The sequence below is a fragment of the Vigna umbellata genome, chromosome 4 (assembly GCF_029865625.1).
Source record: "Vigna umbellata cultivar VRB3 chromosome 4, Vumbellata_1.0, whole genome shotgun sequence".
In the NCBI taxonomy this organism is placed as follows: domain Eukaryota; kingdom Viridiplantae; phylum Streptophyta; class Magnoliopsida; order Fabales; family Fabaceae; genus Vigna; species Vigna umbellata.
In genome coordinates, this window is record NC_142168.1 from 73,428,499 (window position 1) to 73,559,114 (window position 130,616).

General features: G+C 33.0%; 7 protein-coding genes and 4 pseudogenes across 12 annotated transcripts in view; 3 read left to right on the top strand and 8 right to left on the bottom strand.

Annotated features, from left to right (window-relative positions):
• LOC124844638 (uncharacterized) overlaps positions 1-21,044 on the bottom strand; it is a 24,855-nt gene extending 3,811 nt beyond the window's left edge. The window contains 24 exon segments of the mRNA XM_088114408.1: positions 1-1,063; positions 1,066-1,413; positions 1,416-1,610; positions 1,613-1,870; positions 1,873-2,223; positions 2,226-2,483; positions 2,486-2,970; positions 3,480-3,751; positions 4,912-5,132; positions 5,980-6,120; positions 6,123-6,242; positions 6,890-6,931; positions 6,934-7,227; positions 7,230-8,327; positions 8,330-8,388; positions 10,728-10,842; positions 10,845-15,674; positions 15,677-15,852; positions 15,854-15,986; positions 15,989-16,296; positions 16,298-16,455; positions 16,457-16,705; positions 18,674-19,397; positions 20,515-21,044. The exon segment at positions 1-1,063 is cut by the window's left edge and continues 49 nt beyond it. Of these exon segments, the coding sequence (XP_087970534.1) occupies positions 1-1,063; positions 1,066-1,413; positions 1,416-1,610; positions 1,613-1,870; positions 1,873-2,223; positions 2,226-2,483; positions 2,486-2,970; positions 3,480-3,751; positions 4,912-5,132; positions 5,980-6,120; positions 6,123-6,242; positions 6,890-6,931; positions 6,934-7,227; positions 7,230-8,327; positions 8,330-8,388; positions 10,728-10,842; positions 10,845-15,674; positions 15,677-15,852; positions 15,854-15,986; positions 15,989-16,296; positions 16,298-16,455; positions 16,457-16,705; positions 18,674-19,397; positions 20,515-20,849 (12,233 nt within the window). The 5' untranslated portion in view covers positions 20,850-21,044.
• Positions 21,045-27,519: 6,475 nt separating this feature from the next.
• Positions 27,520-30,353, bottom strand: LOC148201218 (endoglucanase 13-like). The gene is made up of 6 exons (XM_088113959.1): positions 30,129-30,353; positions 28,907-29,320; positions 28,651-28,737; positions 28,385-28,537; positions 27,979-28,260; positions 27,520-27,834 (listed from the first exon to the last, which is right to left on the bottom strand). The coding sequence occupies exons 1-6, from the start codon at positions 30,351-30,353 to the stop codon at positions 27,520-27,522; spliced, it is 1,476 nt and encodes a 491-aa protein (XP_087970085.1).
• A 2,948-nt stretch (positions 30,354-33,301) lies between these two features.
• Positions 33,302-35,898, bottom strand: LOC124848581 (geraniol 8-hydroxylase-like; annotated as a pseudogene). Its single transcript, XR_015785536.1, has 3 exons — positions 35,294-35,898; positions 34,744-35,103; positions 33,302-33,978 (listed from the first exon to the last, which is right to left on the bottom strand). The product of XR_015785536.1 is annotated as a geraniol 8-hydroxylase-like (transcript).
• Positions 35,899-46,694: 10,796 nt separating this feature from the next.
• LOC148201219 (uncharacterized) lies at positions 46,695-50,657 on the top strand (annotated as a pseudogene). The gene is made up of 3 exons (XR_015785603.1): positions 46,695-47,150; positions 48,187-48,317; positions 49,707-50,657. The product of XR_015785603.1 is annotated as an uncharacterized LOC148201219 (transcript).
• Positions 50,658-55,353: 4,696 nt separating this feature from the next.
• Positions 55,354-67,512, bottom strand: LOC124836029 (ENHANCER OF AG-4 protein 2-like). Its single transcript, XM_088112458.1, is given in 13 exon segments — positions 55,354-55,687; positions 55,949-56,061; positions 56,172-56,264; positions 56,456-56,951; positions 57,041-57,480; positions 57,483-57,607; positions 58,634-58,800; positions 60,968-61,080; positions 61,229-61,337; positions 62,355-62,808; positions 62,936-64,891; positions 66,640-66,716; positions 67,109-67,512. Coding segments are annotated over 12 exon segments (4,212 nt in total). The 5' UTR covers positions 67,220-67,512; the 3' UTR covers positions 55,354-55,687; positions 55,949-55,990.
• A 2,353-nt stretch (positions 67,513-69,865) lies between these two features.
• LOC148201220 (myosin-8-like) lies at positions 69,866-80,121 on the bottom strand. 2 transcript variants are annotated; one of them, XM_088113316.1, is made up of 29 exons: positions 79,995-80,121; positions 79,738-79,908; positions 79,524-79,655; positions 79,325-79,434; positions 79,167-79,227; positions 78,784-78,961; positions 78,470-78,675; positions 78,016-78,135; positions 77,276-77,374; positions 76,786-77,121; positions 76,540-76,731; positions 76,346-76,450; positions 76,158-76,238; positions 75,776-75,880; positions 75,331-75,470; positions 75,124-75,241; positions 74,782-74,799; positions 74,570-74,650; positions 74,293-74,463; positions 73,503-73,640; positions 72,743-72,922; positions 71,892-71,990; positions 71,718-71,788; positions 71,517-71,616; positions 71,312-71,368; positions 71,008-71,064; positions 70,356-70,439; positions 70,185-70,264; positions 69,866-70,092 (listed from the first exon to the last, which is right to left on the bottom strand). In XM_088113316.1, the coding sequence occupies exons 1-29, from the start codon at positions 80,118-80,120 to the stop codon at positions 69,975-69,977; spliced, it is 3,534 nt and encodes a 1,177-aa protein (XP_087969442.1). In that variant the 5' UTR covers position 80,121; the 3' UTR covers positions 69,866-69,974. The 2 variants fall into 2 exon arrangements, with proteins under 2 accessions (XP_087969442.1, XP_087969441.1); XM_088113315.1 differs by lacking the exon at positions 75,776-75,880 and having other exon boundaries at positions 74,293-74,460; positions 74,600-74,650; positions 76,158-76,262; positions 76,540-77,121.
• A 154-nt stretch (positions 80,122-80,275) lies between these two features.
• On the bottom strand, positions 80,276-88,447 carry LOC148201221 (myosin-6-like; annotated as a pseudogene).
• Positions 88,448-89,764: 1,317 nt separating this feature from the next.
• Positions 89,765-100,690, top strand: LOC148201222 (myosin-8-like). Its single transcript, XM_088113148.1, has 26 exons — positions 89,765-89,875; positions 90,770-90,898; positions 91,292-91,435; positions 91,530-91,682; positions 92,800-92,952; positions 93,144-93,202; positions 93,319-93,478; positions 93,721-93,870; positions 93,970-94,112; positions 94,206-94,352; positions 94,456-94,557; positions 95,442-95,499; positions 95,586-95,687; positions 96,233-96,270; positions 96,444-96,570; positions 96,678-96,848; positions 96,935-97,066; positions 97,156-97,265; positions 97,374-97,434; positions 97,653-97,830; positions 97,939-98,144; positions 98,726-98,845; positions 99,371-99,469; positions 99,692-99,844; positions 100,267-100,332; positions 100,586-100,690. The coding sequence occupies exons 1-26, from the start codon at positions 89,765-89,767 to the stop codon at positions 100,688-100,690; spliced, it is 3,177 nt and encodes a 1,058-aa protein (XP_087969274.1).
• A 3,672-nt stretch (positions 100,691-104,362) lies between these two features.
• On the bottom strand, positions 104,363-105,836 carry LOC148201223 (uncharacterized; annotated as a pseudogene).
• A 5,647-nt stretch (positions 105,837-111,483) lies between these two features.
• Positions 111,484-115,439, top strand: LOC148201224 (uncharacterized). 3 transcript variants are annotated; one of them, XM_088111683.1, is made up of 5 exons: positions 111,484-111,545; positions 112,375-112,487; positions 113,152-113,246; positions 113,380-113,642; positions 114,243-115,439. In XM_088111683.1, exons 2-5 carry the CDS (start codon positions 112,458-112,460, stop codon positions 115,049-115,051), a joined length of 1,197 nt encoding a protein of 398 aa, XP_087967809.1. In that variant the 5' UTR covers positions 111,484-111,545; positions 112,375-112,457; the 3' UTR covers positions 115,052-115,439. The 3 variants fall into 3 exon arrangements, with proteins under 3 accessions (XP_087967809.1, XP_087967810.1, XP_087967811.1); XM_088111684.1 differs by lacking the exons at positions 111,484-111,545; positions 112,375-112,487 and having other exon boundaries at positions 113,366-113,642; XM_088111685.1 differs by lacking the exons at positions 111,484-111,545; positions 112,375-112,487 and having other exon boundaries at positions 113,394-113,642.
• Positions 115,440-118,875: 3,436 nt separating this feature from the next.
• Positions 118,876-127,457, bottom strand: LOC148201225 (abscisic acid 8'-hydroxylase 2-like). Its single transcript, XM_088111777.1, has 8 exons — positions 127,039-127,457; positions 126,550-126,868; positions 125,706-125,855; positions 125,027-125,335; positions 123,997-124,086; positions 123,215-123,400; positions 121,909-122,027; positions 118,876-119,172 (listed from the first exon to the last, which is right to left on the bottom strand). The coding sequence occupies exons 1-8, from the start codon at positions 127,440-127,442 to the stop codon at positions 119,067-119,069; spliced, it is 1,683 nt and encodes a 560-aa protein (XP_087967903.1). The 5' UTR covers positions 127,443-127,457; the 3' UTR covers positions 118,876-119,066.
• Between the last annotated feature and the right edge of the window lie 3,159 nt (positions 127,458-130,616).

The following is a 130,616-nucleotide window of genomic DNA, read 5'->3' on the forward strand; positions in this document are numbered from 1 at the left end:
AGAGGCCCCCACGAGTACTCTGGAGGAACAGTGTGTTGTTTGGAAAGAATAGGAGCACAACTCCAAGCCAGAGGCCAATCTTTAGACAAAATAGCTTCATTATACGAAGCAAGCACCCTCTTGCAACCGACATTAGGAAACCCCAGTTCAGCAGGTACACATGCAATCTTGCTAAGAAGATCACAGAAGTTGTTGCTAAAGAAAAGAGCAAAGTTGGAGAAAACAAATTCAACTACAGAACCTCCTAATGCCCACACCTCTGGTGAAACTTCAGAATGACTGTTTATTATGTCTGTCTCAAAATCATCCAAATCACCTGATTTCATGCACTCAATTCCAAGAAACTCAACTCTTTTGGCACATTCAATTATTACCTCTACCTCCGTAGCAGTCCGAAGCCCAAGTTTCCTTAGTATTCGAAGCCACCCATCTGTGTTGAACCTTTCTCCTGGAAATTTTCTTCTCTCACCAAAGAATATAGAGATTAAGATAGCATCACCAGGATCAAATAAATCTAATGGTTTCAACAGATCTGTCGAAAACTCATCAGAATTTCTAACAAATTTAGTTTCTTTCAAAGCTTCAACCACCAGCTGATCTGATTGAAGATCATGCCAATTTTTAAAAATATGTATTAATATTTCCTCCTGCTCATTCTGAGATTTTCTTTCAAAGCCGGGTAAGCCAAAGCGTACTAAGATCTGTTGATCATGCAACTCCAGCACTCCAAGGGCTCGAAGAAATGAACTTTCATTTGAATCAGTGGCACATGAAAGACAACGCTCGTCATATGGTTTTAAAAATGAATTTGAAGGGATCATGCATTGATCTTGACCTTGCAACTTAGTATAAGAACCAACAACTGTTTTATATATTGGGACAGAACGCAAAGCTTCAATTTGTTCGTGGGTATAATGAAAGTCATTGGAGAAGAATTCATCAGAAAAGAGTGAAAAAAGTGCATCGCAATTTGAAGTTGAGAGATTAGTTGGTTCAGTGAAATACCCAGCTTGCTTAGCTGCCACAAGTTTGGATGCAATGACATGGCCCAAAGATTGACCGACATAGAAAAACAATTGCTTGAAGCAGCACAATCGATAAATGCCTCATCAAATATGGGTATGTTACACTGGTTTAACATTGGCAGTAACCAGGGATAATTGGTTTTGAATCTTTCAAAAGCTGAAATATAGGACTCTGCTAAGTCAGTTTCAGAAGTATTATCCCTTGGCACCCTAACACCACTCACATAACTTTCAGCAGATTCATTTTCTGAAATCCCACTTGTCGAATTTGAGTGCTCCAAAAGAGGAGGAATGAATACCAGATGCCGCTCTCTAACACGGCACAAGACTGGTCTACCAAGAAATGCCGGAATTAGGGGCCAATCAGAGAAAAGGGATAATTCTTCCTTGAGCCCCTAAACCTTTTCCAAAATGTTCTAATCCATTCAGGTGAAGGACCCCCTTGACTTCCAGAACTAGGAAGTTTCTCCCAAGAAAGCCATGGAGCCATATTCGATCCCATTACATGGTTCACCCAATCTTCATGGAAAATTTGTTTCATATGATTGGCCAGTAAATTAAGGGAGAAGTTTTGCAGCTTTATAGAGACTGGAGGGTAAAATTAGAAAATATGCCACCTAAGAGAGGCCTGTCTATTAGTTTAGAATGAATAAATTTGTCTCCCAAGGGAAGCATCAATGACTGCTGCTCTTTATTCCCAATCCAAAGTTCATTTAAGCCCAACTTTTTTAAATTGCTAGTTCCAGTTGGAAATGGTAAGCCTTTGAGTTCTGAAGCAATTAATATGAACTTTTCGTCCCTACTTTGACCAATGGAAGTCATAGCATTACTGTAAGACCCAGGGCTCCTGATCTACCAATGTCCTCAACAACACCCCGACCAAAATCAAATAAAGCCTTCCCTAAACTTGTCATCATTTCCAATGCATCTCCAGAACTGGCTTCTCCCCGAGTAGTGGAGCCTGGAATATTACGCTGAAAAGAAGTGATTCTGTGGATATCAATTTCTCGGGAAAAAGCATTGGAAGTATCAGGATCATTATCTTTGGCTGAGGTGGATGACTCTGCTTTCTGAAAATCAGACAAGCAATATTCAAGAACATCTATATACGTGTCAACTGATTGCAGAGTAAATGGCTTTGAAGAAACCTTTAGGAGATCCCTAACCATTTTTGGTCTAATTTCTCGCACTGAAAAACGACAGCTTGGATTTCAGTCACCAATTCCCACGGTACTGAAAATACAGGATAATGCTCCTTTACAAAGCTGCAAACTGTAGCTGGAAGCAAATTACCAATCAATCCATTCCCCGGCTGTGAAAGAAACATGCCTTCGTCAGCCTTGACCAAATTTCCTGAGTACAGCTGCCATACTGGAAGGTCAACAATACGAGAATAAAATGGATGTATTACCCGGTCTTTAAGGCATTCCCAGTCTGCTTTAAGACAACTCTTGGTGGACTTGGAGGGTTGTCATCATGATTAGCTTGTTGATCAATCAGAACTTTCCTCTCACAAGATCGAGGCCAGAAGGAGTAGATTTGATCTCCATAAGCCTTCAAAGAGCGACTGATTGCAGAATAGGCACTCGAATCAAATAATGAGCTTGGAATATCTCTTCTTAGCTTCTGAATCTCCAAAACCATTTCAACATAGGAATCACATACACAAGACATCACCTCTCTGTTCCAAGATTCAATTAATTGATTTCCGGCATCAAAGTGTCCCTGAGTAGAAGCCCCTCTGTCTTGGTATTTAAAGAGATAACGACCCGTATTGTGACACACAAGAAAACAACCTATGATAGTGACAGGTAAGTTTATACAACCAGACAAAGGAAGAGGGGCCATAATTGAGCTCCTTGAGAAATCATTGGCATGATAGCCATTGCTGGATATAAGTGCTGCTATTCCAGCAACGGGAGTCAAGTTGTATGCAAGATACCTCCTGAACAGAAAAAAAAAATTGAATTTTGATAGATATTACCAAACAAAACAAAACTTTCATGAGATAAACATAACATATGGAACATAAAACTTCAATCATTACGCTTGAATGAGTTTCAATATAAACTAAGACTTCTTTACTGTCCTTCCAACTCTAACTGAAAAAGAGGAATAAAGAATGAAAAAGCTTCAGTATGAACCCTCCCTTAAGATCAAGACAAAGAAGCAATGTGCAAAGCCAAGGAGTTTTTTGCAAGAAATAAAGAAACCATGGAAAATAGCTTCCACATTCATAAACTTCTGTGTTTTCTATGGCTCTTTTGTATTTTAGAGAGAAAAAGTGCTGGATGCATCCTCAAACTGCGCCATCGATAAGTAAAAAGGTTTTTAAGTTAATAAAAGGAAAATGGCAACCAAGTTATTGTAAAGCATTGACACAGATCATACAAAAGTTATTGTAAGACATCAACATGAGTTTTTGACATCCATGCAATTCAAATATAACCATACCGATCAAGAGCCATATTTCTGGTTTGCCCAGAACCCAAGCTGAGTGCAACAAGCCATCTATCAATGACTGTAGTTCCTTCTGAATATAAATTCACATCAATTACATGCATCTTTATCATCGCATTGGAGCTGCTAAATATTCTTGATAATTGAAACTTTCTCCATTTCTTTTCAGAAAATGGATTCCTCAAAATAGAAGATGATGGGTCAATGCTTATAGAAAAATTCCGCCTTGGATTAGAATGTCCTTCTTCCCACGTTGATATGGATACCTAGAAGAAATGCAATTTCACTCTGGCTCAATAGAATCATGAAAATGTTCCAGACAAGAGTCCTCTCATATGGTAGAAATTACAAGTAAGACATATTAAGTATACAGGTGTTTTGTATGAACAATTTTCTAACAATAGTAGATGATAATGAGTTCAATAATAGAGATAAGCCATCCACATATATAAATAGACACATGCACATGCACCAAGAATCATAATTACTTCTTGACTATTTCTTCCCTAAAAAAGTAGTCCTTGATCAGATCTGTAGTTAAACAGTTAATTAGCCATGTAATTAGTACTTGTTAGAATATGTATTATATATATGTAGTTGGTATTTAATGTAGGTGTTAGTAGCTGTACATATGAGTTGCTGACGAAGAAGCTAACAAATTAACAGATAGCTAACTAAATCCAACAGAAAATCTAAAGGAGTTAACAGTGAAATGCAAATATAATGTAAAAGCACTTATACATAAAGTTCCCATCTCTAATATATGGTATGGATAAGATAGACTATGGAGCATAATAAACGTGTGAGACTTCCAACTCACTTAAAACCAACAACTTTCACCTTTAACTATTAGTCCCTTTCACACATTGTAACCTCACCCCACTGGAAGACTTTTCTCCTACATTTTCCCCATAGACATTGCCAATTTTTGGGATCTTCGAGGGAACCATCAGCGAGATCTTGACTAAAGAGCTAGGAACCAACCTCACAAGGCACCAAGACACCACTCTATACCCAAAACCTTAATAGATGGGTATGTGGGTCTTTCTCCATGTATATTTGCTCATCTTCCTCCTTTTCACCTCCCAAATCACATTTGAACACTCAAGTGAGTTCCTTCCTCACATTGTAAGTTTCATAAAAAACCAAATCCATTTCCCCCCAAAGAGCATTAGATTTTCACCACATCAAATCACCAGAATTTCTTGCTTGAATTTGTCACAACCTAATCTAGCATGCATGGCTCATTCACATCCCATAAACCTCAACTCAACCAAATACCTCCAAACAAATATTTCCCCACATTCCATGTGAACATTTAATTCCCCAAGTTCTATCCCGAATCCCAAAGAAAATCTAATTTCAACCTGTTAAATCCCATTTGTTCTGCCTTGCTGCATGAAGAATAGAACAGTACTAAATTTACCTGTAAAACTGACTTCAGAAACAGGAGTGCTCTAGATCCATGCTTCATAAATATGTCAATAATATGCCTTATTCTGTTTGATCCAAGGTCAGGTCCATCCTTCAAGCAATCAAATGATAAAGGCATCCGAATAATGGTAGAATCAGCTAATGACCACAAGTCAGTCTGCTCAATGAGCATTGGACTAAATTGATCACAAAATCGTTGAGTCAGATCATTACCTGCAACCTCAAGAGTAAACAACTTTATGTTCTACAATTGTATAGGAATTTGGCTATTAGATTTCAAAATTAAATAAGAGAATACTTATGAACTTTTATTTTATAAAAAAATACTCCACATAAGGGAGAAGTACAAAAGTAACACTACGAAAATGCATATTAAAATAAACTTAAATCAAGGATACTGATACCAAAAGGCTTTCCAATCTTGAAGCATAGCCAATAGGGTACCTCTCATAAGTAACCATTAACTAACACCATGAAAAGGATCAAAGAATATTACTCAAAAAACAAAAGTTTTGGAATTGCTTTACAATTTAGGAACAATTAACCTTTGCACGACTAACCATGACAATAACCAGCTACTCACTAACCACTGTTTGAACATTATTAACCAAGTCAGGGATTATTCATTCCAAAAGAAAAAAATAATTTAACAAAGATTTTTGCAAGACAAATAAAGTATAAACTTTGAGGGCTTCAATGAACTTGACGGACGGGTAAAGAGAACAGAAAATATTTCAATGAACTATTGCCATTAGTCTTGCATTTTCTCTTCTCTGACTTGGCTCTGTTATTGGGAAAATGATACTTATACGACTTTTTAACATTTTGGTATAAAAGCACATGATACAAGTTGTGTGCTCTACAATTCTCCAGTCAAACAGTCCCTACCATCTGACATAGTAAACTATGTCTGCAAGAGATCAACCTAGAGTACTCACAGTACACTTCCAAAAGTTATCAGTAGTAGAAAAGTGAAAGATAGTAAATGGGTCTGAAATGGAAAACGTTAGAAACTATTTAATTATTTTGCATTAACTCAGATGATTAGCGCACAGTATACCTATCAAAGAAAACATCTTTGCTGACGGGGCATTTGCCAAAGGTGTACCAAGTACCAAGCCACGAGGATCAAACATATAAAAGAAGCCACCAGACATGACTGAGAGAAGATCACAGATGGAATAGCAGCTAACCAATCCAAACCATAGTTAATTGTGTTGCCACGCAATCTCCATGGAGGACGGAGCTGGAGATTACTAAATTCCTCTCGACTCAAGCAAGCACCTTCGAAGATTACTACAAGGGCAGGCCCTTGGAATTCACCTGTATAAAGAAATCATACCATGTTAACTGCAATTTAGAAAAGTAATCCAAAACAGCTAAACACAGTATGGTCATCTCACACTCAACAGAGACTATCTATGGGTATTCCATAAGTTAAGCTAGCCAACATTGGCATCCAATGATATTTGGAAACATTGTAAGAAAATAAGTCCCTGTGCACACATCTAATTCTGGAGTCTGAGGATAGTCAGGATAAGCAGCCCTAACAATCTAACCCACTGAGCAGGGAAGTTGTTTCTAGGACTCGAACTTGATGCCACAATGCACAATGCAGTAACCTAACTGCTTGATGAGAAGGGAAAATTCACCTAGAGCTCTAGAAGAACATCCAAACATGATACATCAATCGAGAAATATCCTCCTATTCAATGAACCAAGTCTTTGGTAGTCCTTTATAAAAATTTATGGTTCAAGTAGGTTGACTCACTAGGCATGGTGGGCTGGAAGGGCAGCAGCCCATTATCTCTCCACTATAGAAAACCAAAATTATTGACTACTCTTGTTAGCCAGTGTATCATTCCTCCTCACATGACCTCCTCGACAAAAATAACAGTCATTTTGTTGAAACAAATGACTATACATTACCTAAACAAAAATATCCAAATTTTCTAAAACATAAAAATTACCTAAATTGTGCTGCAGCAGGGATTGGCGAGGATGTTCCCTTTATCATAAACCAGGTGTAATCTCTTGGCTTGGCAGCAATCTGCCAACTCAAGAAGGTCAAACAACAAAAACTCATTGTTTCCATACAGCGCCAAAAGTTCATTTACTTTATTGTAGTCCATGCAGGGCAGATCTTTAGTCAAATCATCACTGACTAAAGAAAGGCATCGAACTGACTGTACACCAAGCTTGTCAGCCAAATCATTGCCTATAACTGGATGCACAAAATGTCTACCAATAAGGGAGCTGTTTTCCAGCCAAGGTGCATCATTATATACAAGATCTCCTGCTTGCATAAAACTCCAAAATCATTAGGAATCAACAAGGGACTATCAAAAGTCTCAAAAAGTGGCTTCTCCAAGCAACACTCTACTATGGCTTCAAGGACACAATGGACAAAATTTAACTGATCTGTAGACAGAGGAACCCCGTGCACATCATTCTGCAACCTTTGTAATACTTGAAGATAGTCTGAAATACCAAAACTCAATCTAACTCCCAGCTTTATCAACAAATCTTTATACTCTGATAGTTCAGATGGAACAACATACAAATAAGGTGTAAATTTTACAGGTGAATCAAATGCCAGTGCATTTTGTGATACAAAATCATCACCAATCCAAACCCATGAAGCACCATCCAACCCTGCTTTCAGGTTATTGATATCCTCAGTATTAATAAATTCCTGCAATTTTGAGTAAAGGTAAGGTATTTCCTTTTGCAACTGAGCTTCAAAACTGGGATCCAGCAGTGAATTTATCTTAAGCTGCTGATAGGATTTAGATAGCTCAACTAACTGCCTTGTTAAAACCCCAACATTTGGGCAATCCATCCACCCAAGTTTAGTTTGTAGATATGTAGTGTCACATTCACCATCTAAAATAAACATTGAGGAAGATACCATCCACATCTGTGATTTAGGCCTCACACTAGTAGGGGGTGCAACAACTTGGTTATTGGATTTTAACCACGGAAGTCCCATAACAGCTGGATTAGAAATTACTGGACACCAAGAGATTAGCTTCAATTCAGACCAAAATTCTTCTTCTACCATATCAAATGCTGAGCTGCTACAAAATAAATCAATATCAGTCAGGTAGGTCTCTTCTTTAGGGAAACCATCATATACAAAAGCATCATCCGTTATGCTGCTACTTTCCAGAGCCACACCACCTTGTTGATCATCATTCTTACTTCCAACTTTATTTGAGAGCTTATAGGCTAATGTATCTAAAAGATGCAGTAACTCTCCACCATGTTTGGAGGCATCAATGTTCCCAGAATCATGCAAGAGGCTAACTGACCTAGCACAATCAAGCAAGCCAGTAAATCCTAGAGTTGTCCTAAGTCCAAGGCAAACTAAAGCATCCAAAATTTCGGGATCAAAGAATTTGTCGAAGGAAAGAAAGCATTTCCATGAAGCATCTTTTTAAGGTGAGGAACCCGAGGATCATAAAGCCTGCAATAACATTCTAGTCAGCAATCCAAATGTCAGTTTTTATATAAGTAAAACACTTAATCAAGAAGCTTAACTATTCAAGGATAAAACATCAGTACAAGAAAGCTGCAGCTGAAAATTCAGTGTTTATTTACATAAATTACTTGAAACAATTTACAGATGCTTTGATGTCTAATTACAATTATATCAAGTAACTATCCATAACTTGTTTTGATCTTTTTCCTTCTACACCAATCTCTATCAAAGGTCTTAGCCAGTATTTTAGTTTAAACTCAAATCTATCACCACCTCAACCATCTGTAAATCCAGTGTCCAGTACTTCCCTCACATCAAATTTTGGTGCAACACCCTCTATGTCTACTAGTGTTAGTTCATCTTCTTCTGAATTAGTATCTCCTATTGCACCTTTACTTAATACTCATCCTATGCAAACTCAACCTAAATCTGGTATTTTTCAAAACAGAGTTCATCCATCCTTGTTATCTCATTCTAATCCTACCAGTGTCAAACAAGCTCTTAAAGATGAAATTGGCTGGTTGCATTACTACAAGAATATGATGCTCTAATGAAACAAAAGACTTGGGATCTGATACCCTTAGCCTCTAATAGAAGGGTTGTTGGTTGTAACTGGGTTTTCCAAGCAAGGAAAATGCAGATGGCTCAATAAATAAGTATAAAGCTCATCTTGCAGCAAAAGGTTTTCATCAAGTCCATGGTTTTTAATTTTCATGAAACCTTTTCTCCAAAACTAAAACCTGTTACAATCAGAATTATTCTTATTATTGCTCTCTCTCATGGGTGGCAATTGCTTCAACTTGATGTCAATAATGCCTTTTTGAATGGTTATTTTGTTAAAACAATTTATGTGCAACAACCACATGGTTTTAAAGCAAGTGATAAATCTCTTGTTTGTATGTTGAATAAAGCACTCTATAAATTAAAACAAGCCTCGAAAATTTGGTTCAATCATTTACAAACTACTCTTCATCAGTTTGGTTTTGTTAATAGCACTAGAGATACCTCTCTTCATCTACAAATGGAATCAGATGTTGTCTACTTTTTGGTTTATGTTGATAATACAATCATAACTGGAAGCTCTGTTATTCTCATTCAGAATATTACAGCCAGACTTCTACAATTTTTTCCTTGAAACTTGGTCAACTGAACTATTTTCTTGGCCTTCAGAACAAATATTTATCTGATTATTCTATTCTCATGACACAGACAAAGTATATAAGATACTAGTTTCATAAAACACATATGCTTGAATCTCATTCAATTTCAGACCCTATGATCTTCAGTTGCAAGTTGTCTAAACATGGTGCTGATCTTTTTTCAAATCTTACTTCATATCATTCAGTGGTTGGTACTTTGCAATATGTCAATCTTACTTGGCAAGAAATTAGTTTTGTTGTAAACAATGTTTGCTAGTTATGGCTAACCTACTTGATTCTCATTCGGCTATAGTTAAACGCATTCTAAGGTACCTTAAAGGAACATTGTTTCATAAATTACACCTTCAATCTTTATCACTGGGACATTCTATATCTTTGAAAGCCTTTTGTGATGCCAATTGGGCATTAGGTATTGATGATAGAAGATATGTCAGGAGCAACAACTTTTCTTGGTTCTAATTTGATATCCTGGCAGTCTCACAAGCCGCAAGTTATTGTTCATTCCAATAAGCAAAATATAGAAGTTTAGCACAAACTTCTGATGAGCTATCATGGATTACTACGTTGCTTATTGAACTGCAATTTCCTTTTACTACAACTCCTTTTTGTGACAGTCAAGGTGTTGTCTGTTCTCATAATCCAGTTTTTCATAATCAAACTAAGCACATGGAGATGATGTTTTCTTTGTCAGAGAGAAGGTTATGGCCAAGCAACTATTATTTATCATATTCCAGCTCTTGATCAATAGGTGAATGTTCAAACCAAGACTCTGTCTTCAACTCGTTTTGTGTTTCTTAGGAGCAAAGCAAGTCAGTTTGTATAGTTTGTGGATGTATTAATAGTAAGTTTTCTTTGAACAGCTATAGGTTTATTTGTAAGCTACTTTGTACGGCTTTTAGTTCTTATATAGCTGTTAGTAAGCAGTGCCTATAAATACATCTTGTACTCATACCTTCAGATGTGAAAATACATAATAAAAATTCATTTCGTGTTCAGTTCTCTTTCTCTCTTTTCACTCACAGTTCAGTTAACCGAAGAAAAATTTATTCTGGTACTGACCATTTAGAAGAAAAATCACAGAAAATGCATGCACCTTAAAATACAATAAAGGAAGATAACTTATTGATAGATATTGTAATTTTATTTTAAAAAATAGGATATTACCTTGATGGTTGTTGCCAAGATCCATCGGCTGCCTGAACAAATTGGGCACACGAGAATGAAGACTTGAGAGAGAGATCCTCTTCAACCAAATGCTGCACGTCATGCAGAATGGCCAAACAAATTCTTGCCTTGAAACGAACTCTGACATGTGATTGAAAATGTAATCCTTGTAGAATTCCACTTTAGTTGGTTCTTTCATTCCTAAATACCTTTTCATAATGACTCGCTCTGTTTCTGATTCAGTTCTTAAGAAATTATCATTTAAGAGATCTTCACAAACACCAGTAGGACCAAGCCATTTAATAGGACTACTCAAACTAACTAGTTTTCTGCTTTTGTAAGACTCAAATATTGGAAGGTGTTTGATGATTTCAATATGCATGTCATCAATTTGCTCTTCGGAGAACCATTTTGTTTGGAGAATAAAACTTCTTAGTTCATGAAGCTCCCCTTCAGATACATCTGTAAAGATCCCCTCAATCTTATGTGGTTCCAAAGCAATAGCCAGAAACACATTTAGTACACCTCTTGCTGTTGCTGACTGCACAAAGCAGTCCAATTTAGGGTGATCCAATAACAGATCATGTCTCAAGAATAAACATCCAACCTTCACTAACAAAGAAGACATCTTCTCACTCCATCCATCATTTCTTATCACATTCAACTTTTGTGCTAACTGCATCAGGCAGTCATCCCCAACTGGCAATATAGGCCACTTAGAAAACATGATAAGATCATCACAATATGATTTCAGATAGTTCCACAGTAGTTGCAACCACTCTACACTTGGTTGGCCATGAATACCAGGAGTCCAACTTACTTGCCGAGCATGTTGCCACTCTACAGGAAGTAACTTCACAAGAAGTTTCTCAAGCAACTGGCATGACAGGAAAGAAATGTTTGTTCCATCCGTTTCGGCAATGTAACAAAGTTTTCTATGAACTTCTTCAGGAATAGCACAATCTACAAGTTGATGAGGAATATAATCTTTCAGAAGGCCGTATTCATCACCACGTGCAATGTAAACTCTTTCTCCAGCTCCCTTCATATCAATTGATGTAAAGGAACCATCTGCAACTGGTAACAAAGGCAAGCCGCATAGGGCATCAAACTGCAAGGATTTTTGCAAGTCATGTAAGCAATATTCAAGAGTCAATATCATTGCATCCCTGTCTTTGAATTCGCGCTTCCTTCTGATTAAAAGGGTCCTTAACAGCTTAGGAGTCATAAAATGCAATGATGGACAGATTTCCATAAACCTTTCAGAAAGTGACTGTGGAAGAGTAATGACAGGTAGAGAAGCCCCAGACAACGCTTTTACAAGCTCAGCTGCCTTGGGGAAAGTAAAATCAGGAAATATAGCATGTTTGGTTGAAGTCCACTGTCCTCCTCTAGCTTCTGTATATAATACACGGAGATTAAACTGAGCAACAAATTGATAGAGTTTCCGCACTGCTGATGCCCAAGGTTCTAACCCTAATGTTGTTGGCCATAACGAGAAGAACAAATTGCAAGGGCCGATCTCTGATGCTATTTTCTCAAGCAAACGACCATATGCAGGGGCAACAACATTTTCAAGGAGGAAAATATTCCACTCTGAGCGTTTTCTTCCACCTCCAGCCATATCAGAACCAAACCAGATATCCCTGCGATTTGATGACAATTCAAAGTATGCATTCACATGAGCAGGAAGACCAGTACTGATTGGTAAAGGTAAAAAGCAGAATGCACGACCTTCAAAATTCTCCAACTGATGATTAGGCAAACTAACACTTTGAAACAGATCAGGAGAAACCGTGCAATCATTCTCCCCCTTTGAACTTTCAACCATGTCAATTTCAACCTTGACAGAATTCAAATATGCAGCAACACATGCCCATGGAACAAAATTGTAATAGCTACTATTGGCTGTTTCAGATCTTTTCTTTTGAGCATTCCCATCACCTAAACATTCTGTGGTTATCCAATAGTGTGAAGTACGAGATGATGTGCTTTGTTCAGTAATTATGATCTTCTGGCATTTATAAGGCAAATCTCTGCCAATGGATAGACTTAGTTTCTTCAGAAACTGAACTCTATTCATTCCAACACGTCTACTTTCCTTGAAGAAATTGAACACATCCTGGGCTTCAGCAGATCCAGTTTCAGGCTCACCTATACAGGTTCTGCATACACGGTGCAGCAGGTGCATTTCATTCATTGTTCCTTCCTTCACAAAAATAGAGATAGATTTCACATTGCGCAGGAAAAGTAATGTTTCAGAAACAACCTCAGAAAAAGAAGTAAAAAGAGATCTGACATCTTCAGGTGTATAAATTTCCTTTTTGATTTGGCTCCGAGAGGCAACACCTGCACTTCTAAGAGGGAATCGAAATAATGTACCAGGAAAAGGATGTTGCAAATCACAGCCAAAATGTAGCATTGGGGAAAATTGGTCAGGAAATTGCTCCAAAATCTTTCGTCCCACAAATTTAATTCGTAAACCAGGGTGTGAAGGAGAAATCCCAGGCAAATTACTGGCATGGGGATCAAACATTACAATATTTTCTCCCGAAACAAACATAGGGATGTCAGTAAAGTGATAGACACAATTAAATCCTAGTCCAAATCTCCCAATTGCAAAAGCCTTCTCAAGTTTACTTTCTTGACCAATACGCGATATTGCATAAAGATCTTGGGGGCTAAAAACTGAGTCATTGAAACAGTATAGAGCAGGACCTTGCCAATCAGCCATTTCAGGAGAAAGAATAGAAGAAGTCCCATAGTGAGAATTATCCAAAAGAAATATTACTTCAGAAGCTCCAGCATCTTCTGCATTTTGTACCAGCTCAAATAGGGTCCCAGGTCCATCAGCATACATTTCAAGTATGTGCTTGAGCCTTGTAGTCAAAGCCTCATGCTGTCCAAAAGCCTCAGCAGCTCCAGACAGGCCAAAATTCATTGAATCTGAGCTCTCTGCCAGCAACATCCGACGAAGAGAGCAAACTCCAAGCTTTTCTGCTACATCATTAGAAATGTTTCCATGCACAAATTTTTGTACTGTTTTCTTTGCATTCCAAGCCACATTTGGAGGACTGCCAAATGAGCCATTGGAATCATCTGAGCCAAGCAACCAGGGGGCATCATTATAAACCAAGTCACTAGCAAGAAATAGTCTACCTGACACATCTGGCAGATAGAGCTGGACTTTTTGTTCATAATGGTAAACTTCAGCTAAATGATGCACTATTAGTGTGACGGCCCTTATCTCCTGTGTGTCAAGAGGAGATGATCCCTTTCTAACTGCCATCCTATGAAGAATATTAGCATAATCAGCAGGTTGCAAGAATTCACGAATACCAAGTTCAAGAAATAATTTTTTGAAAACTGCCAAATCAATTGGGATAACACGAATATATGGAGCCAAATGAAGAGGACCATCTAGGACAACTTCCTCAGAAGTTGCAAATCCATCCCCCACCCAAATCCATCGACATCCTTCAAGAACAGCTTTTACAATCTCAATCTCATCTGAAGACATCATTCCAGTCAGTATTGAATATATTCTCGGCATTGACAGAGCTAATTCCTGCCTAAGAACTTGATCAGACACAATCTCATTATTTTTCCCAAGCTCCAGTAACTGTGCAGCAATTACACCTCCTCCAGGTGGGGACATCCATCCTAGACCATACAATAAAGCTGTGGAAGAGCATTCGACGTCCAATATCCGCATGCTAGCTGAGACAAGCCACAAATCACTTAGTGGCCTTACAAGTTTTGGAGGAGCAACCATTGATGAGACAACTGGCCATGGTAATGACTGAAAAGGGTTAGTGACTAGAACTGGGCACCAAGAAATCAGCCTTAGGTCAATCCAGAATTTTTCAAGATCAGATTTTGTGTTGCTAGACCTAAAAGCAGTTGTTGCTCGTGATAATATTCTGTTAACTGCTCCTTTATTATCAACAACTTGATCAGGAAGCCACTTTAGTGCATTAACTTCAAGGTAAGAGAAAAGCACTTTCCCTCTTAAGTATGCCTTTTGTTGATCCTCATGCATCAAACGCTCGATGCATCGAGCACATTCTAAAACAGTATCTGGAGACACAGAAGTTCTAAGTCCCAAGCCTCGTAGAATATTAAGTATTTCAGATTCTCGAAAAGCACCAGCAGGGAAATTATCTGAGTCTTCTAGTAATGCATATAGTTCTTCATTACAAGGATCATACAAAACTAAAGGACACTTAAGACCACCAGTGAGTGTCGGTATGAATTTCAAATTTTTCAATGAGTCCCTAATATATGCATCTTCAAGGGACAAAAGAGCCAAATTTTGTAAAACCGATAACATTATGCTATCCCGAACATCAGCTTGCAACTCGCTAACTCTATTAAAAACATGTTGCATGTAAAACTGTGCTTTACCCATTCTCTCGACTCCATAACATCTCGACAAAATATCCTCTTCAACTTTCGAGGATTTGACCATGAACTCAATGCCAACCAGAATAATGTCCGGCACATCTAATGGTGGTAAGTACTTTCGAGGATTTTCTAAAGCAGAAAATTGGAAATCTTCAGCAGACTCTCTTCCGTAGACTCTAAATATAGGTAATCTCTTGCAAAACCTTATGCTAAATTCATCCATAGAGGGTCCAACATACCATTTAGGATCAAGAAGAAATCTCCGGAGTTCATTTCTCTCTTCAGTTGCTAGACTATCAAGTGAAGCATACATAACTTCAGGACTTGAAACTGCATTAAATATTGATTCCAAAACACCTGTTGCATTGTCATCACATACATAACTAGATATATCTGGATGCTCAATTACATAATTTGGATTCAATATATGACATCCAACTTTCACAAGGATACCCTGTAACATATCAGAGATTTTGCTTCCATTGATCATTTTCAATTGTCTAGAAGGTCTTAACAGATGCCCTGATGTGGAAGGCAAAATGGCCAATCACTAAATAGTGGTAATATTTCAGTGTGCTTTCCAAGGTATTGCCAGAATAGCAGAAACCATGATGATGTTGGCTTTTGACAAGAGTCAGGGTTCCAGAACACTTTACTTTTATATTTCCAGTCACCTGGCATAAATGCAGGGAATAGCTGGGCAAAATGGTGAATACTAAAAAATGACATTGGTTTTTGAGGACATCGCAATAGCAGATAGTCTGCTTAATATATTGGGAGGAATGTTCTGATCAATTACTCTATCAGAAACCAGTTGCATAAGCTTGTATTCTAATTCATCACAAATGAATAAGAAACTTCTTTTGATGCTTCTGAAAATGATGCAAAATTGCCATTAGCCAAAGGAAGTAAAGGAAGATCATAAGCCTCTTTTCCAACATCATCATCAACCAAGTCCTCTAGGCAATATTCGAGCAATAGAAACCTGTACTGTCTGCTCAAATAATTAAGTCTACCATTTTCCCTAAGAAATTGGCGTACTGTACCAGGTGTAACCACCTTGCTTGAGCTATACTGTAAAAGCAAGTCAAACAATGAACTAGGTATATGCACAACTGGCATTCCCAGCTTCATCAAAGCCAAACCAAGGTCCTCACTTCTGGAAATTTTCATCATGAAGAAAGGCTTCACTTGGTGATACCCAACTTCCTCCATTGACATCTGAATACATAACTGTAGCATGACCAATACTTTTGTATATTTGTTCAACCAATATATTCCATGGCTCTTCAAAAGTGCCAGTAGGCCACAAAGAATAGTAAAAGGTCTGTTGGGCCCAACAATTCTTTAATACCAAGTAGCATATGCATAAAAGTAGGAGCAACAAGATCTTCCAGAAGAAGCCTATTCCAGGTAGAACGAACTTTTCCACTTCTATCCATGTCATCCCCAAACCAGATGCCACGTCGATTTGATGAGACCTCAAAGAATCCATTGACTTGTACACTAAGGCCAGTTCTAACAGGTAGTGGAAGAAAACAGAAAGCCTGACCAGTCCTAAGAATATTGTTCTGTAAAAAAACACATACAGCAATAAGAGGAATGGACAATGTATATAAACAAAGAGTTCCAAAAAAGCAAGTGAAAACTATAGTGTACACTGCATTTGTTCTTCTATGAAAAGGGTCAAAAGTTGTGTCAACTTTCGTATAATAAGTTAGATGCAAGAGAAGAAGGGTAACTAGGGAGAGCACTTCCCGGTGTTATCTTGAAAACCTGGACGACCAATCACCTTTTCACTTCTCTGATTTGAATGTATGAAAGCATTAGTATATTATTCAATTAAAAATGGCTCAATCAATTTAATGAATTTACTTTTGTTCCATTTTATTTTCCTTTTTATCTTTCTATTAATTTTTTTATGTATGATTAAGACATAAAAGGGTCTTTAACCAAAATGTTATTTTATTGTGTCTTCTATCCTATATTAAAGGGTTTCAAATCTATCCCAAAAGGATTGAGATACAAATTAAAAGGAAGAAACATTTTTCTCTTCCCCTGGTAGTTCAAACCACAAAAACCAATCTCTCCTTTCAGAGAATGTTTAGTTGTCTCTCATTCTCAGTTGCACTTTCAAAATACCTCTTGGTAAATATTAATATGTATATGATTTAAAATAGTTGACCAAGCCATGTTGATATCAGAAAATAATCTATTCACTTCATTTCTGTTAGAATCTGTTTTATTAGCTGTATTATTTCTGTTAGGATTTGTGTTTTATTGTTTCCTTATTTAGGAGATTATAATTACAGTATATGATGGGGATATCCCTGAATCATAGGGATATGGTTGTCTAGGAGCTATTATTATACTTCCTAAAATAGCTTTCTAGCCTTGTATGTATAGATTGTATTCTCAGCATAAAAAATGAATTATTCTACCCTAAATTATAACAATTTCGGTCCATAAGAAGGTTAGTAGAGAAAAGTTGTGTAGAGAGATCCAAAGCTTGTTAAGAGGCACAGGAATGAAGTATCTCATGTAACTGGAAACAACTAACAAAAAATCTTGAAAAAGATCTCCATTTTGTACCAAAAGCAAATCATAACACTATCAGTAGAACAGTAGGTAGCATTGTATATGAAGTCAAATAAGATAGTTTCAAAGATTGGGATGCACCATCACTCCGACGTATATACCTAGAAGGCATTGTTATAGTCTACATTGCCTGTAAAAGATTCAAGTTCTATGATCAATAAACTCCTACTTTCTAAATGAAATTTTGCATGTGATATCTTTTCATAGGTAACTTTATCACTTTGATCATATTCTTATTTACACTGGGACACCTATAAAATAAAAGCAAGTTCCAATGGACGTATCATACATCATGGAAAACATAACATATCATAATAAATTCACCATGATGGCTATTTGTTGTAAGCAATAAACTAAAAATAAATCTAGAACCACAAAAGCAATCAAGAATTTAAACAATAAACATACCACGAAGATGCAGTATCCTACAAGAACAAAGGGAAAGAAAGGAAAGCAAAGGACCAAAAAACATACAAAGTTGTAACACATCAAGTATAGAGCTCTAATCCACTTGATATCCTATTAAAGATACATCACTGATCTAAATGCCAAATCTAGAACACAAACAAGAAACAGCCTCATTGCATTTTTCTCTGAAACAACCACCCCATTGATCTCCCAAAACATCTGACCAGAGGAGTAAACTCTTTTCAAACTCATTGGACGAGCCCAATAACCTTTTATACTTCAAACAGAGTTACATGCTTTACTTTCAATCATCAATTGGAGTCAAAATTAATTGGAGGGCTGGATGAACCAAAATGTTCGTAAATGGTCCATGCCTTTCAACTGTGTTCACATCCACACTAAGATGACAGTTAATAATGGGGCAGAACCAAAAGCAAATCTAAATTTATAGTAACAAGAATTCAATGTGTATGCACGGGAGAGAGAGAGAAGAGGTTGGGGCAACAGCAAAAGGATAAGATATTGAAAATTACATTCGATAAATTTTCAGAAATGCATGCCGCAATTGATGCCCATGGCAGCAAGTGAATGTCATAATCTTTTGATGCAGTAGTAGCAAAAGAGCCAATCCTACTAGATGCTGCGGCCATGGTTTGCACCACATAAAATCTCTCGGTTTGCCTCTTAGCTTCATCACCACTTATTCTCTCACTTACAAAGTCCAACTGAAATGCATCCATTTCAGCTGTAGTATTTAAATGCTTAGACAATCTGACCAGTGCCTGTCGATGCCAAACTGTATCATCAGATACTGAACTGACAGAACATGAATGAATTTTCTTAGGTTCAGATTCTCCAACATCCCACAAATACATTTCAATGCACAGCACACTCTTAAGAAACAGAAGTGCCAAAACTCCTTCTTCGAAGAGTTGAACAAACATGGAGGAAATGTCTTCTGGTGAATATGCTTGCCTTGAGAGCTTACTTCTGACTGCCTGGTCTGCATTTCTCAAAGGAAAACGGAACAGTGTTCCAGAAAAAGGACTTTGCATGTCACAACCAAAAGCACAATATGGGGAAAACTGGTCCCTGTAAAAGGAGAGGGCAGATGAGCCAGTGAAATCAATCCGCTTCCCGGGATTTGCTGCAGAAACTCTTGGAAGATAAGCACCCTGAGGATCAAACAATACAACATATTTGCCGCTCACAAAAGAGGGAAGATCTGTCAAATGGTACACTGAGTTGAAGCCAACCCTAAAATGTATATGCAGAACAAAATGACAACAAGAATTAGAGAAATGCAAAGAACCCAAACATCAGGTTAATATGACTTTTTTTCCAAAAAACAAATGATAGACGGAGAAAGGGAAATTGGCAACTGGCAGCGTTGGTTACTGAACAAAATGACAATTTTGAAAGAGTAATGGTATAAAAACACTCCTATAAATCAAGCACCTCATTACCACCTATCCCGTCTCTCTATCTCTATCTTCCTATCATTCCTACACTTCTCTCTTTTACTCTCTTTCTCTCTAGATGTGAATACCATTTAAGTGTCCTAGGACAACTCTCCTTTTCTTTTTAAAAATGAGTGCAACCATATATATAGGTACACTAAATGACAAACACTAAAATGAAGAACATCCCCCATTCAGTTTATGAATAAAAATCATTATGGCATTCTCACACGTCAATCTCATTATCAGAGCCTTTACATTGCAGTACAGAAAGTCCAGCTTCAGTTCCGACAGTTCACTCGCACATGAAAGGGAAAAGATCAACAAAAACAAACCTTCGCACTACATTTTTACATTCTCACAAAACACATAAAATACTAAAAGCATTCATACTCTCCATAACTCTATTCATCAATCGTCAACGACCACACATCACTTATCTCACCATAATGTCCGGTTACAACTACAACAAAAAATTTAACAAACGTACTATATTTTTGAAGCTGTCACAGAGCACGCATAAGCTAGAAAAAACAATCAAAATTCACAATTATACAACTCCTTCGTCAATCATCTAGAACAAAACACATATCACTTCTCTCACCATATTTTCCAGTTAAAACTGCAACAACAAAAACTTTACACCAAAACCAGTGCACTACATTTTTTAACTTCTCACAAACACGCATAAAATACCAAAACCACTTATAAAAAAATAGAACATAACAACACAATTCCGTTGTCAACGACCACACATCACTTCTCGCTATATTCCAGCAACAACTACAATTACTTCACACCTAAATCCTTGGATTGAACCAAACATCAACACAAAACAAATAAACAACATCAATCAACATAATCACAGTTCAATTGAACAAGTTGGATAAGACCGCGGCGAAAAAAGAAAGTACCCGAAGCGACCGGTCTTGGAGGCCTGTCCATGCTTGGCGCTTCCGCCGATCTTGGAGATGCTGACGAAATCGTCCTCGGTGAAAACGGCGTTGTTGTAGGCCAGCAGAGCGGGTCCCTGCCACTGAGCAAGAGAGTTCGTGAGCAGCGAGTCGCCGCGGTGGGTGCGGCGATCGAGGCAGAGCGAGACGGTGGTGGCGCCGGCGTCGTCTGCATTCTGTACGAGCTCCTTGAGGACCGTGGTTCCCTCCGGATAGTTCAGCAGAACCTCGCGGATGCGGCGAGTGAGATCAACCGTCTGCCCGAAATCTTCTAGAAAGATCGATTCCGGAGCCATTGTTCTACGGCGCTCGATTGCGCATACGAAGACTATGGTATTCCGATGATGCGATAGGTTTTAATTTTGATTCAGTTTCATCGTCCAAGTAAAAAGAATAACAGAAAGAGAAAGAGAAAAGAGAAAAAGAGAAAAGGAGAGAAGAACTTTCTTTTATTCTGGTGATTTTGTTGTCAGAAGAATTTCGCGGTTGTTTTCGAGTTGTTGGTTTTCTCTCTTTCAAGAGACTTGAGGGGGTAGCTTTTATTTTATTGACGGTGATGTTTGCTTGCGTGTCATTACGTTTTCAACTTTTGGAACTGGTCTTCATTTCTAGACAATGACGATAGAGCTACTGGAAAATTCATGTGGTAGCACTCAGACCTAAACCTCCTTGTGTCACAACGCTTGTGACAGATATTTTTTTTTAATTTTAATTATGTTTTATTCACTCCTTATTTTGAATTGGAATGTACATTTTTGGTGTGAGAGAAAGTCTTTTTTTTTTCCTTTTTCTTCATTTAGGATTGATATAAACTTAATTGAAAATATCATATTTTTCTTATTTCCTTCTCTATGTTAAATATAATAATGAATACTTTCTTTAGGTTAAATAGTAAGGTATTTAAAAAGATGGAGTGATATTTATTTTTTTGGTTTCATAAATCTAATCCCATATATCTAGTTAAAAGGGTATTCACATTAAGATATGCATGATTTTTGTTCTATAATATGGAATTAATAAAGTCCTTGATTTTTGTTGATCATACTGAAGTTTTAGAGTTTTGGATTATTGGAGTTGTTATTACTTATTAGTGGGAACATATCCTCTCCCAATCAAATTTGTGGAAGGGCATGGTTATATTGGCTTCTTTTTACCATCATTAGCTCTTGTGACTAGAGGTTCTTATAAAAAAAATATATTCTACCATTGCTATTAGTTAAATTTGAAAAAGATAATAACTTTATTATTTTCATTCCTATCAATTATATTTTCTTTACTTTTATGTGTAACAATTTAATCTTTAAAAAAAGAAAATAAGGAAACAATGTATTAAATAGTAATTTCTTCAAATAATACAATTACACTAGTGCAAAAAGGACTTTAGACGTTTGTTATATTGGGCTTTTAACGTCTGATCTCTGTCCGACGTCTATATGGGTGACGTTAATGAGACGTCGGACCCTTTAGGTCTGACGTCTCTATAGACGTCGGACCTATATAGGTCCGACGTCTATATAGACGTCCGATCCATACAGGTTAGACGTCTTTGAGGTTGCTCCTTGTTGAGACTTTGGCAAGTGTACCAAATCGTTCAAGTAATAAAACCGGTAAGACCGGATATCGTTTCCCAAGAGACTCGTGTCCTAGACAATCGTATAATATCTAACTAATTTAGACTAAAGAATGATTCCATGTTTTTGAGATTTTCATGCAATAAAATTAAAGATAAAACATAAAGGGTAAAAGTGAGCTTTGATAACGCAAACACTTAGGAATGGAAAGATTAGAAATGCTATGGAATGATATTGTTGGGGGATGATTTCACCTACTTCACTCTTATGTATAGAAAATCACTTCCTCTTCATTAATTAGCCAATGTCAATCTTCTAATTTACTCAAACCCAATCCCTTGGTAGAGAGAGCCTAGACTTACTTCTTAAACTCCAATCCCTTGGAAAACCTAACAAGTTCATCCGCTTTAAGAATTGAGATTCAAGACAACCAAAGGTCCTAGTTCTATCCCTAGATACTATTTCCTTTAGGTGTTTAATCCAGTTCTAGATTCACCCAATATTTCCCAATATCAAGCAAACCCTAAAATCATGATATGGTTGAATTACTCATACAAGCTTTAAGTAGAGGAATTAAACACTAACAATCAATGAAAGAGGCATATAATCATTCAAAACAACTGTAATTACATAAGAGATCCGTGGTTACATCAATCCCCAACAAGAATGAAACTAGTTCTCCATGAATGGAGAGCTTGAGCTTACAACAATGGTGGAAATGGAAGAAGGAGGAGGACCCAAGGATGAAGAAGGGTTGTTCCCACAGCTCCTAGCTCGCCTCTGGACGCTCCAATTGAGAGAATTTGTGTCTGGGATGCCAAAGATGTCAAAGTCCTTCTAATTTGGGGTTAAATAAACCCAATCTGCCAAATCAGCAGCAAGCGCGCTTGAGACCGCGCTCCAGCGCGCGAAAACAGGAAAAAGGGCGCTCCAGCGCCCTTTTGTAGGGGGCGCTCCAGCTAGCTCCAGTCCTGGTGCAGAGCCCGCTCCAGCGCCCATGGAAATAGGGCGCTCCAGCTAACTTTTTTCCAGATTCTGGTTCTTCATATTTTTGCTGTTTTTGCTGTTTTCTTGTTTTCTCTGGTTCCAGCACTCTTCATTTGATGCAGAGACTTCTTCCAACTAATTAACTTGTATAAATAAAGGGGTTAATGATCAATTTATCTAATTAAAGCTTAAGATGAAACCACTTCTTAAACTAAATGAAAACTAGGATTTACAAGGTAAAAAGGATGAGAAAGAGTTGATATTTTCTCTAATTCAATACTGAATTCATAGAAAAATATGCCACTATCACTCCTGACTCATGGTGATTCGAGTTTAAAACTTTATATTTTAGTTGAAGAGAATGTATTGTAGATTTTTTTTATTAGATGGTTTTAAAAACGTAGTGAAGGGAATTGGAGGAGTACAAAACACAAGAAATCGCCGCCATAGAACGTCGCCTAAAGACACGAGAATAACTGCACCAAAACCCAACGAAAACGCATTTTAATCGGTTCAAATGAAAGATAATGCATCAAAGAGTGATGTAATCGGAGTAAATTTAACTTAAGACGGTGCAAAAGTGAGAAAACGAACCTTAAAAGCGTAACCTGTAGACAGAAAACGCGACGAAGATGATGAACAATGAGTGCGCGTTCACGGTGTTTTAATGCCAAAATTTAGACGTCGGTTCCCCCAATTAATAGACGTCTAAAGTGCTTTAGACGTCGGAGTGGCGGGATCAGACGTCTAAACGGAGTCAAAAAGTGACTTTTTAAATTTCTAGATTTAGGGTTTAGACGTCGGTTCCCCCAATTAACAGACGTCTAAAGTGCTTTAGACGTCGGAGTGGTGGGATCAGACGTCTAAACGGAGTCAAAAAGTGACTTTTTAAATTTCTAGATTTAGGGTTTAGACGTCGGTTCCCCCCAATTAACAGATGTCTAAAGTGCTTCAGAAGTCGGAGTGGCGGGATCAGGCGTCTAAATGGAGTCAAAATGTGACTTTTTAAATTTCTGGATTTAGGGTTTAGACGTCGGTCCCCAATTAACAGACGTCTAAAGTGCTTCAGAAGTCAGAGTGGCGGGATCAGACATCTAAATGGAGTCAAAAAGTGACTTTTTAAATTTCTAGGTTTAGGGTTTAGACGTCGGTTCCTTCCATAACCAACGTCTAAATAGTTTTTTTATTTACGAAAAATGTCACTGGTCATTTTTTACGTTGGATATTCGAGGGTCAGACATCTAAAGGGTGACGTTAAAGGTCTTTTTTGCACTAGTGTTATTTTTTCTAATTAAGAAGATTTTCTAGATATTTTCTCTAATTAGAACATTTTTCCTTAAGGTAAATGAATATCAATCATTTTCAACTTGTCTACAAGATCTTGAAATCTACACGGAGGAAATCCTTTTGTAAAAAATATTTGTTATCTCAAGTTCTATAAGAAGACATATGTATTTATTAAACCTTAGACCATTCAACCTTTTAGAAACAAAGTTTACCACAGGCAAATATATTTGCAAACACGGATATTTTAGTTAAAAGATGTACATTGGGTCATACATTGATGGGTATGTGTTACTGAATGTAAATTTTTATGAAGGTTTAATTAATCAACTAACTATTTGTGATTTATGATAGAGCTCATTGTCAATTGATGGTCATCATACCAAGATAGTGTACAGTTGTATCCTGCACAGAGGAAGAAACATGACTTGAAATATATGTTACAAATGTAAGTGTTACATTTTTTCATCTACTTAGTCATATTAATATTAATGTATGTTTCAAATTTAATTAGAGTTGTGAGTAACCTTAGAGCACAACAAATTCAAATATTGTATCCAAAGTTTGGAACTAATTGATCTTTTAGTTATTAATTTTCATATGTCAATTTATGACCTGGATATGTGATTATTTTCTTTATTATGTTTAGTGTAAGAAGAACTCATATTTAGGGATGTGGCTACTATGTCATGTCTTGAATCAAAACCATCATTTGAGCAAGAATTAAAGATTATTAGAATGAGGTAATAATATATACCTTTTACATATTACAAATCACATTAATCTTTAAACATTAGTATGCAAAAATAATGAAGTTAGACTAGTGCAGCAAAGAGTTATGACAACGGTTATTTTCGACATTTGATAGCGATTTTGGAACTGACGTATATTCAGACATGATAAAAAAGTGGGAGCTTTGGTCTCAATTAACAACCGAAGCAAAAAACGAGTCATGATTTTGCCTCGGTTCAAAAGAACCGAACAGTAAATAAAAAAATGGTTTTTGGTAGCAATTCCTAAAAAAATAAAAAATAAAAATAGTTGCAAATCTTTAAACGACTATAACATTTGCTCTGATTTGTTGATTTGACAGTATTATGTATTGATTTGGGATAGAAAAAAATTTTCAATCACGTGGGAGCTTGCATAGTCGGTTCTTCCTTCTAGATTTTCAAAACAGGGTGTTTGCTATTTTTCATCAATTTATTTTGTTTTTTTCAAACTTTGAAAAAATATTTCACATATTTACATTTTGAATTTTGATCCAAAAATTTTTGTGAGGGTTTTTCATGATATTTTGGTGCTTTGAAAAAATTTCAAAGTCATTTAGAGTCTTTTGAATATATTCTCACTTTTAATCTATTTTTGGATATATATGGTGTATGAACAACAAACGAAAATGAAAGTTCATCAAAGCCCAAAACAAAACTAACCATGAAGGTGGGTTCAGTGCCAAAATAAATCGTTGCTTATGAGGAAATGTTTATGCTCCAAAGAGTACATGTACACGAAACCAATTAGTCAAAATAAAAGAAAATCATACCCATAGTAGTTAATCAATGTACATTTGTGTAAAGAAAAATTACTCATAATGGTCGTTGAAAGCTTCGTCTTATAAAGGTTTGAGTAGAGAAGAAGAAAAAACGCAAAGAGAAAGTGAAGAAGAAATGTGCAAGAGGAGGCTATGTTATTTTGCAAAATTTAACCTTGAAAATGCATATTACCTTAGTTATTCTATTAACCGAACCAATAATGGCAATATGCCTTTGGTTCTACTAAGAACTACTACTTAAAGTCTTCCGAATATATATATATATAATATATATATATATATATATATATATTTTGTAAGTTATAATTTTGAAATTTGTTTCAAACTTTATGTCTCGGTTCGCGGTATAACTGAAACATAAAGAGTCTATGGCACCAATTTTCAAAACAACCAAGGTCATAGAGTTATCCATAGGGCTACAAAATTGAAAAGACAACATACAACGTCAGGATCCTATGGCAGCGGTTCTGTAAATAATCAATGTCATAGGCCCTACTGACATTAACATTAAAAGGTTTGCTTATCTGACACACCCTTTTAGGCTTCGGTTTTAATTTAACCGAGGCCAAAAACACCATGTCTTCGAGTTTTGATGAACTGAGGTCTTTATGTTTGTCAAAATTGTAAAATTGTCACTATACTTTTTTATGCTTCGGCTTTGTTGAAACTGAAGCGTAATAGACACATTAGAAATTCTAATTTGTGCTAATGTTATGTTATTTTTGCAACACTTCAAGAATTCATCACTAATAACGAAGGACACAATGGAAAAGATATGATAAGAGTGACCAACGTATCTTCTGGAGCGATGGAATTAGGACCTAAGACCCATTATAGTAGCAATTTTATTTTTCTTCAGGACATTCATTAGTTAGTTTTAATTCTTTTAGTTTTGATAACTTTAGTTTTTAGTCTTAGTTTTCATTAGTTTATACTTTTAATCTTGAAATTGTATGCTGGAAACATTCAATACAAAAGGTTGTGCTGGTTTTTTGTTTTTTAGGTTTTGGTAAAATTATAAAACCGAATAAATTATTAGAAAAAAAAAGCTAACATGGACGTCAAACCTTACATTAACATACGTCAATTAATGTCGACTTTTACCATAGTCGACGTCAACCCCCTATTTCCATTGAAAAAATGTGCACTTAGCAGTGTCCCCTCCTTTTGAGTGCCAAAGCATTCATAAAAAAGCGAGCTCAGCCAAATTGTTCACAAAAAAGTACACCCCACATTCCTAGATGTCGATTCCTTGGTGTCCATCGTTAATAAACATCAATTTGGCTTAGGACTGACATTATTCGATGATATTTTCTACTCCAATGTTAAATTGACGTTTCCAACTAAGACGTCAAAAATAAAAAATAACAAGCGTAAAGAACTATAAAAAACTTTTATAGTAGTGTTTACATATGTTTCCAAACTGAAACAAAAGCAACTAAATTGCATATATCAAAATTCTGGTGTAAACGAAGAGGTACGAAAGAGAGGCAATATTATTCAAAATGCTTCCTTCGTTATCACAATTACATATACTATTTTAGGATTATAATTAAGGTGAAACTCTACAACTTAAGCTAGATGAGCAAGAACACCCACCAAAGGTGCCATAGTAACAGTTGCTGGCTCAGCTAGTTGATAATCATCCCTACTATCTTGATAGTTATCGTTTCCATCTGGACTCACAACTGCACCAACCAACACATTAGGGTTTGGTGCATCCTTATGGAACCATTCCTGAAATCCATCTTTGCATCCTACTGGAGTAGGATCTTTTCTGATTGATACAATTGACGCTCCTCTGTGATGAATTCTTTTTGGAAAATTTGACCCGTATCCAATCATGTAACTCATGCTTCTAGGGTTAGAACCCAAAATATAGTCAACCTATAAGGAAAACAAAAAAACACTGTTTACTACTAGAAATACATGATTGAGGATGGATAGACATATTTAAATTTATCGACGGATAAACTCGTGTTAATTTAACGGTAAAAAGTTAAAGATTTAATTTAAGAAGAGATGAAGTACCTGGGATCGAACAATAGAAGTGAGATAATCAGGACTAACAACACCACCACTGCAGTGGAGGGATGAACCCTTTGAAGATAAATACTTGGAATAAACAGACATCACAAATGTTGCAGTAGCAACGTATTGATTATTGTTCCATGGTAAGAACCAAAAGAGACCCCCTGCTGTTTTATGCACATTTTGGTGTGATTTCTGAGCACAGGAACATATATATTCCTCTGCCTGTGATCGGTATTGTGCCCATATCCCTGATTTCTCCACTTTACCATCTAAAACAAGCTGCATCACATTCAAAACAAATTACATCTATCAACCAAATAGATTTCATGAAAAATAAAAGCAAAAAGTCAAAACTCACATACTAAACAAATATTGAATATTATTTATGATAATCGAATGATACCTTTGCTACAAGAATATGTGCACCCACGTACTTATCATCCCAACTAAACACTGATCTCACACCACCAGTATCTCTCACTCCTCCCAGATAATCAAGGTATTTCTTCATGTTGGTCGCACGATAAAGCCATGCAGCTCCCCACACCAATTCATCCTGTAATTAAAACAATCAAATAAATTTCCACGTTTTACATAATACAATATAATATTTTATTACTTAAGTATCAAAATAAAGTAATAAATATACATAATTTCATTTATACAGACCTCGAAGCCGCTACTGGAATATATTTCCCTTGCTGGTGTGATACTGTCTGAATACTTACCTCGATGAGTGTCTGCAAAGTCAAACAACTGCAAACAAAAACCATAAATTAAAAAATCAGTTATACTATGTAATATATAAATATATATTTTGTAATAGTATATTTAACTTTTTTTTGAAAATATAAAATATCTTCAACATAATAAATTATAGCTTACGTTTTGTAAAAGTTTTTTTAGGGTTAATGTGTATACGAACCTGCGTTGCATGAAGTAACATGGTGGAGGAATACTTTTTATCGACGGATTGAAACGCTATGGAGGCAGCTGCTAAGGCGGCAGCTGTTTCTGCGACGAGATCGGAACCAGGATGCTGATGGTCGAGTTTGTAAGAAGTCCGAGGAGTTGTCATATCTTCCGGCCGCATCCAACAGGGATGATCGGAATTTGGATCTCCGATCTCGCCGTATAACACATCAGGACTTGTGTGTGCTTTAATCAAATAATCTGTGCCCCATTTGATGGCGCTGAGCGCGTTTTGGAGTTCCTTCTGCTGGGAAAGTTTGTCTTTGAACTCTATCGTGCTCCATGAAAGCATGGTTATGGTGAATGCCAGTGGAAACCCTAGCTTCAGGTTATCTCCGGCATCATAATATCCGCCCACAAGATCAATCTGCCGGAAAAATTATTAGTTAATAATTTGCGAAGAAAATATTTCTTGTCCAACAATTTTTTCAACTTAAAAGAAAAAAATTGAGATTATAATAATAAAAAGAATAAATTAATTCAGTTCTTATTATGGACGCTATGTATAGTTTTCTTCTTTTCCAAAAATCAGATATACACATTGAATTAATCTGTTATACATACAGTTTTCTATCAACTGTGTTCAATCTTATCACTCATGGGATAAAAAATTGTATGAGTTGATGAACCATAAAATAAAAATTATCATGAGATATTCAAGTTATGAAAATGTTTGGACTATTTCGTATGCGTTTTATGTTCTCGTTTTGAGTCAATGGATTAAATTTAGGAACAGACTGAATAATGAGTGAAGCTTTAAAAGAAAAAAGAAAACTGACATAAGGAAATAATGATAGTAAAAATCATAATGTTTGCATCAGATAAAAATATTTTTAAGTTAATTGTAACTTACGTCATGTTGAATGCGGTTTTACGCAGTGATTTTGTTCTTATTTTTATAATTAAGGAAACGTTAATAGTAATATTTACAAAATCATTTTAAAACATTCAAAACAATTAGTATATCAATTGACAAATAAGAAATAACAAATATTTCTATGTAAGTATCACAAAAATAATTTAACGAACAATATTAATAAAACCATTTTTTTTCAACAGCATATCGTACTTCATCTAATAATTTATATATATATATATATATATATATATATATGGAAACTTTCAAATTAAATGAAATAAAATGAAAAGGTAAAATAGATAAAAAAAGATATTACTCCAGCATCATGGCCATCTTTAAGTGCTGAATTTGCTCTCCAGGTGACTCTCTGATTGGGTGGCAATTTCCCTGAACGTTGGCCCTCAAAATACAGCAAACTATTTCTGAGTGCTTGTTTGTAATCATGATCATGAGCAGAGGCTACATGATCAATTTCGAAACAACAGAAAATGAGAACACTGAAAATGAAGACTCTGCTTTGAGTCATCACCATTGATTTCATATGACAACAAGGAAACAGATATTTGGTGTTTCTTCACACTTCAACATGCTCTACCCTATTTATAGCTAGCACAACCACCACCCTGCAAAATAATCTTAATTATCTCATTACTAAATATGTCAAACTTAATTAATATTTCTGACTACCAAATATAATATTTTTCCTGGTAACTCTTAAAAATATGAATTACAAATTACCCAGAGTAGTAACTTCCATTTTATTTTTATAATAATTTGACCTTGGATGAGATTATAAAACCATTTTTTTCTATGAATATTATAAAATGTTATAAGAATATTCAATTTTTTTTTCTAGTTTTATTATTAAGAATATATTAATTTGGACGAGTTTTATAGATATTTTTACAGGATAAAAAATAAAAAATTTTTCATAAATTTAAATTAGTTTGTGTAAAGATAAAGGTAAAACTTTTGAATAATGCATAACTTAAGTAAGCTGAATATAAACTAATTTTAATTTTCCTTTCAAAAAGAAGTTTAAGAAAACTTGTCCAAAAAACCATAGTTTTTCACCTTATTATAAAAATGTTCAAAATTTATAGTTTCATCAACATTATTCTTACTAATTTTGCACTAATCAACATCATTTTTATTACTAATTTTGCACTTATTAATATAACATCCTATTTAATAGTATAAAACTATTAAACAAATTTATAAATATGATAATGTATTTAATAGTATTATAATTACTAAACAAATTATTATAAATATCATAACTAACAGAGAAAAGACCATATAACTATTTTATTAGAGTCATCCATAAAGCATGCACGGGATATATAAAAAGTTATATATACACACTTAAAAATCATCTTCGTTACATGTATATCTGTAGAAACTGAAAAGTGCTTTGATGAAATAATTAATTTCACTATGACTTATTATGTATATTATATATAAATCATAAAACTAATTATTTGATATTTTACATTTGACTTTCCGATGTTTCAACTCAAATTAACTATAATAATTAATTATAAATAATATTTTTATCATTATTTTATTCTTTTTCTTCCAGTGTATGTTACACTTCGATAATTGTTAAAAAAACACTGTTTTTTAATATCAGTTCCTCGTATATTTATAATGTGAGAGGGTTATATATAATAAGAGTATTTTTTTTAAGATTGTCTATAACATAGGATTTATAAATTTTTTATATTTTAAAATTTAACCAACAACCATAAACGAAACTATTATTTGAAAATATTATCTTAGAAAAATAATATCATTAAATTATTTTATGAAACAAGTCTTACGACATTTAAATAAATAAAGAAAAACTTCAATAAATTGCTAAGACCAAGTGATATCCTAGTAGATGTAATATTATTAAAAGATTATTTATTATAAAAAGGTCATTGCATTATATTTTAGTTTACGTGTTATTAAATGATATTTAAGTAAATGCATTAGTGTAATAATTGACACATCATTAAATGATATTTTGGCAAACGCATCAATATGATATATTTACTAAAGGTATTCTTTATGTAACTTTCTAAACAATGCAATGATGTGCTAAAGCTATAAATAGTGCTCCAAAAACAATATGTTGAGTAACACTTTTCTAAATGCACTCTCATACTAAACAAATATTACTAAACGTCTTTAAAAGGTTAAACGATACCTTGACACAAAACGATATTTTTATCCAACAATGAAACATTTATGTATCAGTAGTACCTAATATTTTTTCAAAAAGTGTTTAAACTACATGTATAGAAAAATTGACAAAAGTTGTTTTGAAAACGCAATACAAAACATTAAATGCACAACATTTCAATCAACAAATAATAAGAAAAAGAACATATATGTCAATATACATTTCTACTTTACTTTGTGTAGATATGTCTATTACAAGTATCAACATGCTCCATATCAGAAGTAGAGGTTAGAAACAAAAAAACATTCATGGAGTATTCTCTCCATGAAAAATCGTGTTGAAGATTTCACACAACCTATGTTTGGTCTGACATGTTGACTTCAACATATGGTTACTATCTACAAAAAGGCTACGAAGATATGAAGATTGAAGACAAAAATTATCTAATAGATTTTTTCCCATGAAGCTTATAATTAGAAGATCCCTTGGAAAGAAGAAAAAAAGAAAGGATAAGCATACAAATAACAAAAAGATTAAAGCGAAACTCACACTCGTGCAAGAACAAAAATTCTAAAAATAAACTCTCAAGCTTCATAGAGTCATAAGCTTACATCGAGAAGAAGAGAGAAAATCCTACAAGGTTTATTAGATTGAGTTGTATTGTATGTTAGTATTGTGAAACTTAATTTAGTCCAACATCACTTAATACTATGAGATGTTGTTCTCTTTTTAACTATATAAAAACTTTCTGTAAAGCTTGAAAGATACACCGAACATAAAAATACGTCCTATTGTAGTCATGGATGTTGGCATTTATACAATGAACCACGTTAAATTCTTGTGTCGTTTATTTCTCTCTTTCATCTTTTATTGTCTTTGTTCATAACATTGTAAACACATAATCTCATTGAGAGTTATTATCTAAGACTTGTAAACAATCTGATTTATTATATATTCTGAAAAGAATTCAAACACTTAATAGTTAGCTTAGTTAAGTTAACCATTTATAAACAGTGCAATTGCTTATGAAATTAACCATTGATAAATGATCTTGTCATCAGACGCTATTTCCTTAAGAATTGTCTTTTTAATTGCTACAGTCTTACTAAACACTTAAAAAACATTCTATCTCTAAACATTATGGTTTAAACAATACCTTATCGTGTAACAATCTATATAATCGTCTAACCGTCAATACTTATAATTTATATATATATATATATATATATATATATATATAATAATTTAAGATTAGTTTAATTAATATGAAATTCTTAATACATCTTTTACTTTAAAAAGTAAAAAATAAACATCTCAAATGTTGTGGAAATAGATAGTTTAATAAGAGTTGAATAATAAATTATACAATGACCATGAAGATGAATATCTAATGTTTTGGAATGATTGGAATAGCTAAAACAGGTTGAGCCTTCTCCAAGGTGAGTCCAAAGTTTTCATCCATGTTCATATCCTCTGGTTGAATATCCTGAAGCTCCCAATCAAAGGAATTGATGAACAATCCCAACATCAAGAACACCAACCTTATGGCCAATGGCAAACCAGGGCATATTCTCCTCCCACCACCAAATGGGGTAAGCTCAAAACTCCTTCCTTTGAAGTCTATTTCTGATTCCAAAAACCTCTCAGGCCAAAACAATCTAGGTTTCTCCCACAAATTAGGGTCCCTTCCTATGGCCCACACATTAATCAACACTTGTGCACCCTTTGGAATTGTGTATCCATGCATCTCAAATTCCACTTCAGCTTTTCTGGGTAGCAAAAGTGGAACTGCAGGGTGCAACCTGAAAGTCTCTTTCACTATTGCCTGCAAATAAGGGAGTTTCGCTATGTCTGACTCTTCCACAAGGTTATCTTTTCCTATAATCCTCTCTAACTCTTCTTTTGCCTTTGACATAACATGTGGGTTGTGAAGTAACTCAGCCATTGCCCATTCTACCGTAGATGTCACTGTATCAGTTCCTGCCACAAACAAATCCTGACAAAATACACATTTTTGCAAGGTTAGTCCGGACAAAACCATAAACCAGAAGATTTTATTTAAGCCTACAAAAATTTTCTGTCATTTTCACAAACAGGTTGGGTCCACCTTGTTTTTCACCCTTTTTCTCTTAATGGGTCATCAATTCCCTGTCCATAGTTTTCAACCCAATGTCCTCTTTAAGGCAGGGCCAACCATTACTGATAAAGATCAGAAGAATCACTGGCGCATGTTTTTTTATAATGATTTGATAGGACAAATTTCTTTAAATATTTTATCAAAGAAAATATAGAAAAAATAAACTAGATGTAATGAATTTATAAAGATTTTGTCACATAATGTTTTGTGTACAAGTTAATTTTAATTTATGAAAAAGATATTTTATTATTTTTGTTGCATGTGGCTAGAAACTTGTACTAACGTATACTCTGTTCTTTTCTCTCAATAAGCAAAGTTCAAGAATATAGATGCACATGGTATGATTTTTCAATCAAATTTAAAGTTTTATTTTACTAATGAGTTTTATTAAATGCATCACTTATTACAAAAATAGAACATTAGATATGATTATAGAATATTAGCAAAAGTATCCTCTTTCTGTATGTAAAAGTTTTTTTCATATATTTCTTAGGTTAAAACATGTACAAAAACCTTCAATATTTTCTTCTGCAGGTAAGAAAGTAAAAAGGGAGAACAGTACAAGGAAAATAAGAAAATAAGTAATATTGATATAAGAAAGTTAAGTGCAGGAAAAGGAAATACCAATGACAAACGTTGAATCTTAACTATGTCCATCTTATGTTGAGCATCGTTGAGCATGGCATCCAACATGTCCTTTTTGGTGCAGTAACCAGCAGTATCTTTTCTCAGTTCCAGCCTTTTGTGAATCAAGCTCTTGAATATGTTCAAAAGCTTCGAAAAGTAGCTTCCTGTGCGTCTTCTGATTCCATGAGGGTCATCATCTTCAGCACTGGGAAACAATCAGCCAAATTTGGCCTTCCAACCTCTTTCATGATGTTGGTCACCAACTCCTTCATCTCCCCAGCTTTTTCAGTCGACTGAAGGAAATCCTCTGAGTAGATTGTGTTTGACAGCTGATTTATTGTCGTCTTGAAAGCCAACCTGAAAAATACGGTTCAAAGACAGAGAAACAGATTGAAAATAAAGAAGACACATGAAAAATCAAGAGAAAATTATGTAGTTGATGTTAATATGATCAAAACCTCACAAAAAGTAAAATTACACATTTGAAAAGGAAACAATTTTCCTAACTAATTTTATGTGTGTGTGTGTGTTTGATACATATACAAACCTTCCAATGTTCACAGGTTCACCCTTCAAGCTGCTATGGTGAATGTCACTGTAAAGCTCTCGAACCTTCTTGCTTCTGAGTCCCTGAGTGGCGTCCAAGTTCTTGTTGGAGAACAAGAGTTCATTGCACAGCTTCCTCAGCTCCCTCCACTGTTGTGAAACTGGCATGAAGGGCAAGCTGAAGTGGTCATGGCTGGCACCTCTCATTGCATCAGGGATCTTTCTGTTTGAGAGAAAGATCATGGATTTGGAGCACCCCTTTGGCTGCTTCTGCTGAGGACATCACGATGGTGGTCTCTTGGCCCAGTTTGAGGCTCATTATTGAGCCATGAATGTTGGCCAGGGTGGCCAGGGTTTGGTGGGGCTTGGCACCCAGTTGGAGGAGATTTCCCACAAGAGGAAGACCTTTAGGGCCTGGTGGAAGGTTTGATTTGCTTTTGTTTGGAGTGAAAAGTGATTTGAGGGCTTTCAGAAAGGTGATGATGGTGATCAAAAGGAGTGTGAAAGTGAAGAACAATGTTGAGTTTGTCTCCATCTCATATGTTGTGTAAGAGAAAGTGCAGCAGATCCAGCAGAGTAACTTGTATAATTCAGATCTCATTCATTGTTTTTCGGTATATAATATATATGATTGAGAGTTGAGGTAAGTTCATGATATTTTAGGGTGTGTTTGGACCACCGTAGATTCGATGGACTGAAAGGAAAAAAGAATAGAAATAAAAAGTGAATGGAAGTAAAAAGAAAAATCATAACTGATTTAATTGATGTGATGAATTAAATAAATTTTCTAATTCATGAATATGTAAAATTATTATGTTACTCTTGTCTTCAAAATGAATCTACTTTTTATGTTGCTACTACTTCAGTTTGGTTAAATTGATTTTCTTGTTATGATCCGGGTATATGTAATTTTGAATTATCTGATACTACTGTAAAGATAATATAATTGAATTGATGCAAGTGTCGACTACATAATTAAAATTAGACAATGGTAGAAGAAGATAATATACAACTCCAAAGTTAAATTATAATAATTGAAGTAAAAGAAAAGAAAAGACAACTAAAATAACGTGTGTAGTTACTTTAAGTAGAGTTTTGAATACTAATAAAATATTTAATTAATTTTTTTTATGTACCGTATCAAAACCTTTCATAACACGTTTAATTTGTCCGTTTGGTTCTGTTCTGATATCTACAAGATTATGATCTTGGTGTGTCTTGATCGTTAAAATATCGTTTATCATGTTGTTTGACCCCACCATGTTGTCAAACATCATTATCATTAATTATATTAGATCTTTTCAATGTTCTTTCACTAAAAATGACCACTAAGTAATTGGTAAATAAATAAATAAGTCTATAAACATGTGTAATAAAAATGGACATTTATTATTGTCTGATTCAATAGCTATGTTAAAAATATAAGATTTAGTAAAATTCTTTAAATCTTTTTATTTTATTATAAAGTAATCAAAATTTATGTCCGAGTTATATTCATGTATTATAATTAAATTTTAGCAGTTTGATGATAGTATATTTATCAGATAAGTATTATTCTAATAAAGATATAGACTTATGGTTCATGTTGATTTTAGAAATACAATTAATATCTTTTAAGGAATATTCACTCTTATAAACACTAATATACTTAATATTTATAAAGATCTTAACTTTTTTACTCACTTGAACATTGAAGAGTTTTTTACAAATCAATTTTTCCCCTCTCAACAGTAAGGAGACCCTTTCTAGACAACTAGATCTCTCAATATCACACTTAGGATCCTGACATTTGTATGCAAGTCCACGATTAAGATATTTATAAGATCATTTAGCCCATATGGGGCCTCGGTAAAACGTTTCCCCGACCTATCCTCCTATATATGATCACTAGTCGAAGGTTCTCACAACTCTCCCACGTGATGGAAGTCAACCGTGTGACAATCCTTTAGCAAGTACAAATGTTCATACAACAACATGATGAACAACACAGGCAACATGACGTCGAGCTTGAGGCCCTACGCACCTAGCAACAAACGAACCAAAAAAAGCTCCAACAAAGGTTGACCAACCTTAAGAACGAGAGGTCATCCCTCTAACCTCGCCTTTATCCCAAGAAAAGGATGACTGGAATTCTCAGACGAGAGACAACCTGCCAACTTGACGGGATTCAAGTGGGAGCTAGGATCGCTCTCCTCAACGCATAGCTCAAGAAGATTAGACAAGTAAGTCGAGCATAGAGCGAAAGGAACCTGAGGACGTTCTCGCCACTCCGATCGTGAGAACGCTGATCTCGAAAGACACCAAAATAGGTAAACCCAACGTAAAATAAAGAAAAATCGCAGACACTCTCATCAATCCAAATAAGAGTATGCACAAACATCACAACCGAAATGCAAAATCAATGGAGTATCGGAATTTCACAATGATCTCAACAGACAAATAGACCAACATAAATAACAAGTTGTCTAGATATACGAAAAATCCTCAAAATAGATGATAAAAACATAAACTCAATATTATATATCTTTGATATACAAAGAAATATAATTTTCACCAGTTATATTTCAAATTAGTCAGAACCAATTGATCTACAAGTTTCATTTTTATTTTTGTCTTGTTAATTTTACTATAAAGGTAATCAACGTCTGTCACTTTGAAATTTAAACAAATCACTCTAATGAGATCTCGCGGACTTTAAATCCAAATTTCAAGTTGTTGTGTAAGTAAAGACACGTAAATTATTATCAATTATTATATTATAGTCAAAATATATAACTAAGTATCTTTAATTCACAAATCCTATAATTTTAAAAGGACATCAACTTTAGATGAATAACGCGAAACTTATGCAAGTGGGAAGGTATTTCTTCAAAACCAAAGCATTTTTTTTCTTTCTCCTCTATGTATTACTTTCTAACCTTTATCAAAAGTCAACTTGTCTTAATAACTAAGCACGTTTTTTCTTCAAATTAACAGAATCAATCACCCACTTTCACGTCAAATCCTTCTCATTTTTCTCAAATTTCCTCTCATTCCTTTTACCTTATAGTCCCCAAAAGATCTCAAAATAATATAAACTATCCTGAAAGCTTCTGCACAAGAAAATAAAATAAAAAAACTAATCCCTATAGTACTTTTAACCAAATGAGTTATATAAATATAATTCATCATTTTACTCATTTTTTTAAATAAAAATTTTAAACTTAATATATATATATATATATATTATTTGAAATTCACTTCGACTATAATAATGTCAAATTTAAAGTAGAGTTATCAAACGGGCCACCTGGCCCGATCCGGTCCGGTACACCACAGGTTAGTTACTTAGTGAGTCAACTCAATCCGAATCATTTATTAGCGAGTCAGAAAAATTCAAACACGGCCCGACCCACCACGGATTGATGGGTAAACGGGTTGACTCACTAATTCACTTAATTACAATTTTTTTAAAATAAAAAAAATTACAAACTTTCTATAATTCAAATCTAAACAAATTTCACTCCCAAATTTCACTCCCAAATTTCACTCCCAAATTTCACTCACAACATGAGTGTTTAATTAATTATGAAAATAAGAAATTTAAATAATTTTTTCAAGAAAAAAAAATAAATATTTTTTTATAAAATTAAAATTTAATAAAATAAAATTAGGTAGGTGGTGGCCCACCACGGGTTCAACCTGCATGAGCCGGGTTTAAATGAGCCGGATTGAAATCTGACGCGCATAAAAAAAATATAATTTTTTCAAACCCAATCCGACTTGAATCCGTGGTGGGCTGGATTGGCCCACAGGTTGTGACCCATTTTGACAACTATAATTTAAAGTATATAAATATATACAAATTTTACTTTACAACTCAATTTTATAAGTTTGAGTTAAATTTATAATTTACTTTTTAACATGAGTTTAAAATCATTGTTAAAATGTATTTTAACCAGATTTGTTGTTTTTTTTAAATATATTATTTTATTTATTATTAAAAATTCCACGTCAACTAAAAATAAAATAAATTAAAAATATATAAATGGATGAAACCTTATCTTATAAATAAATTATAAAATTAAGTTAAAATTCATTTCTTAAGATATATTATTCGTAGTAAATTAAAAATATCTAAAGTAGCCATTGATAAACACATAAGACTGGGAAACTCAAAACCATAGCCATTCAGGAAGCGCAGACATGAAGAATGTCACATGGATGAGCTCTTGAGAACTGTAAAAAAAAAGATGAATACAATCAAGAGGTTATCTGCTATGGATGTAGAAAATCAGGGTACATGAAAACATATTGTCCAAAGTTGAAGAAGTCAAAAGTGAAAAATAAAAAATAAGAAAAATATGACAACTACGTGAGGAGACTCAAACTCAAGCTTAAGCATCATACAATATTTTAAAATTATTTTGTGGCCATAAAAATACAACAATAAATATTAGAAAGAAAAAAAATCTCATTAAATGGTTTTAGTCTTGTATGTCTTGATCATGTTTCGATATTAAAATAATTCTTCTTACATTACAAACCACCTTTCATATTGAACTTCTCAGAGAGGACTTGATCAACATAATTGAAGGAAAGGTAAGAGCATATTATTAATATTCTAATACTTTCTAATTCATATTCCTAGCTCAAACTTGTACTTTGTAATAGAATATTAATTGTTTAATTATGATGAAACTTCTACTTGTAATCAAATATTAATTCTTTAAAGCCTCCTTCTAGTGGTATTAGATTTATTTAACTGTTTCATTTCTCCCCTTAATTTATTCATTAATTCACTTGTTTTTGGATGACAACTACATAAATATTATAAGTTTTTCATCAAAGTGCACATTCTTTTCATAAATTATTGAAATAAGTAGTTTTTGAGAATACAAATTTTTATCGTTGGAGAAATATAAGACCCAAGAAATATTTTATAAAAATATTTATAATATTGAATATTTTATTATAATGTAAAATTATAGGAAATTTTAATTTAGTTAAAAGTTTTAAAAAATGAGCTAAGTTTAAGATAATATTAAAATTTGTGCATGAGAATTAAATTAATTATATTTACACATGGTGTTAAAAAATTATTAAGTTTTTACATAAATATTAAAATAGTTTTACATATTAAAAATATTAATATTTGAACATGGGAATTAAATTAATATTAAAAGTTTACATACGGGTATTAAAATATTATTAAAAAATTTCACATGGATATTAAAGTAATAGTTTAAATTTGACTATAAAAGGAGAATGCTACATAAATGAAAAAAAAGTGTGAAACTAATATGCAAAATTCTTTTAAGAAAACTTAGTGATATTAATAACCATCTGTTAATATTATGAATTTAATTTCCAGGCACAAATTTTAATATCACTTTTTTAACTAAATTAAAATTTCCTATGGTTTTATATTAATTATAATAAAGTATTTCAATATTATAAATAATTTTTATGAAATGTTTTCCTACTCTTGAATTATAGCACTGTCGAGATTCTCTCACCTCCTATATCTTCTACTCTTGTATTTGCACACGATCATCCAAAAACAAATACATTTAAAAAATGAAAGGATAAGCTAAAATTTGATTTAAAAATTTAAGGTTTTAAATAAAAAGATAATAAAATTAACAAGTAAATAACTGCACAAATTACAAATAATAGAAAATAACCAATTTCATATCTATAAATTTAGAATATAACTACACCACTTTTATAATTCATACAACCAAAATTTAAAGCTCGGTTTCTAATAAACTCGTTCATATCTTAATTAACCATAAACAGAATCTTCGAAAAATCGATGTATAAATTAGTATAAAAAGATAGTGCACCTATCATTTATAAATTTATAAATTCTTTTGTATAAAAAATTGAACCACATTATATGCTAGTGTAAATTTAAATCTACTTGAGAATGGTTATTACCAACCTTTTAGATATAAATCTTCCTCAACTCACCCAACTAGTTATTTCATCTATATGATTGTAATAAGTAGCAAAGGTAGGATGATGTGCAACACACATCTAGTGTTATTTATACACCATAACATGATTATACACAAAGTACATTTTCCCCTCTCAAGAAAGACTACACATTCACACATTAATCCTTTTAACTCATATTTCATGAAGCCACACACATACATCATTTAAGTCAATGGAAATATCAGTCACTCAACACCTAAATTATCAAATTTAAGAGTTTACGTAAACTTGTGAGAGCTTAATAAACTCATAAGAGTTTACTTTACATGAAAACAAAAATTATATGAATAACATATTAATTCAAATAAACTCATAAAATTATATAGCTTCAAAATCCTCCATTGTTCCAACAAGATGATGTTTGAATCTAAATATGCATTCACTCACAATCTTGGAGCAATGGTTATATTTAACTTTTCTTCCATTACCACTAATATCAAATTCATGTTTCTATCCAATGTCTGACTGGTTTTTCGGAGCATTTTTACTTGGTTTAATACCAATTTTGGTTCCTAGTTTCATTAGGTGTGTTCAAAGTGGTTAGGGTTCCTTTGTGTTTTAATTTGTAGGTTTATTTGTGGTTGTATGTAGCTCGATGATGGTGGCAGCACAATTTGAGAGTTTTGTTGCCGTGCGATTTCATGGTGGAAGAGGTGGTTGCATGAGAATAGTGTTGCTCGAAGGTTGAAGGAGAATAGTGGTTTGCGGTGGTGCTCGCGAGGTTCTTATGAGTGCGATTTGGTTTCTAACGGAGGCAAAAGTCGCAAGAGATTGATTCGCAAATTTGGGGGTTCTCATGGTTGACGATTTAGGGTTTCTGAAATTTGGAGAATTAGGATTTCTAGAAATTAGGGATTTAGGGTTTGTTGCAGGTAATGGAGGATTTGTGGTTGATGGAAGAACGAAGGAGCTCTCACACGAAATTGAAATAAATTTCACCAAATTGGAGTTATTCATTAAAATTGAAACCAATTTCACCAAATTGAGGTTATTCGCCACAACGACTTTGCTTAATTCAGAGAAGAACTTCCGAATCCTAACCCTTTCCTTTTACTCGATAACTTCAACTTTTAACATTTTCACATCAATAAACCTGACGTTGCCAAGTCAATTGACTTGAGTCTACCACACAATCAATAACTATGGACAATTCATTCACTTTTTGCTAGGGTGGGCATTACACCATTAGAATTTTTAACGGGTAAGCAAAAAGGACTAATTTGAAACTTTTTTACAATATATGGGACCGTTATGAACTTCTAATAAATAGGAGGACCACTTTGAACACACCTAATAAAATTAGGGACCAAAATTGATATTAAGCCTTTTTACTTGTACTTTTAATATATAAAGATGCACTTGGATTAATATCCACTGATTTTGATGCAATTTTAGCATAATGGTCTAACTTTTTCACTACAAATAAAAAATTAAACAATGCAGCAATTAAAAACAATTTGAAATTAAAAGCAGAGAAGGCCAGACCAATGCAAACAAATGAGGGCTGAGAATTAAAAAGTGAAAGAAAGGAGGGGCGGAGAAATAAAAAAGTGAAACAAAGGATGACTTAAGAAATTAGAAAGAAACCATTTGCAACAATTATTTTCACTTACACAAACAAAGGAAATGAGTGTCGAACAATTCCAACGACCACAACAAACACTAGATCAATTCCAACAACCACGACAAACACAACAAGGGAAGTGTGACACCCGGGCACGGAGACGAGGGCGGGGAGTGACGCCGGTGCAAGAAGCATGGTGCAGGGGGCACAGACAAGGAGCGGCTCCTGGCAGCTTCGGGTGGAAGGGGTACATGGATGAATCGAACATACACCGGAATGAGAGGGATTTGGAGACTGTATAGGTATGGGACTATACAGTTGAAGGATAGCTTAAAGGAATTGATTTGACTACTCATATCACCAAAATGCATTTACTTTTCGGTAGCCTAACTCATAAGAACTCCATGGTTAAGCGTGCTTAGCCTGGAGTAATTCTGGGATGGGTGACCTTCCGGGAAGTTTTCCTGGAAAGTGTGCGAGTGAGGACAAAGCACACTGGAAAGTCTGGTGGTGATCTGTGGGGGCAGTCAACGGTCCCTGTAAGTTGCCGGGGCGTTACAGGAAGACTTGATCCACTGCGAGTGCGAAACAGTGCGACAAAAGAGGAAGGTGCAAGAGTGTGAAACAATGTGACCCATTACAAGTGCGAAACAATGCAACAAAAGAGGTGAGGCATGACCACGTTGACGGTGAGATGGTGGTCGACAACAATCATGAATGTGACAATAATTGACATAAGTCGCAAACGACTTAAAGAAGAGCATCAGGAAACGAAGGAAGAAGACGAGTTTTGTAAGTGAACTAAATCATAAATTCCTAATTTAGTAAGCCCTAAAAACAAAGTCATTTTCAATTGAAAAATAAATCACGAACTCACCCAATTGAAAGCAAGCTCGCAATTTAGATCATGCCCACCAATTATACACCAAATCTAAGTTTGCTTACAAGTTAACTCATAAGCATTGAATGAGCACATAAACTCACGAGTTCAATAATCATGCTCAACACATAATTTAATTCAATGAAAACATTAGTCCCACCTCATTTGCTTTCCATTAATTACCTCATTTGCTTTCCATTAATTACATCTAAACGAAAAAAAATATTTATTTACCTCAAAACACCAAAAATATATTTTTACATTAAATTAAAATAATTAAATAAAAATAAAATACGAAAAGAATCAAATTAATTTTGTTATTATAGAAAATGTTACGCACTAAATAAGAACATAAATCAAAATTGTCAGTAATCTAAACTACAATAATCTTAGGTAAAAAACTGTTTTAACTACAACTCTACAATAAACAATTGAATAGTCAAACATAAAGAACCATGTTTTTAGAATTAATTGTTAAAATTTTAGCTTTAATTCAACTAGTAACGAAAAAAATCCTAATTTTTTTAATTTGATTGCATTAGGTCAGCTAATCTTCTAATGTTTAGCTTTTTCTTTAATGAAAATTCATTGTTGAGTTCAAAATATACATTAGATAATTTTAACACAGGTAACCTAATCCCATAATTAAAATCCCTAAGTCAAACAAACCAATAGTTCGAACACCACAACAGATCTCCATTTCATCAATTTAAACATTAAATCATTTATCAAATTTACGACATAACAAAATTAAGCTTAAAACGTTAAATCAATTTTAAAAAAATTATAGCCTTTTCCTTACCAATGAAATGATAGGAAATGCAAGTAAGTTGTATCTTCAACACCTTTTCTTTCAATTACTTAAAAGTTAAATTCTCCTTTTTATAGCCAAATTTTACTTTTATTTTAGGTTTAATACGTATTTTGGTCCCTCTTTTCGTAGGGTCTGTTCAAATTGGTCCTACTTTTTTTCAAAAGTTCACTAAGATCCCACTTTTCGCAAAAACGATGCACGTTAGTCCTTTTTTAGGTTTAATACGTGTTTTGGTCCCTCTTTTCGTAGGGTCTGTTCAAATTGGTCTTACTTTTTTTCAAAAGTTCCCTATTTTGATCCCTATTTTGATCCCTCTTAGTGAACTTTTCGTATTTTGGTGAGCTGTACATTTTTCGTTGAGGTGAACTTTTGAGGGATCAAAATCTACAGCTCACCAAAATACGAAAAGTTCACTAAGAGGGATCAAAATAGGGATCAAAATAGGGAACTTTTGAAAAAAAGTAGGACCAATTTGAACAGACCCTACGAAAAGAGGGACCAAAACACGTATTAAACCTAAAAAAGGACTAACGTGCATCGTTTTTGCGAAAAGTGGGATCTTAGTGAACTTTTGAAAAAAAGTAGGACCAATTTGAACAGACCCTACGAAAAGAGGGACCAAAATACGTATTAAACCTTTATTTTAATATCTATGTGAAAATATTATTTTAATGTCTATGTGAAAATATTTTAATATCCATGTGTACATATTGTTAATTTAATTTTCATATACAAATTTTAATATTTATTTTTTAACTAAATTAAAATTTTCCTATGATTTTAATTATAGTAAAATATTCAACATTATAAATATTTTTATAAAAAAATTTCTGGTCTTACATTATATTTTTTCGGAAGTTATCATTTAAGTTATAATTTCTATATTTTATGGAGTGGTCACACTTTTTTAATTACTATATTTTTTTAATTTATATATACATATATATTGTGTTAAATATAAAACTGTACTTGATATTTTAGAATATAAACTAGTGTCCAAATTAGTTACTAATATAATTAAATGAAAAATATTGATTTAGTTAATTGACAGTTATTGATTTATATTTATAAATTACAATCTAAAAGATTTTGTTAGCTATCTAATTTAGAAAAAAATGTAATCAGTTGTTTTTAAGATGGTAAATTTGTAATTATTTTTTAAAATTAGACATTAGCTATACCTATATATAAAAAATTCATTTTTTTGTGTGTGTCTATATTTATTTTCTAATTTTACCATTTAAATTAATGTTTTATTTTTAAATTAATATAATTATTTTATGAATTTTACTTCTTAAGTTATATTTTCTTTAAAATTAGCCGTTTCTTAAACTTAATCATTTTTTAATTATAAAACTACTTACAAAATAAAAAATATTTTTTACAATAAAATTAAAAATAAATATTATTTTAGATTAAAATTATTATTTTAAGTGATTGTTTCATTTAAGTGTTTTTTTTATTTGACGATATTTTTAAATTTAATTATTTTTTAATCATAAAATTATCTACAAAATAAAAAAATAATTATTTATAATAATTAGAAAAATTATTTTAATCTTTTAAGTAATAACAATAACTTTATTATTTTTTATTATAAAAATGTAAACACACATGCTCATATATTTTCACTAGTTTGATTAAAGTGAATTCTTATTTTGTGTAATTTAAAGAATAAAATAAAATAAAAATAAATGATAGTAAATATTTAAAATTTTATGTTTGTTAACTAATAGTAAAATATACATATTATTTTAAACAGGCTTTAATTGAAATAAATTAAAAACTATTGATGTATAAAACAAGAAATAATTAATTACATAAATAATTTTAATTTCTATTCTCTTTTCCGTAAACACAATTTTGGCTTCCGTGTTATTTTTTGCTATCATTACAATCTTCTATTTTGTTTTTAATACATTTTGTGTATTATTTAAATTGTTATTCGTTAATCTAAATGTTGAGAATTTAAAATTATCAATGATTATATCGTTAAAGCTGTGTAAAAAAACTAAGGTCAAATTAGCACGTAATATCTAGTGAAGATTTTAATGACCGAAAATCAATATTCTAATTTTGTATTTTTCTTCCTCAAAAACTTGTTTCTCTAAATTTAATATTAATTGGAATATTTATTATTTAAAACAAAACAAAAAAATCTTTCTAACTTAAACTGAGAAAAAGAAAGAGAAGAGAGAGAAAAGAAATTTCCTTCGTTTTCCGAGAAAAAGGAAGAAAACGCTGACAAACAGAGATCCGTGAATTCGAACGAAGCGGCATTCGTCCATTCGTTCGTTCGTTGATTGATCAATCGATTGATCGATTCCAATTCATATGAAAATGGGTTTGCGATGTTGAAGCGTGGGTTGAAAATACGCGATGGAAAGGGAAAAGTGGAAAGAAATTGCAATAGCAATAGCAATAACTATAGTAACACCAATGGATACTGTTACGATAGGTTTGTGTTTGATGATTACGACGGAGAGGTACCCAGCGCAGAACGTAGTCCTGCTAAGCCTTCTTCGCTGAATTCTTCGCCTCCCAGACTTGGATACATTGAACACCATGTTTCCAAATACGATACATTGGCTGGTGTAGCTATCAAGTACGGTGTTGAGGTACTTTTATTGTTTAATTTTTTCTTTTATTTACTTGTTGTTTTATAATTTTTGCTCTCTATCAGCTTGATTCTGATTGCTTGAGAAACTATTGGAAATTGTGTTGCTGATGGTTTAAGTGCACGCGCTTGTGTCTTGCCCCATCCGGGAAGCTGAGCATAAGATTTTAGGGTATGAGTCAAACTCGTACAAGGAGGAATTTGATGATCAAAGGGTGTCATATATCAGCCAAATTCACGGAAGTTGCGGTTTGATGAATAAAAAGTACCGTGTGCGTAAGATTCATGCAAGGACGAATTTAATGATGAGAGAGGGTCGTTAATGAGTGAAATTCATGCCAGCGGGAATTTTATGATGGAATGGTACCATATGAGTCAAATTCACGCAAGAGGGGATCCGGTGATGAAAGGGTGCTATAAAAGTCAAATTCACGTAATTTTTGTGGCGTGAGATGGGGGTGCAAACTATGTTTTGAAAAAACTTAGATATAGTTTTTTAGGTGCTTTTGATGTTGTTTTCTAATTAGAATTGCAGTTTGATTGATAATGTACCATGACCTTTGATGCAAAGGTTTGTTATTTGGATTATCTAGTTGAAATTTCAATTCTGATCAGAAACTGTACCTGGGGATATTGAATTAGGATTTAGCAGATGGACGTGATATGATATGATCTCCTCTTGAGACGTTTCGGGCAGAGTCATCATTTGTGTATGAGAAAAAGTTAAATGACCGGAAATTTGAGGCAAAAGTAAGACGAAGAGATACTATTAATAATGGTGAAAACTCACGTTGTTTTCTGTTTTTAAATGGTTATGTATTTTTCTTTGCATTGGTATTATTTCCTTGTCGATTTCCTTGGTTTAGTCGGTTCCGAATGTTTGCTGAACTGTTTATCGTTTTGCTTGCCTTTCTCTGGCACCACTTTTGGTGGGAGCACTGTGTTGAATTCTTTTTTCTGAAGTTTTTTCTTTTATCAATTTGAGTTGTACAATGAAATGTAATTTCTTCTGCTCTATTTTATTTGGAAAATTGTAGGTTGCAGATGTCAAAAGGTTGAATAACCTTGTTACGGACCATCAAATGTTTGCTCTTAAAACTCTCCACATTCCGCTACCTGGAAGACACCCCCCGTCACCTTGTTTATCAAATGGTTCCAGTACTCCTGGGTATGTTTATCTTTGTTGGATTGAGGAAAAGCATTAAATACAAGAAACTAAGTCTTAGGGAGCATTTGATGAACAGTTTAGGCCGGGACAGAGCATCACATGTAGGTCATGTTCTATATTTGGTATATCTTAAAAAGAGTATAGAATAGGGGACATAAGTTTAACTCATTTAGTATATTTTGGTTCCTCTTAAAGGGTGGAGCTAAGGAGAATGTAATAAAAAATGTTCCAGTATGTTTTAGTTGTGTGTCAAATGCTACCTCATACGTTTTGGTGCTACTGAAATATTTGAGAAAAGTATCTTGTATACAACAAAAGGGAGGTGGTGGGTGAGGAATTTCTGATTTCTTACCTTATATGAGCTTTCATAGGGAGTTTGATATTTTGGTTTAGTGTATTTCTTGGGCATGCTTGTACAGCCTGAGCAGAAAATGAAGATTAAGGTGAGAAACTGATAACACATTTAGAATGAAATTCAATACTGTAGTTTTAAGACTGTATTCGCTGTCATTGTAAAACCATTTTGTATGCTGTAATCGAGAAAAATTAAATCCTTAGCTTTGTTCCATCATTAGGTCAGTTTATTTTTAGTTTCTTGTTTCTATAATATCATTGAGATTTCTGTTATTCTGCTTTGTTATCTTTTGAACACGTTCTTCTATTTATCATGTTTTTTTCTTCCTTTATGTATGGCTCCTTTGTTTTCTTCTATAATATGTCTGTGTACTTGCTTTCTAGATAATTACTATGGATGAATCCTGTATACTTGTTTTAAAGATTTTCATTTTGATGACTGTGAATTCACCAGTATGAGTATAATTTGTTGTTATACATTTGAGGTGCCAGGTCTTTATTTGTTCAACAGGCTTAATATTGGACTTGGGTACAGAATCTGTTTTCTGATGGATGCTTAAGAATAAATTATGGCCATGGTTGTGGCAATAAAGATTGTTTATAATGCAGTGTAAAATGGGTTGGTAATGTTAATCAGTCATAGGAAATTTACATGGTGGATAATATTGCTCATCATAGTGTTGAAATTTGTTCTGCTGGTTGAAGATATATTCCTCTGTTTCTTAAATGCTTCTTTTGTTTAAACTTGCTGCCTAAGACTTTCATTTTATCTTAATTACACTGTAATTGGGTATCCTTCGGGCCTTGTTATGACTGTAACCTGTCATTTGTATTAATTTCCTACCATATGAAATTCTGTGAACAGGAATTGGGGGCTTATGTAGAAATTTCAGAAGAATTTGTAATTAAAGATAATAGATCTATAATATGCACTATTTATGCTGTTTTCAATATTCTTTTTATATCATCACTACCTTGTGATTTCTTTCCAATTAGCATTTAAATCACTTATGGCCATAAATGTTGTCTCTTCAGATACGGTAATTCAGATCACAATTCTCCTACTAGGCACACCATGATCTGCTTGATTCATTCCCATCACTTAAAATGAAGTCATCTGAGCGGAAGGTCTCACCAGCCATGAGCTCATTACAGGGTTTCTATGGACTTAAAGGGTCCTCAATTCCCTCAGAAGATGGTTTCCCCAGAAACTTACTACGTCTGGCAGACCTCTCAGTCATCACCGGAAATCTAAAAGCTTGGTCAATGTAATTTTGGAAGAGATTATGGAAAAATCAAATGAGGCATCAGCTGCAATAACCAAGGAAGTTGACTCCAGCAAATGGAATTACAATCTTGTCCAGAGACGTCAGAAATCTGTGGCGGACTTTAGCAGGATACCTGAGCTGCTTCTGAGGGAGGATAATAGCAGCACTGGTGTTCTTCCACCAAGAACTGGAAAGGGCTTAGCTCTGAGACAGAAAGTAGCTAGCCGAACTACATTGGCAACTGATTCCGAGCAAAATGGTTTGAGTCCTGCGGCAATGGGTATGGGGGATGCTACATTAAATGAAGGTTCATCCAGGGTGAGGAAATCATCAAGTACTTCCTGTTTACATGATCAAGATAACAGTGGCTCCTCATCCATTTGGCCAACCTCAATGTGGAATTTGAAACCAGATTTGCAGGCCCTCTCAACTGCAGCCATTGGAAAACCAATCTTTGATGGCTTGCCCAAGCCAATAACTGGTCGAAAAAATAAAGCTGCACTTGATTAATGTATAGTGTCCATATCAAACACAATTTTGACCCCGTTTGAGAGGTTATGGAATCATTAGCTGCTACACCAGTGGATAGATTGGAGGAAGTAAAACAATGTAGAAGGACATAAAAAAAATCAAATATCACATTTATTTCTTCGAATAGGGGCATTACTTTTATGCCAGAAAATACTTCAATTTATTTATTTATTTTTAAATGGCTTCATATTGTCCATCTTAAAAGAAAATACAGGGCTGAAAGGATCTGAGTTCCCAACCTTAGGTTTCATATAATCATTTTTTTAGTTGTAGTGATTCTTTTGTGGGTTTTGGAAAAACAAAGATTGGTGAATGTACAAGTTTGGAACGGCTATTTCTTCCTACACAGTAAGAATCTCGGCTGCACCTCTAAAAAAAATGAAATGAATTTAGACTTCTGTTTCTTACAAAAATTTTACGGGAATAGCTTCCAGCACATCGTCGTTTTTCTTTCTGCATCCTTACACTTCTGGAACTTATTTTTCGGATAGCAATCGTCTTTGTTACGGAAAAAAATTCGGTAACTTTTTTGATGGATGGATAAGAAATTTGACAGGGTGCAACACCCAAGTTTTTCATGTTCCCTGACAATCAACTCCGAAAAGAACTCAACAACCCTTTCAGGAAAACCTATTCGAGAGAGAATTCAACACCTTTGCAGAAGACTTATCCCTTTGGGAAAAATCATTGAGATGCAGGAGCAATTCCGGAAGCCAGTAAAGCCATTTCAAAACGTAGAATTTGAAATGTATTTGAATATTCTGTAAGGGATTATCCTTTAGAATGGATATTTTTACTATTTGGGAGTACGCGTTTTGAAGTTACATAGTGAATTCATTTGAAATTCTTAGCCTGGAAGATTGTTGAATTGTGGCATGGAGTTCTTTTGATGATCGCTTATAGGATGTTTATGAAGATGGAAATGGAAGCTAAATAATGAAGGTTGCTGTTGTCCTTTGTTGGATTTTTCTTGCTAGTTATTCTTCTTTGCTTCTTCTGCCATTGGGGTTAAGCTCAATGTAAAAACTCTTGTTGCTGACAAAATAATTGTACAACAGTATATAAAGGAAAAGTGCGATTGGACTAATTCGTATTATGTTACCATTAGACTTCTGTTAACACTCCAAAATTTTCCAAGAATTCAAGTTCATTCTAAGTTGAACAATTGATTTTCATACCCTCGTAATTTCTTCCTTTATTCTTTCTGCACCCATATAATATTTATATTTCCATTTTACCTCTCATTTAAATTATATTAAAAGTCCTAAATGATTAATCTCTCTCTATCCTGCACCTTTTTACCTACACCTATTCCGAAAGTTTTATTAAATGCATCTTGAGATACATATTTCAAAATGTATTTTAGAATGTAATTTTTTTTAAATATTTTAGATTGTAAAATTCATAACATATTTTCAAATCCAGATATGATTCGAAATACATATATTTTCTAAATGTTTTGAAATATGCTTTTATATTCGAAAGTAATTTTTGAAATATACAATTCATAATTTATTAAAAAATAATGAGATTTGAATTTCATGGATAGCAAGAAAAAAAAGTGTGTAAAAAGAAACAACCTTAAAGAAGTGGGCAAAATTTTTCGGCTCGTTTTTCCTGTTATTTCTTCTCTTTCTGTCTTTTTCAGGCACCTTTATGAGAAAACTTAATTGAACGAATAAAACTTGAAAGATCGTTAATCTCGATCTCATAAATCCATACATTATTGAATGAAATTCCATATGAAGATAAAAGAAGATAAGAAAAAAGATAAAAGCAAACTGATCATTTTACCATCCCATAAACCATAAAGATGTAAATAAATTATGAGAATGCGGTAAGATATGTCCGAAAGAATCTATTATTATATATAAAGAGATTTATGAGAATTTTCCTTGACCATAATTGTTTTTCAATTGTACTGTCTCAGGAATACAAACGTAAAAAGTTGTCATTTAAATTATGGACACTTTCATATAAATTTCAATTATTTAATTTAATTGAATAGTTTCATCATAAAAATACCAATCCTTTTCATTCATCCAATTAAAAATATTCATATAAATAAATATACTTGAATGAAGTTGGTCCCTAAAAAGACTGTTAAATGTAAAGTATCTAGGTCCCAGAAGAGACCAATTCTCAGGCTTTCTTTTGTGATGCTTAAAAATCGGATTCTTCAAATAAGGAAAACCCTCTTGCAATTTTGATATGATAGTCGAGAATATGATTCTAACAATCTCTGTTATCTTCCCTATAATGAACTCTGATAATAAAGCATGAGATAAGGTACTTGAAAATAAATGATCCGTTGAAGAGACTGTAAATAAATCATCATCGACCTGGCATATCACATTGATGGGGAAGGCAGAATGCCAGGCATCAGAAATTATTTCTACAGTGAAGTACAAAAAGCTCTCTGTTCAAGATTCTTCCTTGTGTATACAAAATAACTAGAACTGTGAAGATGTGCATGCATCAGTTCTACACAGTATCACTATCTAAACATTGTAATGTGCAAATCAGAAATATTTTGCTAAATTTTTTAAGCCCTTCATGAGAGCTATCCTTATAAATGTCGTCGCATCGAAATTTCATGTATAATACATAACAAAAAATTATGTTCCTCCATGTCAACTATCTAGTTCGAAGATCTACAGTTTCGGATGCAATGTGAATCTGAGTGTCTGACCTTATTCGTTGTTCAGAAACCACATTGTAACATGAGAAAGGTAAACCAATCTCCATCTCCGCTTACGGAAAAACCTGAAATGTTCAAGTTACTCAAAATTCCTCTTCAGCAATATAGAAAGGTTAACAGACAACTCAAGCATTATAACGTGCTTGAACCCAAAAATAGGACTATATATTTTACTGAAGAGTATGACATGACATCAAGGTAAAAAGTGTCCATGATTGTATCGCAATCCAAAGCCACGGCATGACTGTCCTATCACAATCATTCACACATTTCAAGGAACAATCCATGCAAAGCAATCAATACGGCTATGCCTGAATTTAAAAGGTTATGATAGGAAAACACAACAGAAAAAGTTCAACCTGTTTTTCACCAATGGCAATGAGCTCTTGTACTAAAGCAAAACTTCAAGTACCTGCTCTTCTCAATAACTCTGTAAAATCCATGAATAAATAAGGTGCAATAAATTAACATGTCTAAAGAATTTGTTCACTTTGTAAAATTTCTCACCATAATAATGTTTATAAACAAACATTTATATTGCATTGAAGTTTCTAATATATGCGTTTCAAAGTCACTTGAGCTTCAATTACTAAAAACACGTGAGCATGCACTCATGGTCATAATTTTAAAGCTTACTCGGAGAAATTCTTCCATAAACATCTCCAAGAAAAGAAAATTGAAAAAGAAATCCTATAAACTAAGATTAACTTATCCAGGAATTAAAAGCTAGACTTCAAAAAAAGGCTAACATAGGACCATTTTTTGCAAATTAGTTAATGTATAAACTAATTTTATCTTATAAAGAAGTTATTTTATTTTCCCTTATTATTTTCTTATCCGGTAAGTGTTCTAACAAACCCTTAATGTAAATGATCATTAACATTACAGTGTTCATACCTTCAATCCACAAGTTTAAGAAGAGAGAATATGAAACGCGCATTAAATACCATTTCTGAGATCAGCTAATCAATAGAAAATCGGCGTGTTGGAATTTAACAGCAAGGCTCTTTGATGACAACTTCCCACAATTTTTTTTATATGATTCTCCCCTTTCAACACCACGTAGATCTGAAGGATATGTGATGTATCAGATTTGTGTTGTTTTAATTGTGAAATGATGCTTTATTCATAAAGTACAAAAAATATTTTTTAAAAAGATGGCAAATAATATAATCTTGTTTTCTCTATTTCTTCACAAAATCCTTAAAACATGAAACAAAAGAAAAGTATCAACATAGAAACTAAATATGAACATATAAAACAAACCAAACACCATCCTAACCCAGGAAATTAATATTTTAAACACATTACCAAGTAACCCTAGCTCAAGCAACACGAAATCCATAAACATCACAGGGCCATGTTTGATATATGTTAGCAATCATCAAATGTGACTTTTTAAACCAAATCATACATCCAGCAAAGACATCAACTCCACAACCTACCAGCTTTCCTCTACTCCAAAACCTTTAAAAAGGAAGGGAAAAAATTATTACAGAAAAGGAAATTTCAAAAGGATAAGATTATGGTTCAAAGCAGAGAAACAAAAAGTAAGCAGTTAGCTCAAGAAGCTCAAACTTGAAAAAATGCAAGCTGTGCAATCTCTATATAAGAAGAAACTCAGCCCAACAATTATAGGCCAACAAAACCCTGTCTCATCCATTAGTAAAGGGAGAGATCGGTCATCACCGATGGTAGCTGCCTAACAAAAAATAGAAATTCGAAAACTGTTTCCAAACTAGTCTTATACAACACATAATGGGAAATATATGTTGATTCAGAATATTCAGCAATAATATTATTTATTGTTTCCCAGTATAGGCATCGTGGGCAATATTCTGAATCAAATATTGAATATCATTTAAGTTTAGATGTGAATTGGTCCTCTAAGATGGCAATTGCAGGGAGCACAGCAGGAGAAAAAGGTAGTATGCATGAATGAATATGAATTGACTCAATTTTTAAATGGAGCAAATATTCAGCAATAATATTTCAGTAAAACAAAGTAATAACACTTGTCATCAGTTAGTGCACTTTTTCTTTTCAATCCATTAAAAGATTGGTATCATTGGAATGGTTCATAACTCAATTGATACATACCGACAGGTCAGACACTGAAGCAGATGAAACACACTAAACATTTCAAAATTGCAAAACACTTAAAAGAATCAAGAGAATAAAATTTGAGAAGAGAAAACAATGGCTAGAATTAACATTCCACTATTGTAGTTTAAATTGAGCGCATGAAACTCATCAATATAAAGAGAGCAATCTTATGTAATAATTACAAAGGATGAGAACAGACAAACTAACCAAGTCAGAAACAAGGACCTAAACTTGGAAGCATATGTTCTTGGGATACATTGTCAGGAAAAATTATAATATACACAGTCCTGCCAAAAGCCTCCACAAGTTTTCAAAACTTTCCTCGGGTAGTGGTCCATATGTTCTACACAAGTGAATCTAACTTCAAACCACAATGTGTGACCTCGATAGTTGATCCACAAGCATCAACACTGAAAGGTAGCATGACAATCATCATTAAGTATTGCAACTAAGAACTAAGAAATAATATTTTTCTTCAGAATAAACATTGACCAAAAACCTAGAAAAAGAATAGTACATATGTAATGACCTAATTTCTTATTATGAAAGATACTGAGTCCATGAATAGACAGGTATAATGATCATTAATTCAAAATAATTTTCCTCTTAACGTAAAGTTATGTAAACATTTCAAGCAAGCTACAAATATGAATCCAATGACCAATCCTTACCCACCAATTGTACAGATGAATTTTACAATATTTCTATCAGCATCAGGTAGGCCTCCAAAAATTAAGTGCAGGTATATCTGGTCTACAGGACAACATCTGAGGAACACCATGTCCTGAAGAAAGAATTAATGATCTTGATTCATAAATGTAGTTTATTAACAATAGGAAGCTCAAAAGGGGAAACCAATAAAACAGTGAGGAAATGCAAAATAACAAAAACTACCTGTCATAGGATGAGTAGGTATGTTGCTAGGATTTGCATGCTGAAAACCTACGTTGTTTATTGGTGGTCTTTCTAGTGGTGGCCGAAAAAAACCTATCATTATCATCATTAAAATAGCATTTATAACATTCAGTTGTATCTCACAGCACAGAAATACTAAAAATAGATGGATGCAAGCCTTTATGAAAAACTAAAGCTAATAACAAACATTCATACAAACTAACTAAACAGCAAAAAACATCAATAACTTTGATAATCAGTTGGATTCAGTAAGCTGAATATACCTTCCTGCCCAAAGGGAGGAGCAGGACATGAAGGATTTCTCCCTATCCATAGACCCTGCTGATTGTTTGTTATAAATTCACTTGATGGTCTCCTCCATTGCTCATTAGCACCAAATTGCCTCTGGCCATCTGGAACTGATGGCAATGAGAAGGGGGGAAGGAAAGAATGTGGAAGGTGCTGGGGAATTGTAGGCTTTGGATATGAGTATTGATTGGATGAATTTTCGGGTAGGGCAGGATGCACATGTCTTGGAGCAAATGGTGGGTTAGCTGGCTGAAATTGAATATTAGGTTGAGGGCCTTGAGAATTTAGATACATATCATTTTGTCCATATTCTAACTGCCTCGGAGGGTTAAAACCAGAAGGTTCTTGAGAGTTGCAGCCTGCCATTGCAGGAAAGCAAGCAGATGGCTGTTGTAATATTTCATTCTTGACAACTGAGCTATTGTGACTTCCAGGGAAAGAATTTCCAGCCACTTGACCTATTTGGTTGCCCTGTAGGGAGGACGACTCCATTTGTCAAAACCATCAAAGCAAAGAAATCCAAAACAAACCAGTGATATTTGAAAGCCAAAACATCTTACATTGGTTGAGCCACTAAAATCATGAGGTACACTCTGCTGAAACCCTGACAATGGTGATGACTGATGCGATAATTGAGGTGGCACTATTGTCTGGGAGAAAAGTGGAGGCTGAACAGGCTCATATGATTGAGGAACCAGTGAAGGTGGAGGGCTTGGGGGTGGCAAAGGAGGGGGTGGAGGCGAGGAAGGCAAAGGTGGAGGAGAAGGGGGTGAATCTAATGGCAAAGGAGGAGAGCCCTCAAGAATATCATCAGGTATCTCAGCAGAAATGTTTGATGCTGGAACTAAAATCCTTTCCGAGCTCTGAAGTTGAGAATCCTTTTCAGAAGGACTGTTCAGTGATAAAGGTCTTTCCTCCTTAAGGTGACCTGAAACATCTTCCATTTCCAGCTCACCATCCACATCCTCCAAGACACAATGGCGCTTGTCACTTGGGGTAACGTAGAAGTTTCAGAATCCCCAACAATGCGCATCGCATCTGCTGGAGATGCATTACTTGGAAAATCATTGTCTTCATCTTCTTCAAACACACAAGAAGATAAAAAGCCAGGCAGCTTAAATGTATTACTGGTACACATCCAGATATAAAAGAAGAATTAGAATTAGAAAGCTTTACCAATAGAATAAAAAAACAACTAATGACAGTTCTATTTCATAAAACGAAGAAAGAGATTCCTGATATTATTAATTGCAAGTCCAGTGATATAAAATAGGAAACTACAAATAGAAACAAAAATGAAATATGTTCCATGTACAATTTCCTGTTTTCTATAATGGTAATTAGAGTGGTATGGTGCATAAAGATAAATAAGAATGTTGACTGGTTAGTTGGGCAGCTATTATTAGTCAGGATTTTATAATGGTAAGCTGTGAGATAGCTGCACTATAATGGTAATTAGAGTGGCATGGTGCATAAATATAAATAAGAATGTTGACTGGTTAGTTGGGCAGCTATTATTAGTCAGGATTTTATAATGGTAAGCTGTGAGATAGCTGCACTAATTAGAGCAGGGTGGCTGTACATTTTAGACAGTAAAATGATAATGAAGTGCAGTTCACAGTTTCTAGGATTTGTTATTCTTCTCTCTCTTCCTTGTGTTCTACTTCCAACCGAAATCATTCCTCTATCAGTGGGGTCTAGATGTGCAGTCCACTGCCACTAGACCAGAATCTTTCAGCTCCATTTTGACAATCAACATGTAATTCAAGAATCTACAGTTAGATTTCAGTCAAAGTAGGTCAGAAGAGAAAATCCTGCAAGATTGTTTATTCAAAACAATTTTGACAAAAATGCAATTTAAAAGTTAAATTCATACAGACTAATCACACTAGTTTCAACCCACTTCTTTCTTTTTATGACAATGTAAAGCTCATTGATATACAATAAGTCCAAATGGATATATTCCATTTTGTGCTGCATCTGTTTTCTTGCTTTAAGGATCTAACATTCACAATAGCTTGTTGATTTAAGCTAGATCAATAGTCTATAAATAACAAGTGACTCTTACGAACAAAACACTTCATAATAATGAGATTAGATACAAAACATGAACTTCCAAGCTAATAAGATCAATTAATTAAAAACATCCACACCTTCCATACTCATCAACAAACATGCCCTCCAATTCTCTAATTGGGTCATCGAGAGAACGTTCAGCACGAGAAGGACGCCTAAAGGAACAAGTAACTGTCATATCATCCATGTAACGACGAAGAACTGATTCAGGGAAAATTTTCCTCTCAAGCCACAGCTTTAAAACCTGCATTCCACACACATAAATGTAAAAACAAACAAGTTAATATCCCTCATGCACACAGTGTACCCACTTACCAAAAACTGGCACAAAAACATTCCTATAGAAAACCACCCTTGTCTATATCCTATAAAAAAAAGTTGTAATCAAGTAATAGATAATCCTACAAAATATCCTCTCCTCATTCTACAGACAATAAGAAATCAGATTGGGAGAGGCAATTTACACTGTAGCTTACTTTGGTGATAATTTGAAACAGATGTTCCTAATAACTGTTGACAGAGGATTGTCAAGGGGATCAGAGTTGGTTCACAGCAAATTATGGTGTCTAACCCTAGTATGTGAATGACACATTTCTCTTTTGAGAACAATTGAGGTAGGTATGAGAACATTCTTTTATTCTCTCTGATACTAAAATTAGTCCAGAGTATCAATTGCTAAAAGTTTTGTGGGCACAAGTGAGTACAATAATAATGTCCTTTCCCTCCTTCATTGCTTTCCCTGAGTGCCAAAAACTGTGGTACCTTCCCACTTACTAGGAAATTTTGGTGATGATCCAGAGTCACTTCTTCTTGTTGGAGATCCCACATTGATTAGTAATAAAGCAATTTATATTATATAAATGGATAAAAAGTTCACCTTACAAACAAGTTTTGTAAATTGAGTTAAGCTTAAAGTTCACTTCTCATGATAATATCATAGCCATTTAAAATTCTATCCTAGCTAGATTTATTGTTTGTTGAGCCTATCGTGTCACTGCTATTGAACTGCTGTTAGACTTCCCATAAATATGTAGTCTCATGCTCGAGATGAATATGCTTCGACGTAAGGAGTGTGGGTTGGAGATCCCATGTCGACTAGTAATAAGACAAATTTACAATATATAAGTAGATGCAAACCTCAACTTAGAAGTTATTTTTGTAAAATTCAATTAGACTAAAAGTCTACTTCTTAAGACTTCTAAAGATACGGTGACTTAAAAGAGCAATATGCATCTAGATAATGGCCTTCCTAAAGCCAAGGTCAAGGATCCTATTTTTGTAGGGGTTCATTGATTCTCTAACCATGCAAATTTCTTCATCTTTATGTGCCCTTTATCAGCTAAGGATGTCTCACATTTGTAGTAAAGGAGTTGTCAAATTAAATGGGTTTCTCAGAGAAATTGGGCTTAAAACTTAACCTAAGTCTAAAACTAGCTTATAAGGTGAGAATTGTCAAAGCTTCATAAGCTTTACCTAAGCTATATCTTTCTAATTGATGAGTGCATGGATACAGAAGAAAAGGAGTGAGGACATTTTGGAAGAATCACAGGCATGACTAGAAATCTTGTTGCTCACAAAAACTCGTCTTTATATTCTTACTTTTGTATTTCTTAGTCCTTAGTTTTGTAATTTAGGACACACATTTGATCATTTTTACACTTTTTTATAATTATTTGACCTTTATCCAATTGATATTTGATACTCTGACTTGAGATTCATGCAATTATAATTCCTTTTTTGATAATTGACATTGGAGAAAAGAAAATGTGTATATCCTTTTGAAATTGAATCCTTTATAATATAATGTTTTTCTTAGGAAAATCTTACCCTCTTATTCTCTAATAAATTCAATGTTCTCACTGTTTTGACATCAGTTCTGTCACTTTTTTTCAATTTATTTAGCATATCAAACACTGGGTAGTAGGTAGTGTTTGGCCCACTCATTTTAGGCTTCTCTTTTCCTTAGAAGGAGAAGCTAGGCAAATAAAAAGGATGTCCAAAACAGTGTTTTTTTAATGAAAATAATAAAGATAAATAAGCTTTTGCCCTCTCACTCCCTCTTTATTCCAAATTTTCAGGTCTACAGTCACGCTACACGAATTTTTTTACCAAAGAGTAACTTCCAAGCTTAAAAATTATAAAAATACCAAACAACTTCAACATTAAATGTAAAACTCTTATTTATAGATTTAACTTTTAAGTAGTTTATAAGTGATAAAAAATAGTCTGGCAAGACAGATCTAAATAGTAATTATGGCTTACCTTGAGGATTTGTAGCTGTTTCAAGGCAATTCACATTATTGATTCACATTATTGATTTTATTGTTCTGTTTTGAAGTATAATTATATTCCTTTTCATACTGGCTTTTTTTTCCTCTCAAATAAAACATGTTTGCAGGCAAAATGCTTACCTTGAGACATTGACGACGATTTTCAGAAGCACTGGCCCCAGGGGGAGCAGCAGCACTAAGAAGGCGTGGCAACCCTCCTTGAACTGTGGGGATGTATGAGGCTCCTGCAATGCCTGAAAAGTATATCTATGATTACAGTTCAAAGTTATCATTAAAGACACTACCTAAGACTTGCAAATTTGTAGGTAACAGAAAAGAGAGATGCAGACATAGCCATAATAAATGCAACTAAACAGTCTACTATGAAGTACATACTCCCACCTTTTTGATTATGAGAGCACTGGGTGATGGAATCAACAAGAAAAAACAAATCCACTTTACGATGAAAACTAGTTTCACTTTCCAGCTTTCGAATAAGAAGTTCAACAACCTGAACATAACTTCAAGGTAAGTCCACTACAATTAAAATAACAATCAAATTGATGCCAAAATTGGCACTTCAATTTGCTTCACATGTCTATTTTGATATGTATTTGACATTGATACTTTTGGATACTTCACCAAAACATACAACAAAGTATGAACATGTATAATATAGAAACATGAAAGCATTGTCCATTGTATGATAAACAAATAATGAAAATTGTTCTCATTATGGATGGTTTCCCGAAAGAATGAGATTGACAGTGTTATTATATTTTAAAATAATAGGAAATAACTTAAGATGAGAATGATTTACTTTTTTGTGATATTATTGTTCTTAAGATTTGTAGAATTTCAATCATATATCTATTATGTTTTATGAATTTTCATACATACTAAGATATGTATCTTACATGTTATGTATCTTGTATATATTTAGAATATTGTATCATATCATCATTTAAGATACATATTGTATCCAATATGCATATCGTAATCATAGGAAAAAAGTAGTTGTACAAGCCTAATAACATTGTTAAAAGAAATATATTCACATCATAATTCTTAAAATGTACAAAAATCTGCATTGCCATATTCTACAAGTACAAATTGAACACAGAAGCACACAAGAAACCTAATAGTTTAATTTTAACCTAATAGTTTAATTTTAAATCACACGCATCATCATCATCATCATCATCATCATCATCATAATAATAATAATAATAATAATAATAATAATAATACAATGCTCAAAAAACACTTCGTTTTTAAAAAACATGAGGGTTAGCTTTCTACATTAGTTGAGCTTACCCTTCACCCATGTGACAATACTGACTTATGGTATACCACCAACTGGTAGAAAAGCACTCCAACAGAGCTAGCAATAACTAATGTTGAGACAGTATCTTTGCACACTAAAAGCAATCTTATACTCATACTTGATGTGGATGATAAGGAATAAAGTTTTTAGTTGTTATCTGATTCATTGGTTTAGAAATAGAAAGGATATGAAATAGCATACCTCATTGGCAATGCCATACTTAGCACAATCAATAGCTAAACGTGTTGCACGCCCAATACTTTCCTTGGTCCTAGACAAAGTCTCTATCATTCCTTCAAAGGCATCACGAGCAATAGCGGCATCAGTACCGCCACTTAGAGAACCCCTTACATCCTTTTGCACTGGACTAACTATTTTCTCCTCATTTTCTACAGCATCAAGTTCATTTTGAGAAATGGATTGATACCCATTAGTTGATGGAGAAGCCAATGTTGGGTGTTCAAGAACTTCCTGCCAATCAGCCTGATCAAAATTACTTGAGGCAGACAAAAATGGTTGAATTGTAGAGGGGCTTGGTGTTCCCCCTTGAGTATAGTAAGTGGAAAGAGGCTGAAATTGAGCTTGAGCTACTTGTCTCCGTTTTGCCTGTGCAGCTGCAATAAGATTCTTCATAGTCTTAGGAGTTTCTGGAGTCCTAGAAACAAAACATACATTACTTCTTCCATGCCCACCACAATTCTATAATAATATAAATAAAGAAGTGGAAACAAAAAAAACAAAAAATAAAATATAGAAACAAAAGAAAAAAAAAAAAAATGTACCTATCAACATGAAAAGCATCAAATTCCTTTAAATTTTCTGTTGTAACTGGAACTTCAACTGCTTGTGATAATGTCTTTGGTGTAGTTTTAGAAGTTTCAGCTGAAGGTGCAGGCTTCTTTTTATGAGTAGTGACCTGACTTGGTGAAGAGCTGAAGCTATTTAAATTCTTTGAAGACACGTTATCAACCTTCTTTTGAGTAGAATTACTGGAAACTTGAAGCATACGTTTGGAAGATTTATTTTGCTCAGCATTTGACTTTGTTGTATGAAGAGAACGAGGTGAATTTACAGGAGAGATGGACCTCAATTTATCCACCACCTTGGGAGGCAGTTGCTTTGAACCTAATCTCCCAGGACTATGAGGTAATTGAACAGGAATAACTTCATCAGTCTCTTTTTGAGGATGCCCAGTTGACAAATTGTCATTTTGTAATTCAGAAGTGGATTCTTTAAAATGGACATCCTCAAGTGCAATAGGGTTTTTGGTAGCCAGCTGAGCAACATCAGTGTTCTCTAGCAGTGTATCACTGCTCTTCATAACCTCTGAAACAAAAGAAGTTGATTTAATATCTTTAGCAGCTCCTCTATGAACAGGAGTCTTCGGTTCATCATCATCATCAGAAACGCAAACAGCTCTTCGTCTCCTCTTTGCTTGCTTAATTGCAACATTATTTGTGTCACCTTGCGATCCAAGAGAACTTATCTCTGTATGTCCACCAGTTGCAACACTAGCAGAATCAGGCATAGCTTGCAGGACTTGGACACGATGTTTTGTCTCGGGCAGCAGTTCACCAACAGAATCATCAGAACCTACAATGCTGATCTGACCCCTCGATGACAAACCTTTTTCTGATTTCAAACGTGATGTAGACCTTTTCAACTCTATTTGTTTGAATTCTTTGTCAGGAGAGCTAGGAAAAACACTATTCCCATCTTCCGAGAGAGATTTTGAAGTCTTGTTGTCTTTGTTATCCATAAACTTCAACTTCTTGGTAGCATGTGAGGTTTCATATGTTCCCAAATTACGTTTTCCATGAACATGGGTTTTGTTATGTTTAAGAGGTTTTCTTCTCTCAGCCTCAGAACATTCAAAGCTCTCTTGTAACTCTTTTTTAACCTTAAGACTTGTTTTAACTTTCAGCAGGTTCTTATTTTTACTTCCACTGTTAATATCAGAGTCTGATTTTGGAGCATCTAAAGAATCTGACCTAACAGAAAATGAATCTTTCCCCTTTTTTTTATCTTTCAATTTCTCCCCAGACCTGGAAAAACTAGCATAACCTGCACAGCTTTCATCCTTCAAAACTGCTCTACTAATTTCACCACTTCTTTTTCTATCATCTGCAATCTTTCTTCTCCTTGAGCCACTAACAATCTTTCTTGAGTTGTTCCCATTTGTAGAAACACTCTGTACATAATCAGCTTGCTTTAAGTCATTAACATTGCACAAATCCTCAATATCAGAGTCTTCAACTTTACGATGTGATTGTTCATCCAGGCCAGATTTGCTACTGTAGTTATTTAGTTCTTCACCAATTGATGGTTTGCTTTCAATCACAGGAGACAACACTGGAGACGCACTGTCAATTGGATGACCAGATAGAGAAGGTTTTGCATCTTGGCTACCACTTTCTTCACATTTCTGTGTATATTGCTCCAAATTTGAGCCAACATCTCCCACATATGTGTCAGTTTTTTCTACATTTAGTACCACAGCATCTGTGGCATCCTTTGGGTGAGCCACTACCCCTACAACAGGAGTTCCCGAACCAATATGTGAATCATCAGTGTCCTCTTTCACACCACTAACTTTCTGTTTCTCTAACTCCTCAAATGCTGCACAGATTTCCTTCACGGCTTTGGTGAAGTACTTTGTCTTTCCTTGACACCGAGCAGACAACTTAGTTTTAGTCTCATTGGTGAATGCCTGAATATCCGCGGGGGCAACAAAAGCTCTACGAAAAAAAAGACACAATGTAAGAAGATAAAAGCAAGATGATCAATCTAATTAACAATAAACGGTGATGTAAAATAAGTAGCATAATAGATATCATAAAAACAAATTACTCAGGTATTTGGAAAAAGGTAAACAAATTACATGACCTTGGAAATGCCCGACTAATGTACTATTTGTGTGCTTAAGACTTAAGCAAGGGAGGGTTGCCATATTTTTCAAATGAGTCACATTTTCTGTACACAGAAAATAACTCAAAAAGGAAATAGAAGGGGGAAAACTAAGTGCTCTTAAATAAAAACAGCAATTTAATTTAAAATATAAAATAAACACTAGTGCTGCCCACACATGCACATAGTAGCACATTAAAAAAATTCTAAAGCATCAAAATTTAAAGGTAAAGTTGAGTTGTGTTGAAGAGCAGATTTTTGACCAAACTAGTGCATGTAAGTGAGGAGCAACCCTCGTCTCATGAGCTAAATTTTGCGGTTGAATTAGGAACAAACCCGAACTCTGAAAATTATTGAGATTGAAGCTCTTGATTCTATTATTTATATGTTGTATTCCTTGTTTCTTCTACCGTCTCACCTGGCCCAACTACCCTAATTAGCACACACTTAACTACTAATAGTATCCATCGGTTTCTTTCCTCCAAGCTCTTGATTCTATTATATATATGTTGTATGCCTTGTTTCTTCTACTGTCTCACCCGGCTCAACTAACCTAATTAGCACACACGTAACTACTAATAGTATCCATCGGTTTCTTTCCTCCTCTCTTACAAGATGCTACCGCTTGGGAACAACTCTTTGGAGACATGTTTATTGAACAAATAATATTTTTTGATATGGGTAGGGGTATGGGCTAAAGTTTGTTTTACTGATCCCAACCATCCTTTTGTAGATTGTTGATTATCATCTACTGATATGGTTATGCATTGATAAGAAATGATCAATGTCTTTTCACAAGTATTGTGCATATATGGAAAATGTATAGTTTTCTAATGAACTTGTGCTAACATATCTAGGCCGTAGAAAATCTAGGGCTTTCTATTTTTCTTGTGTGGCATAATTGTGTATTTGGGCTTCATCTAGCAATAATCATAACCAAAAGAGATTAGAGTAGACAGCCACTTGAGAAACTGTGAGCCAACAAGTGTCAGGATGTTAATTCCAAACTCCAGTAGTCATTTGTATTACTTTTCCAGCTCTAAACAACATTAGTGTCCACTAACATTTATTATTACTCCTGTTCTCATATATAATAACCATTTTTCTCATTTTCATCATAGCCTGGGTGCAACATTTGGAATTAGATCTATGTGACTCAGAGGCTGCAAGTTCAGATCATGGAATCAGGTAAGGTTGCCTGCTAATATAGACCAACTTAGTGGACCTGCCCCCATGTGAGTGGGGAGCTTCATGGCATCAGCCTGGCCTTTCTATTGATTACTACAGAATATGTCAACGTTCATTCAATTATTTGACAACGTAGCCATTATCAGCTACTGAAGAGTTTAAAAACATCCACTAAATAACTTCACAACCTATCTGTTCACATGTTGTTAATGTAATGTTTAAAATTGCTAAAATTGTGGACTACATTGCATGATTTGGCTGTAATGTCTCAGCTACAGTGGTAGCCACATTAGGGATTATTGCGAACCACATTGACCACAATGGGCCGCAACTACAATTTAAAAAACCATGTGGTAAACTAGAAATGCTTGAACTAAAATAAGAGACTCACATTTCTTTGGTCCCAAAAAATTGAACAAAATACTTCTTTGGATCAGGGGGTTTCTCCCAATCTTCAGGCCTGCTTATCTGAAGATACAGAATAAACAAAATCAGGAACCTCAGCATTAACTAATAATCGAAAATTCAACCTCAACGGCAAGTTAGTTAACAATTTAACAATACAGAAAAACACCAAAAACAGAGAGATGAAGCATACTTATAACGCTACTACAAATTATATAACGAGAAAACAAAAATCAGGGATAAATCGAAGTACCAAGAAAATGAAAAAAATGAAAAGTACGCGCACTCACTCAACGAAAAGAAAATCCCTACCAAGAATGAAAAAACCCTCACACGCAAAATTTCTCGAAACTACACCCATCCGTGCGGAATCGAATAAAGAAGATTTAAAAAATATAGACAAAATTCGAAAAAGACAATCCGGAGAAAAAAAAGTTCGATAAACGAAAGCGCACCATGGCAGGCCAATACGGGAATCCCTTAACCTTAGCGAGCACGAGATCGCCCAATCTCAAGTGACCATTGGCCTTCGCCTTGTTCGCTCCGCGTCGGCGCGGCGGAGGCATTAGGGCGTTGATGCCACGGAGCGCGAACCGAACGATCAGAAAACCCTAGAAAAATCCGATGGAACCACCGCGAGAATCTCCGGCGCAGAATCTCCGGCTATAGCAGCGGCGCACACGGAGAGGCCGCCAGCATTGACAATGGCGAAGAGATAAATAGGTAGAGAATCTGAGACTTGTTGAAGAGATGCAAAGAGAGAGAAAGAGAGAGAGAACGGCGAATTGGTTCCAAAGAGTGTTGTTGCTTTGGAAGGAAGGAGTATAGTATTTGGAAGCAAATGGGAAGGTTTTTATGATCCTTCTTCCTTTTGTTTTTGTGCCGCTTTCTCTTTCTCTCTCTATTTTTTCAATCCGAACGTTGCTTTTCAATTTTTACCCTTTGTGTTGCACTTGCATAGCATTGCATGGTATGTATGAATCTCGACTCAACTCATGAATGCAACTATTCATTATTTAATTTGCTTCTCTTCATCACACCAATTACAAAAATAAAGAATTTCCATGCAATACAAGAGTTTAGTTTTAATGTATAGCATTGTTAATTTGTGTGGCCTTACGTACTATTGTCCATCCCTATATTAGGGTTTCAACAAATATTTAAAAAATAAAAACTAATTTTTAGGAATGATTAATATCACAAAAGATGTATTCTCCTTTTTAATATAAAAAGAAAAGTACGGTGTATTGATTTAGCTAAAAGTAGTCACACCATTAATTAATAAGGATGATAAAACTTCTCTTACCAATGCCAAATGCAATTACTAAAGATAACATTTTGAGATGAGTGGACAAGTCTTCATGTCAACTAGTCAACTCTAATCGGCCTTCAAGTTAATTAGTTGGTTTCCAACTGGTCGTTCCAAATCCAACTGTTGCTTAGTCTGAGGAGTCTCTCATGTTTCCAAATTATTCGGATGATACCTGCAAAAGGTACTTTAATACTAAAATCAATAGGTGACTAAGCGAAAAAACATTAGCTACGATGATAGACTCGCCTAACAGCTTCATTCTCATTCAGTGAGGTCTAAAATTAATGCTTTCCAATTTGTGACTCGTGAGCCATATTTTCATCCAATGACTTGAATATTGTAGGTTTAGGCTGTCATTTTTGCCCAACATGACACTCGATGGTGGTGTTTTGGTGTTTCGAGGACAGTCTATGGCAGTATCATCCTACATGTGAGTCTTTTTTTCACTTTTTCAGCCTTGGTTGTGATTCTAGTGCCTTTAAAATGGGTATTTGTCTAAAAATCATTTTTTTTGTCCAATCATGCTTCCTTGAGTTCCAGCTTACACTAGTGAAGGGAAGGGATACAACATTAGTTGTTTTTGACAAGGTAGCAGTTTAGTGATGGGTGAATTTGATAGCTCTTTTGAATGCATTCCTTTCATTTGATAGTGATGGGTGAATTTAATGCACTCCATGTAATAATAAATTCTCTTTCTTCCTTTAAGCAACATTCCAATAGTTGAATGTACTTATCTCCGTCTTGGATAATGTGCCTTACCTTGATTTATCTTAAACTCCAACACCCTACGAAGTAAACGGTTCTTCCAGAGTTAACAATGCTTTGTTCAGGGATTTGGTGAGAAAAATCAGTTTTAGCTCTTTGTTTTCCTTCTAATGTGGTAGACATCCCTTGCAACATATGATAATCTTTTGTGTTTTTATTTTAGTACAAGGTTTGTTCACTTTTATGTGCTTTATCAATAGAGAGCATTTGTGTTTTGTCATATGCAAAATAAGACTATATAGTGTTGTATTGTTTTCCAAACAAAACACTTTGCATCTTCATGTTCCGTTGTTTGTTAAGCAATCGTCCTTCAGAAGAAGCATAGTCATGCTTATATACCTTTTTTTAGCACTTAATAAAAGTCATATGATGTTGGAATTTTCTATAACAATGATTAAGACAATTAACTGTGTAATCATAGTGTAATGATCACCGTTATGTTCATACTAATGTAATTATTAGTTTTGTGTTCACACTAATGATTATTTAATCTTGTGTTCACATTACTTTTACCTATTTTTTATGACTACTGGACGAATTCTAAAGCCTAGAAATAAAAGTTTCCTCTCTTGTAAAAACTATATTTGAATATTGAAGTCAAAGAGATTTGTAAGAACAAACATCCTTCATTAGAATTTAGTATAAAAATAAGTCATAAACATCGGAATTTCAATCAATTGAACATACTTAATTAGAATAACAATAATTAAAACTTATTTGTGTATGAATACAAAACCATATTTCTTTTTGTGATTGAGTCCACAAGTAGTTGTGAGAACAACCCTGGAGCGATGACAGTAAATGTATGAAGTTTAACAATAGATCTAAAATTAACAAAAAGAAAGAGACAAAGTTTAACAAACGTACAAAGAATGATGCTCTTTCAAAAATGGTAATATAATGATTTCTACAACGTGAAATTTGAGGACAGAAGAACAAAATCTAAGTGATCAACTCCTAGCATTTTTTACAAATGGTAACTTTTCTCTCTTCACACTAATACAAAGAATTGCGCCCCTTGTGAACATCCAAAATCTAATAACAAAAGAGGTGAAAAGAAAATGTGAACAGATGTTATGAAACCTACCCTGCTTTTTTGCTAACACAACCAATACAGGATGAATGCTCACAAAATACAAGAAAAAAAGAGGAGGGGCCAGGGTGAGAATGGGTGGATTTACAACATGATGTTGAATTGGAGAACACATTTTGAGCCTTAAAAGCTAAGCTGCATCACAGGGGAACTAGCAATAGTCATGCAGAAATTGGAAGTTTGCATTCTCAAGAAGTTCTGCAGGCGGTTTTACTTTTGGAGTGCTCTTATCTTGAGAAGAAGGAATCTCTTCAACTATGATAGGATGGCTGCAGTTTGGAAACAGTGAAAGGTGAAGAGTGCAGTTTCAATTAAAGTAGATTTTCTTGTAACTGATCCTAGTGTATATGTGCGAGTTTACCTTGTGTTGTCCTCCAACAAGTAGGTTTTACTATCTTCATCTGCATCATCTGTCATCAGAAGCTTCAATCTAGTAGTGACCTACACAGGTACATAGCAGTGATCACAATAGCTACATAGCAATGGCTGAGAAGAAAAAATGTGGATAGATAGATAGGTCGATGCAGCTTACATCTGTTGATACACTTTGTTTTTTGTCATCATCATCATCAGAGTAAAGTGTACATATTCTATAAAGTTGTTGAGCACTCAGGACCTAAATTCAGCACATATATGTACATGTTAGAGTGACAGAAACATTGCACCTAGTTGTTATGTATATTACAGGTTTGTAAAAGTTTAGTTGTTTCAAATACAGTAAGTACTCTTTGCTTTGCAGCATGTAAGTGTCTAAAGTTGTTTCAAATACAGTAAATTTTCCATATTTGAAGGAATCAAGAAATATTAAATCTATATTATATTTGGTGAGTACAATGTGTCTTATTCATGTTGCTGATCTCAGTGAGATAAGGCAAGAAGGTTGTTGGTCTTATAACTATTAAGGGTACTATATTAAGCTGAAGTGCACCTCTTAATCAGTAATACAAAGTGTTGAGAGAAAACAAGCTTTCTTTGTAAACACAGGAGACATAGAAAGAAAAATCTTTTCCAGTTTTTTGCTCATATAGAAAAGATTTAGTCAAAGTTAAAGTTGCATATCACGGTTGGATTTGTAATAAGATAATGTTGGATATTGAGTGTTTGCTGTTCATATTTATATCACAAGCACGATCGTGTATTCATATTGATGTTATCAATCACTCATATAAGACGAAAACACTTACAGGGCATAGGTCGTTTGTAAGGTCATCATAAGATAGGTCTTCCTTCTTTTCAGCAACCTGGAAAAGTGATTTCATCAAAAAAGTTAAAAGGAGGGAGAGGAATGAGTGTTTGTAGATTTAGGAAATTCTCATGTATATGTTTGCAGTAATAATATAGAAACAAGGCAATGTCATCTCACTATTTTCTCAATAGGGGAGAAAGTCTAGAGTAACATGTTAATGAATTGGGTTAAATTTATCCAACGTATGAAGTCTGTTTAAAAAGCAAAAGTATTCCAATCACAGAAGAGGTCATTAGGCATACCAAGAATTTAACTGCTTGTGTTGCATGTTTGAGTTCATCCAAAGATGAGCCAATGTACTGCAACAGAGATAGTTATTAGCTACATAAGAATTAGAGTTCTAGAACACACTCTGACACTTTTGGAGACACTCTTAAATCACTGTTCGCATAATGTAAGTGACTTCAGTGTGCAATGGAAAGTTATAAAAGGGTGGACACAGTGTACCTCTTCCGTTGCTTCAGTACACCATCCTTCTAGTTCTGCCAAACCTGATTTTATATATTCTCCATGTTTGAATGTGCAGCATTCTCCATGCAAAAGAATGCTGGAGAACATAGCATTTCCAATTAACAAGTCAACCCAGATGCAATGCCTATAATTAGTCCATTACTGTAAAAAGGGTTGAATGAAACAAGACATGTTTACCTATTAAAGAGTTCCACATTGATGTATTGAAAAATTTGATTAAATAGCTTTTGAACTAGAACAGTAGGGACCTGGGGCAAACTTAAAATCAGTTTGCTCTATAACATTAAAAAGGACTTGGAAGTCTAGGGCTGTACAGATACCAATTCACTGTACTGTCAAACCTTCACATACATAGTTTTCTTTCATAATCTTGAGATATTTATTAAGGCATTCCATAATGCTGAGCCAAGAACCAGCTTGTTGACTGTTGTCATTTGATTCTCTATCTGCCTGAAGTCATATTATCATACGTAAGCGGAATAAGCATAGTGAAAGTGGAATTCATATAAATGCTTAAGGTGAAATTCATCTAAATAGATCTATAGTCAACTAAATTAAGTGGAATAAGCATAGTGAAATTGACAGTCTGGATTCTTGCTACCTCCACTTAATTCCACCTACTGATCCTACTGGCCTATAATTTGCTGCACACAGGCACCACATGCATAGGACTTATTAGAAAGTGAGTTTTAATAACTCAACTCCACAAAACCAGCTTGTAAGGTGAGGTTTGCACCTCACTTATATATTATAATTTGGCCTTTTCTCTAGTTGATGTGGGACTTCCACATCGACTAGAGTTAAGGCCAATTCATACTTTATAAGTGGGTGCAAACCTCACCCTACAAGCCGATTTTGTGAGGTTGAGTTAGGCTTAAAATCCACTTCTTAATATGGTATCAGAGCCATGGTTAGAGCCTATCCTAGCGAGTTCTAAGTGGACATTTCTATTTCCACCCGTTGTCAGGCCACTGTCGAACCACCCATTAATTTCTACTGTCACACGAGATGTCTATACCTCGGCGTGAAGGGGGTGTGTTGGAAGTCCCACATCGACTAGAGATAAGGCCAATTTATAATATATAAGTAAGGTGCAAACCTCATCTTACAAACCGGTTTTGTGAGGTTGAGTTAGGCTTAAAGCTCACTTTTTAATAGGAATACCAAGAAATATTCCATAATAAATTACACAGCCTCCATACCTTAATGCAAGAAGAAAGCAGAGGTGTCAAATCTGCCTTGAAATTTTCTCGAACGATTCCATATATTTTTTCCACGTAAGCTGCAAGCTGTTGCTTGAAAAGCAAAGCTGGATACTTGGCATCAACCTGATGCACTACATCAAAAGCACTGCTGGAAAGACTATTAGATGAGCGAAAACCCTGAGAAACAACATCAAATTCCATATAGTGAGTTTAATGGCATTATCTCTATAATCAATAGTCACAATATTTGTTAAGTAAAATACCATTATTTATTGGTGTCTATTTAAAATGAAAAGAACAATGTATATGGATGACTATAGCACAAGAATAGTCCTTTTTGCCTCTTATTTGAGACAAAAATCAGACCAAGAAATTAATTTATTACTTTTTGTATAAAAGAAAGTTGTTAGCCTAGAACAAGGTGTATAATAGAAATATAATTGAAATTTTACTGATTTTGGGTAGCAATTCTTGCATAGTTTCCTTTTCATTTTCTTTGGCCTTTATTAGTATTGAACTTTAGACACTTACATGCTTCAGAGAAAAGTGTATTCATGTAGCATGCTACAGGCAATAAGGAGAAAACCACATCCTATTGACAACCTTCATTCACAGTTTAATTAGTTTCATACTAGCATATAATATATAGCACCTAAACAATCATATCTACAAATGAAATATTGATCTGCAGAATTACCCAATGTGGAGCTTATGCTCAAGACATGTTAACTTGGGTAGCAATAAAGAAACTTGATACCTGCGTCATCCTCCCAAAAAATGATGTTGGAGTGGGAGGTTTCCGCGCTGTTGGTACTCTTAAACATCGATGAAGATGGAAAAACAAAGAAGATGTGTTGGATAGCCAATAAGCCATACAATCATTTTTGTCTGGATCCTGCAAAATTGTTAAGTTGAATATCATGTGAGACCACATTGAAATAAACTACACATCACTTTTTTTCTATAAAGTGGCAGCTCTAAATGTTAGAAAGTTCCACATTATCAGCCTCAATTCTTGGATGTCCGCCTTATATAACTATGAGCAACTTCACTTGGTGCTAATCAAATTTAAAATGAAATCTGACATGGTATCAAGCTTATTCTGAATTATTGTCCATATTTTTAATCTCTTCAAATTCCTTAATTAAATGTAATGTATTCTATATACAAGAGTGTAATCATCCTTTTTAATAAACTTAATACGACTTAAAAACCCAGCCACTTAGAAATCTTTTAAATTTTCAAGACTGTCAACAAATTTACTAAACGATGCCTCTGGCAGCAGAGGTCCTCTATCTTTGAAGCTTTGGAGTAACAGAAAAGTTGTAATCATAGTTCTCTGAATTGGATAGCCAACAGTAATACAAGTCAGTCATCAGTATTTTGAATATTATTCGCTTTGAGTAGGTGTTAAGAAGTAACTACAAATCCTTTCTACTATTAAAGGTTCTCATTGTCATGGCTGAATTAATTTTCAAAGACTAAATGTGCTAAACTTTACCTCTGAAAGACAAATGCAAAAATAGATTGAGTAAATAAAAAATTACCTCTATTTCAGAACCAATAATCTGAATAAGACGATCAAATATGCTGGTTTTTTCTGCTTCAAAAGATTTCCAATGTAGCAGACAATTGTAAAGGGTAAATGCTGCAACAGGTTTTCCTTCACAGAATCCGAGATCTTTTGTCACACATTTGAAAAGAACATCTATGCTCTCCTATACAAAGAAATCAAACAAAAAGATAATATGAATAAATGCTACAAAAGTACATAAAAGTATAATTAATACATTATTAAGAAACAATTGTTCTACAATAGCATACTTGATGTCTCTCCATAAGAGATCTTCTTACTTTACTATCCTCTGAACCAAATGTTTTTGCAGGAGCAGAAGTCTGTTGCGCCTATAGAAAATAAACTTTTCTTCAAAATCTTTATAAAAGGACAGGTGGAAAACTTTTCTCTTTTTGAAACAAAGAAAACGCATAAATTACAAGAAAAGTAAAAGGGATTTCAAATATAAGGCCCTCATTACCTGGCCATTTTCCGCAGGCTACAGTAGCAAGAGCAGAAAAAGACATTAATATAATCTCCAGTGAGGGTAAACAAGGATGATAGTCAGTGACTGTGGCGACAAAGAATTATTAATTCACATTACTCATTAACTTGGTTTAATTGAAAATTTTCAAATTGTCCTCAAGGTGTGAATAGACAACAAAGAATACAATTACATAGGAGTTAGGACCAGCATTAAACAAAAATGATTTCATTGAGGATAATTTGAAAATTTTGAATTAAAAGTAAATTGATGGGGAATGTATATAGACAACTAAGAGTACCAACAACATCACTTAATAAGCAATGATCTTGTATTTACCGGAACTGTAGCAGGGGAAAACTTTCCTGACATTCTTCTGGATGATGATGAACTCAACAAGGTTTGCTGCCGCAAAACTTGATTCTCAGTTTCCATATCGGACACTTTTTCTTCAAGCCTAGCACATAAGTAAGCTACAAATCAACCAAAGAGCATCTAATATTCCTTATAATGCATATCTGCAAAAACAAACACCAACATACGAACCTCTGCATATTTGTCTTTATCTCAATCATCTTTGATTCTGTCTCTATGATTTGATTCATGCGCTCCTCACTAATCTTGTTACATTCTTCATATTTCCTCTCTGTTTCATCAATTTTTACCTTAAGCTGTTCGTTTTCTGTCTTAAGTTTACTAATGAACTCATTGTCGGTAGCGTTAACAGGAGACTCCTGTAGAGTTTTCTTTTCCAATGAATTAGTATGTTCCTCTAGACCATAAAAAGAACCGTAGCACAAATTTCAGACATTTATTATTTATTTTATACCTTAACATTTTCCTTTTCTGAGTCAAGTTTATTGATCAACTCTTTTTCAGTAACATCAGGAGACTCCTGTACAGTTTTCTTTTCCAATGAATTTGTCAGTTCCTCTCAAAGCAAAAAAATAACCATAACACAAATTTCAAACATTTATTATTTAATTCATACCTTAACATTTTCCTTTTCGGAGTCAAATTTATTGATCAACTCATTTTCAGTGACATTAGCAGGAAACTCCTGTACCCTTTTCTTTTCCAATGAATTAATCCGTTCCTGTAAACATAAAAAATAACAATGATGATGCAACGTAAATTTCAAACACTTTTTTCAAAATAAATGAGAGTGCTAAGGCATAACTATGTTGTTTGCCATCCTGACTATAGTGGCACCACAATTTATACCTTAAGATGTTCATTTTCTGAAGTAAGTTTATTGATCAACTCATTGTCAGTAAGATTAATCCGTTCCTGTAAAGCAGAAAAAATAATGATAATGATAAAAATAATAATGGAAATGCATAACTTTCAAACACTTAATATATAATTTATACCTTAAGGTTTTCATTTTCTGAAGTAAGTTTATTGATCAACTCATTGTCAGTAAGGTTAACTGGAAACTCCTGTACAGTTTTCTTTTCCAATGAATTAATCCGTTCCTGTAAAACAGAGAAAATAATGATAATAATGATAACAATAAGGATAGTACATAGATTTCAAACACTTAACATTTAATTTATACCTTAAGATTTTCATTTTCTGAAGTAAGTTTACTGATCAACTCATTGTCAGTAACATTAGCAGGTATCTCCTGCAAAGTTTTCTTTTCCAAAGAATTAACCAGTTCCTGTAAAGAATGCAGAATAATGATAACTTTGAATACTATGACGCACTTGGCAGCATAAATTTATCAAACACCTTTTATACAATGGTTACCTTGAGTTGACCATTTTCTGCTGTAAGCTTACTGATCAATTCATTGTCAACATCATTAACAGATTTCTCCTGTATACTTGGGTTTTGATCAGCTAATTTCTTGGCAGCTTCTTGTTCCTGAATGAGCGCTGCCTTAGTTTCCTGGAACTGAAGCTCCATCTCTTTCAAAGCATGTTGTAGTTTTTCAGTTTCCTGTGTCTTGGCTTCCTGAATTTCTTGGAACTGAAGTTCCATCTCTTTCAAAGCATTTTGTAGTTTTTCAGTTTCCTGTGTCTTGGATTCATTAATTTCTTGGAACTGAAGCTCCATCTCTTTCAAAGCATTTTGTAGTTTTTCAGTTTCCTGGCCCTTGCCTTCCTTGATTTCTTGGAACTGAAGCTCCATCTCTTTCAAAGCATGTTGTAGTTTTTCAGTTTCCTGTGTCTTGGCTTCCTTAATTTCTTGGAACTGAAGCTCCATCTCTTTCAAAGCCTCTTGTAGTTTTTCAGTTTCCCTTGTATTGGCTTCCTTAATTTCTTGGAATTGAAGCTCCTTCTCTTGCAAAGCTTGCTGTAGTTTTTCATTTTCCCGTGTCTTGGCTTCCTCAATATCACAATGAACCGAAACATTTAGAATGTTGTTGAAATAATACCACTAAAGCTATGCTTTATAGGTAAAAAAATAACCAAATTAGCAATAGTAGGCATGAAGAAACTGTATCATGCTTCTGCATTTTCATTTACTATAAATAATTTACCCTCATCGCCTTTTCTTCTTCTAGACTTGAAGTTAACTCTTTGACTTGCTTTTCCAGATTATTTTTTGCCTCTTCAAGTGCTTTAGCTTCCCTGGCAGCCTGCAGTAAGTTAAAATTAAGATCTTTTTCATATACAAAACCATTGTTGCAATCTTATACACATGTATAATCGATATAGCACGGCATTTTCACATTTAAAGGGATAAAATAACACTTTCCAAACATTAAAATCATTTCAAACAGATTCATAGTTAAATTAGTTGGTGCTAACTGGTTTACAGCATTGAGAGGACTCTGAAAGAGAGAGAATGAGGAATCTAAAAGTTGCAGTGTTGTCAGTGCCTTTATATGTACCCAACAGTATATATGTTGTTAGGTTACATCTGTCAGAGTTACTGTATAATAGAGAACTGGAGTTTAACTAACTCTAGTAACTGACAATCGTCAGCTTACAAAGCCCAATTGAACTTGGTTTCAACCCTTATCTCTAAAAGCATGAGATAATACAAAGAATAGCCACATAACTGACTTCTTTACAAAATTATATAATCTAAGAGCAAAGCAACATATAGTAGTATACAATAGTGATATTATGAAATTTATGGCAATAAAACTGATGAATTTATGAGAGACAATAAAATCAAATTGTTTAAGAATGCCAGTTACTTTTAAAATGAAAAACACTTGAAGTTCGCTAATGTTTGAAGAATCAAGTAAAGTAATCAAGAGGGAGGGAGCACCATTTTAAGCTTTCGAAGTTCTCTCCGTGCTATTGTTCTCCTCCAGGAACACTGTGCAAAAATTGCTGCTTTCTTTAGCTTCAGGTGATAAGTACGAGCCGAATGACATCTTTGCCGAGCCTATGATAAGGAAAAAACAAATTAAATTAATCATATTTTATGTATAACACACCAAATATCGTATAGTAGGAATATATGATCACTGTTGAGACAACCAATTGCTGTAACACTTTCCAGTGCTTAAAGTAAAAGACACATTTGGGTTGAACATCTGCTTAACAGAGAAATTGAATATCAATATATGATGGGGAGTCCAGTAAACAAAGTTCCTTCCATTATGGTGTCAATGGAGGGTAAAAAGTTTGCATCCTAATACCCATGATTGAAAGAAAACAAAGGTAATATTTCAGACAGTAGTCCTCTTAACTAAGAAGAAAACTCTCCTCTGTCCTACCTGAATAATAATTGCAGCTTTTGTCCGTCTCCTAAAGCTAAGATCATTTCTAGCAGCCATCCCTCGCATACCAGTTTGAATACAAATCGCTGAGGCATATTTAGTTTTGTAAGACTTTCTGGAAATATACATGCGGAAATCTTTCTGAAGTTTTATAGAAGCGGCTTCCCTCCTCATGCATTCATACTGACGTCGTGCAAGTTGTCCTGCATTAAATGCAGAGCACAGAAATGTGTAATCAACACATAATTGTCTTTCATTGATTACATGGTAAAACACTTGAAAAAGGCCTAAAGGATTCACATAAATGACACCTTTCGCAACCCTTTGAAGTTCTATGGCCGACAACTGCAATAAGACGTATTGTTTCCGACAGAGAAACGTGCGGACTTTTCTCTGAATAACACTTGCAGACAATCCTAGGACCTCAGCACGACATGCATCTAGTTCTGCCATTTGACCTGCTCTTAGAAACACTTTTGTCTTTCCAATCTGCAATGGGAATAGTTCAGTCAGCAAGAGTAACTTTGTTTGTACTAGCTGGAACAACTCCTGTTTTCTCCATGGTGTTAATTAAACCATTGGAAAAGGAAAAAAGAAAGTCTTCAAAAACATTTAATTCCCATCCATGTAACCAGCAAGAAATTTAAATGTTACAACTGAGATCAACAGAAACTCCGGTTGGATAAATTGGCACCTGATAGTCTTTAAGGTTCGCTCTATCTAGAAGCCTCTTGCAAGCCGTCACCTCATCAGGGCTGTGAATACATGGTTAAGGTTTTGAATGAACCACAATCAGATTCATATAAGATGAATGGAAAAGGAAAAACAGAAAATGGAAAGGGATGAAAATACCATGCTTTCAGAACTGAAGGTTCCAGGATGGTAAACCGCTGAACAAATTCATCAAAGGACTTTCTAGTGGGATATCCAGCACAACTTATCCGAATTGCCTCCATTACTCCCTGTGAATGGCATCCACAAAGTCTCAATTCACTTGGCCAGAATAATCATGTCAGACAAGAGAACACAGCCAAAATGGCATTGAACTTACTCCACACCGAAGCTGCTGCAACACATTATTGTTCTCGAATATCCCAGGCTTGAGAAGATTATTTGGCTTTACACAACGAATATAGTGAGGCTCGGTAGCGTTTAGTGTTTCAAGCAAAGATTGCAGTTGTAGCTTCGTAAAACATGCATCAAGAATAATACAGATAAGTACAACGCAGATAATTTGCATTATAGGCTTGGCAAACAAAACAGACCTTAAACTGAGTGGCTATAGAAGAGAACTTTGTCGATTTTGTAGTTTCCTCGGGTAAAGGAGGGAACAACCCTGAAACAAAGGGGCACTTCGAAGCACTGAGTAGAGCAGCATGCTCTGGAACAACGTAGTCTTTATTTTTATCGAGGAAAAAATCAGTTTGATAAGTGACCTGAAATTGAAAATCATCATATATAAATCCTTTTTCCCATGTTGTTAATGGTAATAACTATGCAAACAGAAATGTATTTCACTTACATCACCAGCATAGTGGTTAATGGTAAAGTCTGTGCGAGACAACTTTGGCTTGCTGAAGCGTTTGTTGTCTTTAAAGGTTTGGTATAGCTTTTCAGCAAATGTTTCATGCGTTGATCTTGGAAACATACTACAAAGAATAAGCAGGACAACCTCACAATCTCAGAGGATATGCATATGCAGATATCATTACTCAATACATATAGATGAATATTAATGAAAAATGTATCAGATTAGTCATTCCATATCTAAAAGAATAACCATAAGACAGGTATTTGAACTATTCAGTCATTAAATACATACCAGGCCTCATCCAGGAGAGCAATAACACCACCAGGTTTCTGAAATTATAGGAATACATCAATTAGAAATGTAGAATCCAAACAAACAAGTACATCTCGGTAAAGTTCAAATACATGTGAAGTTAGATGTACAAGCAATCAATGCACTCTGTTTGTAAATAGCTAGTAAGATGAAAGAAATTTACTTCATTTTATAAGAAAGTCTATGTAATTATAACATTAATACAATAACGACTATTCACTATTCTCAACAAATGTACGTTACTGATAAGTTTTTATTTGGATGGGAAGTTTAGAAAACAGACATCATGAAAATGTTGTGCAATACATGTATTATCATCACTAATATTGTCTTATGTAAATGGTGAAGCCATCGAAATGTGAATAAAAATGCATGTTATAAAATCATGAGATGCCAAATTGATAAAACTCTCCTACAATTGAAAAATGGATGAAAGTGTAAATTACACCTTCTCTATGAGATCAAGAACATCTTGATTATCAACGAACTCAATATAACTCCAATTAATCTCTTCCTTTTGTATACTCCTCTTGCTCCATCTTGAAGACGTGCTGCATAATGAAATGTTAATTGAGCCTTCAGAAATTGTTTACCACAAAAATGAATTCCAACAAGATGGAGAAAACAAAGGAAACTAACCTGGTTGAAATGCTGCTGTAATTTCTCATTTGTTAAATTGATACAAAATTGCTCAAAGCTGGGCGTGACCATTAGATAGAAGTGTTCCAAAAGTTAGTAACAAGGCACATAAAAAGGTCGATCCAAAAAATTAAATGATAATCACTAATTATAGAGTGTAATATCAGAAACACAATAATTCCGGAATGGTGACAGAGACACTGACAATAGAGCAATACTTAACATGACTATCAACACATACACTATTTTTGTCATCTTTACAACAACTTTAGTTAATGCCATGCTACATTAAATCTTGTCCCATTATCACTTCAGTGTTCTTTGAACATTTATCTTGTGTCCATCTAGCAAAACAAAATCTATGGCAAATGGAAGAGCACCTGTTGGTTTTGAAACTCTCAAATCCATATATATCAAGAACTCCAATCAATTTAGTTGAATCAGGATCTTGCCCAATAGTGTTGTTTATCTTGCACACAATCCTACATCAACAAATGTTTGCACAAATCGAATTACAAAAACTTAAACATATTGAAATTAGATTTTATAAGGACAGGTAAACTTATTGAACATCATAGATATACCAGTCAAAAAGCCTTGAATAAACTATTTTAGCCAATGCATCTCTGCTGAGGGCTGCAGCAGTTGGATCAAGTGATTTTGTTATGGTGTCACCACGAGTCACCATAACACGTTTGCAGAAAGAGTCTTCAAGGGACTTCTCGTCACACCTTCCACAATCAAACAAATAACCATAGATGCAATAGCTTGAAGATTAATCTTCGTAAGAAACAAGTAAATTGGCGACTTCACTTACATCAAAAGCTCGGCTGCTGTTTTTAGGTGGTAAATGGATTTTTCATCCTTGGGCTGAGAGGAATCCAACTCATCTTCCGAACCCTTAATAAACTCAATGTTTCCTAAATGAAGTACTGCAGCTACTATTCGAAATATAGCATCCTGAGAAGAGGGATGAGGAATTTTTCTAATGACAACAATAAAAAGAAAAAAGAAGAAACATACACACACTCTCCAATGGGAATGTTACTGAGGGGTACCTGCTCATCTCCGCTGATCCCAACAACCTCCATAGCTCTCCTAGTTGCAAGGTACTCCTTAGAATCATCCAACCCATCCAACTCAATGCAATTTGATTGATTAAGGTAATGGAATTTTCTTGGATCTCCCAATTTGTACTTACCAGATTCCTAGACATGGGAAAACTCAAATAAAAACAATGAATCTTATAAGCTAACTTAATAAACTTCAAAACACAACTTTTGAAGCTCATATGCATGTAGAGAATGCTCATGAACTTTTTTCTAATGAAACCATGAATCCTGTAAGCTACTTGGATCAAGGTAGTGACGAGGGAATTGGATAATTTGAGCTTATAAAATTTAAACCTCTTTGTCATTGTTGTACCAAAACAAGGAAGAATAATAATGTACCTCTTTTGGTGCAGCACACAGCATATAAAAGCAATGATAGTTTCTCTCAGGATCAGAAACTTGACAAACACGGGATCGTTCCAGCAAATATGTTCTGATAGCAGCTCCTGAAATTCTCCCCTTTTGATCAAACTGAATCTCCACAAACTTACCAAAACGACTGAAATTATACTATGTAAGCTTAGGACAGACTTTAAATCAATTTAGGCAAAAGAGCGTGCAGAGGAAATTGAAAAGAAGAGGAAAAAGATCTTACTGGACAACAAACTCAGTACCTAGAATTATTATTCCTAACTGTCTTTGCATTGCCAAATGCTTCTAAAACTGGATTGGACTGCACAAGTGTAGATAACAAGAAAAATAAGTAATACTCCAAAATTAAATTTCTCAAGAATGTATACTAAACTTATCGGACCGTTGACAATCATAATAATACCGTGAGTGGGATTAATATCTGGTCCAGTGAGCTTGGAAAAACCCGTGGTTGGACAAGAAAACCAAAAAGCAGAAACATAATCAAAATGCAGGTCATGATTTAGTTTTTTACCTCGAGAACTTGTTGCTCCACAGACCGTCCTTCAGTTGCTGCTCTCCCTCCCAAAAAAGCAAGATAATGCATAAGCATCTTTGTACTCTCTGTCTTGCCAGCTCCACTTTCTCCACTAACCAAAATAGATTGGCTTTTTTCTTCGTTTATCATCTTTCTGTAGACAGTTATCTTAGTCAGTGAAAGCAGACATGTCTTATTCTTTATTTTATATCGTTGGCAATTGCCATGAACCTTAATACTGGCAAAAGTTGCATGCAAAAGCTAAAAATAAAAACTCTCAAATGGTATGCGCTCCATGATACACCAAACTTATTTGTTTCTTAATTATCTAGACCTGTTATCGTCTTCAAAGCATAGAAACAGGTTAAAGCCGCCAACCAAAGCATAGAAAACTGAGAGCAGCAACAAGGTACCTATATGCAGAACTTGCAATTGCAAAAGGATGCGGGCTCTGCTCACCAAAAGCCGCAGCTTTATACTTTGCCATGGTACTAGTTTCAGTCAAATGAGGTAACCTTTGAAAAGGGTTCACAGCTATCAATATATTTCCTGTGTAAGTCTGCAAACACCACCACAAAAAGTTAAAAGTTCATTGCAGTGAGTGTCGCAGCAAAAGAAAGCACATCCGAAATATAAATTTGACATCTTACATAGATATCATTTAGGGAATATCGAATATGCAAATTCTGAAGAACTCCTGGTTCATGCAGATATGCCAGTCTTGTCATATCTTCCACACCAGCAGGTGGGAATTCTGGATCTTTGGGATACATGTTAGCGGATTTGCTCACAACCTGCAATGGAGATGCACATGGTGTTGAGTGCTTTCAATAGTTTAATAATCTCTTTGCGTAAGTGAATTGGTTTAACTCTGAAGTATAATGGAAAAATCTTGCAAACAAACTTCTTGACAAGATTTTAGATAAACTACAGAATTCCTTGCTAAAGAAGTATCCATGATGTGAACATCAGATGCATAGGGAAGGTTCAAACTCTATCACATACTGTGATATTCCTTTTCACCCATATAATAATGCATCACACACCCACAATAGCCTCAAAAAGTACAAAGCAATGGAGAAAGGAACTACATATACCGGAAGGAGAAAATTTTGTTTGCACCATTTGTGTGTGTGCTACAGATTTACCATAGATTCAGGAGACTCACCCTCGTGCCCGATTCAAAGAGAATCGTGACCTCGTCCTTTTTAGATTCCTGGATTTCTCCATCTATCCAAGCTAACTCAGGGTCCTCTACCCAAACATGGGACCCCACTACAAGATTCAGTTGACCAGCCTGTGCATTCAAAAGAATAATCAGTGCCTTTATCATCACAGTAAAATCTCATTTCAATTTATACTGGCATCATTTGTTGACGTGAAAACCAGCTGGTGAGACTTTGCTCCCACATTACTTGTAAAGGTCAATCACATAAATGAAGCCAACACTTTTTTACATGACAACATAGTAAATGCCACCTAGTTAAGCTCCTATAAACTTCAAAAACATTGTCATCCATAATTAAAGTAAAAAAAAAAAACACTTCTGCATGATATTTGTTAAGGCGCATTTGTTTTTAACCACAAACATTTCTGGTTATTTTTCTGAGAATAAAACCGTGCATCCACATCTACTTAAACCATCCCGATATATGATATCATACATCAACTTCAGAGAAACTAGAATCAGACATAATCTAGCCATATTAAGATTTGTCTGGCCCAAAATGTGCTAAAACACTTTAAAGCACTTGTCACCAAAGAATTTCAACCATCTCCATGTTCTTGGACTAAAACAAATGAGGAAAAGCTTCCAATGGTTGCTGACACTAAAACAACGCCAGGTGAATGAAAACTGCTTATTTGAAGTAAAGCAAATGACTGTAAAAACAACGGACTGTCTAACTAAAGGGCACGAAAGGAAAAGTAACACAATGTGAAATTGAAAGTGCAGAAAAATTATTACCATTGCCAACAAAATGTTATGCGAAATGAATCGGAGGATCAGCTACTCAAACCTTGGATTGCATCACCAGAGTCTACCAAGCAATGTGGAGAAATGACTTGAGAATATTGAATATCTAAGGAGCAAGGACTAAATTATCTTGCTGAGCTATCTGTCTGTCTATCTAACTCTAACTTAAAGAAACTTGCTAGTGATATATATAAATATATATAAGTTGGCCTTTTCTTGGTATGAAGATTGGAAGATTCAAATGGGAGTCACCCCGGGAAAGTGGCGTTGCAGAAGAGGCTTCACAATCACGTGGCTTTTCACAAGAAGATGATCCAACCTATGCTAACCCCTCCTCTGCAACTATCTCCCTCTATTCTCTTCTCTTGTTTCTGTCTCACTTTTTTCCTTCTATGTCTCAAGCCAATTGTCTGGTGCGTGTCTTCCCCAACAACGCAAACAAGTTATAGCATGACACATGAAATGTGATCACAAACAACAACTATGTGTGTAGGTATATCTCCAACAACTATGTATCCTAATCTTATGTAACTGGCACACCATGAAATCCAACTTCACATGCTGTCCTTATTCCTCTCACAAAATGCCATATACACTTCCAACTAAAATAGAAAATCTCTGAATCCCTCGTTGTTTCTTCACACCTTGGATTCATTGTTCGCACATGAATCTCCCACATGCACGTATGTACTATGCCATCATGCGATCCCCTTTCTTGAATCCAGATACACCATGTCTTGCAAATTCTTGGTGCATGTGATGAGAGTTTTGACGTGATCAATCTCAGAAAGTGTCCTCAATCTTTCTCCTCGCTTGACCCTTCTTCTACACCATGCGTCATCATCCACAATTGATGATCCTATGAAAAATCCAAAGAAATTAAGAAATAACACAAAAATCTACACGCCTTTTCTTGAATAAAAGCCTCTGGCATCCTTCCTCATCGTCGTTGAAGAACTCATCGGTGCAACATCACCAGTGTGGTAGTTTTTCAACCATTGAATCGAATCTGAATATCTGATAGAAAATTTGTTTTTGGCAGAATTCAATGGCTTAGAAAATGTCACTTACTTGTTGCATTGGTGCAACGGTGGCATGTTAACTTTTTTCCTTAACAGATGAATCATACCAATGTTTGTTTACCCTTATTCGAGGAAAACCGGAGATCTAACTAGCTTCTCTACGTGGTTAAATCTACTCCATTTTCTATTTTTAATCTAATTTTTTCTATTATAGTATTAATATTAATATTACATTTCAGTCTTATTCTAGACTCATGCTAGTTATCGTTACTATTATAATTGTTTGTGTTCTCAACTATGTATACATTTATTTCTATTATAAATGATGTGTATAATAATTTTAGCTTAATATGTTTGCACATGTTTATTTATAAACATTATCTTAGTTTTTTTATGTTTTTATTATTTACAAAACATGATAAATTATTATGTTTTAGCCTTTTCATTGCACAAAGTTTTATATCTTCGTAGATATGCCAATTTACAATTTCCAATTAAACAGAAAAATATATAATTTGTCTGTTTCAGAATAAAAAAAAAATATAGTGGCAATTGTATATGCGTGTAAATGGTTGGAGATATATGGGGAAACATTTTCTATGAGAAATTAGAAGATGAATTATTCCAAGATTTTGAAATTATTTTTTTTACTGTTGAGATTAAGTATTTTCCTCTTTCCAAAGCCAAATTGAATTAAGTATCTACCCATCTTGATGAAAATGCCTCAAGCCTGTATTATAAATAGGAGTGAGAGTAAGAAACACAAATAAGAGTAGTTTATCTTTAACTCTCTCTCTCTCTCTCTATATATATATGGGTCTTCTCAAATTGGTCTACATATTTTATATTCTATAATTATATTTCAAAATTAAAAAATTGAAAGTAAATTGTTATAACAAAGATCAAGATGTCTCTCTAAGTCCTAGATGTCTACTCTTCTAATGCTCAAGTTGATGTCTTCCTCTTGCACCAAGATCTTTTAGTTTTAAAAATGAATAGATAGTCTATCAAGGATGAGGTTCACCTGAGAGATACAAACACCAATGAAATTGGAGCCCAATCATATAAGGGATTGACACAACCTTCTACTCAAAACCTTAAGGCATGTAAAAAATAAAACACGTTTGACATGTAAAAAAAAGTTAATGTAATATAAAAAGATTATATCCATTCATTTTTAAAGTTTGAGGACCAAAATCTATCAAAATTTTGGATAAGATTGAATTCCAATTTTACATTAAAGTTCAAAGACTAAAAACATATATAACTCTTATTTTTATGGGTCTTACCAAACTAGGCCTAAGTTACTTAGGCCTTACCTAATCTATATGAGTTTAGGGAATCCTAGTCTTTGATTAAGCTTCACTTTAGGCTACCTTAATATAATTTAATTCTAACATATGTTCATATGGTGTCCTTATGTGGGAATGATATCATCTCGGTCCATTTACGATACACTAACCTCTCTAAGCTCAAGGAGTATATGAGACTTTGAAAGAATTTTTTTCCTTTCTTTATCATCTTGGTTTTCCATGATATATTTTTTTTCCTTTCTTTGAAGGAATGATATCATCTCAGTCCTCCCACGGTACACTAACCTCTAAGCTTAAGGAGGATTTGAGGCTTTGAAGAAATCTTTTCCTTTCTTTATCATCTTGGGTTTTCTATGGTATACCATAGTGGCCGCCCAATCTCAAAGAAACTTGTAGAGGAAGAGACTTGACAAGATACGTGTCAGAACATGTCAGAGAGGACATGATTGATTGATATGACAATTGTGCTATAGAGAAATGCAATGGTCTTGCATTTTAGATCGTAGGATTTGGAGAGATATGATGGTCATGACGTTTCAACTGGGGAATTTTCATATCTCTCCTACAAGATCAAATATTCCAAAGTTTTATGCGTTAGAGTCAATCCATAAACTTTTTTTTAACATAAAAAATATATAATAATAGAATTATTAATTCAGCATTTAATATAACTGTATATTTAAAGTTTAAACTTGAAACATTTAATATAACTGTATACTTGAAGTTTAAACCTGAAATAATGTAATGAGCTATTTCACATACTTGGTAATACTAAAAACATATTCTCTCATATTAACTATATTAATTTCTTATACTAACAGATGATTATATCATTGCATCGTATGATAGACACACAAAGTTTAATTTGTACAAGAAATTTAAGTGTGTGCTAACAAAAACAAGTAAAACGAAAATATGTTTGTACATAACTTTTTCTGAGTAAAATCCACATAAAGTTAATGATGAGTCAAACTGAAATGGATCTTCCAAACAAGTCTCCAGCAAACAAAAAGTCAGGATGCTTGACAATAAACAACATCTTCTCTGAAACCATTATACCATCCTCATGATCCACCATTTGGTATTCCATCTCATTCCTTTCACAATTCTTTTCACTTTCACTAGCACATCAGCTTGATCTTGGAATATCACTGCTCCTTCGGGCCGTAATATACTGTTCATCTCCAATCCAATAGAATGTCTTCTGCATTACATCTGCATTGATCATTTAAGTTAGCAGAACCCAAATGTAGTTTGTTTCCTTTGCACGCCTAACTCCAAGATTGTTCCTCTACAGGGTCTAACATAAACATTTAGCACGCACTCCAAGAATCTTATACAAGTTGAAAACATCATTTGCATGGAAAAGGCCTATCCATTATGAGTTTGTGCTCTCATTCGGTTTTGTTTGTCTGTGCAATCTCCAAAATGTGAACTATTGTGTACTAAATTATGCAACGGAAGGTTCAATTTACTAGATCTTAGAGTGTCATCAACATAAAAAAAATAAGTTCAGGCAATAGACCAAAATGAAAAAGGAAAAGGAAACCATGTCACAGAAGTTACCAGTCATGATAAATGCCAATCAATCCACAGTGAAGTCTGCCTAAGTCGACAATATTTATACAACAAAGAAAAGGCGAAAATAGAGTTAGCCCAATCCACTTGTATGGCCAAAGACGACCACCGTAACTCAATTAAAAATGACCTAAGTTAACTTTAAGTTCAGCACGGTCAAAAGGAATAATCCCTTTATATAATAATATAGAAATTATGGATAAAAAAAAATATCGCAGTTCGATCGAGACAAATACAATAGAGTATATAGTTGAGAACATAAAAATAACAATAATTGTGACCATAACTAGCACGAATTTAGAATAAGATTTGAATGTAATATTAATACTAATACTATAATAGAAAAAATTAGATCAAAAATAGAAAATGAGGTAGATTTAACCACGTAGAGAAGCTAGTTAGATCTCCGGCTTTCCTCGAATAAGGGTAAACAAACATTGGTATGATTCATATCTGTTAAGGAAAAAAGTTAACATGCCACCGTTGCACCAATGCAACAAGTAAGTGACATTTTCTAAGCCATTGAATTCTGCCAAAAACAAATTTTCTATCAGATATTCAGATTCAATTCAATGGTTGAAAAACTACCACACTGGTGATGTTGCACCGATGAGTACTTCAACGACGATGAGGGTGGATGCTAGAGGCTATGATTCAAGAAAAGGCGTGTAGATTTTTGTGTTATTTCTTAATTTTTCTTTGGATTTTTCATAGGATCATCATTTGCGGATGATGATGCATGGTGTGGAAAAAAAAGGATCAAGGGAGAAGAAAGATTGAGGACACTTTCTGAGATTGATCACGTCAAAACTGTCTCCACATGCACCAAGAATTTGGAAGACATGGTGTATCTGGATTCAAGAAAGGGGATCGCATGATGACATAGTGCATACGTGTATGTGTGAGATTCATGTGCGAACAATGAATCAAGGTGTGAAGAAACAACGAGGGATTCAGAGATTTTCTATTTTAGTTGGAAGTGTATATGGCATTTTTGTGAGAAGAATAAGGACAGCGAAGTTGGATTTCATGGTGTGCCAGTTACATAAGATTAGGATACATAGTTGTTGGAGATATACCTACACACATAGTTGTTGTTTGTGATCACATTTCATGTGTCATGCTATAACTTGTTTGCGTTGTTGGGGAAGACACGCACCAGACAATTGGCTTGAGACATAGAAGGAAAAAAGTGAGACAGAAGCAAGAGAAGAGAATAGAGGGAGATAGTTGCAGAGGAGGGGTTAGCATAGGTTGGATCATCTTCTTGTGAAAAGCCACGTGATTGTGAAGCCTCTTCTGCAACGCCACTTTCCCGGGGTGACTCCCATTTGAATCTTCCAATCTTCATACCAAGAAAAGGCCAACTTATATATATATGTATATTACTAGCAAGTTTCTTTAAGTTAGAGTTAGATAGACAGACGGATAGCTCAGCAAGATAATTTAGTCCTTGCTCCTTAGAGATTCAATATTCTCAAGTCATTTCTCCACATTGCTTGGTAGATTCTGGTGATGCAATCCAAGGTTTGAGCAGCTGATCCTCGGATTCATTTGGGCACATAACATTTTGTTGGCAATGGTAATAATTCTTTTACACTTTCCATATCACATTGTGTTACTTTTCCTTTCCAGGCCTTTAGTTAGACAGTCTGTTGTTTTACAGTCATTTGTTTTACTTTGCGTCTTAACAAATATCATGCAGAAGTGCCGTTTTGTTTTTTTACTTATGTTAAGGATGCAATGTCTTTTTGAAGTTTAAAGGGTGCTTAACTAGGTGGCATTTACTATGTTGTCATGTAACAATGGCAACGTTGGCTTCATTTATATGATTGACCTTTACTTGTTATGTGGGAGCAAATTCTCACCAATTGGTTTGCATGTTCACAAATGATAAAGGCACTGATGATTCTTTTGAATGCACAGGCTGATCAAGTCAATTTTGTAGTGGGGTCCCATGTTTGGGTAGAGGACACTGAGTTAGCTTGGATAGATGGAGAAATCCAGGAATCTAACAAAGACGAGGTCACGATCCTCTTTGAATCGGACACGAGGGTGAGTCTCCTGAATGTATGGTAAATCCGTATATATGCGTCTGTAGCACACATGCACACACACAAACCTGCAAACAAAATTTTCTGTCTGGTATATGTAGTTCGTTTCTCCAATGCTTTGTACTTTTTGAGGCTATTGTGGGTGTGTGATGCATTATTATATTGGTGAAAAGGAATATCACAGTATGTGATAGGGTTTGAACCTTCTCTGTGCATCTGATATTCATATCATAGATACTTCTTTAGCAAGGAATTGTGTAGTTTATCTAAAATCTTGTCAAGAAGTTTGTTTGCAAGAGTTTTCCATTGTACTTCAGAGTTAAACCAATTCACCTACACAATGAGATTATTAAACTGTCGAAAGCACTCAACACCATCTGCATTTCCATTGCAGGTTGTGAGAAAATCCGCTAACATGTATCCCAAAGATCCAGAATTCCCACCTGCTGGTGTGGAAGATATGACAAGACTGGCATATCTGCATGAACCAGGACTTCTTCAGAATTTGCAAATTCGATATTCCATAAATGAGATTTATGTAAGATGTTGAATCGATATTCCGGATGTGCTTTCTATTGCTCTGACACTCACTGCAATGAAGCTTTAACTACTTTTTATGGTGTCGTTTGCAGACATACACGGGAAGTATATTGATAGCTGTAAACCCTTTTCAAAAGTTACCTCATTTCACTGGAACTAGTACCATGGAAAAGTATAAATGTGCGGCCTTTGGTGAGCAGAGCCCGCACCCTTTTGCTATTGCAAGTTCTGCATATAGGTACCTCGTTGCTGCTCTCAGTTTTCTGTGCTTTGGTTGGTGGCTTTAACCTGTTTCTGTGCTTTAAAGAAGATAACAGGTCTAGATAATTAAGAAACAAATAAGTCCGTGTTATGGAGCGTATACCATTTGATAGTTTTTGTTTTTGGTTTTTGCATCCATCGCAACAACTTCTTTTTTGTTAAGTTGAAATCAGTGATAATCGTTGTTTTTTGAGGAGTCTAGGTCCTTATTTTTGTGGAAATTTATATCTCTCTTTTGAGTATTAACCAAAATGAAAACTTTTGTGATCTATCTTTTTTTAATACATTGCCTACTGGACTCAATAATGAAATGATAACTGTTTTTCTGGTTTTATAACTTATTTTTACTGTTTCTAGTTTCATAACGTGATAGCGGAACTCCTTCATTTTTAAGGGTATGTGAGAGAGAAGAAAACAGTTATCATTTGGTTTTTAAAAGGCACAACTGATTGTAGCTTATGGTTTTTAAAGGATGAAATTTGAGATCTTCAAGAATATATAGATAGTGCCTACATAAGAAGTTTAGACAATGCCAAGAGTACCTCAAGTTATGTTTTCTCATTTGGTAGTGGTGTTTTCTCATGGAATTCAAAGAAATAGGAGGTGGTAGCTCAATCCACCACTGAAGATAAATATATTTCTACTGCAGCCGCAACAAATCATGCCATTTGACTTAGAAAAGTTTTATATGATGTGGAGCAGCTACATGATGAATCTACTGCCATATGAGTTGATAATAAGTCAATTAATGCAATCGGGAAAAATCCTGTTAAGCATGGTGGAACTAAGCACACAAGGTGAAATATGATACCATTAGAGAAGTAGAAAAATCATAGGAAAACATCCTGGAGATAGCAATTCGAAGAAACAGATCTATCTTTTTGTAATACATCACCTACTGCACTCGGTAATAGAATGATAACACTTTCTTCCTTCTTGCATTGAGTAACTACACAAAAATTGTATTTCTGGTTTTATATCTCTTCTTTACCGTTTCTGGTTTCGTAGCAGTATCAAAGGTTCTTGGCAATTGTCAAATGATATAAAATTATGAATAAGACGTGTCTGCATTCACTAACCAAGATAACTATCTACAGCAAGATGATAAACGAAAAAAGAAACCAATCTATTTTGGTTAGTGGAGAAAGTGGAGCTGGAAAAACTGAAAGTACAAAGATGCTTATGCAGTATCTTGCTTTTATTGGAGGGAGAGCAGAAACTGAAGGACGGTCTGTGGAGCAACAAGTTCTCGAGGTAAGAAACTAAATCTTGCCCTGTATTCTGATTAAGTTTCTGCATTTTAGTTTTCTTGTCTAACCCCAAGCTTACTGAGCCATATATTAATCTCTCTCACAGTACTGTGACTGTAAGATTAGTGATACATTCTTGAGAAATTTAATTTTGGATGTTATTACTTATTTTGCATGTTATGCACAATTGTGCAGTCCAATCCAGTTTTAGAAGCATTTGGCAACGCAAAGACAGTTAGGAATAATAATTCTAGGTACTGAGTTTGTTGTCCAGTAAGATCTTTTTTCCTCTTCTTTTCAATTTCCTCTGCACCCTCTTTTGCCTAAATTGATTTAAAGTCTGTCCTAAGCTTACATAGTATAATTTCAGTCGTTTTGGTAAGTTTGTGGAGATTCAGTTTGATCAAAAGGGGAGAATTTCAGGAGCTGCTATCAGAACATATTTGCTGGAACGATCCCGTGTTTGTCAAGTTTCTGATCCTGAGAGAAACTATCATTGCTTTTATATGCTGTGTGCTGCACCAAAAGAGGTACATTATTATTCTTCCTTGTTTTGGTACAACAATGACAAAGAGGTTTAAATTTTATAAGCTCAAATTATCCAATTCCCTCGTCACTACCTTGATCCAAGTAGCTTACAGGATTCATGGTTTCATAACAAAAAGTTCATGAGCATTCTCTACATGCATATGAGCTTCAAAAGTTGGGTTTTGAAGTTTTTTTAAGTTAGCTTATGAGATTCATTGTTTTTTTTGAGTTTTCCCATGTCTAGGAATCTGGTAAGTATAAATTGGGAGATCCAAGAAAATTCCATTACCTTAATCAATCAAATAGCATTGAGCTGGATGGGTTGGATGATTCTAAGGAGTACTTTGCAACTAAGAGAGCTATGGAGGTTGTTGGGATCAGCTCTGAGGAGCAGGTACCTCTCAGTAACATCCCCATTGGAGAGTGTATATATGTTTCTTCTTTTTTTCTATTAATTGTTTTCATTAGAAATATTTGGCATCCCTCTTCTCAGGATGCTATATTTCGAGTAGTAGCTGCAATACTTCATTTAGGAAACATTGATTTTGTTAAGGGAGTGGAAGAGGTGTTTGATTCCTGTCAGCCCAAGGATGAAAAATCCTATTTCCACCTAAAAACCGCAGCTGAGCTTTTGATGTAAGTGAAGTCGTTAATTTATTTTTTGTTTCTCTTAAAAGTTAATCTCCAAGTCTATTACTTCTATGGTTATTTTTTGTTTGTTTGTGGAAGGTGTGATGAGAAGTCCCTTGAAGAGTCTTTCTGCAAAAGCATTATAGTGACTCGTGGCGACACCATAACAAAATCACTTGATCCAAATTCTGCAGCTCTCAGAAGAGATTCATTAGCTAAAATAATTTATTCAAGGCTTTTTGACTGGTAATATATCTATGATGCTCAAAAGTTTACATATCCTTATAAAAGCTCATTTTAATGTACATGAGTTTCCCTGATTCTATTGGTGCAAACATGTGTTGTCCAGGATTATGTGCAAGATAAACGACACTATTGGGCAAGATCCAAAGTCAAATAGTTTGATTGGAGTTCTAGATATATATGGATTTGAGAGTTTCAAAACCAACAGGTGCTTAGCCAGTACCCCTTTTTTTCTAGATGTTGACATGAAGTTTATTTATTTACTATAGGAACTTATGCGCAATGCATTTATTAACTCTACTCTATGTTAGAAAATAACACTCGCTTAGATATTTGTGAATATGCTTTTGATGTTTTTCCACACTATGTGTCAATAAGACACTTACAATTTATAGACTTACATATTGGCTTTTCACCTACAAAGCTATAAACTCTACCATTAGGACACCATTTATTCCTTATTATTGTCTAAAAGCCACTGCATTAATCTACTGACTCTTACACTCTAAAACTGACAAAAGTCTTAAACAAATAAACAACCTAACTAAATCTATCACATTTAAGTTTACCCTAACGCTCTCTACGAAGAGAGAATCTATTGGTTATGGATCTGTCTTCTTCACATGCCAGAGTATTTTGTTTGTCTGATTCAAGCATAACATAAATGGTTAAAAATGTTGAGGTAGTTGTGTTAGAATTTTGGGAGTAGAAATAATTGCATTGGTTGTTGATGGCTGGAAACTTAGAAAGAGGGTATAGTTGAAAATTTTTGGAAGATGACTAGTAGATGATTGAGTGTATAATGTAGCTCTTAACGATGGTGGACGATTTTATTATTCCTATAACATGACTCCTGATAGTTCCTTGCTAGATATGTTTGTAACTTGATCTTCTCTTCCACATTACTTGAGTTGAGTTTGCTTATATATAATTTATTTTAGTAAGATTGTCCTATATTATAAACATCCTTACTTAATAGAAAACAACGAAAAACATAAAAGAAAAATAGTGTCATTTTTTGGAATTGACCCTTTTTCCTATGGTACTAACTTTTCAAACTCTCCTTTGTAATGTCTAATTGGTGGGACACAGCTTTGAGCAATTCTGTATCAATTTGGCAAATGAGAAATTACAGCAACATTTCAACCAGGTTTGATTCCCTTAGTTTGTCCATCTTGTTGGTACTCATCATCTGTTGAACAATTTCTGTTGACTCAATGAACACTTCATTTGCAGCATATCTTCAAAATGGAGCAAGAGGAATATAAAAAGGAAGAGATTGATTGGAGTTATATTGAGTTCGTGGATAATCAAGATGTTATTGATCTCATAGAGAAGGTGCAGTTCACACTTCCATCAATTTTGCCATTGTGGGAAACTTCTATCATTTTCTCATCTCAGTCTTGCATCAGATGTATTTTCATTTATATGTATGATTCTACCATGGTTTCCACTCCCATTTGGACTAAATTAATCCTGCTCGTGATAATGTGAGTGTGGTTGACCTGATGAGTTTTCATGATGCCTTTTTTGAAACATCCATTCAAATTAAATTCCCCAGTAAGTCAACATGTCATGATTAGCGAATAGTGATTGTTCTATTGATGTTACTGCCATCGATTTTTGGACAAAATGATGAGAATGGTTCATAGATGGCTTGCTAGTACATATAACTGCTTATGTTAGGAACAAGTCAGAGAAATAACCTTTAAGAGAACAGGGTTTAAGGTGTATCAGAAGAGGAAAAACGAGTAAAAGGGCATTTCTAATTGTTAGGCTTTAACATTTTCTTTTCTGAAAAGAGTATGTATTTGAACTTTACTGAGATATACTTGTTTCTTTTGTATTTTACATTTCTAATTGATGTACACTTGTAACTGCAGAAACCAGTTGGCATTATTTCTCTCCTGGATGAGGCCTGGTATGTATTTCAATACTGAGTGGCTCAAACACTTGACTGTGGTTATTCAATTAGATACGGATTGGTTAATATTATTCACTTTTGCATTAAATATACTTCTATATAGATATGCAATGGCATCTGCATATGCATGACCTTTGAGATTGTGAGGTTGTCCTGCTTATTCTTTGTAGTATGTTTCCAAGATCAACGCACGAAACATTTGCTGAAAAGCTGTATCAAACCTTCAAAGACAACAAACGCTTCAACAAGCCAAAGTTCTCTCGCACTGACTTCACCATTAAGCATTATGCTGGTGATGTAAGTGAAGTACATTTTTGTCTACATAGTTTTCTCAAGGGCTAACTATTATTTTCATTTCATTCACGAAGAAAAAAGGCTTAATATATGATGGTTTTCAATTCCAGGTCACTTATCAAACTGATCTTTTCCTTGATAAAAATAAAGACTACGCTATTCCAGAGCATGCTGACATACTCAATGCCTCCAAGTGCTCCTTTGTTTCAGGGTTGTTTCCACCTTTACCTGAGGATGCTACAAAATCGAAAAAGTTCTCTTCAGTTGCCACTCAGTTTAAGGTCTGTTTTGTTTTGCCAAGTATATATACGAAAATTATCTCTGCCTTGTATTCATCTGCATTATGCTTAATGCACGTATTACAAAGCTACAACTGCAATCTTTGCTTGAAACACTAAATGCTACCGAGCCACACTACATTCGTTGTGTAAAGCCAAATCATCTTCTGAAGCCAGGGATATTCGGGAACAAAATTGTGTTGCAGCAGCTTCGATGTGGAGTAAGTTCAATGCCATTTTGGCTGTGTTCTCTTGTCTGACATGAGTACTGTGGCCAAGTGACTTGAGACTTTGCGGATGCCATTCACAGGGAGTAATGGAGGCAATTCGGATAAGTTGTGCTGGATATCCTACTAGAAAGAAATTTGATGAATTTGTTCAGAGGTTTAGCATCCTGGAACCTGAGGTTCTGAAAGAATGGTATTTTCATGCATACCTTTCCATTTTTTGTTTTGCCTTTTCCAGTCATATAGATGAATCTGATTGTGGAGTATTTGAAACTGAATAACAATAACCATACTTTCTCAGCCCTAATAGGAAGACTGCTTGCAAGAGGCTTCTAGATAGAGTCAATCTTAAAGATTATCAGGTGCCAATTTATTCAACTGGATTTTTTATTCATCTCAGTTGTAGCATTTACATTGCATGCTGGTTTGCTTTAACATGGACTTGAAATAAAATGTTATTCGGAATAAAACAAGTTAACTGCTATTGCATTGCTTCTATGTGCTTGTGTGATTGCTTCATTTAAGATCATAAAAGGAAAAACAATAAAACTCTTGCTGACTGAACTATTTCCCATTGCAGATTGGAAAGACAAAAGTGTTTCTGAGAGCAAGTCAAATAGCAGAACTAGATGCATGTCGTGCAGAGGTCCTGGGAAGATCTGCAAGTGTCATTCAGAGAAAACTCCGCACGTTTCTCTGTCAGAAACAGTTCACCTCATTGCTGTTGTCTGCCATAGAACTTCAAAGGGTTGCGAAAGGTGTCATTTATGTGAAGCTTTTAGGACTATTTGTAGTGTTTTACTAGGTAATCAGTGAAATGTTATTGCATGTTGATTGTATATTTATGTGCTTTGAATTTAATGTAGGACAACTCGCACGACATCAGTATGAATGCATGAGGAGAGAAGCAGCTTCTTTGAAAATTCAGAAAGATTTCCTAATGCATGTTTCCAGAGAAGCTTACAAAAGTATTTATGCCTCAGCTATTTGTATTCAAATTTGTTTGAGAGGGATGGTTGCTAGAAATGACCTTAGATTCAGAAAACGATCACAAGCTGCAGCTGTTATACAGGTAGGATAGAGAACTTCTTAGTTAAAAGAAAAATACTGTTAAAAAGTGGACTTTAAGCCTAACTCAACCCCACAAACCGGTTTGTAAGGTGAGGTGATACCATGTTAAAAAGTGAACTTTAGGCCTAACTCAACCTTATAAAACCAGCTTTTAAAGTAAGGTTTGCACCCACTTATATATTATAAATTGGTTTTATTTCTAGTTGACACTATCATATCCATGTCTTACATTGAGTAAAAATGAAAAAACTAAATAAAAAATAACATTTTGGATTAGAAGTAGTGTTTTATGTCAGTTTGGTTCAGGTTTCATTAGTATTGTATTTCTTCAGTCATGCTTCATTAAAAAAAAAATAATCATTTATATCTAAAATCTCAACTGAAATTTAAGTCTTTCCCTTACCCTTTCAATCATTGTAACATGCTATTTTATAATGAACAAGCATGAGGTTAAAGCATCGAAGGTGTTGGGCAATTGTTTATCTCACTAGTAACCATATATTCACATGGTATGATGTTTGGTGCATTATATATAAAACATGATAAATTTAATGTGCTTTTTCTTTTGTCTTCTTATTATAGGGTCTATATAGAGGTTATATTGCTCGTACTTATTTCCAGAGGTTAAAGAAAGCAACAATTTTCGTAGTGTGTTCCAGGAAGAGAACAATGGCTCGGAGAGAACTTCGAAAGCTTAAAATGGTGTTCCCTCTTCCCTCTTGTTTAGTTTTCTTCATTCTTAAAGCATTAGCAAATTCCTATAGTATTTTTCATTTTAAAATTAATCAGCATTATTAATCATTTTTCATAAGAAATTGGTGAGCTTTGTTACCATAAAATTCTCTACATCTCTGATACTATATATATATATATATATAATATATATATATATTGTAGGAAATATAAATTAATAAATTTATGATAAATTTAGATGTTTTTAATTAAATTTTGTTGGTATATTAAGTACTCAATTTTTTAATTGAGTTTTTACTGTTTAAGTTTTTATTAATTAGATGGCTTGGTTATGATTTTATTATATCATCTTAATTACTTCTCTCTACATGTTAAGAAATGTTGCTCATATAAATATTGTTGTTATCATGAATAATTTTTATTATTTTTATTTAAAATAGATTGGATAATAAGTAGGTTTCATTAATAATAGTGATGAAACAATCTTTTCATAATTCTATGTGATGATATGAAAATTATTTGAACTTAGTGTAGGCTGCCAAAGAAACAAAGGCACTTGAAGCTGCAAAAAATAATCTGGCAAAGAAAGTGAAAGATTTAATTTCGTTTCTAGAGGAAGAGAAGACAATGAGGGTAATTTATTTATTTACAGTAAATTAAAATGTAGAAGCATGAAAGAGTTTAATTATCTCCAACATGCTAAATGTTTTGTCTTTTCATTATGATATTGAGGAAGCTACGACACAAGAAAATGAAAAACTACAACATGCTTTGCAAGAGAAGGAGGTACAATTGGAAGCCAAAACACAAGAAATTGAAAACCTAAAACATGTTTTGCAAGCGAAGGAGGTTCAGTTCGAAGAAATCAAGGAAGCCAAGAAACAGGAAACTGAAAAACTGCGGCTTGATCTGCAAGAGATGGAGTTTCAGTTCCAAGAAGCTAAGGCAGTGCTCACTGAGGAACTAGAGACTGCCATGAAAGTAGTTGAGCAACCTCAAACTGTGCAGGTATTCTGTTCATTATTCATACCTTCCGGTTGCTGCAAATCTTGTATTGAAAGACAATATTAAGACAATAAATATAGTTAAGATATGTTCTAATCATAGTTCTAATACTATGTTAAGAAGTCGACTTTAAACTTAACTTAACCCCACGAAACCGGCTTGTAAGATGAGGTTTGCACCAATCTATATATTATACATTGGTTTTATCTCTAGTTTCCAACAAACACTTAATTCAACCAAAATAAAGTGTTTCTAAAGCTGTCAAAACAGATAATCTGACTCAATCCAATCTGGTCTATCATGAATTAGTTATTTAGTGAGTTAATTTAATCGGACTCACTTAGTATTTGATATTAAATTTTTATATGTTTATTTTTTATTCTGTGCAGGAACTGGTGAATTCATTCGAGAAGAAAATTGGAAAGGAGTTACCTACAAATGTTACTAACGATGAGTTGAATAACCTTACTTTAGAAAATAAACGTATTAAGGTACAAATCAAATACCAAGTATTTGAAATTTATGCATTCTTGTAATTATTTATTATTATTATTATCGTTATTTTTTATGCTTTACAGGAACGCATTAAATTGTTGGAAAAGAAAACTACTTTACAAGAGTTTCCTGTTAACGATGAGTTTATCTATAAGCTTATTTCAGAAAATGAACACCTTAAGGTACAATTTAAATAACGTGTTTGAAATTTTACATTATTGTATATATTGTTATTGTTATGTTTTACAGGAACAAATTAGTTCATTGGAAAAGAAAATTACACCGGATTTTCTTGTCAATGCTGCTGACGCAATCAATAAATTTGCATCGGAAAATGAACATTTGAAGGTATAAATTAACATTAGATATCTCTTATTAAATCTAGGTTTAATAGCATTTCTTTTCTATATTTATAATAATAATATTATAAGAAAACACAATAATAAAAAAATTGTCAGTAAAATAGTATTTATTAACAAGTTTTATTTATGAAAAAAAGCTGTCAGTAAAATATAATTTATTGATGAATTTTAGAATTTTAATTGTTAATGAATATTTTCACTTACAATTGATTCATAGGTCATGTATAACTTTTATTAATTAGATACTTTTGTTAGTAAAATGATTTCAAAGTTTTTGCTTTAGTTTTGATAATGTGAAAGTAAAATTTGTTGGTAATTGAATTTTTTGAAAATCTATTAATAATTAAATTTTTGAAATTTCATTAAAAATCGTATTTTTTAAAATTTTGTTGTTGGTAAAAATGAGTTTTAATTTTCTAATAAATCTGATGAAATATGTCTTATATATTAAGTGGAGATGAGTGAGAAGAAAAAAGGAAAAGAATGAGGAGAAAGAAAAAATGGGAAGGAAAACAATAGGAAGAGGAGAGAAGAAGAGAAGAATAGGAGGCAATGAGGATTGTTATCGTAGTGGTGACGATAGTGATAAAGGAGAAGGAAGAGGAGGAGAAGAGGAGAACCAAAAGTGGTGTACACAATAACAACGATGATAAACAACAAATGTCGGTGACAGAAGAAAAAGAAAAAAAATAAAAGAAAAAAATGAAAAAGAAAAGAATGAGGAAGGAAAAAACCAAATATCAACGATTATTTACTGACATTTCTAATTCGTCAATAAAAATTATCAACTAGCATTTTATCAATGATTTTTTTTGTTGGTAATCTTGCTTGATTGAAGAAATTTTGTGCTTACAATGAATTTTTTTCCCATTGATAAGTTCAGGTTTTTTTATAGTATAATGATTCAAAGTTTTTCTTTTTTTTTTTTTTTCAATGTGATGCCATATGTTTTAAAATGACTCAATGTGATTCTTTCCGTTAATCAATGTTAACATAGTTTAAATCACCCACGCTTTACGTTTTTATTGTTCAATCCCAAGAACAAAAAGGGATGAATGATATTATATTAGTCATATTTAGTCTTTTAAAAATATATAGAGACCATATTGAGTACAAAATAAATAGAAAAAAAAACATTGAGTTAAATAGGGAGAAAATGTGAATTATTATTATAAATATAAGGAAAAAATGCTATTAAACCAATGCAAAAACATCCTTTAAACACATCTCCTTTATGTTCATAACATTTTCATATTATCTAATTCATCTTCATTTTCTCTTGGTTGCCATTACTACCAGCCACAGTACTCACAACTTCTTCGCCACGCCACCAAGCCTACTCTCTTGAAATATCTCTCGGCACCATTATCGCTCTCGTCCTTCTCCATCTTCTCGTCCACACTCGAGGTTTCGTACTAACAATGACCTTCACCGGCATGCCACTGTTCCCAACACACCACCTTTGCAAGCTTCTCATCTCATTTCGTCTAAAAGTTTTTTGTCGTCATTCCATTTAGGGTGTTTTTTTAATTATATTTTTCTTTACCCTAAGATGTTATTATTGGCAATACTTGCTCTAAGTTATTTGTTTCTCATTGTTGAAAAAATACGTAGCTAAAATGTATTTAATGTGTTAAAAATATACTTAAAATGTATTTCATTTTCATTAATGTTAGAATCTAGAGATCTCATATTGATTAGAAATAAAATAGATTTACACTATATAAGTGGTGTAAATCTCATCTTACTAATCAATTTTGTAATTTTAGTTAGACTTAAAATTATTTTCTAATAGAACAGAAAAACAGAATAAATTGACATATTTGAATATTTACATGTTGCTTCTAAATTATTCTTATTAGAACTTTTTATCTTGAATAGAAACAATACAAATGATGTGAACTTTAAAAGAATACACACAGTACTAAAAATTAATAATCTTCATGTGATATTTGAAACATTAACTATATCATTATTTGTAATGTTTAACATGAATACATATACACCTTAAAAGTTATTTGAAAAAGTAGTTGTTAGGAGTAAAATTTTCATATAGTTATTAGTGGTATTAAAACATGATATAGAATTTAATCAAAATCAAAAAATCAAATCCATGGGTCATATAATAATCAAAATCTGATATAGACTTAATAATCAAATTCTAATGTAGACTTAATGGTCAAAATTAATATCTATCCATAGGTTGTCTTAAATTTATATAAGAAGAAAATTTAAGTGATTGGGTCATATGATTCCTCAAAATCACATTAATGAGAAAATGGTATGAAAACATTTTGTGAACAACAATAAAAAATTACAATAGAATCACATGTTTAACACTCTGAGAAACAAAAAATTAACATAAAAAATGTGGAGAAGAGAGTGAGGAACAAAGGACAGGCCAAAATTGTCCCTTCTTTAATTCTATACTTTTTATAAATTTAATAATGTATTTTTATTTTAATAATAATAATAAATTAAATTTTATTTTTCATTATCATAAAATATGGGTAGACACGTGTGTTTCTATCAGTTTTTCATATAATTATTGATTACAGTTATAAATTTGTTTTTGTAAAAACATATATAGACTTAACTAAAGTGATTAATAAATTTAAAAACTCTCAATTGAGTTTTTATTAAAAAATTATTTCAATCTTTACAATTTAACTTTTTTAGTTTATAAAATACTATGTGACAATAACTATATATAGATAACCCAACAAGATAATAGTCAATTGAGAAATAGTCTATCATTGCATTAACACAAAAATTTAATAATAATAATTCAATTGAGAAATGAATTTTTTTAGTACTCAATAAATTATAAAAACTTAATAAAAATTCAATTAAAAACTTCCAAATTTACAATGGATTTTGAAACTTAATTAAACATCAATAATATAATTATGCTTATAACAAGGACGAATAATCATTTTAACACCAATAATAAATAATGTATTTTTATTAATATAGAGATGAGGAATGAAAAGATCAATATATAAGAATAGTTACAAACCGTTATTTATATTAAAATAAATAAACACCATTTCCAAACCTTTGACTTTATTTTTATATCACATTTTCAAGAACACGTCATTCACAAAACGCCGCCGTGAAACCGGCAACGAACATTCCATTTTTTACAACAAAATAACATAAACTAAATTATAATTTTGATCTTCTATCATTTTTATCCGCGATTTTATCTTATTCTTACTTTATTTTTCAAACATTTTATTCTTCAGATTTTAAAAAATGTAAAATTATTCCATTCAAATGATTAAATCGTTTAATTCAGAATTCAATTAGATCTATCACCATAAATATTATGTTATTTACTTTAATTATACTTAAACCTTGACCTTTATAACAACTTGTACAATAAAACATATCAAGGAAATTAAATTTCAATTCCAATAAGAAAATGGCATAAATAACATACATATATACAGAAGTAAATTATTTCTCACTAGATTTTCTTAAATTACATTTACCTTCTTTGTATTTTCTTTATTATTATAATTACTTCTTTTCATAAAAATAGACCGTGTAATGTAAAAATGTAATGTTTTTTATATGAACAATTTTTAAAAAGTATAGAATTAGTTTGTTTAATAGAGAAAATATCGATCTTAAAAAAATACGACTCAAAATTAAAAATTACACTATAATCAGAGAAAAAAAAAGAAAATAAATAAATAAATAAAATCACATGTCAGATCTTTCAGAAGCCAGATTTTGAATTTAGAAAGAAAATCTTTTTACATGAAATTTCGTGAATTTACAATTGTTTTTTCTTTTCATTTTGGTACTAATTAATGATAGAGAAAAATGTGAAGGCGACAGAGTCCAAACGACAGCGTTGCGAAAATCTTCTTCTTCTTCAAAGCCCAGCTCTGTGATTTCTCCCAAGAAGACCCTCCATTATCACTTTCTTCTTGTACTCCTCCGAATCGAGATCAACCTCGTTGGACGGCGTCGTTTTGGAGTTTCCGTCGTCGTTTACGCCACCGATTTTCCCCCAGCGCGGAGCGCAGTAGAGCCACACCGAAGTGCAGAGAATGGCACATAAACGACCCCAAAATATCATAATCACCAAAGTCACCACCACCACCGACATGCCAAAAACACCGTCGTTTCGTGCCTTCTTACGTGTCGTTTGCGTTCGCACCGCCGGCGGCGGCAGCCGCCCCGCCTGCCGTTTTGCCTGAGCAGGAGAACCTCTTTCCCTGTTGACGCGTGTCCTCTGCGTTGTTTTCCAAACCGTGTCTTGTCTGGAACATAGTTTAAGAATATAAGGAGTTAGAACATAGAATTTATCGAAATTGGAAAACAATTGAAAAAGAATAATTATTACTCCAGTTCCCAGTTTATTTTAATGGAGGGAAATTAAATTTTTTAATATCGATAATGTGCAGTCACTAACATTTCTTTATTAAGGATTTGACTTGCATAATTTAATTACTCTAATTAGCAGTATTATTACTATTATTTAAGTTCAACTGTTCAAATTCTTTTTACGTATTTTGTCACCGTATAATTTTTATTTTGTATGCATTTTACGAATCCATTAAATGTGTGAGTATAACACTGTTAGAATGTTAAAAAAAAAATTAAGAAAGGAAAACTCGTTTTATTATCAAGTTTTACAAAAATGATTTTCTTGATGGTATGTTATTAATTATCAACTTTTTTAAAAAAACTTGTTAACACATTTAATAAATTGAAAAACATGTAAAAAAATGGAAGATATAATGTTAGAAAAACAAAATGAAATTTGATAAGATGATTATTAGAATAAATACCTGTGTGGGGGTATAATAGGGTGTGGCGGGTGGGTGAGTGGACGGCGGAGGGTAGGTGGTTGCCGGAGACTGAGGCTTATGAGGAAGAGTTGACTTTGACTTGGCCTTGGAAAATGAGCATGGTGAGAGTGAATTGAAGCTTCAAACGGCACCGTTTTGTAAGATGATTTCTTGGTGAATCGAATCCTTAGCCATGAAAAACAACTTGTGGTAGTAGTTTTGTTCTTCCTCTTTTTCTTCTTGATGTTTGAAACATTAGAGAGATTCGAAGGCACGGGAAGAGCCAAAACAACATAGAAAAAGAGAGGTTTTGGATTTGGCCATGGAAATAGAAAGGATGAGAAAGAAGGATTTGATGAGATTGTTACCGTGGGTGATGAACATGGTTATTATTAGAATGATGAGGAGAAGAAGATGAAAGGTTTTTGAGATTAGAAATATGATTAGTGATGGTGTTGTAATTGAAAGCATGGTAATTAAAATAATGATGAGATAGGAAATGGTTTTGTTTGATATATAATGTTAATTAGGGTTTTGGGATGGAAGACTTAGACTTTTAACGAGTCCAAATCTTCTTCACACGTTTACACCTTCCTCACGTTTCATCATAAATTCAATCTTTTAATTTATCTTTGGAGGCTTCTCTAAGGTGCTTATGCTTTACGTGCATGCACACACATGTGTAGTCATCATCAAATGGTAAAAACCATAAGAATGTAATTATAGTTATAGTTGGTTTGACCACAAAAAACAATTGTGTAATGGAACTAATCGATTTCTTTTCTTTCATATGTATGTAACGTAATGTGGGGATTCCATGATCATCAAATTTGGTGGTTATATATGTACTTGTGTGATATTTCAATTAGTTTCTAACTTCTCTTTTACTGATAGGAAAACTTATTTCTGATCTCATTGATAGTTTTAGTGGATAAATTTTTCTTTACTAGTTTGCAAAATTTACTTAAAATAAAGCTACATAAAACCCTTGTTTTTAAGACTTTTATGTTTATCCATTTTAAAAAAAAAAAACTAGTTGTTCTTTTATTCCTAATATTAGGGTTTTATGTAAGATAAATTATTAAGTTTCACGTTTAATCCATAAAAAACACATATCATATAAATATTATATATATATATATATATATATATATATATAATATATATATATATCAACTCACGTAAAATATTCATTATGACACAATAATTAGTTTTTATTTACTAAAATAATTAACTTTTTTATTTTTAACTACTATTATATTTGACATGTTTATTAATTTACGGACCATGTCCACTTTGTATAATTCTTTAGGAATTCATCATAAAGAAACATGCTTTCGAATAATTTCAATTTTTGATAGTTTTCGCTCATTCAAACAATTAACACACGAAAAATAGAATATTCGATTATTGTCTGGAACATTCATCTTTGCAAATTCATAAATTGTTCTATTTCACTCTCATATTCATTTGTTATGTGTATTAAATTTATCCAACTCTGATCCATTGTTATCGGTAAAAACCAACACCTTTGCTTTTAGGTGAAGCTAAGAAACAATTAAACATGCAGTCCAATTTGTGAACTCAACCCTATTACCAGACCACAGCATAAACAATTAATCAATGATTTAGTTCAATACGCTCACTTCAAAGTATTTAAGAGACTAATATCTCATTCCTAAACAATCCTATTAATTAAGACTCATAATAATGTCCATTTTTCTTTTGCCTATAATTTATTTGATGATTTTGATCACCACTAAAAATTCACCACCTTACTATTTTTTCATTCTAACATAGAATGGTAACCACATTAATTGAATGCAATAACATAAACACATAAAACTCCAACAAATGGAGAATCTCACAATATCAAATTTTCCTTGCAAAAAATGTAATGTAGCAGTAAATACCAACAAACTCAACAGTAAAACAGGTAAGTATTGATCGAAATTTATCTATCATGATAGCAAAACCCAAAAAACCATGATCAAAAAACACCACGAGCAATAGGACAACCTGAGCGCAACGGAAGGAGTGCAACCCACCATGCAATGGGAGCTTCAACGCGTAAGAGTGACCCACCACACTGCGACAACCCTACAATCGTAAGCTACAACGACACACTACAGCACCGCCAATGACGGAGGAAGGATGGAGTGCACGACCCATCCCACAACAAAAGCTTCAACGTGTAGAAGAAGCGTGACCCACCACATCACGACACCCCTGCAACCATAAGCTCCAACGACACACTTCAACACCACTAATGATGAAGGAAGGAAGGAATGGCGAGAACAACTACAGCACTAGAACACGACTACAAAAACCAACCAGTGTAGAGAAAGCTCCGAGAAGCAGTGAAGCAACAAAGCAACAAAGGAAACACAATGAAGCAACTAAACAAACAATGAAGGAAACACAAACGATAGGAAGAAACTAACAAGAATAAGAAGCATAGAGAAAACTCAAAGATTTCACAAACGTGAAACACAAAAAGGAAGAAAGATATGAATATTAAACATTATACACCATTATAGTGACAAACTAGTATAGAAAATGTTCTCCAATATTACATTTTTTCCATTACGTCACTTTCTATATTGATTCTAGGTCTAATGGTTAAAAAAGTAATTTTCTATATCGATTATGAGTGCAATTGATATAGAAAGTTTTGTAATTTATTATAATTTTACTACTGTGTCATTTCTATATAGATTCTATGTCTAACCGATATAAAAAAAAATTCTCCTATTTACTATATTGCCACCATATAACTTTCTATACTTGATAGATTTCAATGTCGTTATAAAAAACCTATCTTGCACGAATAATAGGTTAAAATTGGATGAAAAAACTTCTAGTTAGATTTTTTTTCATCTAACGGTAATCTATTATAGTATTTATGTTAAAAAAATACTTTTAAGTGTCTATTTCCCACATTATGTACTAGTCTATTATTTTTAATTTATTTTTAATTACTTTTAATTTATGAAAATACTTTTAATTTATTATTTCCCACATTATGAAAATACTTTTAATTTATTTTTAAGCCTATAGGCTATATGCATAGTAGCATATTATGTACTAGTCTATTTCTCACATTTTTGTTACTATGACTTGATATACTATGATTCATTAATCGTAGTTTAATATTAATATATTAAAAAATAATGTAAATTCTAAAATTAATTTAACCATATTTGTAGATAATAATAGATATTTATACATGTAAAAGTAATTTAATTATCTCAATTTGAAGTATTATTATTTATTTTAATCAGTATTTTGAACTTTCAATACTAACTAACTCTAATTAAGGAGTTAAAAACGGAAACTAAAATGACGTAGTGTGACCGAACTAATACGTTTCTTTACGACAATGAAAACGGAATATAGCTAATTTTACCAAGTCTTTTATTATTTGTAAGTTCCTTTCATAAGGAAGAAACACAAGACCTAATTTATTTATATGCAATATTTAAAGTTTGCATTTTGTAATTTTATGGGGCATTTATACATACAATTCTCGTGTTTAACTTTAAAAAAAAAATAAAAAAAGAAGTGGGTCAGTGAAAATCACAAAAACAGAAATTATATTAGAAATTTTCTGTACTTACATCAGAACAAAAATTTAAAATTTAATTAAAAGTTTGTCTATTATTAATTGCAACATTAATGATGATGAAAGACGACTGTTAGAGGAGGAGTTTGGGTTGATTAGTTATGCATAATACAATAAATTATTATAAAAACTTCTTAGTTTCAAACTTGGGGAGCAATCAGAGGTGAATAGCCTCCTTTAATTAGAAGTTAAATAGAAGAAGATAGTGACATAAACAAAAAAATATAACAGAATATTATAAAGAAAATGACATAAGTTTTCAGAAAATTTGATTTTCATATGCTATATCTATCGTATCTTTTTTTGCCTTTGTCTTCATGTAAATTTATATGTTGTCAAATCTTTGTAATCGAAACACAAGAACCAAAATCTTGTTCTAAGTTGACATTTGACAACAATAATGACTACTATGATCTTGATGGATCGATCACCATAAATCCACAAAAATTTTTCAGGTGGGAAATTGTTTTATTTTTTATTCTCATAAGTGTTATTGAGTATAATTTGTGGATTTATTGAGTTTGGTGTTGAATTGAGAGGTTTTTTAGTGCATTTTTACTAGTTAATTATTTTTGTAATATAAATTATCTTTTCTTTATCTACATTTAGTTTTAAACTTTATCTTTTAAATAATTATTTTTAAGTTAAAATAATTATTTTATCTTTCGAGTGATTTTTTTTTTAAATTTAATTCTTTTTCTTTGATTTTACCTCATTTTTTAATTTATAACCTCTATGTTTTTCAATCTTATATAAATCCATTCATTGTTTTTGTATTTTCAGTTTTTCAAAATAATTTTCTATGGAAATATTTTTCACGAACATATGAAATCTTAATTATCATGTGTATGTTTTATAATGAGTTTTTAACGGTCACTTATTTGTCACAAATTTATTTTCTTTTGACATATTTCTCCTTTGATAATTATCTTTCTTAGAAATAGTCAAGACTAATTACAATGATAATATATATAAAATTTGAATCATAATATATATAAAATTTGAATATATTCTCCAAGGCCATTTGTGAGGGTAATGTTTTTTGTTGTATATCTTGATATTTCATCCCTTTTTTTTCCTATGAATAAATACATTCCAGTAATTTTGATTAAATATTCCAACAAATGTTTAATGAATAACATAAAAAAATGTCATTGAAAATATTATTTAATATAAACAAATAGTTGTCATGTCGTGTTGTCTACCTCAGTTTTCACATGGAAACTTAACTTAGTATATGCCATAGATATAATAAAACAATATAAATCTAAATAATTAACATTAAATGACATTTCACAAATACATTACTTGAATAAACAACATACTATAATATCATACTAAATCAAAATTGAACAAATTGAACAATTAGGATCTCATGTTTCTTTAAATTTCTAATTTATAATCAGAGTTGAACATATGAAATTAAATTATTACCGAAATTTCTTAGTTTCAAACTCTCAAAGCAATCAATAGAAGAATGTTACATCCGTTGAACTTAAATACAATGAGACAAAGACAGAAATAAGAAAATAAAACCAAAATGACATATGTTCTCTAAATATCACACTATAGAATATCATATCTAATCCTTTGCATGATTTGATTTCGTGAAAATTTACAAATTGTAGAATCTTTAGAATAGTTCCATTCCACTTAAAGGATTGTTCTAATGAGACTTGACAATAACACCACGTGATATCAAGTTTGATGGATTGACCAACGTAAATTATTCTATATAAAAATACTATGTTATGCCTCATTGTTAATATTGACATTTTAAGCAAGTTGGCATTCAAATATTTATCAACAATATTCGGATAATAGATAGATTAGGTTTAGCATACCACTAATTTAGTATCATGAGTTGGCATTTTGAGTTTATTTGTCTCGATTAGTACATTGGTTGTTTTTTTTAATTGAAAAAAAAAAGATTAATTTTTTATTTTATTTATGTAAAATGCAAATATATAATTATATTATAACTTAGATCATTAATATTTATATTAAATTATAATTATTATTTATAATAAAATAATTTAACATAGATATGATTATCTTTTTAACTTTTACATTAGAAACATTAATTATTAAAGACTTACGAATATTTAATGATTAAGTGCCCATTCACTTTGGTAGTAGTAAATATTTGTAGATTTTTTGGGACCTCTAGAAAGGAAATTAATAATAAAAAAAAACTGAAGAAGAAAGAGACACCATTGAAATAAAGCATAAAGGATAAAATGGGTATTTTAAAACAATTAGGTGCAGGAAGTAATAATGGGTGGAAACATGAGCCCAAGCACGAAGCCCAACTAAATAAAGCAGTATTATTTCTCCCTCCATGATCTGGCTTCTTTGTTGGCTTCAATTTCAAGTTCCAGTTGCGGCGTCTCTCCGAGAACTACAGTTCCAAGGTTCGATTTTCGCTTCTTCTAATCAGAACTCACTTTTATGTGGCACCATTAATATGATTACGAACAGTGTTAATATTGAAATGCATACATGAATTAGCGACGAAAGCTAATAATTTAGTGACAGATAATTCAAAAATCGTGTTTTCATGGTGGAAATAATGTATACTGTGCATATGATCTCATATGAATGGCTAGAAAAGGGTTTGATTTTGTTTTTGGAAATTTCGAATGGATGCGTGAAATAATGTAATGTTCATAGGTTAGGGCCTTCTTCACATAAATTTCTCCATAAACTATTGTAGGAAACGAAAAATAATGTGAAATAAATTGAACTCTCTTTGTTAGGTTAAGTCAGTTTGTGCATCAGAGTTTTAGAGAAGTTAAAGTCAAGGGCATAACTTGATTTTAGTTTAGGGGACAAGCTCGATTCATTTTTATTTTCTTATTTTCTTCTACTGCTGGTGGAGAAGTTTGTGGAGTTTCTAAGAGTAAGAGTAAGGGTCTTCATAAATGCTTATAGAAGAAAATAAAAAGATGAAGTGAAAATAAACTTCTCTCTAATTTAATGTTATATTATTATCCAATTTGAAATGATGAATGGATAAGTTTATAAGGTGGTGTAATGGTAAAGTTAGAAGGAAAGGGGAGATAGGTTGTGGTCCTTCATTAACAAAACATTAACAACTAATATTTGTTGAAAAAAAAAACTTTTCAATCTCGTTTTTGTTATTATTGTCCTCATAACTATGTGATTTGTATAGCTTATTCAATTTGCTTCTGGCGTTACAAGTTCATTACCTGTGTTGATCATTTTTTTTATCTTTGGCAGAACTTTTCCAGCCTAGAAAACTCCATGTTGCATTGAAAGCACATTTTGTTCTGAGTAGTTCTGTCTCTTTCATCCAGTCAAAGATGGCTCTTTTGTTCCAGAAATTTCAAGAGGTATATTATTATATTTGTAACGCAATAATTTTGGTGTATCAGATTGATTTACTTTCTTTTAGAAGGAAGCTGTTGCTCTTACTATTTACTTAGATTATTGCAGAATATGTGCAAATTAATGTTTATTTATGAAACAAAACAAGAAATGGAGAAAAGACACAAATAAATAAATAATATGACTTTGTCTCTCAATTGACCCCATGAAGAACAATACTGTCTAGAACTCATTTAGAGCATAATATTCTTTGCTTTGTAGCCAGTAGATAATGATCCATTACACAAGAATACACCCATGCTCATGACGAGTTTTTCCATAACCCTAGAAAGAATAAAGTAGAACTGTAGAAGGAAAGTTCAACTCTTTATTTTATTCATCTTCTGTAGGTTTCCTCCTATTTTGTGTTGTTTCATATTTGTTTACTAAATTACTATAACTTTTATGTCAACATTATATGGATTCTGATTAAACCAATGATCAAAAGGAGGAGCTCCATGATTGATGGAAGTATGATATCCTACTTCTTTAAGGGATTTAGTGTTTTACAATTCTTCAGAGTTTTGGGCTATTCAAAGCTGTAGCTAGCTGTTACCTGTTGTGTGTCATCAATCATATGAAACTTATGACAATAATGAATAACCAATCTCGGACTGAATTTGTTTTCAGGGTGTGAGAACCCTGGTAAAGCGCCCTGCTTTTTCTAGGGATCCTAGACAACTACAATTTGAAGCTGACATTAACCGATTGTTCCTTTATTTAAGGTCAGTGTACAATTCCTTGAGACTTCAAGATATTTAGATCTTTGATTTATGACAGATAAGTCGTTGTGTATGTGATACTTCTCCTTCTTAACATATCGGCATATTTTGCTCATGCAAAGACTTAAATATCCAGCTATAATCGTCTAGGAAAGAATGCTGATGAAGCACGTGCCGAAGAGATTATTGAAATGGCTGGTAAAGCCTCGTTTGCTGATCAACAAATGCAAGTACAAGAAAATGTTCACTCACAAATTAAAACATTTTGCACTTTCATGGATGAAATTCTACTTCCAAAAGAAAAGAAGGTAAATGAACATGAACCAGAAAGCACGGTGCCTCACCGAAGTGGCCTTAGTTTTGCTGTGGGTAGGAGTAATCCAGTCCAGAATGAACTCGGTGAGTTTGACCCGCACCTCCTTTCCTTTCTGCATACTTATGCAATCTTGGTGAGCATTAGGAAAAGAAATTAACAGCTAGGTTCAACGTGTCTGTTTAACACTGATATATTTAACACTTCAGCACTAAAGTGTCATCATATTTCCATGTTTTACTGACCAGAATGTCCGCATCCTTGATGTGATTTGTGTTTTAAGAGCCATACATAGCATGACAGAGCATACTCTGTTACTCTCTTTTTTGTGGGTCACAGTTTCTTGTAGGCTCTATGAATGCGAAGCCATGGATGTGTGCAGCTGATATTTGTTTCTACCTAATAATTAAATTTATGTAAATGTAAATATCATTGATCTGTATGAGAAATGCTCATATTTATTGTTCACGAACCTGACATGTCAAGTAATTTAAAGTTTCAACACTGACCTCTAAATTGTTGCATAACCGTTTTATGCTGTTTATCTTCCTTCAGACAAAAAAGGGTACAAAAAATATCCTATTTTAGTGATAATTTACCTTAAGTTATTCATTTATACTTTCGTATATTATTGGGATATTTTCTCCTTTTTACTTGTTCACTGTAGCCACTTGCTTTTGGAGCAGCTGCCCCCAAGACAATACCATTAAGCCGAGCTGAAGTTTCTCAAAATTTAAAAAATCAACTTGGCTACACTGTTAATGTCAAACCTTCTCAGATACCTCACAAGGATGCTGGCCAAGGTCTTTTCTTAGATGGCACAGTAGATGTTGGTGCTGTGGTGGCCTTTTATCCGGGCATAGTCTACTCTCCAGCTTATTACCGTTATATTCCAGGGTATCCGAAGGTTGATGCACTGAACCCTTATTTGATTACAAGATATGATGGGAATGTCATCAATGGTCAACCTTGGGGTTGTGGAGGTGACAACCGAGAACTATGGAATGGTTGGAAATCTGGAGAAATCAAACCTGATGTGAAAGGAGCTGAGCCTGAGAGAGGTTCAGAAAGGTTTTGGAAACTACTTAGTAAGCCTTTGGAAGGCTACAAAGGAGATAACGCTGAAGTGATTGAGCGTAGAAACCCATTAGCCTTAGCTCATTTTGCCAATCACCCTCCAAAAGGGGTGCAACCAAATGTCATGATTTGCCCCTATGACTTTCCATTGACTGAAAGCGACATGAGAGTCTACGTTCCAAATTTGTTGTTTGGAAATGCAGAGGTAAATATGAGGAGATTTGGCAGCTTTTGGTTCAAGGGAGGGTCAAAAATTAGTGGATCACATGTTCCATTACTGAAAACTCTTGTTCTGGTTGCTACTAGGCCTCTTCAAGATGAGGAACTCCTTCTCAATTACAGGCTGAGCAACACCAAGCGGAGACCAGAATGGTATATTCCAGTGGATGAAGAAGAGGACAGGAGAAGATGGAGTTAGTCAATCATCCAAACATCCGAACAACTTCGTAATTCAGAATTCCCTTGTTTCTGTCTCAGCAAGGATGCTGAGCAACACTTATACAAACTTGTTCTTGTAATCCTTATTCGGATGTTATTTGTGTTGACTCAGCAAGGATGGTGAAATTTTTTCGAGATTGATTTTGTTGCTATGTTTTCTAGAAGACAAAATTGAATTGAAGGTGATGTCCAAAATTTCAGGTTCAATTAAACTGAATAATGAATAAATGACTCGTCACACTCATCCATCATCCTCTTACAACCTGGTAAGGGAAACCCCAGAGTCTAGCATGTTTCTATGGCTTCTGATTTCTCTCACTTGTGCTGCCTGTTACATCTTTAGTGAACCTTGGCATAGTTTTTCTGAACATCTTTCTCTCTTACATCCAACACCTTTTTATTTTTATTGAGGGGTTGTTTATTTGAAGAACTAGCATACATGTAGATTTCCTTCATCAATTATGACTAACTTTAGCAAAACTGAACAGTTACATTAATATTAGTTGGATGTTGAAAATTTAGCTTCAAAATTTCGAAGTTAGTTTACTAAAGTATAAGTGTTTCATAAAATTATTAGCTGTGTCGTAATAAATACACAAAATCTTAGCATAATGTTTCATATAAACTTTAATTTTTTTTTGAGGATAAACATGCATGTTTAGAGTATTTATAATTGTATTTTTAATTAGTGTTAAACTTTTTGTAATTTTTATTTATAGATAAATCATTTTAGGGGAACCTTTAGTGTTAAATATTCTTTTTTCCATTATTCATTAGTGTCTTCAAATATTTCTAATCAAATTTAAAATAAAGTAAAATATCACTATTTTATGAAGGTATCATGTGTCCATTATGTTAATTAATATTTATTGGTTAAAAAATTAATATAATATAAAAAGGTTTAGTTAGTTATTTGGTTTTTGTTTTCATTAAAAAATGTCAAATTGATTTTCTAGTTTTTTAAAGTCTTAATTTGGTTTTAATTTATAAAAGTTGATGCAGTTTGATCTTTTCTGTTCAATTTCTTGAAAAAGATTAAGGATTATGTTAATTATACTAACAATATAGATTATAATGTTAAGAGTTTCATTCATTGCATCATTTTTTCATAAACTAAGACCAAATTTAAAGAAAAGACCGCGTCAATATTTTACAATCGGAACCAAATTGGTACTAAAAGAAACTGGAGAACCAACTTAACATTTTTAAGCGAAAACAAGCCAAATAACTAATTAAACCCATAAAAAACATATGATAGTGATTTGAGATGGATAAGTATACTTGTTCAGATTAACAAATTCTCCTAATCTTCTAATTTTTTTAATACAATTTTTCCCTTTGTCCTTTTTGTGTTTTTCTTAGTTGGTAACTAGTTTTAAACCCATGCCTACACATGGGTTGATGTTTGCTCGTGTGCTTAAAACTAAAAGAGGTTCATCGATTAAGAAAAGAGATAATAAATATTTTTAAGTTTATAATTAAGTTTTTAATACAATTAACTTGAAAAATGATTTATAGGTCTAGAAAATCAATATGTCTAAGTAATAGATTTTGTAAAAGTACAAAAGATAAAAACACGTGCAAAATTAGAGTACACTCTCTAAAAATATAAAGGATATACAAAAATATGTAGAGTAAATTAACTAAAAATATAAATCAATGTATGAAAAAAATGATATAATGTGTATTGCTAAATTCATTTAATTTGTGTATTGATAAATTGGTCTAATATGTATTGTAAAACTTGTTTGATTAGTATATAAACAAATTTATCTAATGTATATTGCAAGACTCGTCTAATCAGATAACTAATAAAGTTATGTAATGTGTATTAATAAACTCATATAATATGTGTCTTAACAGACTCATTTATGGTATATTCTTAGACTCATCTAATCAATTTATGGAATAACTCATCTAATGTTTTCTCTTATACTTATCTAATCAATATATGGACATATTTGTCTAATATATATTGTTAAACTCGTCTAGTGTGTATCAATATACTTATCTAATCAATGTATGAATAAATTCGTCTAATTTTTGTGTTGAAAGACTTGTCGATTTAATTATGATAAGTCTTTAGATAATATATTATATCTTAATATTTTTACTCTAATTAATTATGATAAATCTATCAACAATATATATTATTATTATCTAACCATAATATTTAATTATATATAATATCTTAATGTATCTTTTAATTAACTATATAATAATATCTAAAAATATCTTTTAGAATATATAACAATATCTAATAATATCATTTTATAATAATAAGATCTCTTTTAATCTTAAGATTATATCTTCTATTTTCTTTCAACTACTTTTTAAAATAACAATAACTAAATCTTCAAAAGGATTTATATAAATAATATCTTTTTATTAAATTTGGAGATTATTTAATTTGCATATTTTTCCTTTCTACATACACCTCCTTATTTTAATATCTTACACCTAATTACTAAAGGTAAAAGTTTATTATTTTTCCTAAGCCAAAATATAAATAAAATAATATAACAATTATGTTCTAACAAGGGTGTACACTCAATAACACTAATTTCCAAACAAAAATACCAAAGTCAAAAAACCATCTTATTTCTAAGACACTTATTTTTCCCGAATCTTACAAAACTAAATAGTTAATATAAAATGAATCAGGTCTATATTAATAGAACTAATTTAAGCATACAATTTAATTAAAACTAAATCCAATTATATAAATTTCAAAATTTAATTCAAACAAACAACAATTTTTAACAATTGAACTCACAATACTATGTCTCTCAACTAGGAATTAACTTCAAATATTAGAATGTGAAATCCAATTATAAATATTTGTTCTCAATTTGTGAAATAATTGTTGGATTTTTTGAAAAGAGATTTTATATCACGGAGTAATAAACCAAACAAGAGACCACAATATTATTTTCAACTCAAAATTTTAAAATAATAAATTTATGAAATTTTTACTTATATATGGTTTATCTTACTATTTTTACTAAATATATAATTTTCAATTTAGCTTGAATTCTAACTGTACATACTATAATTAAAAAGTTAATATATATATATATATATATATATATATATATATATATATATATATATATATTATTGATTAAATTTCTCATGAATAGTTGTATTTATTACTTTTTTTTTGCTCAAGTAAATCTCTCTTGTTCATAAAAAAGACAAATTGATGAATTATGTGTATTGTAGTTTTATGTATTACAAGCTGGCATGATGATAGGAGGCTTAATGCAAGAAGAGTTTGATTTGATAGTAAGTTGTGTGAAGATCCACATAATAAAGGAAAATGCAAAGGGTGGAGGATGTTTGAAAATCATGGATCTTTCATAACTTATCATGAATGGTAACATGAGACAGACCATTTCATATCTTATCTCACAAACCAATTGTAAGATCATTTGTGTCCATACGATGTGTTTGTGGATTGCTGGTTTTTTCTTTAACTTTCTCTTTTCTCTCCCATGGAAATGACAACTGAGATTTTAACATCTTAGCTTCATTTTTGTCTCCCTTTACATTACATTACAACATTCTAATTTGGCCACGCACCCCTTTTTCTTGTTGCTCAAAGACCACCCACTTATACTAAATATCATCACCAATCATCTCTCTCGCAAAAATTCATACTAATAAAAAAAATTACACTCACTTATATATTATAAATTAATAAAAAAAACGAAGTTATATAATCAGCATTCACATATATTTCCAATTTTGAACAGTTTATTTACTTGTACATATTTTTTTTCCGCACAAACAAATTGATCATGCACAGTGAATTTTAAGGCCAGATTCAATTAGGAATCTTTATATCTCTACAACAAAATGAAAGATGGAAAAAGATAAAATAAAAAATAAAAAATAAATATTCATTATTTTGACTGGGGACAAATTGCTTTGGCCCCACTTTCTTAACATGTTGTGAATTGATGATTCTCCATAAGTCTAAGTTTGCAACTTCACGTAAATATCTTTCTCCTTGGGATTATCTTCACCGGTAATCCATGTTTTGGCACAGGAAATGGACCGTATTGTATTCCATCCTCTTTCCCCACAACTTCCCACCTAAATCAACCATCAAAATAACAACAAAATCCCTTTCACAACTTCACACTTTTCCCATTAAAAAACTATTTTTATAACTTCAAAATATACTGATATAATATGAGTGTTAACATGTGCATTGTCCAATACCAAAATATTGAATAATTATAATGTTTTGGGTAGGACTGAGATCCCTTCCTCAAAACACTTAAAAGTTATTTGAAGACCGGATGAGTTTCTTAATAATTCTTTATTATCCAAGTTACGTTGATCGTTTGCTCTCTTTTTTGTTTAAGTTGAGTAAATCATTGATTTGAGTGTTAGAAGTTGTATCCACCCCATGCCAAGACAAGGAGAAGAGAAAACAAACCGCACAACTTGGATAACAGAGGATCGTTAGAAAACTTATCCGGTCTTCAGAATAATTTTGAATGTTTTGAGTGAGGAATTTCAATCCTTACCCGAAACAAATAACATAAATGATCCGAAACAAATAACATAAACAAATAACATAAATCAAAGACAATGCAACTTAGATAACAGAGGATCCTTAGAAAGCTTATCCGGTCTTCAGAATAACTTTGAATGTTTTGAGTAAGGGATTTCAATCCCTACCCGAAACAAATAACATAAATGATGGAAATCATGAAATTGACAAAGGCATGATGTGAAAAATTAATGTGCAGGCATATATAGTCCAGAGTGTAACATTCTCTAAATGGTTAGTATTTAGATATAGAATTTTTGGAAGGAAAGAGCAAAATGGTGAAGTGGGTGAGGGTCACATTCAAATGAATGAAAGAGGGTGATGAGGAGAAGATATGTGTAGGTGAAATATTAGATATGATGTGGTGTGTAATTGTGCAGAGACATGTGTGGTGTGAAGTAAAACTTGTTCCATTGAAATTTGACTGCATGCTAACATTATGGACTTTGTCTTTGTTTGTCAGACCTGCCACCAATAATATTCCACATGTGTTGTTCTCATTTCATCAACCCTAGCTAATTGCGTGGACTAATTTTATTTCCATTCATGCACATAATATATATATATATCATTCACTGTGTGCTATGACTGTGAAGTTTTTAGTATATATCTATATCTATATATATATACACGAGTAATTCTGGACCAAGCTTGCTTCAGAAACTAAAGGACAATTAATCCTGATTGGTCCAGATAAATAAAGATCAATGTGAAGTCACGTTCATTGATTAAGTGGATATGAAAAAGGGGCTTTTCCTTTTGAATAATTTTTTTATTCCTTTCATATTATACTAGTTATTTTCATTCTTTAAAATATTTCAAAAAATCTAGTTTTTTTATAATATTAAATAGCATAAAAATCACCTATTTTGAAAGACTAAATTAATTTCATTTTAGATATATATATATATATATATATATATATATATATATATATATATTAATTATGTTCTTGAAGAAATAATCACTTATTTTTTATTTTTTTGAGATTTTTTTCAAATAAACAATTATTTCTCTAAAAGGTAAGCACAACCAAACATGAATCGTAAATTAACATCACATATATCATCATCATATTAAAATATCATCATACATATATATATTAAACTTATTTTGAATAAATTATTACCTTTTATCATCTCTCCGAAAACATGAATTTTTGTCCTTTATTATTCCCTCAACATTTTTTGAGGGTATTATATGTATGCGAGATTTGTTCATAAATATGTGATGATTATCTTAATTTAAAAAATAAAAGGCGATCACAATACATAGCAATTTTTGTAGCTATATATATATACTTAGGAAGACCTTTCTTCAATATTCTGAATCTAGAAGATGACTCTGAGTTACATGTGCAAGAGTCTTACGAATACGTTTGGCAAGAATACCATGCATGTGTGCCACGTATACGTATGAAATACATGGCTACTGATGAGATCCCTAAGAATATATAAAATATTCATATCCTAAAAGAAACCCTTTTCTTTTTTTAAGAGGACCACTTCCACATATTAAGGAACATGCAGAAGCACTACATAATTAATTAGGACCACCTTCCTCTATCAATCTTCCATGTAATGGTCGATCTCTATCATTGCTGACGAACTTGCTTAGCAAAAAGTTCGTTCAAAACTTGCTTCTAAAGAGTCTAGATTTTAAGTTAAATAAAAAGTTAAACACTTTATAAAAAATTCCTTATTCCTTAAAATATATTGGAGGAAACATTGAACCAACATGTCTTGTATGAGTGAATAGGAATTTTGCTTTATAAATTAATTTTGTAAAATTAAACATAATTTTAAAATTTATTTTTTAACATGGTATTAAAACGGTGTAATAACGTGAAAATAGGGTGATAAGGTGAGTTTAGTACAATTATTTGTTAAGTTTATTATTTCTTTTGTTATGAAGTTTTTATTAAATCATTTTATTAATATTTAGACACATGATAAATATATATATATATATATATATATATATATATATATATATCGATTAAAAAAATGTCTTAGACGTTTTACATTAATTAAAAATAAAAATTATTTACAATACATAAATATATAAATGAATAAAAATCTGATTTTAAAAACTAATTTTGTAATAATAAGTTAGACACATTCTCTTAAAGTTGAGTTAGGTTTAATTTGAGTTGTTAACAACAAATGTAAATATGGAAACATATTTGAAGGAGATAACCTAAAATTTGAGATGTTTAAGGTTGATGAGATGATGATGATGAATGATATTTATGGTTAGGAGGGAGAAACCTGTAAGAAAGTGTGAGATGATGGAGAAGGACAAGAAGTTCTAGCTTGGCCAGCTCACTGCCTGGACAAGAATGGACACCATTTCCAAAAGGCATGTATGTGTTTGGTCTCGGTGGTACCTGCATAAACTCAAACACCTCATCATCTTTCACCTACATATACATACATCCATGTATATATGTATATATACATACATCTGTCTCTCCTAGTACCATTTATGAATATATATACATGCATGCATGGATGTCTGGTGTTGAGCAAACAATGAAATTAATTATTGTGTTGTGCTATCCTACAAACTGATATCACGTGCCTCTGATACTCGCCAGATTGTCAAAACACAGAATCATTCACCTTAGAAGAGAGGAAGATTCAAATAGGTAATGAAAGGGACTTCACGCCAGGATAATCTAACCATTCATAACCTTATGTTTCTCACATAAAGATAAAATATAAACTTTACTGGAGACACACGATATTAAATGATAACGGATCAATTCGGATACGAACAACAATCCGATCCGAAAAACAAAATTCACGTTCATTCACTATTCGTAAAAAAATATCTGTAAGTATTTTAAAATCCCTAAAAAATATTTATAAGTATTTTAAAATTTACCGATATTTATGGATACTCGTAAATATTCACAAATATTTAAAAAGATATTTTTATAAATTATTAAAATAAAATTACAAAAAATATATTAAATATAATATAAATTAAATTAAATATAAATTAAAATTTAATTTTAATTAAATTTAATTTTATAAAATATAAATTAATGTTAATTTAAATTAAATTTAAATTAATAAAATATAAATTATTTTTTGCGAGTAGTAGATATATACGGATATGGATAATATATTATCCATACCCGATCTGTTTAGAAATAGATATTAAAATACTGTTACCCATAATTCGTGGATATCCACGAACACAAATTCTTTTTATCATCCCTACATAATACCAATAAGGCTTCAGTCTAATTACACAAGAAATTAACACTACTTTCTATCAAAAACCAGAAAGCTTTAAAATAATTTATTAATAAATTTTTCACTTTTATATAATATTTTACTTTATCATTTCTATCTATGATATTTGAATTCTTGAATTCTCAACGTATTCTTACATACTATGATATTTGAACTCTTGAATTCTCAACGTATTCTTACATATATAGATATTTTGTTCTACTTCTTCGATGCATCTTCTTAAAAAAAACAGAACACTAATATTATTCTTAAAATGAAACAACAACAAACATCTTTACTAATAATAACAAATTTTGTGCATATATATTACCTCGAATCTTGAAGGGTCGAACTTCTCTGGGTGAGGGAAGAAGTGAGCAGAATGATGAATGCTTCTGAAGAGTGGAAGGACCTTCCAACCTTTCGGAATTGTGTAACCTTCCAACTCCACATCTGTCACTGCTTCTCTGAATGTGAATGACAAAATGCTTGCACTTCTCAATGTTTCTTGAATCACCTGAATTTTTCACTTCCTTCAATGCATCTTATAACTATTTAACACCCTTTATGATGTTTTAATTAGAAAATTAATCATGCATGACTGAGATTTAAATTTTCCCATTTTACCACAAAAAAAAAATACTTCTACTTGTGTTCACACAAACTGTTAATTAAATGTAATTATTTAAAATTATTTTTCATTTTCTAGTACAAAATATATCCACTATACATTGTTTTTCTTTCATTTATAGCAAATATATAGAGTGTTACACTTTTAAATGAAAATACTAGTTATAAGTATGTATAGAAGTATAAAGGAAAAAGACCTTTTAAAAAATTATTGAAGTGAAAAAATGGAATCAATGTCATATCTAATATTTTCTACTTATGGTAACATTAAATTACTTATAAAAAAATTATAAAGAAAACAGTAACATCAACTTTGTCAATGTCAATTAATGTCTTCCAAGTGATTTTAAGTGGACAAAATCGATGACATTTTTTTTCATTTAAAAAATAATTTGATGCTGACCAAACCAAGTCATTTTTTTTTCAGAAAAGAAAGGAAAATTATATTACTGATTAATAAAAAAAAGAAACAATCATAGATACCCGATTTGTGAATGGCATTTGCCTGGTATCATCCCACGAAAGTCCACGATTTTCCATAGCTAGTTTGCTTCTTATTCCTTCTTGTTCTCTCTGCAAAGTTAAAATTTACAGAGAAAATAATGGAAATCAGCCACTCTAATCAGTAAATTGTGTATCCAAAAATAATGCAAAGAATCTTCTTTCCGTCATAAGTAATTATTAAAATAAATTTATTGGTTCTTATAATATTATATTTAGCAGTTTTTTCTCTCAAATTACCTTTAAACTTTTAAAATATTTACTTTTTCCTTGACAAACATATTTTATTTCTGTAATTTCTGAAAAAAAAAACAGTTTTTAGTGTACCCAAATGAAAATAATTATCTGAAAATTGGTTTTTTAAGTAAGCTTATCTGAATGAAAATAAAAGTGATTGATTATATATTAACACTTGAAAAATCATTTTTTGTTACTTTAAAAAATAACCATGTTATCGTGATAGTTTTGTCTGTTTGCATTCATCATGTACGAAATACCAAAACACACATATTCTAAAGACATCAATTTTAACACCGATTAATTTTTAATGTATCAAAAACTTATTTAATCTAAATTTTCGCAATTTACACTCAAAGGTTATGGAAATTAAAATACTATAGAAGATTCAACAAAAGGGTTGACTGAAAATATTCTTTTCGTACACAATTATACAGCTAATAAATAAAAAAAATTGTGTTTCGTTATAAAAGTTATGTAATTTTTTTTTTAATAAGAAGTATGCGAAGATTATATATATTAGAGTAAATAATGGAATTATCACGTAATTATTAAAAACAATAATTTTAGACGACATTTATAAAATAAAAAAAATTAAATTCTTTATAATTTAGTTTAAAAATGAAATAGTTTAAAGACAATATATATATATATATATATATATATATATATATATATATATATATATATATATATATTGAGATATTACAAGTGTATGACATGTGTGAGATTGAAAAAAATTATAAAAGAAAAAAGAATAGAATAGTAATGTGACCGTCACAGCTTCCAACAGATTGGAGTTGTCATGAAGGTACTTGAGGACCCATGTTAGGGCACTTGCTGTGGTGTCATGTGCAGCAAATAGCACACCAATCAGATTATCTGCTATTTGAGAATCACTCAGTTCCATGAACACCTTCTTCTCCTCACCACATGATGAAGATCTTGAAGATGTTGATCTTGATCTCGACGGTGAAGATCTTGCTTGCAATAGAACTCCCAATAGTCCTCCTCCATACTTTGAACTCTCCACTTTTCTTCTCTCAATTATTCTTCTTATGCTCTCATTCAAATGCTTCCTTGCCTTCAAACACACACAGATTTTCTCTTTTCAATATTATGAACAAACATCATGGTAATTACGTATAAAAGATGGAACTTTAAGATAAGAGAAATGTTTTACTAAAGGTTTTAACGATGAAGATGAAGATGGTGGGTTTTGTTTTGTCCCACTTTTAACTTTACTTCTTTTAACTTATTCCTTAACTACATAAAATACTCCCACGTTGTCTCATAATGATTCGTACGGAAAATATCTCTCGTAATCAATTCGTATCAAAATTATTCGTACTATATATCTAACAATCTTCGATAATAATAATAATAATAATAATAATAATTATTATTATTATTATTACAATAATGATTATTATCATTATAATTGACTTTGATACCTTCATTGCTTTCCAATAGGAAGTTCCAGGAAGATGTAATGGATAAGAATTGTAGCCTTTCTCCAAGCAACGATATAACTCTCTGATTTCTTCCATTTCCAACTCCTTTATCTCACCGAAGGCTGAGATTGCTGCTACTTCAAAAGCATACTAATTCAAAAAAAAAAAAAATAATAATAATTTAGATTCTTGGTCCACGTGATCAAGTAAGTAATTCTTTTTCAAATATTTTTCTTATCGCATTTTTTTTCATTATTTTTTCCCATACGACCAAAATCAAACGAAGAAAATGTTTATCATGATTCCCTGCTCTTCAGAAATGATAATGTTTGTGTCCTCAAAACAAAAGTCTTCTTTTTTTTTTTCTCAAATATACTCCTGTATAATTAAAGGTATGCAGGACCACTTATTTTGACAAAAAAAAAATGTAAAATGTATGCAGAACCACTTATATTGTTAAAGAAAGACAAAAAAGTGGTTAACCTACTAAAGATATTTTTAACTATCTATTTGTATTAACTACTATTATTGATTTACATAAATAATAATAATAATAATTGTTATTATTATTATTTGTGTAACCATAAACAATGTTGGTGTGAATACTAGAGTTAGAGAAACCTATATTTGTATTAATTGAAAATGTCACCAATTATAAAGAAAATAAATAATCCTAGTCATTTTAACGAAAATATCGATAGGAGATGTTGTTGTCAGTTCATGTATTATAAAAATAGTAAATTTAAATCTAATTTAATTCCAGAAAATTAATTAAATAAGTAAAACTTTATAAAATTAGATTAATAAAATGAATATTCATTAATATGAAGAATAGAATAGATACCTTTTTCATCTCTTGCAAGGTGTTGATGGTTTTGTTAGTCCAAGAAGGAACCATTTTGATAACAATTTGCTCGACATGAGAGACAGAGTGTTTGATTGTGGAGGGCAGAAAGGAGGCCTGAACGAGCTTCTTGAGCATGGAATGATAGGCACCTTGCTGAAAGAAGACAGCCTCTGGTCCTATGAGCTTCTCTTTGCTGGGAGGGTATGTTGGTTTGAAGAGATGTGCCTGAGTCACAAGGACTGTCCTAGCTGCCTCAGGGCTCGATATCATCACACATGGACATCCTAATATGTTTGTCTTGAATATATCGCCATACCTTCACCACACAAAATCATCATAAATGCACTTTCACACGTTCTATAAATAGTATATGTTGTTAAAGACATAAGGACATACATGTTTTGACATGCACCGCCCAACTCACAAACATTCTCGTATATTTACAAAAACATTAACACACAGATGTTTATATGTATATAGATGTACCTATTTTGGCGGTTAGAGAAGAAGGAATTTGGGTTTTGAGTGTAGAGTTTGAGGGTTTCTCCGAGGTAGGGCCAACCCATGGAGCCAGGGGGAAGTTTTTTGTGGTTATGGTGGTGCCACCATTGGAGGAAGGGGAGGAGGAGGAGGAAGAAGAAGAAGGAGGTGAAAAGGAGGAAGGTGTAATCTTGGAAAAAGTTGGTGAGAGGTTGCATGGTGGAGGAAGAGATTTTGGAGAGAGAGAAAGAGTTTGGAGGCATAGATAGATAGATAGATAGGTGAAGAAGAGAAGATAGTGATATGTATAGTTTTTGTGAAACTGAAAAGAGTTGTGTGAAGGGGTGTCGGTTGGGAGGAAAAGGTTTTATAGAGTGGCAGGTTGGGGTTGGGACATGCGTCACAACCATAATGGCAACACTTCAACTTCATTCACCCTTCACAAATTCCACACTATAACTATTCAAAATAAATTCATCTAGAATTTCCTCATCTCATCTCTTCTCTTCTTCAACCAATGCACACATATATGGTATACCTAGAACAAATATTCATTTTATTTCTACATAAATATATGTATATTTGGTTTTTAAATTAGGTAATTTTCTTTCAAGTTTACTTTAGATAGATAATTTTTTCTCTAGTAATAATTAAAATAATAATACGGATCTCGTCTGAATCTATTTTAGTATAAAATTTTATATTTGGTCACAGATCGAAACAGATTAATTCGGATAAAATGTATGACCGAATATATAGTATTATCTTGTATAATTATAGGTTTATAAGTACAAAAATTAGTATATTGACTGAGTCTTTAGGTTAACTTACTTATTTTGCTCCGATTCTAACAATAATGTTAAAATAGATTTTCTTCATTAATAATAGTAAAAATGTAAATGTAATTACACTTTTTTATGTCAGTAAACATCATTAATATCAACAACCTTTAACACATTATCATTACCATATAATCACCATAAGTGTAAGATGTGAAAAACTTCTTCACAGTGTAACATGCATTATATCACCAATATTATCCACATGCTTTTATTTGATACAAGACTATCATATTCATAATAACAAAGAAGAACAAGATCACCATAAGTAGTAGTAGTGGTATTATAATTATCATCATGATCATTCTCTTTTTGCTTGCTCTTGCCTTTGTTCCTTTTTTTCCGCTTAAAACAATATATTGGTTGCAACAATAATGACACTTTGTATTTTGACTTGGACTTACTCCTATTCTTTTCTCAACCACTTTTGAGTTCTTTTCTCTAACATCTCTTCCTTCTTTTTTTTGTGACAAACACCTAAAATTAAGATGGAGAACCATGTGTCTTCCTTCTCATATATTCTTTAAGAGTATCACTCTTTGTTATTTAGAAAGAAGCAATGCCATTAAGGATTGAGTTTGTAATTGAAACTTGAAATATCTTCCAAGACTCTAGTGAAATTAGCCATAGTTCCAAAAATTCATCTTCAAAATTTACACCCATTTTTTACAGTTGATCTAAGACCAATTAATAAATGTCATTCAAGTTATTTGACATGGAAGAACTCTTTATGTACCTTAAATTCTACAAGGAATTCAACAAATGCAATTTAGTATTGCTAGACTTAAAATCATACAAGGATTTAATATTCTCTCACACTTCTAGCATGTGTCTCGTTAAGGATGTTATTATAAACATTGTATTCTACATATTATTGAATAAAACCACACATGTTGGTGCTCAAAGTTTCACTCTTCATCAAACATTGAATCCAACTTTTATACATCACCTAAATGGTTCATACTCTTTCAATGAATCCTAAATTAATATACAAATCCTCACAAGTATTTGAAGATACAAAATGACAACATTGGTACAAACACTTTGCAATTTTAGAAATAAATTGCAGCTTGTACAAAACTCATAAAATTATTTTCTTATATTGAAATTAAATATAATTGAATCTAGAACATAACGCAAAAAGCAATCAACCAAATTGAGTAAGTATAAAAAAAGGTATGCACCAAACAAGTAGCAAAGGTCAAAGTTGTCAACAACCTAATCTACGGAAACCTTACTAGAAAAATTTCTCAAACTACAAACCTCTAATTCAATATTTGACTGGTTAAAGAGAATACTCATATGTTTAGGACTTGCTGTAAAAATTTCAGCTCAATTCGACGCTTAGTGAAGCAAAAATCTCAAGTTTCCCAACATTACTTCGGTCTATAAACAGGATCCTGGTGATACAAAAGTGACACTGATCGCCAATGGGTCAGTGAGTTCACTATCTTGGTTGTGTCCAGTGGTACTAAGTATTGTTCAATTTTGGCTAAGTTAGTGCCTTTTATCCAACTTGCACCCAACGACACTACAATGACACCTAGTGTTGTACTAGAACACCAAATTCTCTCTTTTGAGTTTTAAATTGAGTAGTTTGAAGCTTCATTAATGTAAAAAGCTCATTTAACTTCGCCCAATATGCATCAATTTTCATGAGTATTGTAATTGTACGTCAATTGGAATTGAAGTTGGGCAATAAGTAGCACATGTTCATACTTAAAATGGACTTGCAGAATCATTAATAAAACTTCTAGAACTTGTTAGAAGACCATTACTTATGAAAGCTAATCTTCCAATGGCTACTTGGGGATATGCAATTTTGCATGCTATAGTATTGATTCGCATTAAGCCAACAAGCTAACTACTGTGAGAATCCTCCTAACTCTTGTAGTTTCGGAAAATTGGCACTTACATCAACTTGACATGGACAATGCATTTTTACATGGGGAACTTGATGTAGAAGTCTACATGAATCCTCCACTAAACCTTCCTAAGCAAGGGCAAGTTTTTCACCTAACTAAATCTTTATACGGGATCAAACAAGCAAGTCGTCAGTGGTTTGCAAAGTTGTCTTGCTTTCTTATAAACCTTGGCTTTGTCTTCCTAGCACATTTGGTATTTTACTCATGTATATAGATGATGTGATATTGACTAGAGATTCTATGGGTGTCATTACAAAAACTAAGAGTATGCTACTCTAGACTTTCAGAATTAAGGACCTTGGGAGACTGAAGTACTTTATGGGCTTTGAAGTGGCTATGACTAAAAAGGGTATTCAATTGTGTCAAAGAAAATGTGTTGGATATCTTGAATGAGAGTGAAATTCTTAACAACAAACCATGTCAAACTCCTCTCATGAACAACATAAAGGCACTTTTTTATGTCAACGAACCTACACACAACACATACTCTTACCGATATTTAATAAGAAAGCTTCTTTATCTTACTAATCTAGACCTGACATCAAATTTTCTATTCACTTAGCCAATTTGTTCAAGGTCCAACTATACATCATCATAAAGTCATTCAACATATTCTCAAATACATAAAGGTTAATTTTGGGCATGGTCTTTTCTTTCCAACTAACATCGATCGACATCCAAATTAAGGGTTTTAGTGACTCGGACTAAACTATCTGCCTTGAAATTAGAAATAGAATATAGTCTAAGTCCTCCTTAGAAGTTAAGTACATGAACTAGTTACCCTCTTCACAATCTACAAGTTCAAGACCTTCCATATGTT

Bases quoted from the DNA above. Each gene is read 5' to 3' on its own strand.
- LOC148201225 (XM_088111777.1), bottom strand. From the start codon at position 127,442: ATGGTTGTGACGCATGTCCCAACCCCAACCTGCCACTCTATAAAACCT. The intron at 125,856-126,549 runs GTATCTATTCTA...TTTTTGAATTAG, and splicing joins CCTTGCAAGAGATGAAAAAG to TATGCTTTTGAAGTAGCAGC. The intron at 125,336-125,705 runs GTATCAAAGTCA...GTGTGTTTGAAG, and splicing joins CCTATTGGAAAGCAATGAAG to GCAAGGAAGCATTTGAATGA.
- LOC148201218 (XM_088113959.1), bottom strand. From the start codon at position 30,353: ATGAAATCAATGGTGATGACTCAAAGCAGAGTCTTCATTTTCAGTGTT. The intron at 28,538-28,650 runs GTCTGTATAAAT...TTTTAATTACAG, and splicing joins ATTCCAGTAGCGGCTTCGAG to GATGAATTGGTGTGGGGAGC. The intron at 27,835-27,978 runs GTACTTCATCTC...TTTTCCTTATAG, and splicing joins CTTCTATTGTTCGATCCCAG to GTTGACTATATTTTGGGTTC.
- LOC148201220 (XM_088113316.1), bottom strand. From the start codon at position 80,120: ATGTTTCCAAGATCAACGCATGAAACATTTGCTGAAAAGCTATACCAA. The intron at 78,676-78,783 runs GTGTCATTTATG...CATTTAATGCAG, and splicing joins ACTTCAAAGGGTTGCGAAAG to GACAACTTGCACGACGTCAG. The intron at 75,471-75,775 runs GTATGAATTAAA...AGTAAACTTAAG, and splicing joins CCGAAAAGGAAAATGTTAAG to ACAGAAAACGAACAGCTTAA.
- LOC148201222 (XM_088113148.1), top strand. From the start codon at position 89,765: ATGAATCAAGGTGTGAAGAAACAACGAGGGATTCAGAGATTTTCTATT. The intron at 90,899-91,291 runs GTGAGTCTCCTG...TTTCCATTGCAG, and splicing joins TCTTTGAATCGGACACGAGG to GTTGTGAGAAAATCCGCTAA. The intron at 93,871-93,969 runs GTACCTCTCAGT...CCCTCTTCTCAG, and splicing joins GGATCAGCTCTGAGGAGCAG to GATGCTATATTTCGAGTAGT.
- LOC148201224 (XM_088111683.1), top strand. From the start codon at position 112,458: ATGGCTCTTTTGTTCCAGAAATTTCAAGAG. The intron at 112,488-113,151 runs GTATATTATTAT...ATTTGTTTTCAG, and splicing joins TGTTCCAGAAATTTCAAGAG to GGTGTGAGAACCCTGGTAAA. The intron at 113,643-114,242 runs GTGAGTTTGACC...CTTTTGGAGCAG, and splicing joins TCCAGTCCAGAATGAACTCG to CTGCCCCCAAGACAATACCA.